The 144,179-nt window shown below is 42.1% G+C and overlaps 1 protein-coding gene across 1 annotated transcript; it reads left to right on the top strand.

Moving 5' to 3' along the window:
- Positions 1 to 49,074: 49,074 nt before the first annotated feature.
- Positions 49,075 to 133,168, top strand: FBXL16 (F-box and leucine rich repeat protein 16). The gene is made up of 6 exons (XM_073660653.1): positions 49,075 to 49,779; positions 115,560 to 116,258; positions 129,768 to 130,276; positions 130,751 to 130,835; positions 131,169 to 131,232; positions 131,416 to 133,168. Exons 2-6 carry the CDS (start codon positions 115,572 to 115,574, stop codon positions 131,562 to 131,564), a joined length of 1,494 nt encoding a protein of 497 aa, XP_073516754.1. The 5' UTR covers positions 49,075 to 49,779; positions 115,560 to 115,571; the 3' UTR covers positions 131,565 to 133,168.
- The last annotated feature ends 11,011 nt before the right edge of the window (positions 133,169 to 144,179 follow it).

The raw sequence follows: 144,179 nt of genomic DNA, 5'->3' as shown, positions 1-144,179 counted from the left end.
CATAGGGGGCAGTATTATAGTAGTTATATTCTTGTACATAGGGGGCAGTATTATAGTAGTTATATTCTTGTACATAGGGGACAGTATTATAGTAGTTATATTCTTGTACATAGGGGCAGTATTATAGTAGTTACAGTGCCTACAAGTAGTATTCAACCCCCTGCAGATTTAGCTGGTTTGATAAGATGCAAATAAGTTAGAGCCTTCAAACTGCAATCGAGAGTAGGTTTTATGAACAGAAGCATAAATCTTACAAACCAAAAAGTTATGTTGCTCAGTTGAATTTTATTAAATTTTAAACATAAAAGTGTGGGTCAATTATTATTCAACCCCTATGTTTAATATTTTGTGGAATAACCCTTGTTTGCAATTACAGCTAATAATCGTCTTTTCTAAGACCTGATCAGGCCGGCACAGGTCTGTGGAGTTATCTTGGCCCACTCCTCCATGCAGATCTTCTCCAAGTTATCTAGGTTCTTTGGGTGTCTCATGTGGACTTTATTCTTGAGCTCCTTCCACAAGTTTTCAATTGGGTTAAGGTCAGGAGACTGACTAGGCCACTCCAACACCTTGACTTTTTCCCTATTGAACCAGGCCTTGGTTTTCTTGGCTGTGTGCTTTGGGTCGTTGTCTTGTTGGAAGATGAAATTACGACCCATCTTAAGATCCTTGATGGAGGAGCGGAGGTTCTTGGCCAAAATCTCCAGGTAGGCCGTGCTATCCATCTTCCCATGGATGCGGACCAGATGGCCAGGCCCCTTGGCTGAGAAACAACCCCACAGCATGATGCTGCCACCACCATGCTTGACTGTAGGGATGGTATTCTTGGGGTCGTATGCAGTGCCATCCAGTCTCCAAACGTCACGTGTGTGGTTGGCACCAAAGATCTCAATCTTGGTCTCATCAGACCATAGAACCTTGAACCAGTCTGTCTCAGAGTCCTCCAAGTGATCATGAGCAAACTGTAGACGAGCCTTGACATGACGCTTTGAAAGTAAAGGTACCATACAAGCTCGTCTGGAACGGAGACCATTGCGGTGGAGTACGTTACTTATGGTATTGACTGAAACCAATGTCCCCACTGCCATGAGATCTTCCCGGAGCTCCTTCCTTGTTGTCCTTGGGTTAGCCTTGACTCTTCGGACAAGCCTGGCCTCGGCACGGGAGGACACTTTCAAAGGCTGTCCAGGCCGTGGAAGGCTAACAGTAGTTCCATAAGCCTTCCACTTACGGATGATGCTCCCAACAGTGGAGACAGGTAGGCCCAACTCCTTGGAAAGGGTTTTGTACCCCTTGCCAGCCTTGTGACCCTCCACGATCTTGTCTCTGATGGCCTTGGAATGCTCCTTTGTCTTTCCCATGTTGACCATGTCTGAGTGCTGTTCACAAGTTTGGGGAGGGTCTTAAATAGTCAGAAAAGGCTGGCAAAAGAGATCTTTAATCCACACATGTGAAGCTCATTATTCTTGGTGCCTGAACTACTTCTTAATACTTTCGGGGGACCAAACAGAATTCTTGTGGTTTGAGGGGTTGAATAATAAATGACACTCTGAATTAACTTTTAACGTTTAAAAAAAAAATAAAAAATTTGCTGCAGTGCATTTCCCACTTCCAGGCTGATCTACAGTACAAATGTCACAATGCCAAGTTAATTCCGCATGTGTCAACCACCTAAATCTGCAGGGGGTTGAATACTACTTGTAGGCACTGTATATTCTTGTACATAGGAGCAGTATTATAGTAGTTATATTCTTGTACATAGCGAGCAGTATTATAGTAGTTATATTCTTGTACATAGCGAGCAGTATTATAGTAGTTATATTCTTGTACATAGGAGCAGTATTATAGTAGTTATATTCTTGTACATAGGGGGCAGTATTATAGTAGTTATATTCTTGTACATAGGAGCAGTATTATAGTAGTTATATTCTTGTACATAGGGGCAATATTATAGTAGTTATATTCTTGTACATAGGGGGCAGTATTATAGTAGTTATATTCTTGTACATAGGGGCAGTATTATAGTAGTTATATTCTTGTACATAGGGGCAGTATTATAGTAGTTATATTCTTGTACATAGGAGCAGTATTATAGTAGTTATATTCTTGTACATAGGGGCAGTATTATAGTAGCTATATTCTTGTACATAGGGGGCAGTATTATAGTGGTTATATTCTTGTACATAGGGGTAGTATTATAGTAGTTATATTCTTGTACATAGGAGCAGTATTATAGTAGTTATATTCTTGTACATAGGGGCAGTATTATAGTAGTTATATTCTTGTACATAGGGGCAGTATTATAGTAGCTATATTCTTGTACATAGGAGCAGTATTATAGTAGTTATATTCTTGTACATAGGGGGCAGTATTAGCGTGGTTATATTCTTGTACATAGGGGGCAGTATTAGCGTGGTTATATTCTTGTACATAGGGGGCAGTATTATAGTAGTTATATTCTTGTACATAGGAGCAGTATTATGGTAGTTATATTCTTGTACATAGGGGCAGTATTATAGTAGTTATATTCTTGTACATAGGAGCAGTATTATAGTAGTTATATTCTTGTACATAGGGGGCAGTATTATAGTAGTTATATTCTTGTACATAGGAGGCAGTATTATAGTAATATTTTTGTACATAGGGGCAGTATTATAGTAGTTATATTCTTGTGCATAGGGGCAGTATTATAGTAGTTATATTCTTGTACATAGGAGCAGTATTATAGTAGTTATATTCTTGTACATAGGGGGCAGTATTATAGTAGTTATATTCTTGTACATAGGGGGCAGTATTATAGTAGTTATATTCTTGTACATAGGGGGCAGTATTATAGTAGTTATATTCTTGTACATAGGGGGCAGTATTATAGTAGTTATATTCTTGTACATAGGGGGCAGTATTATAGTAGTTATACTCTTGTACATAGAGGGCAGTATTATAGTAGTTATAGTCTTGTACATAGGGGGCAGTATTATAGTAGTTATAGTCTTGTACATAGGAGCAGTATTATAGTAGTTATAGTCTTGTACATAGGGGGCAGTATTATAGTAGTTATATTCTTGTACATAGGGGGCAGTATTATAGTAGTTATATTCTTGTACATAGGGGGCAGTATTATAGTAGTTATATTCTTGTACATAGGAGCAGTATTATAGTAGTTATATTCTTGTACATAGGGGGCAGTATTATAGTAGTTATATTCTTGTACATAGGAGCAGTATTATAGTAGTTATATTCTTGTACATAGGGAGCAGTATTATAATAGTTATATTCTTGTACATAGGGAGCAGTATTATAATAGTTATATTCTTGTACATAGGGGCAGTATTATAGTAGTTATATTCTTGTACATAGGAGCAGTATTATAGTAGTTATATTCTTGTACATAGGAGCAGTATTATAGTAGTTATATTCTTGTACATAGGAGCAGTATTATAGTAGTTATATTCTTGTACATAGGGAGCAGTATTATAGTAGTTATATTCTTGTACATAGGAGCAGTATTATAGTAGTTATATTCTTGTACATAGGGGCAGTATTATAGTAGTTATATTCTTGTACATAGGAGCAGTATTATAGTAGTTATATTCTTGTACATAGGAGCAGTATTATAGTAGTTATATTCTTGTACATAGGAGCAGTATTATAGTAGTTATATTCTTGTACATAGGGGCAGTATTATAGTAGTTATATTCTTGTACATAGGAGCAGTATTATAGTAGTTATATTCTTGTACATAGGAGCAGTATTATAGTAGTTATATTCTTGTACATAGGAGCAGTATTATAGTAGTTATATTCTTGTACATAGGAGCAGTATTATAGTAGTTATATTCTTGTACATAGAGGCAGTATTATAGTAGTTATATTCTTGTACATAGGAGCAGTATTATAGTAGTTATATTCTTGTACATAGGAGCAGTATTATAGTAGTTATATTCTTGTACATAGGAGCAGTATTATAGTAGTTATATTATTGTACATAGGAGCAGTATTATAGTAGTTCTATTCTTGTCCATAGGAGAGGATAGACGTGTGCTTGAGAGCTCTCAGCAGGGCGGAGGCTTCTGACCCAGGTGGAGGGGAGGGGAGGGGATCTGGGCTGATGATCCAGGGAAAGCCCCTGGTCTGGAGTCCGGCCTGCAGCATGCACCTGATGGTAATGGAAAGCTGGAGATGGTGGCTGGTGAGTCTTCTAAACCTGCTTGTTATGTTGGAGGATTAAATGCTAAAGTTACAAGGCAAAGTATATTTAAGCTGGAATTGGATATCAGCAAACTAAAAGAAGAAATTAAGAAAGAGACTGATCCTAAGGTAAAACTGATGAAGTGTGAGTGTCTGGATGATTGCAGCCGAGAGCTGCCGATCAGGAAAGAAAAACTGGAGAAAGGTTTAAACTCTGTGCCCAGAAAGGAGACTTGGGCAAAAGAGAAAAAGAAGAATCCAGAGCCCAGACTGTGAGCAGAAAACGCTTCATAGGGAATAAGGACATTAAATATAAAACTGTGTACAGCATTGTGGAGCAAGGAAGCCCAGTGAGAAATGCAGAGCTGATATCAGGGGCACAATGTGAGGGGTCCGAGACACCAGAAAGTGCTGCAGAGGAAAGTGTGCCAGCAAACGAGGGGTTAACTGCAGTGACCTCTCTATGCAGCAATGAAGTGAGCTCAGCTGCTGAGAGTGAGAAAGAAAGTGCACCCTGTACTGATACTGTGAGTGAGACCCCCCTCAGCGCTGTGAGTGAGACCCCGCTCACTGGTGCTAGTGAATGTCTGTCTTCAACAGATAATACAAATATTATAATGGACTCTGAACCATCCATGTCAGTGAATGGAGATAATACTGTGCAGCAATCTGTGGTGATGGACTCTATGTCATGTATGTCAGCGGATGGAGACCACACTGCAGTGGTAATGGACTCTCAACCCTCCATGTCAGTGAATGGAGATAATACTGTGCAGCAATCTGTGGTGATGGACTCTATGTCATGTATGTCAGTGGATGGAGACCACACTGCAGGGGTAATGGACTCTCAACCCTCCATGTCAGTGAATAGAGACAATACTGTGCAACCATCAGTAGTAGATCTGGGTGTTGTTGCAGCACAGTCAGGTGTCAGTAATCATGGAGCTAGGGAGAGCTCCAGCACTAATCCTCCAGCAGCGGTGGAGATCTCCAGCACTGATCCACCTGCGGCTGGTGAAAGCTCCGGCACTGACCCATCTGCGGCTGGTGAAAGCTCCGGCACTGACCCATCTGCTGACCATCAGTTCAGGAGACTGTTCTCTAATGTCACCAGACCAGTGAACCCTCCGCCTCAGAGGAGAAACGCAGTCAGGATAAAATACACAGGACCAGAGGAGAACATCCCATCCAGAATTTACATTGGGAAAGTTCTCCTAAAAGACTTCATGAAGTTCAATGCGTCTGAGGTCTACGCTCTGATCCATATCCCATCCAGCAGGATCTATGACATCAGCTTTAAGCTCCAGTGCGATCTGGATTTGTTCTGGAACATCTATAATGACACCAGAGAAGATGAGATCTGGGATCACCTCCATTGTATCCAGCTGTATAAGCCGCAGGAGATAACGGCCACTGTCCTGTTCCAGTCTGAGGTGGTGGCGGTGGTGGATCTGCAGCACTGGCTGAACCGGCAGTGCATAGTGAGAAGTCATCCTGACAAGATCTATGATGAGGAGCAGATATGGAATGGAGGATATACACTGAAAATCCAGCTGATACAAGAGAGCGGTGTGACCAGACATCTGCCGCACTCCTACCTGGGCTCAGAGAGGAGGATCTGCTACTACCCTGGTCAGCCACGTCTGTGCCATAGATGTGGGGGCCGGCATCTCGCCATAAACTGCTCTCGTATCACATGCTCATTATGTGGACAGTCAGGTCATACAAAGGACAACTGCACAGGACCCGTCATCTGTAATCTGTGCTCAGAACCAGGGCATACGTTCCGGGATTGCCGGCATGCAGAACATAATAAATATAATGGCCAGACCTCCTCAGAAGTTATTCAGGAAGATGTCACCAGAGGTTCTGATGTCCCAGAAGCTGGTATGGATGAGGACAGAAGTGACATTATCAGTGAACCTGCTCCAGAGTCTGAGGTACTAACGGATGCTGCACTACTAGGACCACCAGCCACTGAAGAACCACCTAAAGGCCCACCAGCCACTAAAGAAAGACCTAAACCGCCATCAGCCAATATAATAAGACCTAAGCTTCGATCAGCCACTAAAGTAGGGCCTAAAATGCCAGTTGTTAAAGAGAGACCTAAGGTGTCCAGAAAGCCTGCCACCAAACCATCCAAACATCAGCCCAGTACATCTGTGGAAGCAGTTAGTCCGCCTGCACTGTCCAGTGTGGATGAGGAAGGCTTTGTGACCGTAAAAAGAAAAAATGCATCTGTGGATCCCACCAGAAAAGTCACAACAGTACAGAAAACCTCTGAGCCTCCAGTGCTGGCGATAAGTCCTGGACGTTACAATGTGCTGGGAGAAGACCAAGATGAAGAGTCACAAATGGAGCAAAGTCCTTCATGCATCTTAGAAAACGTCTCTGATGTGGGGGATCCTGACCCTCCCGTGTCCACAAAGAGATGGGGCACTACAGGTGACAGCAGTGGAAGGAGGAAGAAGACCAAAAAGTCTAAGTGATCAGGATGCGGCTAAGAATAAGCTCCATTAATGTGAACAGTGTGAGGACTGCGAGCTGGCGGCAGGCGATTTACCAGCGTTTGTCTGACGAGAGATCTGACGTCTTCTTCTTGCAGGAGACGTATCTGAAGAGCAATGCTCATGTGTATGCAGCCAAGAGAGACTGGAGACTTGGGCCGTCATACTGGTCCTTCGGTCTGGAGAGAAATGACGGTGTGGGGGTCCTCTTTAATACCATGAATGTCCAGGTGGACAGAGTCCTGGAGATCTGTCCGGGCCGCTGTCTGATGCTGGACTTTACATTGGACTCCATCCATTATAGAGCGATAAACATTTATGCTCCGCAGACCAGGAAAGAGCGGAGGGAACTATTTGACCACATGAAACCATATTGCTTTACATCTAAAGTATTTATATTGTGTGGGGACTTTGATAATGTGTCCTGTAATATGGACAGATCCAGCAGTCATAAGCAACTAAGATATGATGAGACGTTCCTTAATAATATAGTCCAGCAGGCCCACCTAGTAGACCCCTATGGGTCTCATCATACCAGTAAGACGTACACTTACCATAAGGGTGGTAATGCCAGTAGGATAGACCGGGTGTATATAAAGAGGGAGGTGAGATGCTCTCAGTACAGGATCAGCCCCCTGGAGTATTCGGACCATTGTATGGTGAGTGTGACGCTGGATCTGGCCCAAGCTGTGTTCTGTGGAAAGGGGTACTGGAAGGTGAACAGCTTCGTGGTCCAAAATCCGCGGTTCAGAGAGGCCTTCACCACATTCTATAATGAGCGTAGGACCACCCAATGTATGTGTGATGACACTGCTGAGTGGTGGGAGATCATGAAGAGTGACATCAAGCAGTTTATCATACGAGCAGCCAGGAGACGTAGTAATATGGATTATATGAGATACACAGCCCTGAGACTGCACCTCAGCCGGCTATACTGCAGGATGAATGGTGGTGAGGAGGTGGACGGACAGAGCGTCAGCCATATAAAGCCGCGGATGAGGGAGCTGCAGTACGATCGCCTCAAGGCGGAGGGACAGTTTGATAGTTGGGGCGTCCATAACCCAGATCCCTTTATTGCCTGTAAGAACAGGGTTAGTAAGAAGCTGATCACTGGCTTGTTAGATGAGAATGGGGTGGAGCAGTCAGAGCCGGAGAAAGTCCACAGGATTATTGGGGATTATTATAGAGATCTGTATAAAGGGGCTCATATTGATAGGGATGCCATTAAAGCCTATCTGAAGGGGGTGTCCCTACCAACGTTAGACCCGGTGCAGGCAGATAGTATGGCCGATCCCATAACTGAGGATGAGGTGAAGAGGAGCATTGACTCCTTAAAGGCCAACAAGATCCCAGGACTGGACGGCCTAACCAGCGAGTTTTACAAAGAGTTCAGGGACTTGTTGGCTCCGGACCTGGTGCAGGTCTATAATGATTGCCTCTCTGCAGGGAAGCTCCTACAGTCCCAGTATAGATCTGTTCTGGTTCTCTTAGCAAAGAAGGGAAATCTAAAAGATGTAAAGAACTGGCGTCCACTGTCTTTGCTAAACACTGACTATAAAATCCTGGCCAAGATCTTGTATTATCGGCTGAGTGAGGTGGCGGGTGAGCTGATCATCGCCAACCAGACGTGTGGTGTGAAGGGTCGGACGATAGAGGACTCATTGCTGCTGGTGAGAGAAGCTGTGACGTACATTAAGCAGCACAATGTGGGGGCGTATATTGTGGGCTTAGACCAGAGTAAAGCCTTTGATAGAGTCCATCATGACTACCTGTACCAGGTGTTGTTACACTATGGCCTCCCGGTGCGGTTTGTGCAGTGGCTACAGGTTGTGTATAAGGAGGCTGTAAGCCTGCCGCTGATTAATGGTCACTTGGCTGAGCCCTTCAGGATCATGTCAGGGGTGAGGCAGGGCTGTCCTCTCAGCCCATTGTTGTATGTCTTTAGTCTGGATCCTTTCCTCAGAAAAGTGCAGGATCATAGAGGTTTCACAGGGCTGAGGTGTCGCCTGCAGAGTACAGTGGAGGATGTAAAGTTCTGCGCCTATGCGGATGACGTGTCGGTGGTGGTGTCTTCTAGAGAAGACTGTACGGCTCTACAGCAGGAGATGACAGCCTTCTCCAATGTGTCTAACTCCTCTGTGAACATGGAGACGAGCGAGGCGTTGTGGTTGGGGGGTGACAGTGATGTCTTCTCTGTGCCCTTCAGAACAGTTCAGGGTCAGATAAAGATTTTGGGAGTAGTGTTTGGAGCTGTAGATGATGGGAAGGTGAACTGGGAGGAGAAGCTGGTGGTGTGTGAGCAGAAGGTGCAGAGCTGGAGACACTGGAAGCTGACGTATCTGGAGAAGGTCCGCCTGCTGAAGACCTTCCTGCTCCCGCTCTTCCTCTATATCAGTGTGGTGTTCCCTGTGCCCGATGCGTTACTCCCCAGACTTACCAATGTCTTCTTTCACTTCTTGTGGGGTAACAGAGTGAATGTGGTCAGGAGAAACATTGTCTATCTCCCCCATAAGGAGGGTGGTCTCTCCATGCCCTGTCCTGAGCTCTTCTTTAATCTCATGTTTCTTATGAAGAACTTTTCATTTTGTAAGAATTCAGAGAAGACGCCATGGTCTTGTTTGTTTAAGGGCCAGATCCAGCAGTTTGTGTCCGTGTGGTCGGTAGGGGACCCCATCAAGAGAATCTCAGGACGACTAAAGAATAATGTTTCTTGGTATGGTGTCCATGTAATAAGTAAGGTTATTAGATGGAGGATCCTGTATGAGGACGTCAGGCAGCTCAGTAGGAAGGAGTTGTATAAGAACGTGCTGTCATCTCACTTTAGTGTCCATGTACTACTGAGGGGCGCCCCAAGTCTAGATGTAAAACAGGCTGCAAAAAACGTCCTAGATCCCAGAGTTCCCCCTCATATGAGAGATGTGGCGTGGCTGGGGCTCCATGGTAAGATGTACGACAGAGATAACCTAAAGTGCAGGAATGTATCAGACAGATCATGTCCTAGAGAAGAGTGTCCCCGTATACAGGAGACCATGGAGCATCTGCTGCTAGAGTGTCCCTTCAGTATGCAGGTATGGGAGTGTGTGTCCTTGTCCCTAAAGTTACCGCACCTGGTGGGACAGTCGTATGGTCAGCTGCTGTACGGAGACTTCTGTCAGGTATAAGATCCTGGAAAGTCTCAAGTCAGTCTATAAGAAGGATATAAAGATTAACCCAGGTAATGTGAACTGGAGGAACATTCATGTATCGGCATTTATCAATGTTATCTAATGTTATTGTGTAAGTGATGTAATAACACAGTATTTATTTTCTTTAATATTTATTATTTTGTGATTTTAATGTAATTATTCTGTAATATTTGGTTGTAAGTTTTAAATAAAAAGATCATTATAGTAGTTATATTCTTGTACATAGGAGCAGTATTATAGTAGTTATATTCTTGTACATAGGGGCAGTATTATAGTAGTTATATTCTTGTACATAGGATCAGTATTATAGTAGTTATATTCTTGTACATAGGAGCAGTATTATAGTAGTTATATTCTTGTACATAGGGGCAGTATTATAGTAGTTATATTCTTGTACATAGGAGCAGTATTATAGTAGTTATATTCTTGTACATAGGGGCAGTATTATAGTAGTTATATTCTTGTACTTAGGAGCAGTATTATAGTAGTTATATTCTTGTACATAGGGGCAGTATTATAGTAGTTATATTCTTGTACATAGGAGCAGTATTATAGTAGTTATATTCTTGTACATAGGGGCAGTATTATAGTAGTTATATTCTTGTACTTAGGAGCAGTATTATAGTAGTTATATTCTTGTACATAGGGGCAGTATTATAGTAGTTATATTCTTGTACATAGGAGCAGTATTATAGTAGTTATATTCTTGTACTTAGGAGCAGTATTATAGTAGTTATATTCTTGTACATAGGGGGCAGTATTATAGTAGTTATATTCTTGTACATAGGGGCAGTATTATAGTAGATATATTCTTGTACATAGGAGCAGTATTATAGTAGTTATATTCTTGTACTTAGGAGCAGTATTATAGTAGTTATATTCTTGTACATAGGGGCAGTATTATAGTAGTTTTTATAGTAGGCTTCCTTGTAGGGATATTCATAGATTGGACTTAGTAGAGCTTTTGTTATAGAATACAGTTATGGTTTCTGAACCAGAGAATATTAACAGCATGTTGTGATGGTATTTGCCCTTCTAGTAGCCGACGTTCAGGGGATCAGTTATTACAGCCCGCGCGGCTCGGCTTCTGCTTCATCTGTATTTCGCCCCGCGTCCGTGTGATGTGGGAATGTGGCAGGTTGTGTATCTCTCCTTTCTGCTCTCTGTGAGGGTCTTGGTTATTATTTCTTCAGGCCGTTTATCACTAAGGTGGGGGGGATAGTTGTCCTAGATTTAGTCCTGTAGTTAGGATCCTGAGAGGTAGAACATGTTACAATCACAGCGACAGCGGATCCGGTCCTGGCTGAACGCTGCCGCACATCACTTCTGTGTGATCCATCAGTGTACTGTGTGTTTTTAAGTGTAAGCCTTTGATCACGTTCTGGCTGTAATAATAATGCTGCCCCTTCTGGTCATGGATGATTCCACAATCCCGAGGGTAGGATGTGTTGTTGGACTTGTTCATGTTGGGTAATCTATGACTGTACTCTCCCATCCACGGCCACTGTGCAGGAGTTGCCTCTTCTTGCTTTTTGTCCGCCATATTTTGGCGTCTCAGGGATATCCGGATATCTTGGTTCTCCCCATTGTGGAGGTTCCTCTCCGGATCACAGCCTAACATTCCCCTTTCTCCTTCTTACAGATAGGTCTTCTTGGCTGTGATGCTTCCTCTTCCGTCAGTCATTCCCATGTCTCGATGGGTCAGGCTGGCGTGGTTCTTTGCCCCGGTGCCAGGTCAGTATTGCTATGTGTGATCCGCTCGGCAGGGATGTCAGGTCCAAGTCATATGTCGCTCAGTTGCGAGATATTGAGGTAGGGGTCACTTATAGGCTCGTAAAGGGGACAGTGTGGGGCTACCTGAGGCCTCCAACGCAGAGCAGAGAGTCTCCACGTGTGAGGTCTGATGACTGTAAACCTGTCCATCCAACGTCTACGGGACTCCGTACTGGTGATGTGTGGGAGCGCTCGGCCATCACTTGATGATGACTTTAGGAAAGCTGGATGTTGGCTCCGGCTGTAATGTCGCCGTATTGTCTGGTACCCAGCTTTCGAGACACAGAGATGTGATTTTTGGGGCACCTATTACTGTGGATCTCGTCATTCGCCGGGGAAGACACCTGGATCCGGTCCGAGCTGCACGCACCTGCCGAGGTTATCCATGAGAAGCGGAGCATCCGGTCTCACACCCGTCGTTCTGATGAGTGCTCACACCGACACCGCAGCCTTCGTCTGACCAGCAGAGGAAGGGTTAACGGCGCGCCCTAATTACCACTAACAACCCACCCGTACATTTTATAGACCCTATTATTTGTCCTTAGAAGCTTCCATCCTGCGAGACCCCCGCCCCGCGCATGGCTATAAATAGACGCTCCCTCCCTTCCTCCCCCTCACTCGATCTCCCCATCCAGGGAGCTGTGAAAAATATCCCGTTGCCAGGCTACGACTGTTACTGGGGGAGACAGCCATTGCTAGGTGACCGGAGTTGCCGGGGCGACAGCAGGGGCCTGTCTCATCCGCAGTTCAGTTTTACCAAACATGTCGTCGAGGATGAGATGAAGATGATATCGATGTCTCCAAGGCTGCTCCGTGAATGTAGACGGTGCGTACACATCTCATCTATCCACCCTGCCGTTATCTCAGCACTATAGATCCATCCACCAGATCCCGGCACAGCCTGGGGAGATGGAGAATGAATGAAGAGATCGGCGCCGCACATGTCCACCACTCCCTTAGGAGTCACACGAACAGCCCTTAAAGGGTTAATCCGCCCTTCGTGCAACCAGTCGTGAATAGGAAGAAGATGATTAAAGATATACCACATATCGTTTTTACTAAGCGACCTGGACTCTTACGTAGAAGATTACCTAGAATGATTCATTGTAACAAACCTCCAGCTCTTGACATTACTGCAAACAACTAGACAAGAGAAAAGGAGTCCAAAGTGTTCCAAGAGGTTTTATGTAAAAGGAAACACCAGAAGACGAATGAGGTGGGATGAAACAGCCTCTAAACCTCACCTGCATTAGAACGGTGGTCTTCCAAACCCCCCAAATTCATCTACCAGAAGCCAACGTCCTATAAACCACTTAAGATTAGGAATTGGGTGTTAAAAGAGACACATACAGGTGGTAAGGCACATGAAAGGACGCTACGTGCACTGTGCAGCAGCAGCATGTCGCAGGTAGTGTGTAAACGCAGGATCAAGCGGTGCAGTATGGAAACAATCACCAGGCCTTGTGTACAAAAGCTAAGAACATGCATTTATGGGCAATTTCTGTCCAAAATATATTGGAATGTAACAGTGTTACTTTACTCCTAAAATCATGATACTCATTGGTGCCCCCATCTATGAATGAGCGGGCACCACTCCGGACGCACTATACAATCACTGGGGGGGTCTCAATGATTGCTCGCCCAATGATCCTACATTAAGGTCTTCATGTATAGGTATAGAGGGAAACCCCTATAATTTCGTAAATGCAATATACCAGCTCCCAGAATCCTCTGCTGCATCTTGGCTCAGTATCGATACAACACTTAGCTGCACATACTTAATGACAATAACAATGGGGGTGGGGGGGGGGTAAAGGGAGAGCGAGGTGCGTGCTGAGCGGGAAAGCGTGTCGTGTGAGAGAGTTTCTATTTTCGTCCTGGCTCCCTCCTCCCTTCACCTTACACCAGAGAAACCTGATCAGACTCTTAAATAATCGAGCAGAAAACAGAAAAAGACGGACATGTCCAGAGGAGAAGGCTAATACAAGGTGTCTCCCGAGCAGCGGAAGCAGATATGGACAATGCACTAATGGCACCGCTACCATGTAAGAGTGCAAGGACATGGTACAAGAAAGGTGACATTATATATAATGGGTCGGCTGAATCCAACAATGGTGCTAAATCCACTCACTAAATATACAGTACTATCATCACTGAATCTTGCCTCCGCTATGAAACGAACAGGCTGATCTTTATTTGCACCGTCATCTATGTTCAGGAATATAACTACTATAATACTGCTCGCTATGTACAAGAATATAACTACTATAATACTGCCCCCTATGTACAAGAATATAACTACTATAATACTGCTCCTATGTACAAGAATATAACTACTATAATACTGCTCCTACGTGCAAGAATATAACTACTATAATACTGCTCCCTATGTAGAAGAATATAACTACTATAATACTGCCCCTATGTAGAAGAATATAACTACTATAATACTGCCCCTATGTACAAGAATATAACTACTATAATACTGCCCCCTATGTACAAGAATATAACTACTATATTACTGCCCCCTATGTACAAGAATATAACTACTATAATACTGCCCCCTATGTACAGGAATATAACTACTATAATACCGCCCCTATGTACAAGAATATAACTACTATAATACTGCCCCCTATGTACAAGAATATAACTACTATAATACTGCCCCCTATGTACAAGAATATAACTACTATAATACTGCTCCTATGTACAAAAATATAACTACTATAATACTGCTCCTATGTACAAGAATATAACTACTATAATACTGCTCCCTATGTACAAGAATATAACTACTATAATACTGCCCCCTGTGTACAAGAATATAACTACTATAATACTGCCCCCTGTGTACAAGAATATAACTACTATAATACTGCTCCTATGTACAAGAATATAACTACTATAATACTGCCCCCTATGTACAAGAATATAACTACTATAATACTGCTCCTATGTACAAGAATATAACTACTATAATACTGCCCCCTGTGTACAAGAATATAACTACTATAATACTGCTCCTATGTACAAGAATATAACTACTGTAATACTGCCCCTATGTACAAGAATATAACTACTATAATACTGCTCCTATGTACAAGAATATAACTACTATAATACTGCTCCCTATGTACAAGAATATAACTACTATAATACTGCCCCCTGTGTACAAGAATATAACTACTATAATACTGCCCCCTGTGTACAAGAATATAACTACTATAATACTGCCCCCTATGTACAAGAATATAACTACTGTAATACTGCACCTATGTACAAGAATATAACTACTGTAATACTGCCCCCTATGTACAAGAATATAACTACTGTAATACTGCCCCCTATGTACAAGAATATAACTACTGTAATACTGCACCTATGTACAAGAATATAACTACTATAATACTGCCCCCTATGTACAAGAATATAACTACTATAATACTGCCCCCTATGTACAAGAATATAACTACTGTAATACTGCACCTATGTACAAGAATATAACTACTGTAATACTGCCCCTATGTACAAGAATATAACTACTGTAATACTGCTCCTATGTACAAGAGTATAACTACTATAATACTGCTCCCTATGTACAAGAATATAACTACTATAATACTGCTCCCTATGTACAAGAATATAACTACTATAATACTGCCCCCTATGTACAAGAATATAACTACTGTAATACTGCCCCTATGTACAAGAATATAACTACTGTAATACTGCCCCTATGTACAAGAATATAACTACTGTAATACTGCCCCCTATGTACAAGAATATAACTACTGTAATACTGCTCCTATGTACAAGAATATAACTACTATAATACTGCTCCTATGTACAAGAATATAACTACTATAATACTGCCCCCTATGTACAAGAATATAACTACTATAATACTGCTCCTATGTACAAGAATATAACTACTATAATACTGCCCCCTATGTACAAGAATATAACTACTATAATACTGCTCCTATGTACAAGAATGTAACTACTATAATACTGCCCCTATGTACAAGAATATAACTACTATAATACTGCTCCTATGTACAAGAGTATAACTACTATAATACTGCCCCCTATGTACAAGAATATAACTACTATAATACTGCTCCCTATGTACAAGAATATAACTACTATAATACTGCTCCCTATGTACAAGAATATAGCTACTATAATACTGCCCCCTATGTAGAAGAATATAACTACTATATTACTGCCCCCAATGTAGAAGAATATAACTACTATATTACTGCCCCCTATGTACAAGAGTATAACTACTATAATACTGCCCCCTATGTACAAGAATATAACTACTATAATACTGCTCCCTATGTACAAGAATATAACTACTATAATACTGCTCCCTATGTACAAGAATATAACTACTATAATACTGCCCCCTATGTACAAGAATATAACTACTGTAATACTGCACCTATGTACAAGAATATAACTACTGTAATACTGCTCCTATGTACAAGAATATAACTACTATAATACTGCCCCCTGTGTACAAGAATATAACTACTATAATACTGCCCCCTGTGTACAAGAATATAACTACTATAATACTGCTCCTATGTACAAGAATATAACTAGTATAATACTACCCCCTATGTACAAGAATATAACTACTATAATACTGCCCCCTATGTACAAGAATATAACTACTATAATACTGCTCCCTATGTACAAGAATATAACTACTATAATACTGCTCCCTATGTACAAGAATATAACTACTATAATACTGCCCCCTATGTACAAGAATATAACTACTGTAATACTGCACCTATGTACAAGAATATAACTACTGTAATACTGCCCCTATGTACAAGAATATAACTACTGTAATACTGCCCCCTATGTACAAGAATATAACTACTATAATACTGCTCCTATGTACAAGAATATAACTACTATAATACTGCCCCCTATGTACAAGAATATAACTACTATAATACTTCTATGTACAAGAATATAACTACTATAATACTGCCCCTATGTACAAGAATATAACTACTATAATACTTCTATGTACAAGAATATAACTACTATAATACTGCCCCCTATGTACAAGAATATAACTACTATAATACTGCTCCTATGTACAAGAATATAACTACTATAATACTGCCCCCTATGTACAAGAATATAACTACTATAATACTGCTCCTATGTACAAGAATATAACTACTATAATACTGCCCCCTATGTACAAGAATATAACTACTATAATACTGCTCCTATGTACAAGAATGTAACTACTATAATACTGCCCCCTATGTACAAGAATATAACTACTATAATACTGCTCCCTATGTACAAGAATATAACTACTATAATACTGCACCTATGTACAAGAATATACTGTAATACTGCCCCTATGTACAAGAATATAACTACTATAATACTGCCCCTATGTACAAGAATATAACTACTATAATACTGCTCCTATGTACAAGAATATAACTACTATAATACTGCTCCTATGTACAAGAATATAACTACTATAATACTGCTCCCTATGTGCTAGAATATAACTACTATAATATTGCCCCTATGTACAAGAATATAACTACTATAATACTGCTCCCTATGTACAAGAATATAACTACTATAATATTGCCCCTGTGTACAAGAATATAACTACTATAATATTGCCCCTGTGTACAAGAATATAACTACTATATTACTGCTCCTATGTACAAGAATGTAACTACTATAATACTGCCCCTATGTACAAGAATATAACTACTATAATACTGCCCCTATGTACAAGAATATAACTACTATAGTACTGCTCCTATGTACAAGAATATAACTACTATAACACTGCCCCCTATGTACAAGAATATAACTACTATAATACTGCCCCCTATGTAGAAGAATATAACTACTATATTACTGCCCCCTATGTACAAGAATATAACTACTATAATACTGCCCCTATGTACAAGAATATAACTACTATAATACTGTCCCCTATGTAGAAGAATATAACTACTATATTACTGCCCCCTATGTACAAGAATATAACTACTATAATACTGTCCCCTATGTAGAAGAATATAACTACTATATTACTGCCCCCTATGTAGAAGAATATAACTACTATAATACTGCCCCCTATGTACAAGAATATAACTACTATAATACTGCCCCCTATGTACAAGAATATAACTACTATAATACTGCCCCTATGTACAAGAATATAACTACTATAATACTGCCCGCTATGTACAAGAATATGACTACTATAATACTGCCCCCTATGTACAAGAATATAACTACTATAATACTGCCCCCTATGTACAAGAATATAACTACTATAATACTGCTCCTATGTACAAGAATGTAACTACTATAATACTGCCCCTATGTACAAGAATATAACTACTATAGTACTGCTCCTATGTACAAGAATATAACTACTATAACACTGCCCCCTATGTACAAGAATATAACTACTATAATACTGCCCCCTATGTAGAAGAATATAACTACTATATTACTGCCCCCTATGTAGAAGAACATAACTACTATATTACTGCCCCCTATGTACAAGAGTATAACTACTATAATACTGCCCCCTATGTACAAGAATATAACTACTATAATACTGCTCCCTATGTACAAGAATATAACTACTATAATACTGCTCCCTATGTACAAGAATATAACTACTATAATACTGCCCCCTATGTACAAGAATATAACTACTGTAATACTGCACCTATGTACAAGAATATAACTACTGTAATACTGCTCCTATGTACAAGAATATAACTACTATAATACTGCCCCCTGTGTACAAGAATATAACTACTATAATACTGCCCCTATGTACAAGAATATAACTACTGTAATACTGCCCCTATGTACAAGAATATAACTACTATAATACTGCTCCTATGTACAAGAATATAACTACTATAATACTGCTCCTATGTACAAGAATATAACTACTATAATACTGCTCCCTGTGTACAAGAATATAACTACTATAATACTGCCCCCTGTGTACAAGAATATAACTACTATAATACTGCCCCCTGTGTACAAGAATATAACTACTATAATACTGCCCCCTGTGTACAAGAATATAACTACTATAATACTGCTCCTATGTACAAGAATATAACTACTATAATACTGCCCCCTATGTACAAGAATATAACTACTATAATACTGCTCCTATGTACAAGAATATAACTACTATAATACTGCCCCCTATGTACAAGAATATAACTACTATAATACTGCCCCCTATGTACAAGAGTATAACTACTATAATACTGCCCCCTATGTACAAGAATATAACTACTATAATACTGCTCCCTATGTACAAGAATATAACTACTATAATACTGCTCCCTATGTACAAGAATATAACTACTATAATACTGCTCCCTATGTACAAGAATATAACTACTATAATACTGCCCCCTATGTACAAGAATATAACTACTGTAATACTGCACCTATGTACAAGAATATAACTACTGTAATACTGCCCCTATGTACAAGAATATAACTACTGTAATACTGCCCCCTATGTACAAGAATATAACTACTATAATACTGCTCCTATGTACAAGAATATAACTACTATAATACTGCCCCCTATGTACAAGAATATAACTACTATAATACTTCTATGTACAAGAATATAACTACTATAATACTGCCCCCTATGTACAAGAATATAACTACTATAATACTGCTCCTATGTACAAGAATATAACTACTATAATACTGCCCCCTATGTACAAGAATATAACTACTATAATACTGCTCCTATGTACAAGAATGTAACTACTATAATACTGCCCCTATGTACAAGAATATAACTACTATAATACTGCTCCTATGTACAAGAGTATAACTACTATAATACTGCCCCCTATGTACAAGAATATAACTACTATAATACTGCTCCCTATGTACAAGAATATAACTACTATAATACTGCACCTATGTACAAGAATATAACTACTATAATACTGCCCGCTATGTACAAGAATATGACTACTATAATACTGCCCCCTATGTACAAGAATATAACTACTATAATACTGCCCCCTATGTACAAGAATATAACTACTATAATACTGCTCCTATGTACAAGAATGTAACTACTATAATACTGCCCCTATGTACAAGAATATAACTACTATAATACTGCTCCCTATGTACAAGAATATAACTACTATAATACTGCCCCCTATGTACAAGAATATAACTACTGTAATACTGCACCTATGTACAAGAATATAACTACTGTAATACTGCTCCTATGTACAAGAATATAACTACTATAATACTGCCCCCTGTGTACAAGAATATAACTACTATAATACTGCCCCTATGTACAAGAATATAACTACTGTAATACTGCCCCTATGTACAAGAATATAACTACTATAATACTGCTCCTATGTACAAGAATATAACTACTATAATACTGCTCCTATGTACAAGAATATAACTACTATAATACTGCTCCCTATGTACAAGAATATAACTACTATAATACTGCCCCCTGTGTACAAGAATATAACTACTATAATACTGCCCCCTGTGTACAAGAATATAACTACTATAATACTGCCCCCTGTGTACAAGAATATAACTACTATAATACTGCTCCTATGTACAAGAATATAACTACTATAATACTGCCCCCTATGTACAAGAATATAACTACTATAATACTGCTCCTATGTACAAGAATATAACTAATATAATACTGCCCCCTATGTACAAGAATATAACTACTATAATACTGCCCCCTATGTACAAGAGTATAACTACTATAATACTGCCCCCTATGTACAAGAATATAACTACTATAATACTGCTCCCTATGTACAAGAATATAACTACTATAATACTGCTCCCTATGTACAAGAATATAACTACTATAATACTGCTCCCTATGTACAAGAATATAACTACTATAATACTGCCCCCTATGTACAAGAATATAACTACTGTAATACTGCACCTATGTACAAGAATATAACTACTGTAATACTGCCCCTATGTACAAGAATATAACTACTGTAATACTGCCCCCTATGTACAAGAATATAACTACTATAATACTGCTCCTATGTACAAGAATATAACTACTATAATACTGCCCCCTATGTACAAGAATATAACTACTATAATACTTCTATGTACAAGAATATAACTACTATAATACTGCTCCTATGTACAAGAATATAACTACTATAATACTGCCCCCTATGTACAAGAATATAACTACTATAATACTGCTCCTATGTACAAGAATGTAACTACTATAATACTGCCCCTATGTACAAGAATATAACTACTATAATACTGCTCCTATGTACAAGAGTATAACTACTATAATACTGCCCCCTATGTACAAGAATATAACTACTATAATACTGCTCCCTATGTACAAGAATATAACTAATATAATACTGCACCTATGTACAAGAATATAACTACTGTAATACTGCCCCTATGTACAAGAATATAACTACTGTAATACTGCCCCCTATGTACAAGAATATAACTTCTATAATACTGCCCCTATGTACAAGAATATAACTACTATAATACTGCTCCTATGTACAAGAATATAACTACTATAATACTGCTCCTATGTACAAGAATATAACTACTATAATACTGCTCCCTATGTGCTAGAATATAACTACTATAATATTGCCCCTATGTACAAGAATATAACTACTATAATACTGCTCCCTATGTACAAGAATATAACTACTATAATATTGCCCCTGTGTACAAGAATATAACTACTATATTACTGCTCCTGTGTACAAGAATGTAACTACTATAATACTGCCCCTATGTACAAGAATATAACTACTATAATACTGCCCCTATGTACAAGAATATAACTACTATAATACTGTCCCCTATGTAGAAGAATATAACTACTATATTACTGCCCCCTATGTACAAGAATATAACTACTATAATACTGCCCCTATGTACAAGAATATAACTACTATAATACTGCCCCCTGTGTACAAGAATATAACTACTATAATACTGCCCCTATGTACAAGAATATAACTACTATAATACTGCCCCCTGTGTACAAGAATATAACTACTATAATACTGCCCCCTGTGTACAAGAATATAACTACTATAATACTGCTCCTATGTACAAGAATATAACTACTATAATACTGCCCCCTATGTACAAGAATATAACTACTATAATACTGCTCCTATGTACAAGAATATAACTACTATAATACTGCCCCCTATGTACAAGAATATAACTACTATAATACTGCCCCCTATGTACAAGAGTATAACTACTATAATACTGCCCCCTATGTACAAGAATATAACTACTATAATACTGCTCCCTATGTACAAGAATATAACTACTATAATACTGCCCCCTATGTACAAGAATATAACTACTGTAATACTGCACCTATGTACAAGAATGTAACTACTGTAATACTGCCCCTATGTACAAGAATATAACTACTGTAATACTGCCCCCTATGTACAAGAATATAACTACTATAATACTGCTCCTATGTACAAGAATATAACTACTATAATACTGCCCCTATGTACAAGAATATAACTACTGTAATACTGCCCCTATGTACAAGAATATAACTACTGTAATACTGCCCCCTATGTACAAGAATATATCTACTATAATACTGCTCCTATGTACAAGAATATAACTACTATAATACTGCCCCCTATGTACAAGAATATAACTACTATAATACTGCTCCCTATGTACAAGAATATAACTACTATAATACTGTCCCCTATGTAGAAGAATATAACTACTATATTACTGCCCCCTATGTACAAGAATATAACTACTATAATACTGCCCCTATGTACAAGAATATAACTACTATAATACTGCCCCCTATGTACAAGAATATAACTACTATAATACTGCTCCTATGTACAAGAATATAACTACTATAATACTGCCCCCTATGTACAAGAATATAACTACTATAATACTGCTCCTATGTACAAGAATGTAACTACTATAATACTGCCCCTATGTACAAGAATATAACTACTATAATACTGCTCCTATGTACAAGAGTATAACTACTATAATACTGCCCCCTATGTACAAGAATATAACTACTATAATACTGCTCCCTATGTACAAGAATATAACTACTATAATACTGCACCTATGTACAAGAATATAACTACTGTAATACTGCCCCTATGTACAAGAATATAACTACTGTAATACTGCCCCCTATGTACAAGAATATAACTTCTATAATACTGCCCCTATGTACAAGAATATAACTACTATAATACTGCTCCTATGTACAAGAATATAACTACTATAATACTGCTCCTATGTACAAGAATATAACTACTATAATACTGCTCCCTATGTGCTAGAATATAACTACTATAATATTGCCCCTATGTACAAGAATATAACTACTATAATACTGCTCCCTATGTACAAGAATATAACTACTATAATACTGTCCCCTATGTAGAAGAATATAACTACTATATTACTGCCCCCTATGTACAAGAATATAACTACTATAATACTGCCCCTATGTACAAGAATATAACTACTATAATACTGCCCCCTATGTACAAGAATATAACTACTATAATACTGCCCCTATGTACAAGAATATAACTACTATAATACTGCCCGCTATGTACAAGAATATGACTACTATAATACTGCCCCCTATGTACAAGAATATAACTACTATAATACTGCCCCCTATGTACAAGAATATAACTACTATAATACTGCTCCTATGTACAAGAATGTAACTACTATAATACTGCCCCTATGTACAAGAATATAACTACTATAATACTGCTCCTATGTACAAGAGTATAACTACTATAATACTGCCCCCTATGTACAAGAATATAACTACTATAATACTGCTCCCTATGTACAAGAATATAACTACTATAATACTGCTCCCTATGTACAAGAATATAACTACTATAATACTGCCCCCTATGTACAAGAATATAACTACTATAATACTGCCCCCTATGTACAAGAATATAACTACTATAATACTGCACCTATGTACAAGAATATAACTACTGTAATACTGCCCCTATGTACAAGAATATAACTACTGTAATACTGCCCCCTATGTACAAGAATATAACTTCTATAATACTGCCCCTATGTACAAGAATATAACTACTATAATACTGCTCCTATGTACAAGAATATAACTACTATAATACTGCTCCCTATGTGCTAGAATATAACTACTATAATATTGCCCCTATGTACAAGAATATAGCTACTATAATACTGCTCCCTATGTACAAGAATATAACTACTATAATATTGCCCCTGTGTACAAGAATATAACTACTATATTACTGCTCCTATGTACAAGAATGTAACTACTATAATACTGCCCCTATGTACAAGAATATAACTACTATAATACTGCCCCTATGTACAAGAATATAACTACTATAGTACTGCTGTTATGTACAAGAATATAACTACTATAACACTGCCTCCTATGTACAAGAATATAACTACTATAATACTGCCCCCTATGTAGAAGAATATAACTACTATATTACTGCCCCCTATGTACAAGAATATAACTACTATAATACTGCCCCTATGTACAAGAATATAACTACTATAATACTGCCCCTATGTACAAGAATATAACTACTATAATACTGTCCCCTATGTACAAGAATATAACTACTATATTACTGCCCCCTATGTACAAGAATATAACTACTATAATACTGCCCCTATGTACAAGAATATAACTACTATAATACTGCCTCCTATGTACAAGAATATAACTACTATAATACTGCCCGCTATGTACAAGAATATGACTACTATAATACTGCCCCTATGTACAAGAATATAACTACTATAATGCTGCCCCCTATGTACAAGAATATAACTACTATAATGCTGCCCCCTATGTACAAGAATATAACTACTATAATACTGCCCCTATGTACAAGAATATAACTACTATAATACTGCCCCTATGTACAAGAATATAACTACTATAATACTGCTCCTATGTACAAGAATATAACTACTATAATACTGCCCCCTATGTACAAGAATATAACTACTATAATACTGCGCCTATGTACAAGAATGTAACTACTATAATACTGCCCCTATGTACAAGAATATAACTACTATAATACTGCTCCTATATACAAGAATATAACTACTATAATACTGCTCCTATGTACAAGAATATAACTACTATAATACTGTCCCCTATGTACAAGAATATAACTACTATAATACTGTCCCCTATGTACAAGAATATAACTACTATAATACTGCCCCTATGTACAAGAATATAACTACTATAATACTGCTCCTATATACAAGAATATAACTACTATAATACTGCTCCTATGTACAAGAATATAACTACTATAATACTGCCCCTATGTACAAGAATATAACTACTATAATACTGCTCCTATGTACAAGAATATAACTACTATAATACTGCCCCCTATGTACAAGAATATAACTACTATAATACTGCTCCTATGTACAAAAATATAACTACTATAATACTGTCCCCTATGTACAAGAATATAACTACTATAATACTGCTCCTATGTACAGGAATATAACTACTATAATACTGCCCCCTATATACAAGAATATAACTACTATAATACTGCCCCCTATGTACAAGAATGTAACTACTATAATACTGTCCCCTATGTACAGGAATATAACTACTATAATACCACCCCATGGGGCAGAATATGGACCTTAATAGATCATCATGTGTATATTATGTATGGTAATGCAGAGTTATGCAGCAGGATGATGTATTTTATCATCCAGTCACATTCGTCAGGTTTTATTGAAGCCCGAGGCTCTTTATGTCGCTCTTTATATTGCACTTTTGCCTTTGATGTTACATTTAATTATTGAAACAAAATGATTTCTCTCTCGTTTCATGATGACAGTGGTTAGTTCTTGCCGCGTCTCACAATATGGCTGCCGGTGCTGGGCGCATGTTGTACAGATCCCCCATGTTAGCCCCCCACAATACAAATTATTGACGTTCCTCATATTTTTTAACGACCGTCAACTATTTTTTATTATTTTGCATGATATGTTTTATTTTATGCTAATTAAACTTTAACACCTCTATAGTCACAGGGAGGGAAGATGACGGCTGCATTAAAATATAAATGAGTCCGGGCTTTAATTACTGATTTTCTTGGATAACGAGATGGAGCCATTTCATATGGAAGGTTCGTCCATGTATGGTTGTTTTATTAGAGGATTGCTCATCAAATGCCAGAAAACATCTGATACTGCCGATCCTGTATCTGCTTACTGGCTCACATATAATTTAGAAGCTGTAGGTTCAGGGTAATCCACAGGGACAAGCCTTTCAGATTTTGATGTTTTCTGAAACCATTGCTAAACACCTATCTGACAGGCGGATCTCAGATTAGGTTCACTTGGCTGGCTCCAGCTTATCTCCACGTCGAACAAAAGAATCAGCTGATGAAACTCAACAGGCCAGATCCTTCTCTACCCCAATATCATCTGTCGAGGGGACAGTTAGGAGGCTCCCATACACATTAGATCAGTGTTCTTCAACCTGTTTTTTACCTAAAAAGCCACACTTAGTGTCAGGCAAAACGTATTTCTGCCCGAGTTTTTAAAAACGAGAGATGTCTCAAAGAAAAAGAAACACCCCCACCCCCTATCCGTTTGTAGAGAGTACATAGAACTCACTTTTGCTTTTCCCCAAACCAGGAATCTTTATGACCCGCCATAAAACCTCAGTCCAGGGCAAGCACTGGTACAAACCGGAAAGTCCCTCCAAAAAAAACCCATTGCTTAATTGTACAAATGTTTAATGTCAATTTGAATAACGCACAGGTCTGACAGAAACACCGGGACCACATTTTTGGAATGCTCACCTTTTTCCCATTACAATAGTATAACTTGCATAACTGAGGAATGACCGGGAACTGAGATAATGGGTTCTGAGCTTCTGAGCGTCATAGAGGTTTCATATTTAATATCAATCTTCATGAATATTGGTGACTGCCAACATGATGTCTCCATCTTGGATGTGGGACCCCCCCACACCAAGATATGAAATCTGAAGGTTTCTATGTTCTATGCAGCTGGGTGGTTTCACAAAACCGAGCCCCCGTGTGAGGTAGACAATATGGGTGGTTCCTAATAATTTGGCCCTGTTACTAAAAAGCAAATCGGCCATTTTCAAGTCATTCCAACCAGGGACGTCAGACGCATGCACTACATGCTGCGTGGAGGAATCAAATCTAATTTCCGGGGGCCGTCCCCCCCACAGAATCTGAGACCATCACCACGTGGCGTAGGTTTTGCTATTACTTATCCCTTTTATTTTAATAACTGTTTTATGCATATATGTAAATTGTCTCTTTTATAATATCTTGTATATATTTTGTAAACACTGCCCCCCCCTTTGGGAGTAAATCATTAATATTTACCAGTTTCGTTCTTCTTGTCCTATGTCGAGCAAACACGTTCCTCACCCGCTAATTCACGTTACCTAATGGGTACCCGATCCACCTGTTAAGCGATCGGTGGTGGCAGTATACCAGTATTTATGTGATATTGTGGTTTGAGGGTGGCTGGTCGGAGGTATATATACGTTCCTGGAAGGAACTGGTGGTATATATAAGTCCTGTCACATCACGTGCCGCAATAGTCGACATAAATTAGAGCAGCTGCACCCGTGCTTATCCTCGGTCAATACCGTGTTTGACCAGCAGGATAAGGGGGCGCCAGAGAGCTGCAAGGCCTGACCCAAGTGGGTGTCGTTTTCCTGACAAATTGGTGGCAGCGGTGGGATCCTAGGACATTAGTGATCTGGTTTGAGCAATCATTCCTCTCACTAAAAGCTTGCACGGTTCTTACCTGGACCAGTGTTTATTAGATCTGAGACAATACTGTATGTCTAGCAGTTACCCCTACCCTTCTTCGGTTTCTCTTTTCTATTCTTATTTTGGTGATCATGGTCGTAGTTGGGGAGCCCTGGTACCGCCAGCAGAAAAAGGACACTCTTATTGGAATATGTATAACCAGAGGCATTGACCACCGCGACAAAAACAGAGAACAAATGGCTGCTGCACTGGCGCAACTGGAGACTGAGCAAGCCCTTCTCCAGACCTCAGCAGGGCCAGAGGTCAGCCGAGATATGGACAGTACTGCTGCAGGGGTCCCACCTGTAGACGCACGCCGCGTCAGCGACCAGGGCAGCGTGGACCCCTATCTGCAGATGGCTCTACAGCAACTTCCTGCAGAGGATCATGAAGGACGGCTGATAGTAATTCAACAGCACCAGGAGGTCGAGAGAGCCCAGCGAGAGGCAGAGCGAGCGGAGGCCGAGAGAGCCCAGCGAGAAGCCGAGAGAGCCCAGCGAGAGGCTGCCGAGCGGAGGCCCAAGCTCAGAGGGCCCATGAACTGCAGATGGCCAAACTCGGGATCCCAGCATCCACCTCACGGAACGGTGAGACCAACAGTGCGACCCTGTTTAAGCCCCGTCCAGAGCATTTTCCTGTGATGGAAAAGGACGGCGACCTCGACACCTTTCTGAGCGGTTTTGAAAAGACTTGCAGACAATACCAGCTGCCTGAGGAACAGTGGGCGCGATATTTAACTGCAGGGCTGTGAGGCAAAGCTCTGGATGTGTTTGTGGCTCTTCCTCCAAGCCTCGATGGGAACTATGATGCCATTAAGCAGGCCCTAATCCAGAGGTTCCAACTGACCCCTGAGGTGAACCTTAAAAAGTTCCGGAGCCTCTAGCGGGGACCGCACGACAGTTACAGCGATGTGGTGCATGGGCTCCGGACCAACTTTGAGCAGTGGATCCAAGGACTGTCAGCGACCACCTTTGAGCAGCTAAAGGATCTGATGGTGAAAGACCAGTTCCTGCATCTGTGTCCGACTGAGGTACGGCAGTTCGTGATGGATCGAGAGCCACCAGATGCCAATAAAGCAGCACAGATCGCAGACACCTACGAGGCCAACCGGAGACCAGAGGTGCGGAAGCCGGTCGTCGCCAGCTGGAAAGGGGGTAAGCCATCAACCACCGTCCCTGCCCCTGCCAGCCGACCTTCCGGAGGCCTTTTTCCCGTTACCAATGCCCGGCCTGCATCTGATGCCCGCAGGTGTTATTTCTGCAACCAGACTGGTCATCTCAGCGCCACTTGCCCAGAGAAGCAAAGGAAGAACCCCCCATCCAAGGCCCCAGGGCCTAATGCCTCAGTTCTTTTGGTGGGTGGGCCGGTTGGGAGGGCCTGTGAAAACTTGCAGTCTGTCAGGGTGGGGGACACTCTCACTGTAGGCCTCAAGGACACTGGGGCCGAACGAACCCTCATCCGACCCGAACTGGTGTCCACTGAAGCGCTTATTCCGGGAAAGACCCTGACTGTCACCGGGATTGGGGGCGTCCGATGCCCCTTGCCCATGGCCTGGGTTTTTATTGATTGGGGTGCGGGGAGTGGGGTGAAGGAAGTGGGAATATCTGCAAACCTACCTGCAAATGTTTTGTTGGGAACTGATTTGGGGAGGATGTTTGCTTATTATGTCCCTGACACCCCTCCCTGATCTGATACGGTTGGTAAGGTTAATACTGATACTGTGAATGTCAATGCTTTACCTGATGATGATGATGTTGATGATGTTGTATTGGAAGGTGCAGGAGAACTCAGCCCTGTCACTCCGCGGGGTGAGGGTTGCTGAGGATCCCCTAGCAGGAGCAAGTGTCAGTGCTAAGGGTAATGGGGAGAGGCACGAGGACCATGAAGCAGGTGGTGCTGTGCTAATGACCAGTGTCACAACAGAAGGTGACCTGGCTGATAATCACTGCCCCATACGTAGCACGGTGCCTGAGGTAATGGAGGATGATGGAGAAGTAGTTCTCATGGCCTCGCAGGCTAATTTGACGGTGTTGTTCCCCGGGGAGACGGCTTATAGAGCCGCTGTTACCCGCAGTCAGAGTGCCCAGAACGCAAGTAACGCCCTGCCTTCTGAAACCTCCTCAGACAGAGGAATAACAGGATCAGGTATGGACCCAGAGCCGGTCCCAGTGAGGACGTGGCCTTAACCTCACTTCTGGCTTCCTCCAGCCAGGAGTTTCAGGCAGCTCTGCACTCAGATGCTAGCCTGGAGACGTTAAGGAGCCTCGCGGAGAAACCCACCTCCGAGTCGGATAAGGAGAGGGTATTCTGGGACCAAGACAGGTTGTACCGGGACACAGTTCCCTGTACACCCCAACAGGAGTGGCTGAGGGAAAGACAGCTGGTCGTCCCCTACCAATTCAGGGATGAGTTGTTGCTGATCGCCCATGAAATTCCACTCGCTGGACACTTGGGGGTCAGCAAAACCAAGGCTCGGCTGTCTCACCACTTTTATTGGCCCAAAATGAGGACAGATGTGGTGAACTACTGTCGCTCCTGTACCACGTGTCAAAGAGTGGGAAAGTCAGGGCCGGCCCCCAAAGCCCCCCTGATCTCTTTGCCAGTGATAGAGGAGCCTTTCCAGAGGATTGCTGTGGACATTGTGGGACCACTGGCCATGCCCAGCAGCTCTGGAAAATGTTTCATCCTTACCGTGGTAGACTATGCTACCCGGTATCCGGAGGCAGTAGCCCTGTCCTCAATTAGGGCGGATAAGGTGGCGGACGCCCTCTTGGCCATCTTTTCGCGAGTAGGATTTCCCAGGGAGATGCTTACCGACCAGGGGACCCAGTTCATGTCACGCTTAATGGAGGCCCTATGTAAGAAAATGCAGGTGCAGCATTTGGTATCGAGCGCGTATCACCCACAGACCAATGGTTTGTGTGAGCGATTCAACGGTACCCTCAAACAGATGTTAAAAATGCTGGTTGAAACGCAGGGTCGCGACTGGGAACGTTACCTCCCACACCTGCTATTTGCTTACAGAAAGGTTCCACAGGCCTCAACGGGGTTCTCCCCCTTTGAGCTCCTGTATGGCAGGCGTGTCCGAGGACCCCTTGGGTTGATAAGGGAATTCTGGGAAGAAGAGCCGAGCTCCCCAGGAGTGTCCATCGTGGAGTATGTCATGCGCTTCCGTGACAAGATGCAGACCTTGACGCAGTTGGTGCATGACAACATTGCGCAAGCCCAGGCTGTCCAGAAGCATTGGTACGACCAGAACGCCCGAGAACGGACCTACCAGATGGGTCAGAAGGTGTGGATGCTGGTCCCCGTACCAAAGGACAAGCTTCAGGCGGCCTGGGAAGGCCCCTACGTCATTCACCAACAGCTCAACCCGGTCACCTACGTGATCACACTTGACCACGAGCGGGGTAGGCGGAAGGCGTTTCACGTTAATATGATGAAGGCTCATCAAGAACGTGGAACCTGCGTCCTGCCGGTCTGCAACCTGCCCGAGGATGGGGAGGATGGCCCTCTCTTGGACATGCTCGCCCAAGCGAAGGCCAGCGGGTCCCTAGAGGATGTAGAGATAAGCGACTTGCTATCTGCAGACCAGAGGTCTCAGCTGCGAGCAGTGCTAAAACCCTTCCAAGCAGTGTTCACCAACATGCCTGGCAGGACTGAGGCGGCGGTCCATGAAGTGGACACCGGGAATCATGCCCCACTCCGGCGGACAGCCTATCGAATCTCCGACGAGGTGTAGCATGTCATGCGCCAGGAGGTCGAGGAGATGCTGCAGTTGGGGGTGATTAAGCGGTCCCAGAGCGCGTGGGCCTCACCTGTAGTCCTGGTGCCAAAGAAGGACCGGACCACCCGGTTCTGTGTGGACTACAGGGAGCTCAACGCTATCACAGCCTCTGATGCACAACCAATGCCACGCATTGAGGAGCTGCTGGAGCGGTTAGCCAGTGCGAGCTATCTCTCCATTATGGATTTGAGTCGGGGATATTGGCAGATTCCCTTGAGCCCCGGGGGCCAGGAGAAGTCCGCCTTTATCACCCCCTTCGGATTGTATGAATCCACGGTCATGCCTTTCGGCATGAAAAATGCCCCTGCCACGTTCCAGCGAATGGTCAACCACCTGCTCCAGGGACTGGAGAGGTACGCAGTGGCGTGCCTGGATGACATTGCCATCTTCAGTCCCACCTGGGAGGATCACCTTGAGCATCTGCAGCAGGTGCTCGGGCGCATTCACCAGGCGGGCTTGACCATTAAGCCAGGAAAGTGCCAGATGGGCATGCATGAGGTCCACTACCTGGGACACCGGGTAGGTGGGGGTACTCTGAAGCCAGAGCCTGGGAAGGTGGACGCTATCGTGTCCTGGCCCACCCCCAGGACCAAGAAGCAGGTGCAGTCCTTCTTGGGCACCGCAGGGTACTATAGACGCTTTGTACAAGACTATAGTAGCCTTGCGAAGCCCTTGACAGACCTCACCAGGAGGAGCCTACCCCATTCCGTCAAATGGACGGATGAATGTGAGGTGGCCTTTAGGGCTTTGAAAACTGCCTTGAGCAGATCCCCTGTGCTAAAGGCGGTCGACGGCACACGGCCACTCTTAGTACAGACCGACGCCAGTGAGTTTGGCCTCGGTGCTGTACTCAGCCAGGTCGACTCGGGAAACCAAGAACACCCCATGTTGTACCTAAGTCGGAAACTGCTGCCGAGGGAAGTGGCCTATTCCACCATAGAGGAGTGCCTGGCCATTGTATGGGCCCTCAACCGCTTACAGCCTTACTTGTACGGGCGCCCCTTCACTGTCGTGACTGACCACAACCCCCTGAGTTGGCTGCACACCATGTCCGGTGCCAACGGAAGGTTGTTACGCTGGAGCCTCACCCTCCAGCAGTACGACTTTACCGTTCAACACCGCAAGGGCAGCGAGCATGGCAATGCCGATGGGTTGTCCCAGCGGGGGGAACCTACAGATATACGCCTGGAGGAGTACCAGAAGGTCCTACCTCCATAGCTTAGTCTAAAAGGGGGAGGTGTCAGGCAAAACGTATTTCTGGCCGAGTTTTTAAAAACGAGAGATGTCTCAAAGAAAAAGAAACACCCCCACCCCCTATCCGTTTGTAGAGAGTACATAGAACTCACTTTTGCTTTTCCCCAAACCAGGAATCTTTATGACCCGCCATAAAACCTCAGTCCAGGGCAAGCACTGGTACAAACCGGAAAGTCCCTCCAAAAAAACCCCATTGTACAATTAAACAAACGTTTAATGCCAATTTGAATAACACACCGGTCTGACAGAAACACCGGGACCACATTTTTGGAATGCTCACCTTTTTCCCATTACAATAGTATAACTTGCATAACTGAGGAATGACTGAGATAATGGGTTCTGAGCTTCTGAGCGTCATAGAGGTTTCATATTTAATATCAATCTTCATGAATATTGGTGACGGCCAACATGATGTCTCCATCTTGGATGTGGGACCCCCCCACACCAAGATATGAAATCTGAAGGTTTCTATGTTCTATGCAGCTAGGTGGTTTCACAAAACCGAGCCCCCGTGTGAGGTAGACAATATGCAGGGTTCCTAATAATTTGGCCCTGTTACTAAAATGCAAATCGGCCATTTTCTAGTCATTCCAACCAGGGACGTCAGACGCATGCACTACACGCTGCGTGGAGGAATCAAATCTAATTTCCGGGGAGTCGCCCCCCCACAGAATCTGAGACCATCACCACGTGGCGCAGGTTTTGCTATTACTTATCCCTTTTATTTTAATAACTGTTTTATGCATATATGTAAATTGTCTCTTTTATAATATCTTGTATATATTTTGTAAACACTGCCCCCCCTTTGGGAGTATATCATTAATATTTACCAGTTTCGTTCTTCTTGTCCTATGTCGAGCAAACACGTTCCTCACCCGCTAATTCACGTTACCTAACAGGTACCCGATCCACCTGTTAAGCGATCGGTGGTGGCAGTATACCAGTATTTATGTGATATTGTGGTTTGAGGGTGGCTGGTCGGAGGTATATATACGTTCCTTTAAGGAACTGGTGGTATATATATACGTCCTGTCACATCACGTGCCGCAATAGTCGACATAAATTAGAGCAGCTGCACCCGTGCTTATCCTCGGTCAATACCATGTTTGACCAGCAGGATAAGGGGGCGCCAGAGAGCTGCAAGGTCTGACCCAAGTGGGTGTCGTTTTCCTGACACTTAGCTTTGAAATATGGTCACAAGCCACATCCCGAGCCCCTTAACTAGTGACATTCAACCACCCCAACACAATAGTGACACCCAGAACCCCCCAAAATCGGTATAATGACAGCCAAAGCTTCCCCGCAGAAATCACACTAAGACTTTGTTCCATCGTCCCTTATTGTCACGGGTGTGTCAGATGTAACAGATAGCCATTCTGCAGCTGGTTGCAGAAAGTCACTTAGTTTGGCATTACAGACACCTTCTTAAATCTGTCTTACTTTAGGACCCAGCGGCTACCTCCCTCCTGCTCTGATTGACACCCTGGCCTGGGTGTTTAAATTCTTTCAGTTTGTTACCGGTGATATTCACATGTTCCCTTGTGAAGGCTTGGAGCTATTGCAGTCGGCTTACTTCTTCTCTGGTGCTTTGGAGGACTTTTGGTGTGATTTCTCTGAAGTCTGCTCAAGCTAAGTTTCTCCCCCCTGTGTTTGTCTCCCTTGTTGTCTTTAGTTTATAGTGGGGACTTACCAGTTCCAATCTCCCCGCCCCCTTCCCTATCCAGGGCCTATCTCTAGGGATATACAGGGCTTAGGTTTCCTCTTCGGCAATTGGGGAAGAACCAATATAGGGACTTTAGGGGAGACAAGGTGATATTAGATCAGGCTTGGGGTCTCCACTCCCCCTTTCCCTAGTGTCTGGGCTCCCATCCCTTCGTGTTGCACTTTGTCTTACCTACACTGTGCGTGACACTTATAGGCAGTATACTTACATCTAGGGGTTCTCACCTTGTCCACATTAGGTATTTTTGTATCAAGCTTTCCCTAAACACTGTCGCAACTAGCCTCAAGAAACCTCTAACTGGTTACCCTAACTCAAGCTTAAAATATTGCCATTGTAAGACTCAGCTTCTGCTTCCAGGAGAATTGTCTACAGTGTCTTCTCGGCTCTTTCAGCTCTCAGTAAGGACTTTCTTACAACTATATTAACCACATTGCTAGACCTGGTCCTAATTCTCCAAGTTGGCAGACAGACGTAAGGCGCACATTATGGGTTTGTGAGTCACACGTGGCTCCCAAGCCACAAGTTGGGGACCTCTGCAGTAGATGGACATCTGAAATAGGTGGGTTCTGATGACTTTTATCTAATGTATATGGGGTCCAGGTCCCATGCACCATTAATAAATTCTTTACTTGCTCAGTAGGGCCTCCCACCAGACCCCAAAACAGTAGAATATCCAAGAATCCCAAGGCACCAGAGGATAAGATTAAAAAGTTAGATCTTTTGAGCTGTACTTTGAGGTTTGAGAAAGGCCAGATATGGCCGAAACGATGCCTTGTATTCCTATTGTGTTTTTTTTTGTGTGTGTTTTTTTTTAATATGATGGAAAAGATCTAACTTTTTAATAATTATCCTGTGGTGCCTCTGGATTTTTGGATATCCTAATGTATATGGGGGCATTAACAGTAGGGATCAAGACTTGACATGTCCCTACCCCTCAGATTTTTAGAACAGCTTCTAAATCTATAGGTAGTAGGGACGCACCAGCACATTTTAGGTAAGGAAATGCAATAGTTTCTACTTCTAATGAGTTTTAGAGATGTGAAAAATGGGAATATTCTTACTTATAGTGAATCTAATGAAAAAGGTAAGCAGATCTACACTTGAAATATAAGTAAGTGAACAGCACACGAAGCCTGGCTACTGACTATTCTTTACTTCATAGAATCATAGAGTGTTAGAGTTGGAGGAGACCTCCAGGGTCATTGTGTCCAACGATGCAGGATTCACTAAACCATCTCAGACAGATGTGTGAAGACTTCCATTGAAGGAGAACTCACCACCTCTCGTGGCAGCCTGTTCCACTCATTGATCACCCTCACTGTCAAGAAGTTTTTTCTGATATCTAATCTGTATCTTCTTCCTTTCAGTTTCATCCCATTGCTTCTTGTGTTTCCTTGTGCAAATGAGAATAAGGATGATCCCTCTACACTGTGACAGTTTTTCAGATATTTGTAGACCGCTATTAAGTCTCCTCTTACTTAGCCTTCTATTTTGCAAGCTAAACATTCCCAGATCCTTTAAATGTTCCTCGTAGGACATAGTTTGCAGTCCGCTCACTATCCTGGTAGCTCTTGTCTGAACTTGCTCCAGATTTTCGATGTCTTTTTAAGAATGTGGAGCCCAGAACTGGACATTGTAGTCCAGATGAGGTCTGACCGAGGAAAGATTGGTTAGTGTGAACCTTCTAATGAGTGGAGGTAAGAAGATATATACTTGAAATTTAAGGTAAGTGAACAGCACACAAAGCCTGGTTACTGACTATTCTTTACTTCGTAAAATTAATTGGTTAGAGTGAACTATCTAATGAGTAGAAGTAAGCAAATATATAGCTGCAATAAAAGGTAAAGGAATGGCACACAAAGCCAGGTTAGATCTGTACTTTTCAAGATAGATTGGTTAGTGTGAACCATGCCTCAAGGCAAAAAACTTTCAGATGTGTTTTCATAGTTTTTAACGTTGAAGATAGGCTTAAGTCCATCGAGATCAAGCTTAAGTCCGTCGAGATCAACCTATAGCCTAACATGTTGATCCAGAGGAAGGTAAAAACCCCATGGGGCAGACAGTAATAGCTCCAAAGTAGGCAGAAAATTCCTTCCCATCTAGACCTTTCTTGAATTTTAGTAGTAAATAAACCATTACAACATCATGCGGCAGAGAGCTCCATAGTCTCACTGCTCTTACAGTAAAGAATCTGCGTCTGTGATTACGATGAAACCTTCTTTCCTGTAGACGTAGAGGATGCCTCCTTGTCCACGTCGCTGGCCTAAGTGTAAAAAGATCTCTGTACTGTCCCCTCATACATTTGTACAGTGTAATAAGATCGTCCCTAAGTCTTCATTTTTCCAAACTGAATAACCCCAAGTTTGATAACCTGTCTTGGTATTGAAGTGCACCCATTCCCTTAATAACCTTGGTCGCTCTTCTCTGCACCCGCTCTAGTTCAGCTATGTCTTTCTTATACACCGGAGACCAGAACTGTACACAGTATTCTAAGTGTGGTCGCACTAATGACTTGTATAGAGGTAAAATTATCTTCTCCTCATGAGCATCTATGCCTCTTTTAATGCATCCCATTATTTTATTTGCCTTGGCAGCAGCTGCCTGACACTGGTCACTAAAGTGGAGTTTGCCGTATGTCCAAGTCTATGACAAGTTTAATGACGAGAGCTGGAAAAGGCTACAAAAACAATCCTGAAAGAGATGAAAAAGAACCCTAGGGACCTACTGAAGGATCTACAAATTACTTAAACCTTTGATCATGTCTCTACTTTTGGAAAGATGCCAAACAAGAATAGCGCCTATGAAAGGACTACGCAAAGGAAGCTGCTAACGTCTGTAACTACCATTGCAGCCACTCTCAACTTTGCCCTTTTGCAGTTTTCAGCAGAACCATCAGCACTCCAGACATTGTCGGAGAATGAACTGTTTTACTTGGGACATAAATCAAGTATTATCTTCATCATCACCACATGGGGGATTGGGTCATACAGTACAGTATTAAAAAACTAACACAGCACTGTGTGCTCAACATAATCTTCCAAATATAATCCTGCAGGTGTCGTATACCCCAACCTGCGCAAGACCACCTGGATAATCCACGACGCATCTTGGAAAAGCAAAAGTGAAACTGCTGTTTTTGGAGAAAAAAAGAATATTACACTAACACAAAAATCACATCTTAACTGTGAAGCATGGTGGAAGGAGAATTATGGGACGATGAAGCGTCATTGTGAGGGGAGGGAGCAACATAGTGAAGGAACATCATAGTGTGGAGCTGCTTTGCTTCCTCAAGGTCTGAACACTCTGTGATCATTGAGGTAACAGATGTTTTCCAGGAGAATGTAAGGGCATTGTCCATGACCTCAAGCTGATGAGACGTCAGGTGATGAAACAATACAAAGAATAGTTGAAAAGAGGATTTGCTTTTTGGAATGGCCAAGTCATGACATGGAGCTGATTGTGGTGCTGTAACATACCTGGCGGCGTCCTTGCATAGTGGTCCATCTCCCACTGTGCAGGAGCGCGCACTTGATCTCCTGTCCAGAGTGTCTCTCTGGCTTCCCTCCATGCTGTCTGTTTGTGTCTGTTTCTGCTGCTTAAGGGCGGCGCCCGATCACTTCCTGCCTTTTGTACCTGCTGTGGGTCACACCCCTTGTGCGTCCTCAGCCTATCGCTGTCTGTCTCTTGGTATATAGCTCAGCAGCTCCCTTCTATCCCTGCCTGAGCATATGTGTTTCTTTCAGTGTGTGCTTGCACTCTGAAGGTGCCAGGTCCCGTCTTTGTTTCCCTGTCCGCCTTTCCTGGAGGCTTGTTTCCAGGCCTGTCTGAACTAAGTCCTGTATGTTTCCTGCCTTGCGGTGTCAGCTCCCGTGTCTGAACTGTGTCCTGTATGTCTCCTGCTTTTCGGTATTAGTTCCCGTGTCTGAACTAAGTCCTGTATGTCTCCTGCCTGGCGGTGTCAGCTCCCGTGTCTGAACTGTGTCCTGTATGTCTCCTGCTTTACGGTATTAGTTCCCGTGTCTGAACTAAGTCCTGTATGTCTCCTGCCTTGCGGTGTCAGCTCCCGTGTCTGAACTGTGTCCTGTATCTTGTCTGTCCTGTCTGAACACGCTCCTTGCCTGTTCGTCCCGCCTCTCTGGGGGCAGTATTCCCAGACCCGCTCCTGTATCCCGCTGCAGTGTCGGTCTCCTCCGTACACTCAGTTCCAGTCTGAACTCTCTCCTATCCTTTACCTGTTTTGTCTATGTCCATTCCCTTCCTTTTCCTGCAGAGTCTGTACTCGTACCTAACTCCTGCTTGTTGTCTCTGTACTCCCGTTTGTGAGTTTTTGGTCCACTCGCTACTTCACTGCAAGTACCCTGTGGGTGTCTGGCTCTGTCTTTCCCTTCCTGTCTGTTCCGTGTGAACAGAGTCCTGTCCTGCCCTGCTTCTGCCCGCTGCTCCGGCAGTCCTGTCCTGCCCTGCCTGTACCCTATCCTGCCTGTATTGTTCCTGAGTCCCAGTGTGTACTGGGCCCTATCCTGCCTGTATTGTTCCTGAGTCCCAGTGTGTACTGGGCCCTATCCTGCCTGTATTGTTCCTGAGTCCCGGTGTGTACTGGGCTCTATCCCGCCTGTGTTCCTACCTGCTAGTGCCTCCCCGTCTGCACTCTAGCTGTGCTTGCCTTTACCCGCCTGCCTGCATACCCGCCTGCCTGCATACCCGCCTGCCTGCATACCCGCCTGCCTGCATACCCGCCTGCCTGCATACCCGTCTGTTCCTGTATTTCCCTGTGTGGGTCAACAGCCGTGTCCGGGGTCTGTCCTGGAGTAGCACCTGGTCCCTCTGCTCGGTTCCTCCTTGGTGCACTGGCGTCGTATGCCGTCGTGCCACCTTGGTCGGATCGGGTAGATACTTAGTTACGCCCCTCCAGGCATACACTCTCCGGCACGGTCCAGTGGAATCACTACCAATCACATGCACACGCCGCTCTAGCCCGGGCGTGTGCATAACAGCATGCTCAGGCCATGGTTCCCGTTGAGCCCCACGGCCTTCGCTCTCTGAGAAGTTTCCAGCGAAGACTTGCATTAAAATAAATAAATAAATTTTTTTTCCCTTAGCTGAGTTCCAGGCGAATTACGCACCGTCCAGATGGATCTATCAGCTCTCGTTCCTGCGGATCCGCCACGTTACTATGGGGATCCAAGACAGTGTCGTGCATTTGTGGAGCAATGCATGCTACACTTTAAGGCCTACCCTCTTTATTTTCCTTCCGATTGGGCTAAAGTGGCCTTTATTATGTCTTACCTGGCGGGGGATGCCTTGGAATGGATCAACCCCCTATATGAGACACAGGATCCGATCCTCCGGGACCTAATGGCCTTCCTGGTGGCCTTTCTAATGGTCTTCGATGATCCTAACCCGGAGGCTCCTGCTGAAGCTTCACTTCCCAATATCCCGGAGCAGCCCCAATGGGTAATGTGTGTGGGTAGCGTAATAGTTCTCCAGCCCAATGAGACTACTGCCCACCCAGAATCCTCACAGGGTGACTACGCTTTCCGGAATACTTCTTCCAACCTCAAGAGGCAGTCCAGACGTGCTAGACTTAGAGGCAAGCAGTCACGCCTGGGTCTGTCCTCCCTGAGACCTCCTGAACCCTTCGGGGTGCTACCTGGTAACGAAAGGACAGAGACTCTCCTATACTCTGTACCTGATACCTCGCTCGCTTCGTCCAGTGAGTCCAACCTGGTGTACTCCGAAGCAGAGGTTACTCCCGAGTCTCTACACCCCTCCGACCAGGCGGAGGACCTCCAGTTGTGTTTAGAACCCTTCGGGGTGCCACCTGGTGGTGAATGGACAGAGACTTTCCTATACTCGGTACCCGATACCTCGCCTGCTTCCTCCAGTGAGTCCGACCTAGTGTTCTCCGAAGCAGAAGTTACTCCCGAGTCTCTACACCCCTCCGACCAGGCGGAGGACCTCCAGTTGTGTTTAGAACCCTTCGGGGTGCCACCTGGTGGTGAATGGACAGAGACTTTCCTATACTCGGTACCCGATACCTCGCCTGCTTCCTCCAGTGAGTCCGACCTAGTGTTCTCCGAAGCAGAAGTTACTCCCGAGTCTCTACACCCCTCCGACCAGGCGGAGGACCTCCAGTTGTGTTTAGAACCCTTCGGGGTGCCACCTGGTGGTGAATGGACAGAGACTTTCCTATACTCGGTACCCGATACCTCGCCTGCTTCCTCCAGTGAGTCCGACCTAGTGTTCTCCGAAGCAGAAGTTACTCCCGAGTCTCTACACCCCTCCGACCAGGCGGAGGACCTCCAGTTGTGTTTAGAACCCTTCGGGGTGCCACCTGGTGGTGAATGGACAGAGACTTTCCTATTTCCTGTACCTGATACCTCGCCTGCTTCCTCCAGTGAGTCCGACCTAGTGTTCTCCGAAGCAGAAGTTACTCCCGAGTCTCTACACCCCTCCGACCAGGCGGAGGACCTCCAGTTGTGTTTAGAACCCTTCGGGGTGCCACCTGGTGGTGAATGGACAGAGACTTTCCTATTTCCTGTACCTGATACCTCGCCTGCTTCCTCCAGTGAGTCCGACCTTGTGTACTCTGAAGCAGATGTTTTCTCTGAGCCTCAGTACTCTTCTGACCCGGCGGAGGACCTCCAGTTGTTTCCTGAATCCTCCGGGGTACCACCAGATAACAAAGAGACAGTGACTTTTCCTCATTATGTACCTGATAACCCGTCTATTTCTTCCTGTGAGCTTGACAAGATGTACCTCGAAGCAGAGATTACCCTCAAGTCTCTGTCCCCCTCCAACCCAGTGAACGACTGGTCCTCGAATTCCCTGCGGAAGATTCTGGCAGGCCTGAAGAAGAGGGGGCGTAAGGGGGGAGGTACTGTAACATACCTGGCGGCGTCCTTGCATAGTGGTCCATCTCCCACTGTGCAGGAGCGCGCACTTGATCTCCTGTCCAGAGTGTCTCTCTGGCTTCCCTCCATGCTGTCTGTTTGTGTCTGTTTCTGCTGCTTAAGGGCGGCGCCCGATCACTTCCTGCCTTTTGTACCTGCTGTGGGTCACACCCCTTGTGCGTCCTCAGCCTATCGCTGTCTGTCTCTTGGTATATAGCTCAGCAGCTCCCTTCTATCCCTGCCTGAGCATATGTGTTTCTTTCAGTGTGTGCTTGCACTCTGAAGGTGCCAGGTCCCGTCTTTGTTTCCCTGTCCGCCTTTCCTGGAGGCTTGTTTCCAGGCCTGTCTGAACTAAGTCCTGTATGTTTCCTGCCTTGCGGTGTCAGCTCCCGTGTCTGAACTGTGTCCTGTATGTCTCCTGCTTTTCGGTATTAGTTCCCGTGTCTGAACTAAGTCCTGTATGTCTCCTGCCTGGCGGTGTCAGCTCCCGTGTCTGAACTGTGTCCTGTATGTCTCCTGCTTTACGGTATTAGTTCCCGTGTCTGAACTAAGTCCTGTATGTCTCCTGCCTTGCGGTGTCAGCTCCCGTGTCTGAACTGTGTCCTGTATCTTGTCTGTCCTGTCTGAACACGCTCCTTGCCTGTTCGTCCCGCCTCTCTGGGGGCAGTATTCCCAGACCCGCTCCTGTATCCCGCTGCAGTGTCGGTCTCCTCCGTACACTCAGTTCCAGTCTGAACTCTCTCCTATCCTTTACCTGTTTTGTCTATGTCCATTCCCTTCCTTTTCCTGCAGAGTCTGTACTCGTACCTAACTCCTGCTTGTTGTCTCTGTACTCCCGTTTGTGAGTTTTTGGTCCACTCGCTACTTCACTGCAAGTACCCTGTGGGTGTCTGGCTCTGTCTTTCCCTTCCTGTCTGTTCCGTGTGAACAGAGTCCTGTCCTGCCCTGCTTCTGCCCGCTGCTCCGGCAGTCCTGTCCTGCCCTGCCTGTACCCTATCCTGCCTGTATTGTTCCTGAGTCCCAGTGTGTACTGGGCCCTATCCTGCCTGTATTGTTCCTGAGTCCCAGTGTGTACTGGGCCCTATCCTGCCTGTATTGTTCCTGAGTCCCGGTGTGTACTGGGCTCTATCCTGCCTGTGTTCCTACCTGCTAGTGCCTCCCCGTCTGCACTCTAGCTGTGCTTGCCTTTACCCGCCTGCCTGCATACCCGCCTGCATACCCGCCTGCCTGCATACCCGCCTGCCTGCATACCCGCCTGCCTGCATACCCGTCTGTTCCTGTATTTCCCTGTGTGGGTCAACAGCCGTGTCCGGGGTCTGTCCTGGAGTAGCACCTGGTCCCTCTGCTCGGTTCCTCCTTGGTGCACTGGCGTCGTATGCCGTCGTGCCACCTTGGTCGGATCGGGTAGATACTTAGTTACGCCCCTCCAGGCATACACTCTCCGGCACGGTCCAGTGGAATCACTACCAATCACATGCACACGCCGCTCTAGCCCGGGCGTGTGCATAACAGGTGCTGATGGTAAACTAAGCAACAAAGTGTATTGAGATGTCAGTGCAATTCTGTCTTGGAAGAGGCAAGAGCCGGAGAATACATTAAGTTGCTTAAATTGAGAACATACGTACGCATTGAAATTCCGACATCATGTCTCCAACTTGGCCACCAATAAAACCAGCAGAGGAATGCGATGGTTTGCCTGACTCTGGCAAGAATTTTTACAAAGCCGTTGCAAAGACTTACAGTTCATGGGTATTCAGATCCCTGAAATAAGCGATCTCCTAAAACATAATGGTATATGATATCCCAGATAAACTCACTAATAACTAATTTCATTCAGGCAATGATAATGTTACGGGTGTGTCAGATGTGACAGACAGTCTCCCTGCAGTTGGTTGCAGAAGATCTCTTTGTTTGGCATTACAGACGCCTTCTTAGATCTGTATCACTCTAGGACCCAGCGACTACCTCCCTCCTGCTAATTGACACCCAGGCCTGGGAGTTTAAATTCTTTTGTTTTGCTACAGGGAGGTGCCAGTGATATTCACATGTTTCCCTTGTGAAGGCTTGGAGCTATTGGAGTCTGTTTACTTCCTCTCTGGTGCCAGTAGGGCATGTGCTGTAATCTCTCTGAAGCAGACTCAAGCTAAGTTACTTTCCCCCGTGTTTGTCTCCCTTGTTGTCTTTAGTTGTTAGTGGGGACTGACTAGTGCTCATCCCCCCTTCCCTATCCAGGGCCAAGCTCTACGGAAATACAGGGTTTAGGTTCCTGTGCGGCAATTTGTGAGAAACTAATATAGGGACATTAGGGGAGACAGGGTGATATCAGATCAGCCTAGGAGGTCTCCACTCCCCCTTACCCTAGCATCTGGGCTCCTTTCCCCTCTTCCCTTCATATTGCACTTAGTCTTTCCCACACCTTGCGTGACAGATAATTTCCTTTTTACAAAGATCGAAAGTCCCGATAAGCTGGTGGAATCTTGGTTCCCAGAAAAAAGTGACCTAACTGGGAGCTAGTGAGGTCGATCTAGGTCCAGTAGGTAGTGTAGAAAACACAGGGGCCCCAACAAGCAAACTAACCTGATGACTAGTTTATCAATGGAGAATGATATCTGAGCCATTGTAGCCCCAGGAGCACCAGACGTTTAGAATGAAACTTGACTGGCGCCATCAATTAATCATCATGACAGGAATACGCTGGGCCCCAGGTGATGTCCCTCAGCTTACCTGGGCCTTGGAGTTCCAAAGGGTGCACTGGATAGTTGGAACATAGATGCCTTTTTTCCCTCACAACAGAGGCACAAACTTTGCGTCAAGAAATGGGTTCTTTCTTGCTGTGACAATACAAAAAAAAAACAAGTACATAAGCTCATCTGGGGTCACCATCGGGAGGGCTATTAAACGTTGGAGCAAGGTGAGGACTCCAGTCCATGGGCTCTCCTCTCCTGGAAATAGAAATACATATGCACACTTGTAAAAAGGGATGATCAGGTCACGCAACCAGTCAGTTGCGTGACCAGACTACGCTTAATAGAAAGCCACGAGCAGCTTATTATTATTCCATGCTAATTTAGAAACCAAAGCAAAGTACTTAATGACCTACTGTTTGACAGTGGAGATCCTTGTCTGAGCAAAGCTGGTGAAGAGATTTTGCCAGTTTCCTCAAACTTTCTGAAAGGTAGTCAGGAGAGACGCAATATGATCTTATCCTTCTCAACAACACCCAGCCAGGACCTCTGAAGATACACAAATGGAGCAGACTACACGAGACATATCTCAAAGTATATAGTTGACTGATTAAAAAATTGTGATGAAGAGATAAGGAATCTGAGGTGGAGGACTTTAGTTAAGTGGTCACACATGAAACTTGGTAAGCTATAGGAGCAACAGATGTGACAAAGACAAGCAATTACAGGACACTCAAACGACTGATGATTCCTGGTACAGACTGTATAATTTCATGTGGACAGAAGCCTTGCTGAGCCCTTTGGTCAGCCGGTTAGTTCATGGACCTTAATAGCCAGTGGAGTAGAGGCAGCAGCGCCTTTTGGAGTCCATAATGTGAACCCTTCTAAGCTGCGATCCACAGGTTGGACTGAGGTGCTGGGTCTAAGGCTGAATTCAGATATCCTTGACTTCAGGACTGACGGCAGATCTCCGGACCCAAACTCAGCAGCCCTATATACTGCCTATGAAGCTGTGAATTTCAGGTCAGAAGATCCGCGCTCATTCCAAAAATGACATTCTGAACTTGAACCTTGCTGTACGGGACGTCTAAATTGTCCTGAGGAATACACTGGTTTTCAACTTAACCTTCTTACAAGCTGTGGACCTTACCGAAGGAGGTATCTCAAATCGTGGTCCCAAGAATAGCCACAGATTGGCAAAGTTGAAGGTTGTTTGCAGGAGAGCAGATAGGATGTAACAAGCCAAAGTGATGACACAGGAGCAACGTAAGAGCCAGTTGGAAGGCAGGGAAATAGCCAGGAACAAAACATAGGGTAAGTAGCCATACAAAGACATTAACAGGAGAATATACGGTACCTCATTCACCAAGTTCTGACAGGCACCCAAGCATAACTTCAGCTCGAAGCACCTGTTGCTACCAACCGTGAGGTGGAAAAGAGGAGCAAAGTCTAGCAACAAAACTCTACTATTATCTGGAACTGCATCTACCATTGGAGATCCACCATTCTACTGGGAAGTGGTGAGCGGGAGCTCACAATTTCCCTAAATATCATTGCTTGCTTGAGTTTTAGGGTTTCCCTAATCCACCTAAGCATTTTAGATGGCATCTTTCATTTGGACATGAATTATTTTCCTGGCATCCCCTAAACCCAGATCCATCCTCCGAATGCCAGATCATTAAGTGCATTTCAACCACTCTAGAATATGGTGACGTGGCTATATGCCTTTATAGCCTAGACATGGCGTTGAGTCCGGTGATCTCAGGCTTGTAGATGACTGAACGACCATGGGAATCCGATCATCAAGGACGACGTGGATGAAGAATTCTTGCACTGGCTTGACTAACAGAGACAATAGAAAACTTGGTGATATCGAAGGCAGTTTGTGGACGGGAGTGCTGGTATTTGAGATGGCCAGAGTTGGTATGGTGGCTTTCCATGTACCCTGGTAACATGTTTGAAGTCTACGGTGACTTGCATGGCTGTATTTGGAATCAAGTCATTGATTGGGACGAAACGGAAAAAAAAAAAAAATAGTATGGGGTGCATATACTTTTGGCTCTCTACTGTGTATAAATGCACGAGTTCTCCAAGAAGTCTGCACCGCTGTATGTTCTAACGGTACAAAGATGGTCCATTCAGCCTCCTCTACATGAATCTGATGACTCCAGCATCACTTGTGCTGAGCTTTATTTGCAAAGTTTTCATGTTCTAGAACAAGTCACACAATTATCACTGCACCGCAGAATTATTTGTTTTATTTATATTTTTTTTACTCCCTTTCGTACTCGCATGAAACCCAGTGCTAATCCGACTTGGTAATTGGTAACCTCCATGATATTGACCTGAATGATGGGGAAGGGCAATAACTGGAATACAAGCATTATTCACGAAAGCGAAATCAGCTGATTACAGAAGGTTAATGTTGACCCCACAGACCACAAAAGCTATATCCGAGGAAAGTGAATCAGAATAGTAATGATGTAGATGTCTCCTGGGAATAAGTATCACTATAGTTATGCTGTACTTCACAAAGTGTATTACCATAATGATCAAAACCTACATGTACAAGAATATAACTACTATAATACTGCTCCTAAGTACAAGAATATAACTGCTATAATACTGCTCCTATATACAAGAATATAACTACTATAATACTGCCCCATATGTACAGGAATATAACTACTATAATACTGCTCCTATGTACAAGAATATAACTACTATAATACTGCTCCCTATGTACAAGAATATAACTACTATAATACTGCTCCCTATGTACAAGAATATAACTACTATAATACTGCCCCCTATATACAAGAATATAACTACTATAATACTGCCCCCTATGTACAAGAATATAACTACTATAATACTGCCCCTATGTACAAGACTATAACTACTATAATACTGCTCCCTATGTACAAGAGTATAACTACTATAATACTGCCCCCTATGTACAAGAATATAACTACTATAATACTGCTCCTAAGTACAAGAATATAACTACTATAATACTGATCCCTATGTACAAGAATACAACTACTATAATACTGCCCCTATGTACAAGAATATAACTACTATAATACTGCTCCTAAGTACAAGAATATAACTACTATAATACTGATCCCTATGTACAAGAATATAGCTACTATAATACTGCCCCCTATATACAAGAATATAACTACTATAATACTGCCCCTATGTACAAGAATATAACTACTATAATACTGCCCCCTATGTACAAGAATATAACTACTATAATACTGCCCCTATGTACAAGAATATAACTACTATAATACTGCCCCTATGTACAAGAATATAACTACTATAATACTGCCCCCTATATACAAGAATATAACTACTATAATACTGCCCCCTATGTACAAGAATATAACTACTATAATACTGCTCCTATGTACAAGAATATAACTACTATAATACTGCTCCTAAGTACAAGAATATAACTACTATAATACTGCCCCTATGTACAAGAATACAACTACTATAATACTGCTCCTATGTACAAGAATATAACTACTATAATACTGCCCCCTATGTACAAGAATATAACTACTATAATACTGCCCCCTATGTACAAGAATATAACTACTATAATACTGCCCCCTATGTACAAGAACATAACTACTATAATACTCCTCCTAAGTACAAGAATATAACTACTATAATACTGCTCCTATGTACAAGAATATAACTACTATAATACTGCTCCTAAGTACAAGAATATAACTACTATAATACTGCCTCCTATGTACAAGAATATAACTACTATAATACTGCCCCCTATGTACAAGAATATAACTACTATAATACTGCCCCCTATGTACAAGAATATAACTACTGTAATACTGCTCTTATGTACAAGAATATAACTACTATAATACTGCTCCCTATGTGCAAGAATATAACTACTATAATACTGCCTCCTATGTACAAGAATATAACTACTATAATACTGCTCCTATGTACAAGAATATAACTACTATAATACTGCCTCCTATGTACAAGAATATAACTACTATAATACTGCTCCTATGTACAAGAATATAACTACTATAATACTGCCTCCTATGTACAAGAATATAACTACTATAATACTGCCTCCTATGTACAAGAATATAACTACTATAATACTGCCCCCTATGTACAAGAATATAACTACTATAATACTGCTACTATGTACAAGAATATAACTACTATAATACTGCCCTCTATGTACAAGAATATAACTGCTATAATACTGCTCCTATGTACAAGAATATAACTACTGTAATACTGCCCCCTATGTACAAGAATATAACTACTATAATACTGCCCCCTATGTACAAGTATAACTACTATAATACTGCTACTATGTACAAGAATATAACTACTATAATACTGCTACTATGTGCAAGAATATAACTACTATAATACTGCCCCTATGTAAAGGAATATAACTATTATAATATTGCCCCCTATGTACAAGAGTATAACTACTATAATACTGCCCCTATGTACAAGAATATATCTGCTATAATACTGCCCCTATGTACAAGAATACAACTATTATAATACTGCTCCTATGTACAAGAATGCAACTACTATAATACTGCCCCTATGTATAAGAATATAACTACTATAATACTGCTCCTATGTACAAGAATATAACTACTATAATACTGCCCCATATATACAAGAATATAACTACTATAATACTGCCCCTATGTACAAGAATATAACTACTATAATAATGCCCACTATGTAGAAGAATATAACTACTATAATACTGCTCCTATGTACAAGAATATAACTACTATAATACTGCCCCCTATGTACAAGAATATAACTACTATAATACTGCTCCTATGTACAAGAATATAACTACTATAATACTGCCATTATATACAAGTAGTCAGGAGCTAGACAAGAAAACAATAGTATGGGACTAGATCTAATCCTTTCTGCTGGATTTAGTGGTGTCTGGGGACCATCAGTCGGGGACCATAGATATGAGACTACGTGCTCGTCCCCTCTGATGTGTGCGATCCCACCCTGCCGCCATCTTGAACGCTGCTTGTGCTATGTATATAGCTACAGATTGTAGATGTATTGTGGTGACGAGGCGGAGCAGGGATAGCAGAGCCCATCATGTCACAGGCTCCGTACAGCCCCAGTGGCGTATGGCTCAGGAGGAGGGGACGGTGACTCTGGAGAGGAGGAGGAGGAGGGTATAGACAGCCGGGGAGGAGGCGAGCTCGGAGTCATGAATTATTGATAATGATGCTGATGTCTCTTTAACAGTGTGTGACACCCTGTGTGTGTGCAGCATCGGCGCCGTGTGTGACCGAGGGTGGGGAATACACTGTCGTTCCGGGCTTTTCATGGAAGCTTTATCCCCATCTCCCGCTGACAAAGGGAAGATTTGCCTTTTTTAAAGCCTTTCTCCTCTGCCGGATTTCGGTTTTGCACCTGCAGGTGTCTTCAGCTGTCTCCCCCCACCTCCCTAAATCCTCAATGGCTCCCCCGGACTGAGCCGAGGAGGGCACCCCGTGGATTTGTGCCGGATGCAGGGCGTTCCGGGATGCAAGATGCTGGAATGACCTATTTTGGCGGCCGCTGATGGTTTAGTCTGGACATTTGGATTTTGCAGAAGAATTGGATCCAGAGGAGACCCCCAGCCCCCTCTCCTCCTCCTCCCCCAGGGCTGGGGTGCTCGGAGCTGTCACCTGTCTGGAGCAGAATCATCCTGGAGGCAGTGATGCCATGAGCCGAGGAGGCAGCGCTGACGGTAAGACATGTTCTAGGATGTCATGTAATACGGAGGTGGTGCAGGGGCTGCCGAGGAGATACATGGCAGCCGGGAGAGGGAGGGGGACTGGACCTAATGTAGGGAGCTGGCCTTGTATTCCCAGCATCCCTATACACAGGACACTCACCTAATACAGAGACATCCTACCCTGCTCTTATACACAGGACACCATCTACTCCTAATACAGGGACATCCTACCCTGCTCTTATACACAGGACACCATCTACTAATACAGAGACATCCTACCCTGCTCTTATACACAGGACACCATCTACTAATACAGAGACATCCTACCCTGCTCTTATACACAGGACACCATCTACTAATACAGAGACATCCTACCCTGCTCTTATACACAGGACACCATCTACTCCTAATACAGGGACATCCTACCCTGCTCTTATACACAGGACACCATCTACTAATACAGAGACATCCTACCCTGCTCTTATACACAGGACACCATCTACTAATACAGTGACATCCTACCCTGCTCTTATACTCAGGCCTCCCATCTACTCCTAATACAGAGACATCATACCCTCTTCTTATACACAGGACGCCATCTACTCCTAATACAGAGACATCCTACCCTGCTCTTATATACAGGCCTCCCATCTACTCCTAATACAGAGACATCATACCCTGCTCTTATACACAGGACACCATCTACTAATACAGAGACATCCTACCCTGCTCTTATACACCGGTCTCCCATCTACTCCTAATACACAGGCATCCTACCCTGCTCTTATACACAGGACACCATCTACTAATACAGAGATATCCTACCCTGCTCTTATACACAGGCCTCCCATCTACTCCTAATACAGAGACATCATACCCTCTTCTTATACACAGGACGCCATCTACTCCTAATACAGAGACATCCTACCCTGCTCTAATACACAGACCTCCCATCTACTCCTAATACAGAGACATCCTACCCTGCTCTTATACACAGGACACCATCTACTCCTAATACAGAGACATCCTACCCTGCTCTTATACACAGGACACCTTCTACTCCTAATACAGATACATCCTATCCTGCTCTTATACACAGGACACTATCTACTCCTAATACAGAGACATCCTACCATGTTCTTATACTCAGGCCTCCCATCTACTCCTAATACACAGGCATCCTACCCTCTTCTTATACCCAGGCCTCCCATCTACTCCTAATAGAGACATTTTACTCTATTCTTATACACAGGACACCCATCTGCTTCTAATACAGAAACATTTTACCTTGTTCTTATACACAGGACACCATCTACTCCTAATACAGAGACATCTTACCCTGTTCTTATACACAGGACACCATCTATTCCTAATACAGAGACATCTTACCCTGCTCTTATACACCGAACACCATCTACTCCTAATACAGAGACATCCTACCATGCTCTTATACACCGAACACCATCTACTCCTAATACAGAGACATCCTACCATGCTCTTATACACAGGACACCATCTACTCCTAATACAGAGACATCCTACCCGGCTCTTATACACAGGACACCATGTACTCCTAATACAGGGACATCCTACCCTGCTCTTATACACAGGCCTCCCATCTACTCCTAATACAGAGACATCCTACCCTGCTCTTCTACACAGAACACCATCTACTCCTAATACAGAGACATCCTACCATGCTCTTATACACAGGCCTCCCATCTACTCCCGATACAGAGACATCCTACCCGGCTCTTATACACAGGACACCATGTACTCCTAATGCACAGGCATCCCACCCTGATCTTATACAAGGGCCTCCTATCTACTAATACAGAGATATCCTACTCTCTTATACTCAGGCCTTCCATCTATTCCTAACACATAGACATCTTACCCTGTTCTTATACACAGGACACCATCTACTAATACTGAGACATCCTACCCTGCTCTTATACACAGGATGCCCATCTTATTCTAATACAGAGACATCTTACCCTATTCTTATACACAGGACACCCATCTGCTTCTAATGCAGAGACATTTTACCTTGTTCTTATACACAGGCCTCCCATCTATTCCTAATACAGAGACATCCTATCCTGCTCTTATACACAGGACACCATCTACTAATACAGAGACATCCTACCCTGCTCTTATACACAGGACACCATCTACTCCTAATACAGAGGCCTCTTACCCTGCTCTTATACACAGGACACCATCTCCTAATACAGAGGACTCTTACCCTACCCTTATTTACAGGCCATACTTACCTAATAACTATAATTACCTACTCCTAATACATAAACCTCTTAACTTCCTGTTACACAGGTCATCCACCTCCTAACACAGAGACCGCTCATCTTCTTCTTATATACAGGCCACCTACCTATTACTAATACCTCCCACTGCTATCTAATCATCCGACTACTTACCTGATCCTAATGCAAAGGCCTCTTTCCTGCTCCTAATATACAGGCTGCGCACCTACTCCTAATGCAGAGATCTGTTACCCTGTTCATTCCTTATCCCTCCTGCTGCCCACTTATACATCTGCTCCCTACCTGTTTCCTCTTACCCTGTTCTTATATGAAGGCCACCTACCTACTCCTAATATCTCCTACGACCACTTTATTCCTAATACAGAGACCTTTTACAATGTTTTACACACTCCTCAACATTGAAATCACACCACAAAGAAGAAAAAATGGTGGAATGATGGAAATCCCAGGACGGAGACGTTACCGATCTGCAAGTGGGGAAGGAATGGAAAGAACATTTTCCAAACCTCTGGATTTCTTCAGTCTGGAGTAGGAGCCACGTGCAGAAATCCCGGCACTTACATCCTCGGCTGCTATCAGTGAGGTCATTAATGGTCGTCTGAGGAAGGTTCTGCCGCCGAATGCACTTGGGCAAATCATCAAAATCCACTGCTGGCAGCTCCTGTGTAATCACCGAACCAATGACGTCCCTGATCTGCTCGACAGGAGACAAGTCCGGAGAAGTTGCAGGCCAAGGGAGAACGTTTAGGCTGCATAGACTCTTGATAGTAACACAAGCAACATGTGACCTGGCATAATGTTGAAAAACGGCTCCTGGGACACTTTAGAGAAATGTCCGCACCACTGGTTTTACCACCAAATCAATGTAATGCCGAGATAGTGCACCTGGGATGAAGACTAGAGGGGTCCGGCTACTGTAGATTATGCCACCACACACCATAAAACCAGGAGTAGGACTGAAGTGATGTTCCCTTTTGAAGGCTTGTTCCTGTCAGTGCCCATGGGGTCTCCAGAAAAATCTCTGGATATCAGTGCTTCTAAGATAATAGCAGGACTCATCACTGAAGATGATAGACCTCCATCGCTCCATTCCAGTCTCCGGTGACCATCTGGAGACCACATAGGCAACGCCATGAAGAGGCCTTCACGAGGGAACATCAAATCGGCCCTGCTCCCGGGATTATGGTGCTGGTGGCATAATGTGCAGTAGCCGGACCCCTGTACTCTTCATTCCAGGTGCACTAACAGCTCGGCATTACATTGATTGGGTGGTAGAACCATTTCTCCAAAGTGTCCCTAGAGCCACTTTCAACACAACATCTGACTGCACGTTGCTCGTGCTACTGTGAGCAGCATGCATGGCCTAACCGTGCTTCCATGGCTGCTGCATCTCCGGACTTGTCTCCCATTGAGCACATCCGGATGTCATTGGTCAGTTATTACAAAGGAGCTGCCAGCAGCGGATCTTGATGATTTACCCAAGTGCATTCAGCAGCAGAACATCCCTCAGATGATCATTAATGACCTCAGTGATAGCAGCCGAGGCTGGAAGTGCCCGGATTTTTGCACAAGGCTCAAACTCCAGACTGAAGAAATAAAAATCTTTTGAAAATATTGCTTCCATTTTTTCATCATTTGCAGATCAGTGACATCTCCATCCTGGGATTTCCAGAATTCCACCACTTTTCCTTCTTGGTGTTCCAGCTTCAATGTTGAGGAAAGTATAAAGGCCACTCCTAATACCAGCTACTGCCATCTTATACATTTTCCTGCAGTACCAGATGTTCTAACCAAGAGCTTCATGCATCAGTAATTGCAGATAAACATCAAATACCTGGACTAGCTAGGGGTTTATTGACTGTGACATTTAACTGCATGTTAGAAAAAATGGAGAATTCAAGAGAAGGGTCCACAAAGTTAAGAGATCATTGCCATGTAAAAGCAAGGAAAAGGATACAAAAATGATACTAGGGCAATGAATGTTCTTAGAGATACAACATAAAAGCAAAGTTCTCAAGTTCAGAGTTAAAGGATCTCCAGCTACACAACCAGGATGTGGCTGTCACCTGCTGCCACCAGATTCCTGATGAGACCGGTGATAAAAGACCCACATTTGGTGGCAGTGGGTGCTGAGGTTCAGCTTGTACAGTAAAGCACATATTAAACACTGAAAGTCTCCCATGTCCACACTCACAAGATGTCACCTCTACTGACCCAAAAGTACAAGAAAATTTGCCTCCAATTTGCTCAAAGTCATATAAGTAAGTCACAAAAGTTCTGGAATGTTGTTCTATGGAGCAAAGCAATAAAACTTTAACCTTTCGGGCCTATGAATCTGCAGTATGTCAGGATGAGGAAGAATGGAGCATACACGGAAAAGTGAGCATGGCAGTGGTTCGGTGATGTCAACAGTGATGCATGGTGGTAGCTTGGTGAGACCTACAGTGAAGAATGCCCCAGGGGCATGGTGATGTCTACAGTGAAACATGGTGGTGGCTTGGATGATGTCCACAGTGAAGCATGGTGACTGTGGCTCAGTGATTTATATACTGTAGTGAAGCATGGTGGGGGATAAGTGATACCTAAAGTGAAACATGGCAGGGGCTCTTGATGGCTAAATTGAAGCATGGTGGCAGCTTGGTGATGTCTACAGTGAAAGATAGCGGGTGCTCGGTGATGCCTACAGTGAAGCTTGGCGATGGCTGTATGATGCCTGGTTGGCTGTGGATTGACGATGCCTACAGTGAACCATGGTGAAGGCTCTGTGATGCCTACAGTGAAGCATGGCGGGGGGTCAGTGATGCCTACAATGAAGCATGCCTGGGGATCAGTGATGCGTACAATGTAGCTTGGCAGTGGCTCAGTGATGCCAAGAGTGAAGCAGGACAGTGGCTCGATGATGCCATGGCTCGATGAAGCATGGCGGGGGGCTTGGTGAAGCATGGCAGTGGCTTGGTGCTAATTACAGTGAAGCATGGTGGTGACTGGATGATGCTCAGAGTGAAGCACTTAAGCATCAGAAAATCCTAAAAGAAAAGCTCATGCCTCCTGTGAGGAAGCTGCAACTCGGGCCTCATTGGTGCGTCAACAGGACAATGATCCCAACCGTAATTCACAGTCCACCAAGGCTCGGTTTTTAAATTAATCCTGGAAGATTCTGGAGTGGCCATCACAATTGTCTGACTTGAACCCCATAGAAAATCTTTGGTGGGATGTGAAGAAGGTGACTGCAGCAAATCAAAAAAACATTCGGGGATGTACATGTTTTTTCATGCAAAAAAAAAAAATGCAGCGTTTTACAGTACCAGCAAAGTGATTGAGATTTCTGAAATCCCATCCACATGTGGCTTATTTTTTCCCTGCACATTTAAAGCAGTTTCACATCTACAGCGTCAATTCTTTCAGCGTTTTTCTCTCAATCTAATGAATGGGAAAAAATTCATCAAAAATGCACAAATTTTCTGCAGCATTGTTCCTGCCAACGCTCCAATATTAATACTGAATGTGTGCACATACCCATAGTGACATAGGTGCACATGAGGAAGGGCCTAAGATTTTTCAGGAACGCTATCAGAAGCCGATGCCTGGCTATGCATCATTTCTGCAGCATGTCATAACAGCCAGAGGAGCAACAGGTCATAACAGCCAGAGGAGCAGCATGTCATAACAGCCAGAGGAGCAGCAGTTCATAACAGCCAGAGGAGCAGCATGTCATAACAGCCAGAGGAGCAGCAGTTCATAACAGCCAGAGGAGCAGCATGTCATAACAGCCAGAGGAACTCTAAGTACTAAAAACACTGATCATGGAAGGATGAATAATTCTGACTGTGACTGTATATACAGATCGTTTGCATATGTCTAAGGCAGAGACTTTTTATATACAGGACGCCAGCCTTTATGTAAAACAGGCTCTATGTACACCAGTCCCTGTTCCTAATGCAGGAAGCTGATACTGTGTTCTTATACACAAGAAATCCATTGCTAATAGAAATACTTTTTAGTATCCAGGCCACTCACCTTTTCATAGTACACCTTCTAATACACATCTATCACAGTGTTCTTATACACAGATCACTTACCTACTTCTAATACACTGACTTCTTGTACTATTTCTGTTACTCAGATCTTTCATCTTTTTAACGTTTACCTATTTACAGCAGTAAGTATCTTAGCATTGTGTTATACGCAGATCTCACACCCCCTAATAAAGCTCTCATTAGTTCCTTATACAGAGGTCTTCCAAATCTTTCTATACAGACATTACAAATAATACTGCAACCACTAAAGTCATAGCCCTAATACACAGATATCGGGACACTGATCTCCTAATTCTAATACACAGATATCGGGACACTGATCTCCTAATTCTAATACACAGATACAGGGACACTGATCTCCTCCTAATACACAGATACAGGGACACTGATCTCCTCCTAATACACAGATAAAGGGACACCGATCTCCTAATACACAGATACAGGAACACTGATCTTCTCCTAATACACAGATACAGGGACACTGATCTCCTCCTAATACACAGATACAGGGACACCGATCTCCTCCTAATACACAGATACGGGGAAACTGATCTCCTAATACACAGATACAGGAATACTGATCTCCTAATACACAGATACATGGACACCGATCTCCTCTTAATACACAGATAAAAGGACACCGATCTCCTCCTAATACACAGATACAGGGAAACTGATCTCCTAATTCTAATACACAGAAACCCGGACACTGATCTTCTCTTAATACACAGATACAGGGACACTGATCTCCTCCTAATACACAGATAAAGGGACACCGATCTCCTAATACACAGATACAGGAACACTGATCTTCTCCTAATACACAGATACAGGGACACTGATCTCCTCCTAATACACAGATACAGGGACACCGATCTCCTCCTAATACACAGATACAGGGACACCGATCTCCTAATACACAGATACAGGAACACTGATCTTCTCCTAATACACAGATACAGGGACACTGATCTCCTCCTAATACACAGATTCAGGGACACTGATCTCCTCCTAATACACAGATACAGGGAAACTGATCTCCTAATACACAGATACAGGAATACTGATCTCCTAATACACAGATACATGGACACCGATCTCCTCTTAATACACAGATAAAAGGACACCGATCTCCCTATACACAGATACAGGAACACTGATCTCCTCCTAATACACAGATACAGGGACACTGATCTCCTCCTAATACACAGATACAGGGACACTGATCTCCTCCTAATACACAGATACAGGGACACCGATCTCCTCCTAATACACTGATACAGGGACACTGATCTCCTCCTAATGCACAGATACAGGAACACTGATCTCCTAATACACAGATACATGGACACCGATCTCCTCCTAATACACAGATACAGGAACACTGATCTCCTAATACACAGATACATGGACACTGATCTCCTCCTAATACACAGATACAGGGACACCGATCTCCTAATACACAGATACAGGAACACTGATCTCCTCCTAATACACAGATACAGGGACACTGATCTCCTTCTAATACACAGATACAGGGTCACTGATCTCCTAATACACAGATACAGGGACACTGATCTCCTCCTAATACACAGATACAGGGACACCGATCTCCTAATACACAGATACAGGAACACTGATCTCCTCCTAATACACAGATACAGGGACACTGATCTCCTTCTAATACACAGATACAGGGTCACTGATCTCCTAATACACAGATACAGGGACACTGATCTCCTCCTAATACACAGATACAGGGACACCGATCTCCTTCTAATACACAGATACAGGGTCACTGATCTCCTTCTAATACACAGATACAGGGTCACTGATCTCCTAATACACAGATACAGGGACACTGATCTCCTCCTAATACACAGATACAGGGACACCGATCTCCTTCTAATACACAGATACAGGGTCACTGATCTCCTAATACACAGATACAGGGACACTGATCTCCTCCTAATACACAGATACAGGGACACTGATCTCCTCCTAATACACACATACAGGGACACCGATCTCCTCCTAATACACAGATACCGGGACACCGAGCTTCTAAGGCCATGGCCTCACTATCAGTATTTGATCAGTATTCGGTCAGTATTTTTTCTTAGGAGTGGGAGCCAAAACCAGGAGTGGGTGATAAATGCAGAATTGGCGACTTGTTTCTATTATACTTTTTCTCTGATTGTTCCCCACCTGGTTTTGGCTCCCACTCCTGAGAAAAAATACTGACCGAATACTGACCAAATACTGATAGTGGGGCCGTGACTTAATACACAGATACCAGGACACTGATCTCCTCCTAATACACAGATACCAGGACACCGATATCCTCCTAATGCACAGATACAGGGACACCGATCTCCTCTTACATTGGTTACGGAAAGTATTCAGACCCCTTTACATTTTTCACTCTTTGTTTCATTGCAGCCATTTGGTAAATTCTAAAAAGTTCATTTTTTTCTCAGTAAAGTACACTCTGCACCCCATCTTTACTGAAAAAAAAAATCAGAAATGTAGAAATTTGTGCAAATTTATTAAAAAAGAAAAACTGAAATATCACATGGTCATAAGTATTCAGACCCTTTGCTCAGACACGCATATTTAAGTCACATGTTGTCCATTTCCTTGTGATCCTCCTTGAGATGGTTCTACTCCTTCATTGGAGTTCAGCTGTGTTTAATTAAACTGATAGGACTTGATTTGGAAAGGCACACACCTGTCTATATAAGACCTCACAGCTCACAGTGCATGTCAGACCAAATGAGAATCATGAGCTCAAAGGAACTGCCCAAGGAGCTCAGAGACAGAATTGTGTCAAGGCACAGATCTGGCCAAGGTTACAAAAGAATTTCTGCAGTACTCAAGGTTCCTAAGAGCACAGTGGCCTCCATAATCCTTAAATGGAATAAGTTTGGGACCACCAGAAGTCTTCCTAGACCTGGCCATCCAGCCAAACTGAGCAATCGTGGGAGAAGAGCCTTGTGTGAGAGAGGTAAAGAAGAAACCCAAGATCACTGTGGCTGAGCTCCAGAGATGCAGTAGGAAGATGGGAGAAAGTTCCACAAAGTCAACTATCAGTGCAGCCCTCCACCAGCCGAGCATTTATGGCAGAGTGGCCCGACGGAAACCTCTCCTTAGTGCAAGACATATGAAAGCCCGCATAGAGTTTGCTCAAAAACACATGAAGGACTCCCAGACTATGAGAAATAAGATTCTCTGATTTGATGAGACGAAGTTAGAACTTTTTGGTGATAATTCTAAGCGGTATGTGTGGAGAAAACCAGGCACTGCTCATCACCGGCCCAATACAATCCCAACAGTGAAACATGGTGGTGGCAGCATCATGCAATGGGGGTGTTTTTCAGCCACAGGGACAGGACGACTGGTTTCAATTGAAGGAAACATGAATGCGGCCAAGTACAGAGATATCCTGGATGAAAACCTCTTCCAGAGTGCTCTGGACCTCAGACTTGGCCGAAGGTTCACCTTCCAACAAGACAATGACCCTAAGCAGACAGCTAAAATAACAAAGGAGTGGCTTCAGAACAACTCTGTGACCATTCTTGACTGGCCCAGCCAGGGCCCTGACCTAAACCCAATTGAGCATCTCTGGAGAGACCTGAAAATGGCTGTCCACCAACGTTCACCATCCAACCTGACGAAACTGGAGAGGATCTGCAAGGAAGAATGGCAGAGGATCCCCAAATCCAGGTGTGAAAAACTAGTTGCATCATTCCCAAGAAGACTGATGGCTGTACTAGCTCAAAGGGGGCTTCTACTCAATACTGAGCAAAGGGTCTGAATACTTATGACCATGTGATATTTCAGTTTTTCTTTTTTAATACATTTGCAAAAATTTCTACATTTGTTTTTTTTCAGTCAGGATGGGGTGCAGAGTGGACTATAATGAGAAAAAAAAATGAAATTTTTAGAATTTACCAAATGACTGCAATGAAACATAGTGAAAAATTTAAAGGGGTCTGAATACTTTCCGTACCCACTGTAATACACAGATACAGGGACACCGATCTCCTCCTAATACACATATACAGGGACACCGATCTCCTCCTAACACACAGATACAGGGACACCGATCTCCTCCTAATACACAGATACAGGGACACCGATCTCCTCCTAATACACAGATACAGGGACACCGATCTCATCATAATACACAGATACAGGGACACCGATCTCCTCCTAATACACAGATATCGGGACACCGATCTCCTCCTAACACACAGATACAGGGACACCGATCTCCTCCTAATACACAGATACAGGGACACCGATCTCCTAATACACAGATACAGGGACACCGATCTCCTCCTAATACACAGATACCGGGACACCGATCTCCTCCTAATACACAGATACAGGGACACCGATCTCCTCCTAATACACAGATACAGGGACACCGATCTCCTCCTAATACACAGATAAAGGGACACCGATCTCCTCCTAGTACACAGATACAGGGACACCGATCTCCTCATAATACACAGATACAGGGACACCGATCTCCTCCTAATACACAGATACCGGGACACCGATCTCCTCCTAATACACAGATACCGGGACACCGATCTCCTCCTAATACACAGATACAGGGACACCGATCTCCTAATACACAGATACAGAGACACCGATCTCCTCCTAATACACAGATACAGGGACACCGATCTCCTCCTAATACAACGATACCAGGACAACGCTCTCCTCTTAATACACAGATACAGGGACACTGATTTCCTAATACGCAGATGCAGGGACACCGATCTCCTCCTAATACACAGATACAGGGACCCTGATCCCCTAATACACAGATACAAGGACACCGATCTCCTAATACACAGATACAGGGACACTGATCTCCTCCTAATACACAGATACCGGGACACCGATCTCCTAATACACAGATACAGGGACACCGATCTCCTAATACACAGATACAGGGACACTGATTCCCTAATACGCAGATGCAGGGACACCGATCTCCTCCTAATACACAGATACAGGGTCCCTGATCCCCTAATACACAGATACAAGGACACCGATCTCCTACTACACAGATGCAGGGACACTGATCTCCTCCTAATACACAGATACAGGGACACCGATCTCCTCCTAATACACAGATACAGGGACACCGATCTCCTCCTAATACACAGATACAGGGACACCGATCTCCTCCTAATACACAGATACAGGGACACCGATCTCCTCCTAATACACAGATACAGGGACACCGATCTCCTCCTAATACACAGATACAGGGACACCGATCTCCTCCTAATACACAGATACAGGGACACCGATCTCCTCATAATACACAGATACAGGGACACCGATCTCCTCCTAATACACAGATACCGGAACACCGATCTCCTCCTAATACACAGATACAGGGACACCGATCTCCTCCTAATACACAGATACAGGGACACCGATCTCCTCCTAATATACAGGGACACCGATCTCCTCCTAGTACACAGATACAGGGACACCGATCTCCTCATAATACACAGATACAGGGACACCGATCTCCTCCTAATACACAGATACCGGGACACCGATCTCCTCCTAATGCACAGATACAGGGACACCGATCTCCTCCTAATACACAGATACAGGGACACCGATCTCCTCCTAATACAACGATACCAGTACAACGCTCTCCTCCTAATACACAGATACAGGGACACTGATTCCCTAATACGCAGATGCAGGGACACCGATCTCCTCCTAATACACAGATACAGGGACCCTGATCCCCTAATACACAGATACAAGAACTCCGATCTCCTAATACACAGATACAGGGACACTGATCTCCTCCTAATACACAGATACCGGGACACCGATCTCCTAATACACAGATACAGGGACACCGATCTCCTAATACACAGATACAGGGACACTGATTCCCTAATACGCAGATTCAGGGACACCGATCTCCTCCTAATACACAGATACAGGGTCCCTGATCCCCTAATACACAGATACAAGGACACCGATCTCCTAATACACAGATGCAGGGACACTGATCTCCTCCTAATACACAGATACAGGGACACCGATCTCCTCCTAATACACAGATACAGGGACACCGATCTTCTCCTAATACACAGATACAGGGACACCGATCTCCTCCTAATACACAGATACAGGGACACCGATCTCCTCCTAATACACAGATACAGGGACACCGATCTCCTCCTAATACACAGATACAGGGACACAGATCTCCTCATAATACACAGATACAGGGACACCGATCTCCTCCTAATACACAGATACCGGGACACCGATCTCCTCCTAACACACAGATACAGGGACACCGATCTCCTCCTAATACACAGATACAGGGACACCGATCTCCTAATACACAGATACAGGGACACCGATCTCCTCCTAATACACAGATACCGGGACACCGATCTCCTCCTAATACACAGATACAGGGACACCGATCTCCTAATACACAGATACAGGGACACCGATCTCCTCCTAATACACAGATACAGGGACACCGATCTCCTCATAATACACAGATACAGGGACACCGATCTCCTCCTAATACACAGATACAGGGACACCGATCTCCTCCTAATACAACGATACCAGGACAACGCTCTCCTCCTAATACACAGATACAGGGACACTGATTCCCTAATACGCAGATGCAGGGACACCGATCTCCTCCTAATACACAGATACAGGGACCCTGATCCCCTAATACACAGATACAAGGACACCGATCTCCTAATACACAGATACAGGGACACTGATCTTCTCCTAATACACAGATACCGGGACACCGTTCTCCTAATACACAGATACAGGGATGCCGATCTCCTAATACACAGATACAGGGACACTGATTCCCTAATACGCAGATGCAGGGACACCGATCTCCTCCTAATACACAGATACAGGGACCCTGATCCCCTAATACACAGATACAAGGACACCGATCTCCTAATACACAGATGCAGGGACACTGATCTCCTCCTAATACACAGATACCGGGACACCGATCTCCTAATACACAGATACAGGGACACAGATCTCCAAATACACAGATACAGGGACACCGATCTCCTTCTAATACACAGATACCGGGACACCGATCTCCTCCTAATACACAGATACAGGGACACCGATCTCCTCCTAATACACAGATACTGGGACACCGATCTCCTCCTAATACACAGATACAGGGACACCGATCTCCTAATACACAGATACAGGGACACCGATCTCCTCCTAATACACAGATACCAGGACACCGATCTCCTAATACACAGATACCGGAACACTGATCTCCTAATACACAGATACAGGGGCACTGATCTCCTTCTAATACACAGATACCGGAACAATGATCCCCTCATACACAGACACAGGGACACCGATCTCCTAATACACAGATACAGGGACACCGATCTCCTCCTAATACACAGATACCGGAACAATGATCCCCTAATACGCAGACACAGGGACACCGATCTCCTCCTAATACACAGATACAGGGACACCGATCTCCTACTAATACACAGATACAGGGACACCGATCTCCTACTAATACACAGATACAGGGACTCCGATCTCCTACTAATACACAGATACAGGGACACCGATCTCCTCCTAATACACAGATACAGGGACACTGATCTCCTCTTAATACACAAATATGCAAATAATTGCCCTCTATATCCATTGTAAAAATACATTTCTTTCCTGTTAAACCCGTTCTGCCAGTGTCATATGTAGGACAAACCGGGCTGTCAGTCATCTATGCGCTTTTATAGTGAGTGTGACAATGAATTTACTGCTGTCATAATAACATCAGTATCCAGTCTGACCAACCACCTACATGGATGGTGACCTTTCTGCTCCAAGTATGACATAATCATCTGAATACAGTTTCTCCTTTAGCCCCATTGCCCCCCGGTGTATAACCTCCACCCCCCCCCCGCCATGCCGTCTGCCTTTACTAACATGTGACAGATCGGCCAGTGGTGCAGAGATCACTGATTCCAGTGCCGTTCTGTAATAGCAGCCACCTGGGTAACAAGTCCGTTCATGACACTTCTTCCTCCTGAATCTTCCCCATCACCTGTGAGTGATATTATTGAGAAATGGAAGGAAGTGGAGACCCCATAATATTACAGAGCGAGGGGCCGAGTGCGGAGGAGCAGAGGGCAGAAAAGTCACCACCGCTCTGCTGACCCCATAACTGCAGAGTCCAGACCTGCTCTGGTATCAGCACAAACACTGCGCCCCCACCAGGAGCTTCATGGCCGAGCAGCTGCATGCAGCCGTACATCACCGAGCACAATCCTGAGCGTCGGATGGAGTGGTGTAAAGCCCACAGCACTGGACTCTGGAGGAGACGTGTTCTGTGCAGAGACGGATCACACTTCTCTATCTGCGTCTGATGGAAGAATCTGGGTTTGGTGATTCCAGGAGGACGTTACCCCCTGACTGCATTGTGCCGCTGTACAGATGGTGGAGGAGGTAATGCTAGGCAGAGGCGTATCTAGGGTTCTGGTTCAGGGGGACGGCAAAACTTCTTAGTAATCAGAGTAACCCTGATTACAGCTATGGTGGCACATCCAGATAGTGGATGTAGGAGAACTTCTGCAGATGACCGCGCTGTTACTGAGAATAATCTCTATACAAAAAAACAACACTGATGTTGCCGCCATACTGTGACATATAGTGGTAAATACCAGTCCTACAGAACATACAGGAGATTACAGTACAGTTATAGATGGTGACTTAGAGCTGACGTTCTTTCTGGTGGAGTCATTCACTTTTCCATCTGGCCCAGACCAACATGACAACTTCTCCAGTCAGGACTCGTCTGCAGACATTACAACATAGATGTATATGACACCTCACATTTCAGGCACCATCTCCATCCATCCCCAACCTGCAAAAACTCCTTATCCTGCTGATACCCCAATACTGAGCTGCTGCTGCCATGTCCCTATTACTGCACCTGATGTGGGGTGCTGTGCGCCCTCTAGATGGTAAAGCAAATCTCTAGATTATATTTAATGCCGTGTGCTAGTGCCCTAGAAAACTGATCCTACATTTTGCCTCTTAGTAAGTAATAATACCCTCTGTGTGCCCCTTTGACAGTCATAATAACCTAAGTGCCCCTATAACAATAGGTGCCCACTTAACATTTAATAATGTTCCAAGTTTCCCCCCATGTACAGCTCCCCTCTACACAGTATGATGCTCTTTTATATATAGCATAATGCCCCTTCACTGTATAGTACCCTCCACCCAGCATACTATCCCCTTAGTTGCCCCCAGTAACTGTTTGATGGCCCCCACACTGTACAAATGCCCTACATTTGCTCCCACACTGCATGATTGGCCCTAAGTAGTTTCCATATATTATAATGCACTCCCCATAGTCCTCCATACAGTATAATGCACTCCTCATAGTCCTCCATACAGTATACTGCACTCACCATAGTCCTACATATACTATAATATACTCCCCATAATCCTCCATACAGAAAATTACAGTCCTCTATACAGTATAATGCACTCCCCATAGTCCTCAATACAGTAAACTGCATTCTCCATAGTCCTCCATATAGTATAATGCACTCCCCATAGTCCTCCATATAGTATAATGCACTCCCCATAGTCCCCTATATAGTATAATGCACTCCCCATAGTCCTCCATATACTATAATGCACCCCCATAACCCTCTATATAGTAAGATGCACTCCCCATAGGCCTCCATATGCTATAATGCACCCTCATAGTCCTCTATACAGTATAGTGCATTCCCCATAATCCTCCATATAGTATAATGCACTCCCTATAGTCTTCCATATAGTATAATGCACTCCCCATAGTCTTCCATATTGTATAATGCACTCCCCATAGTCCTCTATACAGTTTAATGCACTCCTCATAGTCCTCCATATAGTATAATGCTCTCCCCATAAAAAAATACAATACTCACCTCTCCTCCTCGTTCGCTATGTATTGATGTCATTGCGCCTGCTGCACTGAGACGTCAGACACTGAGGAAGAATGATTGAGGAGGAAGCGGCAGCTGACGCTCTGTCTTCCATCATTGCTTTAACTGTATTGGCATCCAGGATGGTGCTACATTGGAACTTGTGACGATGGGTGGGGGGCCCGATGCCTGCGCTGACGCCGGGCCCCGTAGCAGCCGGGTGGCAATGCAGGGAGATCATCATCCAATCACACACTGCGCCTGTTATGACCTCATCTGATCACAAGCTAACCTACATAGCTTGGCTGTTCTCACAATGACATCACCATCCAATCACAGACAAACCTGCTACATAAACTTGGTGACCTCACTGCACTCATGATGATGTCACTATCCTGACCAATAGCCGATGAGAACACAGCGCAAAGGCCAAACCTGCTCTCATCGCCATCTAGACTGTTAGTATGTGTCACAAATTATGACGAAACCTTCTGCCTGACCGAGAGCCTTGGAGAGCGCCGGTTGTATTTCCACTGCCTGAGTCCCCTGACGATGGCTCCGGAGCTGAAATCAGAAAGGCGCCAGCCGGCCAATTGATGATGGCATCATGAGAGATTTTTCCGCGCACTATGACCTCATCTCCCCTCTCATTCATGGCTTTGTCTCCATTCAGCCCCGGGCAGGAAGTGTGTCATTACCATAAAACACGGCCCCTGACAGGTCTTCCTCATTTAACATGACTAATTACAAGGTTGCTTCACTCAGCGAGCTCTCCTGGGGACGGGCGGATCGTAAACCATCACCGGCTGATTTCTCTGAATCAAAAAAATTCCTAATCGATCTCATCGACTTCCAGCATTTATATCAATTCATTTTCCGCTGTGGAAAATTGTGCAAATCGCCTTCAAATATGTTCCTAAATATTTCCCTAAGGCTCCATTGTATAAGTTATGTATAAAGAAAAATGTAGAGAAAATATGAGTACTGTCACTTTAAATCCCTCACACACTTATGCCGGGAAGACACGCCCATTTTACTGCCTTCATTACAAAGCGACGAAAAGCGAACGAAAGAAGCATTTATTTAAAAAACGACTCGGCGTTCCTCTAATCATTACTGCTTCCATCCATGCAGAAAGGTGGAAAGAGCAGAAGTCCCTCTAAGACGTGTGGAAGCAGAGTCAGTAGGGAGAACAGTTTACAGGGTGGTGTAAAGTTTCATTTCAAACACCCATTGTCTAGAATAAGATATGTATAAGAGTCTACTGTAATAAAGGAAATGACTCAAGTGTGGACCGGAATCTGCACTGACTACAGTCTCATAAGGCAAAGGGGAAATGCTCAATAAAGACCACGCTGTCAATGCTGCAACTACAGCGCTCACATTAGTCATACACATACCATGGTTATCTAATAACAAACAGGAAGCAGATATAGTACTGCCCCTATATACAAGAATATAACTACTATAATACTGCCCCTATGTACAAGAATATAACTACTATAATACTGCCCCCTATGTACAAGAATATAACTACTATAATACTGCCCCTATGTACAAGAATATAACTACTATAATACTGCTCTTATGTACAAGAATATAACTACTATAATACTGCTCCTATGTACAAGAATATAACTACTATAATACTGCTCCTATGTACAAGAATATAACTAGTATAATACTGTCCCCTATGTACAAGAATATAGCTACTATAATACTGCTCCTAAGTACAGGAATATAACTACTATAATACTGCTCCTATGTACAGGAATATAACTACTATAATACTGCTCCTATGTACAAGAATATAACTACTATAATACTGCTCCTATGTACAAGAATATAACTACTATAATACTGCCCCCTATGTACAAGAATATAACTACTATAATACTGCCCCCTATATACAAGAATATAACTACTATAATACTGCCCCCTATGTACAAGAATATAACTAGTATAATACTGCTCCTATGTACAAGAATATAACTAGTATAATACTGCTCCTATGTACAAGAATATAACTACTATAATACTGCTCCTATGTACAAGAATATAACTACTATAATACTGCTCTTATGTACAAGAATATAACTACTATAATACTGCTCCTATGTACAAGAATATAACTACTATAATACTGCCCCTATGTACAAGAATATAACTACTATAATACTGCCCCCTATGTACAAGAATATAACTACTATAATACTGCCCCCTATGTACAAGAATATAACTACTATAATACTGCCCCCTATGTACAAGAATATAACTACTATAATACTGCCCCTATGTACAAGAATATAACTACTATAATACTGCTCCTATGTACAAGAATATAACTACTATAATACTGCTCCTATGTACAAGAATATAACTACTATAATACTGCTCTTATGTACAAGAATATAACTACTATAATACTGCTCCTATGTACAAGAATATAACTACTATAATACTGCCCCTATGTACAAGAATATAACTACTATAATACTGCCCCCTATGTACAAGAATATAACTACTATAATACTGCCCCCTATGTACAAGAATATAACTACTATAATACTGCCCCTATGTACAAGAATATAACTACTATAATACTGCTCCTATGTACAAGAATATAACTACTATAATACTGCTCCTATGTACAAGAATATAACTACTATAATACTGCTCCCTATGTACAAGAATATAACTACTATAATACTGCTCCTATGTGCAAGAATATAACTATTATAATACTGCCCCCTGTGTACAAGAATATAACTACTATATTACTGCCCCTATGTACAAGAATATAACTACTATAATACAGCCTCCTATGTACAAGAATATAACTACTATAATACTGCCCCTATATACAAGAATATAACTAGTATAATACTGCTCCTATGTACAAGAATATAACTACTATAATACTGCCCCTATATACAAGAATAAAACTACTATAATACTGCTCCTATGTACAAGAATATAACTACTATAATACTGCTCCTATGTACAAGAATATAACTACTATAATACTGCCCCCTATGTATAAGAATATAACTACTATAATACTGCTCCTATGTACAAGAATATAATTACTATAATACTGCCCCCTATGTACAAGAATATAACTACTATAATACTGCTCCTATGTACAAGAATATAACTACTATAATACTGCCCCCTATGTACAAGAATATAACTACTATAATACTGCCCCCTATGTACAAGAATATAACTACTATAATACTGCCCCCTATGTACAAGAATATAACTACTATAATACTGCCCCCTATGTACAAGAATATAACTACTATAATACTGCTCCTATGTACAAGAATATAACTACTATAATACTGCCCCCTATGTACAAGAATATAACTACTATAATACAGCCTCCTATGTACAAGAATATAACTACTATAGTACTGACCCTATATAAAAGAATATAACTTCTATAATACTGCCCCCTATGTACAAGAATATAACTACTATAATACTGCCCCTATGTACAATATAGCTACTATAATACTGCTCCTATGTACAAGAATATAACTACTATAATACTGCTCCTATGTACAAGAATATAACTACTATAATACTGCCCCCTATGTACAAGAATATAACTACTATAATACAGCCTCCTATGTACAAGAATATAACTACTATAGTACTGACCCTATATAAAAGAATATAACTTCTATAATACTGCCCCCTATGTACAAGAATATAACTACTATAATACTGCCCCTATGTACAATATAGCTACTATAATACTGCTCCTATGTACAAGAATATAACTACTATAATACTGCTCCTATGTACAAGAATATAACTACTATAATACTGCCCCCTATGTATAAGAATATAACTACTATAATACTGCCCCTATGTACAAGAATATAACTACTATAATACTGCTCCCTATGTACAAGAATATAACTACTATAATACTGCTCCTATGTACAAGAATATAACTACTATAATACTGCCCCTATGTACAAGAATATAACTACTATAATATTGCTCCTATGTACAAGAATATAACTACTATAATACTGCCCCCTATGTACAAGAATATAACTACTATAATACTGCCCCCTATGTACAAGAATATAACTACTATAATACTGCCCCCTATGTACCAGAATATAACTACTATAATACTGCCCCATATGTACAAGAATATAACTACTATAATACTGCTCCTATGTACAAGAATATAACTACTATAATACTGCCCCCTATGTACAAGAATATAACTACTATAATACTGCCCCTATGTACAAAAATATAACTACTATAATACTGTCTCCTATATACAAGAATATAACTACTATAATACTGCCCCTATGTACAAGAATATAACTACTATAATACTGCCCCTATGTACAAGAATATAACTACTATAATACTGCCTCCTATGTACAAGAATATAACTACTATAGTACTGACCCTATATAAAAGAATATAACTACTATAATACTGCCCCCTATGTACAAGAATATAACTACTATAATACTGCCCCCTATGTACAAGAATATAACTACTATAATACTGCCCCTATGTACAATATAGCTACTATAATACTGCTCCTATGTACATGAATATAACTACTATAATACTGCTCCTATGTACAAGAATATAACTACTATAATACTGCCCCCTATGTATAAGAATATAACTACTATAATACTGCCCCTATGTACAAGAATATAACTACTATAATACTGCTCCCTATGTACAAGAATATAACTACTATAATACTGCTCCTATGTACAAGAATATAACTACTATAATACTGCCTCTATGTACAAGAATATAACTACTATAATATTGCTCCTATGTACAAGAATATAACTACTATAATACTGCCCCCTATGTACAAGAATATAACTACTATAATACTGCCCCCTATGTACAAGAATATAACTACTATAATACTGCCTCCTATGTACAAGAATATAACTACTATAATACTGCTCCTATGTACAAGAATATAACTACTATAATACTGCCTCCTATGTACAAGAATATAACTACTATAATACTGCTCCTATGTACAAGAATATAACTACTATAATACTGCCCCCTATGTACAAGAATATAACTAGTATAATACTGCTCCTATGTACAAGAATATAACTACTATAATACTGCTCCTATGTACAAGAATATAACTACTATAATACTGCTCCTATGTACAAGAATATAACTACTATAATACTGCTCCTATGTACAAGAATATAACTACTATAATACTGCTCTTATGTACAAGAATATAACTACTATAATACTGCTCCTATGTACAAGAATATAACTACTATAATACTGCCCCTATGTACAAGAATATAACTACTATAATACTGCCCCCTATGTACAAGAATATAACTACTATAATACTGCCCCCTATGTACAAGAATATAACTACTATAATACTGCCCCTATGTACAAGAATATAACTACTATAATACTGCTCCTATGTACAAGAATATAACTACTATAATACTGCTCCCTATGTACAAGAATATAACTACTATAATACTGCTCCTATGTACAAGAATATAACTATTATAATTTTGCCCCCTGTGTACAAGAATATAACTACTATATTACTGCCCCTATGTACAAGAATATAACTACTATAATACAGCCTCCTATGTACAAGAATATAACTACTATAATACTGCCCCTATATACAAGAATATAACTAGTATAATACTGCTCCTATGTACAAGAATATAACTACTATAATACTGCCCCTATATACAAGAATAAAACTACTATAATACTGCTCCTATGTACAAGAATATAACTACTATAATACTGCCCCCTATGTACAAGAATATAACTACTATAATACTGCCCCCTATGTACAAGAATATAACTACTATAATACTGCTCCTATGTACAAGAATATAATTACTATAATACTGCCCCCTATGTACAAGAATATAACTACTATAATACTGCTCCTATGTACAAGAATATAACTACTATAATACTGCCCCCTATGTACAAGAATATAACTACTATAATACTGCCCCCTATGTACAAGAATATAACTACTATAATACTGCCCCCTATGTACAAGAATATAACTACTATAATACTGCCCCCTATGTACAAGAATATAACTACTATAATACTGCTCCTATGTACAAGAATATAACTACTATAATACTGCCCCCTATGTACAAGAATATAACTACTATAATACAGCCTCCTATGTACAAGAATATAACTACTATAGTACTGACCCTATATAAAAGAATATAACTACTATAATACTGCCCCCTATGTACAAGAATATAACTACTATAATACTGCCCCTATGTACAATATAGCTACTATAATACTGCTCCTATGTACAAGAATATAACTACTATAATACTGCTCCTATGTACAAGAATATAACTACTATAATACTGCCCCCTATGTATAAGAATATAACTACTATAATACTGCCCCTATGTACAAGAATATAACTACTATAATACTGCTCCCTATGTACAAGAATATAACTACTATAATACTGCTCCTATGTACAAGAATATAACTACTATAATACTGCCCCTATGTACAAGAATATAACTACTATAATATTGCTCCTCTGTACAAGAATATAACTACTATAATACTGCCCCCTATGTACAAGAATATAACTGCTATAATACTGCCCCCTATGTACAAGAATATAACTACTATAATACTGCCCCCTATGTACCAGAATATAACTACTATAATACTGCCCCATATGTACAAGAATATAACTACTATAATACTGCTCCTATGTACAAGAATATAACTACTATAATACTGCCCCCTATGTACAAGAATATAACTACTATAATACTGCCCCTATGTACAAAAATATAACTACTATAATACTGTCTCCTATATACAAGAATATAACTACTATAATACTGCCCCTATGTACAAGAATATAACTACTATAATACTGCTCCTATGTACAAGAATATAACTACTATAATACTGCCCCCTATGTACAAGAATATAACTAGTATACTACTGACCCCTATGTACAAGAATATAACTACTATAATACTGCCTCCTATGAACAAGAATATAACTACTATAATACTGCTCCTGTGTACAAGAATATAACTACTATAATACTGCCCCCTATGTACAAGAATATAACTACTATAATACTGCCCCTTATGTACAAGAATATAACTACTATAATACTGCTCCTATGTACAAGAATATAACTACTATAATACTGCCCCTATGTACAAGAATATAACTACTATAATACTGCCTCCTATGTACAAGAATATAACTACTATAGTACTGACCCTATATAAAAGAATATAACTACTATAATACTGCCCCCTATGTACAAGAATATAACTACTATAATACTGCCCCCTATGTACAAGAATATAACTACTATAATACTGCCCCTATGTACAATATAGCTACTATAATACTGCTCCTATGTACATGAATATAACTACTATAATACTGTTCCTATGTACAAGAATATAACTACTATAATACTGCCCCCTATGTATAAGAATATAACTACTATAATACTGCCCCTATGTACAAGAATATAACTACTATAATACTGCTCCCTATGTACAAGAATATAACTACTATAATACTGCTCCTATGTACAAGAATATAACTACTATAATACTGCCCCTATGTACAAGAATATAACTACTATAATATTGCTCCTATGTACAAGAATATAACTACTATAATACTGCCCCCTATGTACAAGAATATAACTACTATAATACTGCCCCCTATGTACAAGAATATAACTACTATAATACTGCTCCTATGTACAAGAATATAACTACTATAATACTGCCCCTATGTACAAGAATATAACTACTATAATATTGCTCCTATGTACAAGAATATAACTACTATAATACTGCCCCCTATGTACAAGAATATAACTACTATAATACTGCCCCCTATGTACAAGAATATAACTACTATAATACTGCCCCCTATGTACCAGAATATAACTACTATAATACTGCCCCATATGTACAAGAATATAACTACTATAATACTGCTCCTATGTACAAGAATATAACTACTATAATACTGCCCCCTATGTACAAGAATATAACTACTATAATACTGCCCCTATGTACAAAAATATAACTACTATAATACTGTCTCCTATATACAAGAATATAACTACTATAATACTGCCCCCTATGTACAAGAATATAACTACTATAATACTGCCTCCTATGTACAAGAATATAACTACTATACTACTGACCCCTATGTACAAGAATATAACTACTATAATACTGCCTCCTATGTACAAGAATATAACTACTATAATACTGCTCCTATGTACAAGAATATAACTACTATAATACTGCCCCCTATGTACAAGAATATAACTACTATAATACTGCCCCCTATGTACAAGAATATAACTACTATAATACTGCCCCCTATGTACAAGAATATAACTACTATAATACTGCTCCTATGTACAAGAATATAACTACTATAATACTGCCCCTATGTACAAGAATATAACTACTATAATACTGCCTCCTATGTACAAGAATATAACTACTATAGTACTGACCCTATATAAAAGAATATAACTACTATAATACTGCCCTCTATGTACAAGAATATAACTACTATAATACTGCCCCCTATGTACAAGAATATAACTACTATAATACTGCCCCTATGTACAATATAGCTACTATAATACTGCTCCTATGTACATGAATATAACTACTATAATACTGCTCCTATGTACAAGAATATAACTACTATAATACTGCCCCCTATGTATAAGAATATAACTACTATAATACTGCCCCTATGTACAAGAATATAACTACTATAATACTGCTCCCTATGTACAAGAATATAACTACTATAATACTGCTCCTATGTACAAGAATATAACTACTATAATACTGCCTCTATGTACAAGAATATAACTACTATAATATTGCTCCTATGTACAAGAATATAACTACTATAATACTGCCCCCTATGTACAAGAATATAACTACTATAATACTGCCCCCTATGTACAAGAATATAACTACTATAATACTGCCTCCTATGTACAAGAATATAACTACTATAGTACTGATCCTATATAAAAGAATATAACTACTATAATACTACCCCTATATACAAGAATATAACTACTATAATACTGCCCCCTATGTACAAGAATATAGCTACTATAATACTGCTCCTATGTACAAGAATATAACTACTATAATAGTGCCCCCTATGTACAAGAATATAACTACTATAATACTGCCCCTATGTACAAGAATATAACTACTATAATACTGCTCCTATGTACAAGAATATAACTACTATAATACTGCTCCCTATGTACAAGAATATAACTACTATAATACTGCTCCTATGTACAAGAATATAACTACTATAATACTGCCCCCTATGTACAAGAATATAACTACTATAATACTGCCCCCTATGTACAAGAATATAATTACTATAATACTGCCTCCTATGTACAAGAATATAACTACTATAGTACTGACCCTATATAAAAGAATATAACTACTATAATACTGCCCCTATATACAAGAATATATCTACTATAACACTGCCCCCTATGTATAAGAATATGACTACTATAATATTGCCCCCTATGTACAAGAATATAACTACTATAGTACTGCTCCTATGTACAAGAATATATCTACTATAATACTGCCACCTATGTACAAGAATATAACTACTATAATACTGCCTCCTATGTACAAGAATATAACTACTATAGTACTGACCCTATATAAAGGATATAACTACTATAATACTGCCCCTATATACAAGAATATAACTACTATAATACTGCCCCCTATGTATAAGAATATAACTACTATAATACTGCCCCCTATGTACAAGAATATAACTACTATAATACTGTCCCTATGTACAATATAGCTACTATAATACTGCTCCTATGTACAAGAATATAACTACTATAATACTGCTACTATGTACAAGAATATAACTACTATAATACTGCCCCCTATGTATAAGAATATAACTACTATAATACTGCCTCCTATGTACAAGAATATAACTACTATAGTACTGATCCTATATAAAAGAATATAACTACTATAATACTGCCCCTATATACAAGAATATAACTACTATAATACTGCCCCCTATGTACAAGAATATAGCTACTATAATACTGCTCCTATGTACAAGAATATAACTACTATAATACTGCCCCCTATGTACAAGAATATAACTACTATAATACTGCCCCTATGTACAAGAATATAACTACTATAATACTGCTCCTATGTACAAGAATATAACTACTATAATACTGCTCCCTATGTACAAGAATATAACTACTATAATACTGCTCCTATGTACAAGAATATAACTATTATAATACTGCCCCCTGTGTACAAGAATATAACTACTATATTACTGCCCCTATGTACAAGAATATAACTACTATAATACAGCCTCCTATGTACAAGAATATAACTACTATAATACTGCCCCTATATACAAGAATATAACTAGTATAATACTGCTCCTATGTACAAGAATATAACTACTATAATACTGCCCCTATATACAAGAATAAAACTACTATAATACTGCTACTATGTACAAGAATATAACTACTATAATACTGCCCCCTATGTACAAGAATATAACTACTATAATACTGCCCCCTATGTACAAGAATATAACTACTATAATACTGCTCCTATGTACAAGAATATAACTACTATAATACTGCCCCCTATGTACAAGAATATAACTACTATAATACAGCCTCCTATGTACAAGAATATAACTACTATAGTACTGACCCTATATAAAAGAATATAACTACTATAATACTGCCCCCTATGTACAAGAATATAACTACTATAATACTGCCCCTATGTACAATATAGCTACTATAATACTGCTCCTATGTACAAGAATATAACTACTATAATACTGCTCCTATGTACAAGAATATAGCTACTATAATACTGCCCCCTATGTATAAGAATATAACTACTATAATACTACCCCTATGTACAAGAATATAACTACTATAATACTGCTCCCTATGTACAAGAATATAACTACTATAATACTGCTCCTATGTACAAGAATATAACTACTATAATACTGCCCCTATGTACAAGAATATAACTACTATAATATTGCTCCTATGTACAAGAATATAACTACTATAATACTGCCCCCTATGTACAAGAATATAACTACTATAATACTGCCCCCTATGTACAAGAATATAACTACTATAATACTGCCCCTATGTACCAGAATATAACTACTCTAATACTGCCCCATATGTACAAGAATATAACTACTATAATACTGCTCCTATGTACAAGAATATAACTACTATAATACTGCCCCCTATGTACAAGAATATAACTACTATAATACTACCCCTATGTACAAAAATATAACTACTATAATACTGTCTCCTATATACAAGAATATAACTACTATAATACTGCCCCTATGTACAAGAATATAACTACTATAATACTGCTCCTATGTACAAGAATATAACTACTATAATACTGCCCCCTATGTACAAGAATATAACTACTATAATACTGCCCCCTATGTACAAGAATATAACTACTATAATACTGCCTCCTATGTACAAGAATATAACTACTATACTACTGACCCCTATGTACAAGAATATAACTACTATAATACTGCCTCCTATGTACAAGAATATAACTACTATAATACTGCTCCTATGTACAAGAATATAACTACTATAATACTGCCCCCTATGTACAAGAATATAACTACTATAATACTGCCCCCTATGTACAAGAATATAACTACTATAATACTGCTCCTATGTACAAGAATATAACTACTATAATACTGCCCCTATGTACAAGAATATAACTACTATAATACTGCCTCCTATGTACAAGAATATAACTACTATAGTACTGACCCTATATAAAAGAATATAACTACTATAATACTGCCCCCTATGTACAAGAATATAACTACTATAATACTGCCCCCTATGTACAAGAATATAACTACTATAATACTGCCCCTATGTACAATATAGCTACTATAATACTGCTCCTATGTACATGAATATAACTGCTATAATACTGCTCCTATGTATAAGAATATAACTACTATAATACTGCCCCCTATGTATAAGAATATAACTACTATAATACTGCCCCTATGTACAAGAATATAACTACTGTAATACTGCTCCCTATGTACAAGAATATAACTACTATAATACTGCTCCTATGTACAAGAATATAACTACTATAATACTGCCCCTATGTACAAGAATATAACTACTATAATATTGCTCCTATGTACAAGAATATAACTACTATAATACTGCCCCCTATGTACAAGAATATAACTACTATAATATTGCCCCCTATGTACAAGAATATAACTACTATAATACTGCCCCTATGTACAAGAATATAACTACTATACTACTGCCCCCTATGTACAAGAATATAACTACTATAATACTGCCCCTATGTACAAGAATATAACTACTATAATACTGATCCCTATGTATAAGAATATAACTACTATAATACTGCTCCTATGTATAAGAATATAACTCCTATAATACTGCCCCCTATGTACAAGAATATAACTACTATAATACTGCTCCTATGTACAAGAATATAACTACTATAATACTGCCCATATGTACAAGAATATAACTACTATAATACTGCTCCTATATACAAGAATATAACTACTATAATACTGCCCCTATGTACAAGAATATAACTACTATAATACTGCTCCTATGTACAAGAATATAACTACTATAATACTGCCCCCTATGTACAAGAATATAACTACTATAATACTGCCCCCTATGTACAAGAATATAATTACTATAATACTGCCTCCTATGTACAAGAATATAACTACTATAGTACTGACCCTATATAAAAGAATATAACTACTATAATACTGCCCCTATATACAAGAATATATCTACTATAACACTGCCCCCTATGTATAAGAATATGACTACTATAATACTGCCCCCTATGTACAAGAATATAACTACTATAATACTGCTCCTATGTACAAGAATATATCTACTATAATACTGCCACCTATGTACAAGAATATAACTACTATAATACTGCCTCCTATGTACAAGAATATAACTACTATAGTACTGACCCTATATAAAGGATATAACTACTATAATACTGCCCCTATATACAAGAATATAACTACTATAATACTGCCCCCTATGTACAAGAATATAACTACTATAATACTGCCCCTATGTACAAGAATATAACTACTATAATACTGTCCCTATGTACAATGTAGCTACTATAATACTGCTCCTATGTACAAGAATATAACTACTATAATACTGCTACTATGTACAAGAATATAACTACTATAATACTGCCCCCTATGTACAAGAATATAACTACTATAATACTGCCTCCTATGTACAAGAATATAACTACTATAGTACTGATCCTATATAAAAGAATATAACTACTATAATACTGCCCCTATATACAAGAATATAACTACTATAAAACTGCCCCCTATGTACAAGAATATAGCTACTATAATACTGCTCCTATGTACAAGAATATAACTGCTATAATACTGCCCCTATGTACAAGAATATAACTACTATAATACTGCTCCTATGTACAAGAATATAACTACTATAATACTGCCCCTATGTACAAGAATATAACTACTATAATACTGCTCCTATGTACAAGAATATAACTACTATAATACTGCTATGTACAAGAATATAACTACTATAATACTGCCCCTATGTACAAGAATATAACTACTATAATACTGCCCCTATGTACAGGAATATAACTACTATAATACTGCCCCTATGTACAAGAATATAACTACTATAATACTGCTCCTATGTACAAGAATATAACTACTATAATACTGCCCCCTATGTACAAGAATATAACTACTATAATACTGCCCCCTATGTACAAGAATATAACTACTATAATACTGCTCCTATGTACAAGAATATAACTACTACTAGATGGTGGCCCGATTCTAACGCATCGGGTATTCTAGAATATGTATGCGGCAGACCGGGCGCAATCAGAAGAGCGGTGTTTAAATTTGGCGCCAAAATCGCTGATTGGTCGCGGCCGGCAACCGCGACCAATCAGCAAAGCGGTCTTGAAATTTGGCGACTATATCGCTGATTGGTCACGGCGGGCGGTCGCGACTAATCAGCAGAGCGGGGTTTAAATCTTGCGCCAATAATGCTGATTGGTTGCGGCCGGCGGTCGCGACCAATCAGCAAAGCGGTGTTTAAATTTGGCGCCAATAATGGTGATTGGTCACGGCCGCGACCATTCAGCAGAGCGGTGTTTAAATTTTGCGGCAATAATGCTGATTAGTCGCGACCGGCAATTTGGCGCCAACGATGCTGATTAGTCGCGGCCGGCAACCGCGACCAATCAGCAGAGCGGGGTTTAAATTTGGCGCCAAAATCGCTAATTGGTGGCGGCCGGCGGTCGCGACCAATCAGCAGAGCGGGGTTTAAATTTGGCGCCAATAATGCTGATTGGTCGCAATCGCCGGCCGCGACCAGTCAGCAGAGCGGTGTTTAAATTTGGCCCAAAATCGCTGATTGGTCGCGGCTGGCTACTGCGACCAATCAGCAGAGCGGGGTTTAAATTTGGCGCCAATACTGCTGATTGGTCACGGCCAGCAACCGCGACCAATCAGAAGAGCGGAGTTTAAATTTGGCGCCAATATTGCTGATTGGTCGCGGACGGCGACCGCGACCAATCAGCAGAGCGGTGTTTAAATTTGGCGCCAATACTGCTGATTGATCTCGGCCAGCGACCGCGATCAATCAGCAGAGCGGTGTTTAAATTTGGCGCCAATAATGCTGATTAGTCGCGGCCGGCATCCGCGACCAATTAGCAGAGCGGGGTTTAAATTTGGCGCCAATCTCGCTGATTGGTCGCGGCTGGAGTCCGCGACCAATCAGCAGAGCGTTGTTTAAATTTGGCGCCAAGCTCGCTGATTGGTCGCGGCTGCTATTTACATGTGGCGCCCAAATCGGTGATTGGTCGCGGGCAGCGGCCGCGACCAATCAGCAGAGCGGTGTTTAACTTTAGCGCCAAGATCACTGATTGGTCGCGTGCGGAGAGCGCGACCAATCAGCGAATTGTATTGGTGAGGACCGGGGAGCGGAATCGTATTAGTGAGGACCGGGGAGCGCCGCTACCTGTGCGGCTACTTCCGCTGCGACAACCCGGGACATGAGCGGGCGCTGGCAGCAGAAGTATCCGGACCCGCAGCGCCGCTCCCCGGTCCTCCCTTGACACCCTAGCTGCTGATGTCCCCACAGTATCCGCATGGTGTTACAAAGGTCCGGACATTTGTGTTAAAAATCGCTGATTGGTCGCTGGTGCTGCCCGCGATCAATCACCGATTTGGGCGCCAAATTTAAATATCGGCCGCGACCAATCACCGATCTTGGCTCCACATTTAAACACCGCTGTGCTGATTGGTCGCCGACGCTGGGCGCGACCAGTCACCGATTTTGGCGCCACATTTAAATAGCGTCGGCGACCAATCAGTGATTTTTAACACAAATGTCCGGACCTTTGTAACACCATGTGGATACTGTGGGGACATCAGCAGCTAGGGTGTGAAGGGAGGAGCGGGGAGCGGCGCTGCGGGTCGGGATACTTCTGCTGCGAGCGCCCGCTCATGTCCCGGGTTCTCGCAGCGGAAGTATCCGCACAGCAGCGCCGCTGACATCCATGCGGCTAGGGTGTGAAGGGAGGACCGGGGAGCGGCGCTGCGGGTCGGGATACTTCTGCTGTGAGCGCCCGCTCATGTCCCGGGTTCTCGCAGCGGAAGTATCCGCACAGGCAGCGGCACTGACATCCATGCGCCTAGGGTGTGAAGGGAGGACCGGGGAGCGGTGCTGACATCCAATTGGTCGCGGCCGCTATTTAAATGTGGCGACAAAATCGGTGATTGGTCGCGCCCAGCGTCGGCGACCAATCAGCACAGCGGTGTTTAAATGTGGAGCCAAGATCGGTGATTGGTCGCAGCCGATATTTAAATTTGGCGCCCAAATCGGTGATTGGTCGCGGGCAGGGTCCGCGACCAATCAGCACAGTAGTGTTTAACTTTTGCGGTAAGATCAGTGATTGGTCGGGTCCGAAGACCGCGACCAATCATCGAATCGTCTTGGTGAGGACCGGGGAGCGGCGCTGCCTGTGCGGGTACTTCCGCAGCGAGAACCTGGGACATGAGCGGGCGCTCGCAGCAGAAGTATCCCAACCCGCAGCGCCGCTCCCCGGTCCTCCCTTCCGCATGGAGGTCAGCGACGCCGTCGGTCGGGGTCCTTCCGCTGCTACCGGCTGGGAGATGAGCGCCTCGCGCCGGTCATCTCCCGGCTGCATCTCCGTCCCGCAGATGGGTCCGGCGGTCGAGGTCCTTCTGCTATTACCGGCCGGGAGATGAGCGCCTCGCGGCGCTCATCTCCCGGCTACATCGCTGCTGAGCTCTGTCCCGCAGATGAGCCGCTAATGGGCGCCATCTTTTTTCAGAAATCCCACGGCGCTAATTGGCCGCTGCCGGACCAATGAGCGACGCGGGATTTCCAGGACAGACAGACAGACAGACAGAAAGACAGACAGACAGATAGACAGACGGGATAAGACAATTATATAGTAGATAATACTGCCCCTATGTACAAGAATATAACTACTATAATACTGCCCCTATGTACAATAATATAACTACTATAATACTGCCCCTATGTACAAAAATATAACTACTATAATACTGCTCCCTATGTACAAGAATATAACTACTATAATACTGCCCCTATGTACAAGAATATAACTACTATAATACTGCTCCTATGTACAAGAATATAACTACTATAATACTGCCCCCTATGTACAGGAATATAACTACTATAATACTGCCCCCTATGTACAAGAATATAACTACTATAATACTGCCCCCTATGTACAAGAATATAACTATAATACTGCCCCTTATGTACAAGAATATAACTACTATAATACTGCCCCCTATGTACAAGAATATAACTACTATAATACTGTCCCTATGTACAAGAATATAACTACTATAATACTGCTGCTATGTACAAGAATATAACTACTATAATACTGCCCCTATATACAAGAATATAACTACTATAATACTGCCCCTTATGTACAAGAATATAACTACTATAATACTGCCCCCTATATACAAGAATATAACTATAATACTGCCCCTTATGTACAAGAATATAACTACTATAATACTGCCCCCTATATACAAGAATATAACTATAATACTGCCCCTATATACAAGAATATAACTACTATAATACTGCCCCTTATGTACAAGAATATAACTACTATAATACTGCCCCCTATGTACAAGAATATAACTATAATACTGCCCCTTATGTACAAGAATATAACTACTATAATACTGCCCCCTATGTACAAGAATATAACTACTATAATACTGTCCCTATGTACAAGAATATAACTACTATAATACTGCTGCTATGTACAAGAATATAACTACTATAATACTGCCCCTATATACAAGAATATAACTACTATAATACTGCCCCTTATGTACAAGAATATAACTACTATAATACTGCCCCTATATACAAGAATATAACTACTATAATACTGCCCCTTATGTACAAGAATATAACTACTATAATACTGCTGCTATGTACAAGAATATAACTACTATAATACTGCCCCTATATACAAGAATATAACTACTATAATACTGCCCCTATATACAAGAATATAACTACTATAATACTGCCCCTATGTACAAGAATATAACTACTATAATACTGCTCCTATGTACAAGAATATAACTACTATAATACTGCCCCTATGTACAAGAATATAACTACTATAATACTGCTCCCTATGTACAAGAATATAACTACTATAATACTGCTCCCTATGTACAAGAATATAACTACTATAATACTGCTCCCTATGTACAAGACTATAACTACTATAATACTGCTCCCTATGTACAAGAATATAACTACTATAATACTGCCCCTATGTACAAGAATATAACTACTATAATACTGCCTCCTATGTACAAGAATATAACTACTATAATACTGCTATGTACAAGAATATAACTACTATAATACTGCTCCCTATGTACAAGAATATAACTACTATAATACTGCCCTTATGTACAAGAATATAACTACTATAATACTGCCCCCTATGTACAAGAATATAACTGCTATAATACTGCCCCTATGTACAAGAATATAACTACTATAATACTGCCCCTATGTACAAGAATATAACTACTATAATACTGCCCTCTATGTACAAGAATATAACTACTATAATACTGCTCCCTATGTACAAGAATATAACTGCTATAATACTGCCCTCTATGTACAAGAATATAACTACTATAATACTGCCCCTATGTACAAGAATATAACTACTATAATACTGCCCTCTATGTACAAGAATATAACTACTATAATACTGCCCCCTATGTACAAGAATATAACTACTATAATACTGCCCTCTATGTACAAGAATATAACTACTATAATACTGCCCCTATGTACAAGAATATAACTACTATAATACTGCCCCTATGTACAAGAATATAACTACTATAATACTGCCCTCTATGTACAAGAATATAACTACTATAATACTGCCCCCTATGTACAAGAATATAACTACTATAATACTGCCCCTATGTACAAGAATATAACTACTATAATACTGCCCTCTATGTACAAGAATATAACTACTATAATACTGCCCCCTATGTACAAGAATATAACTACTATAATACTGCCCTCTATGTACAAGAATATAACTACTATAATACTGCCCCCTATGTACAAGAATATAACTACTATAATACTGCCCCTATGTACAAGAATATAACTACTATAATACTGCCCCTATGTACAAGAATATAACTACTATAATACTGCCCCTATGTACAAGAATATAACTACTATAATACTGCCCCCTATGTACAAGAATATAACTACTATAATACTGCCCCCTATGTACAAGAATATAACTACTATAATACTGCTCTTTATGGACAGAGTTTTATTTCTTACAGTTGTTTTTCGAGCATAAGTATATGAATTCCACGCTCTTCCCGCTGTTGATGGCCTGGTCCTTGTTGGCTTCGCTGCCTCTCTTTGTGGCGTGCTGTGCTTGTGTAGGTGATGATAATTTTGCAGCGATTCTGATGCTTTTCAGCGAGAACATTTTAATAGCAAACACTTGCGGGTTATTCTCCTTAGTCGGAGGGACGGGGGGGAAGGAAGTGACAATTAAATCAAAATAATTATTTGTGAAGCGCTGTTACCCAGGAAGCGCTCTCCTCCGCTGTAAGTGGTTTTATCCTCTTGACGAAAAATTTATGACAGCGCGGTGCTTATGGGAGCGGTCGCTAGGCAACAGCCTGCGCTTTGGCCTCTTAAATTATAGACCCCAGATGCTGTCCAGCGCGGCTGGGGATATTTTTCGGTCAAGTGCAGATAAGATAAAAAATGGTCGCATTAGTGCCTCCTTGTACAATCTGATAAAGTCCTTGTCACCTGATCCTGCGGACATTTACCCATTCCAGTACATACAGCAACAAACCCCGCACCTGTGTCAGCAGGACAAGACAAGGACGGGATCTGAGGAATGCTCCCATTCTATGAAAGGGAATGTATACAGAGATACATGATAAGATTCTGTCTGCACTCACCACTAGGAGGAGCTCCCTGTATACAGAGATACATGATAAGATTCTGTCTGCAGCCACCACTAGGGGGAGCTCCCTGTATACAGAGATACATGATAAGATTCTGTCTGCACTCACCACTAGGAGGAGCTCCCTGTATACAGAGATACATGATAAGATTCTGTCTGCAGCCACCACTAGGGGGAGCTCCCTGTATACAGAGATACATGATAAGATTCTGTCTGCATTCACCACTAGGGGGAGCTCCCTGTATACAGAGATACATGATAAGATTCTGTCTGCAGCCACCACTAGGGGGAGCTCCCTGTATACAGAGATACATGATAAGATTCTGTCTGCAGCCACCACTAGGAGGAGCTCCCTGTATACAGAGATACATGATAAGAGTCTGTCTGCAGCCACCACTAGGGGGAGCTCCCTGTATACAGAGATACATGATAAGATCCTGTCTGCAGCCACCACTAGGGGGAGCGCCTGTATTCAGAGATACATGATAAGATCCTGTCTGTAGCCACCACTAGGGGGAGTTCCCTGTATACAGAGATTCATGGTAAGATTCTGTCTGCAGCCATCACTAGGGGGAGCTCCCTGTATACAGAGATACATGGTAAGATCCTGTCTGCAGCCACCACTGGGGGGAGCTCCCTGTATACAGAGATACATGATAAGATCCTGTCTGCAGCCACCACTAGGGGGAGCTCCCTGTATACAGAGATACATGGTAAGATCCTGTCTGCAGCCACTACGAGGGGGAGCTCCCTGTATACCGGGATACATGATAAGATCCTGTCTGCAGCCACCACTAGGGGGAGCTCCCTGTATACAGAGATACAGGATAAGATCCTGTCTGCAGCCACTACTAGGGGGAGCTCCCTGTATACAGAGATACATGATAAGATTCTGTCTGCATTCACCACTAGGGGGAGCTCCCTGTATACAGAGATACATGATAAGATTCTGTCTGCAGCCACCACTAGGGGGAGCTCCCTGTATACAGAGATACATGATAAGATTCTGTCTGCAGCCACCACTAGGAGGAGCTCCCTGTATACAGAGATACATGATAAGAGTCTGTCTGCAGCCACCACTAGGGGGAGCTCCCTGTATACAGAGATACATGATAAGATTCTGTCTGCAGCCACCACTAGGGGGAGCTCCCTGTATACAGAGATACATGATAAGATTCTGTCTGCATTCACCACTAGGGGGAGCTCCCTGTATACAGAGATACATGATAAGATTCTGTCTGCAGCCACCACTAGGGGGAGCTCCCTGTATACAGAGATACATGATAAGATTCTGTCTGCAGCCACCACTAGGAGGAGCTCCCTGTATACAGAGATACATGATAAGAGTCTGTCTGCAGCCACCACTAGGGGGAGCTCCCTGTATACAGAGATACATGATAAGATCCTGTCTGCAGCCACCACTAGGGGGAGCGCCTGTATTCAGAGATACATGATAAGATCCTGTCTGCAGCCACCACTAGGGGGAGTTCCCTGTATACAGAGATTCATGGTAAGATTCTGTCTGCAGCCATCACTAGGGGGAGCTCCCTGTATACAGAGATACATGGTAAGATCCTGTCTGCAGCCACCACTGGGGGGAGCTCCCTGTATACAGAGATACATGATAAGATCCTGTCTGCAGCCACCACTAGGGGGAGCTCCCTGTATACAGAGATACATGGTAAGATCCTGTCTGCAGCCACTACGAGGGGGAGCTCCCTGTATACCGGGATACATGATAAGATCCTGTCTGCAGCCACCACTAGGGGGAGCTCCCTGTATACAGAGATACAGGATAAGATCCTGTCTGCAGCCACTACTAGGGGGAGCTCCCTGTATACAGAGATACATGATAAGATTCTGTCTGCATTCACCACTAGGGGGAGCTCCCTGTATACAGAGATACATGATAAGATTCTGTCTGCAGCCACCACTAGGGGGAGCTCCCTGTATACAGAGATACATGATAAGATTCTGTCTGCAGCCACCACTAGGAGGAGCTCCCTGTATACAGAGATACATGATAAGAGTCTGTCTGCAGCCACCACTAGGGGGAGCTCCCTGTATACAGAGATACATGATAAGATCCTGTCTGCAGCCACCACTAGGGGGAGCTCCCTGTATACAGAGATTCATGGTAAGATTCTGTCTGCAGCCATCACTAGGGGGAGCTCCCTGTATACAGAGATACATGGTAAGATCCTGTCTGCAGCCACCACTAGGGGGAGTTCCCTGTATACAGAGATTCATGGTAAGATTCTGTCTGCAGCCATCACTAGGGGGAGCTCCCTGTATACAGAGATACATGGTAAGATCCTGTCTGCAGCCACCACTGGGGGGAGCTCCCTGTATACAGAGATACATGATAAGATCCTGTCTGCAGCCACCACTAGGGGGAGCTCCCTGTATACAGAGATACATGGTAAGATCCTGTCTGCAGCCACTACGAGGGGGAGCTCCCTGTATACCGGGATACATGATAAGATCCTGTCTGCAGCCACCACTAGGGGGAGCTCCCTGTATACAGAGATACAGGATAAGATCCTGTCTGCAGCCACTACTAGGGGGAGCTCCCTGTATACAGAGATACATGATAAGATTCTGTCTGCATTGACCACTAGGGGGAGCTCCCTGTATACAGAGATACATGATAAGATCCTGTCTGCAGCCACCACTAGGGGGAGCTCCCTGTATACAGAGATACATGATAAGATCCTGTCTGCAGCCACCACTAGGGGGAGCGCCTATATTCAGAGATACAGTTAGGTCCATATATATTTGGACAGAGACAACATTTTTCTAATTTTGGTTCTAGACATTACCTCAATGAATTTTAAACAAAACAATTCAGATGCAGTTGAAGTTCAGACTTTCAGCTTTCATTTGAGGGTATCCACATTAAAATTGGATGAAGGGTTTAGGAGTTTCAGCTCCTTAACATGTGCCACCCTGTTTTTAAAAGGACCAAAAGTAATTGGACAGATGAAATAATTGTAAATAAAATGTTCATTTCTAGTACTTGGCTGAAAACCCTTTGTTGGCAATGACTGCCTGGAGTCTTGAACTCATGGACATCACCAGACGCTGTGTTTCCTCCTTTTTGATGCTCTGCCAGGCCTTCACTGCGGTGGTTTTCAGTTGCTGTTTGTTTGTGGGCTTTTCTGTCTGAAGTTTAGTCTTTAACAAGTGAAATGCATGCTCAATTGGGTTGAGATCAGGTGACTGACTTGGCCATTCAAGAATATTCCACTTCTTTGCTTTAATAAACTCCTGGGTTGCTTTGGCTTTATGTTTTGGGTCATTGTCCATCTGTAGTATGAAATGACGACCAATCAGTTTGGCTGCATTTGGCTGGATCTGAGCACACAGTATGGCTCTGAATACATCAGAATTCATTCGGCTGCTTCTGTCCTGTGTCACATCATCAATAAACACTAGTGACCCAGTGCCACTGGCAGCCATGCATGCCCAAGCCATCACACTGCCTCCGCCGTGTTTTACAGATGATGTGGTATGCTTTGGATCATGAGCTGTACCACGCCTTCGCCATACTTTTCTCTTTCCATCATTCAGGTAGAGGTTGATATTGGTTTCATCTGTCCAAAGAATGTTCTTCCAGAACTGTGCTGGCTTTTTTAGATGTTTTTTAGCAAAGTCCAGTCTAGCCTTTTTCTTCTTGATGCTTATGAGTGGCTTGCTCCGTGCAGTGAACCCTCTGTATTTACTTTCATGCAGTCTTCTCTTTATGGTAGATTTGGATATTGATACGCCTACCTCCTGGAGAGTGTTGTTCACTTGGTTGGCTGTTGTGAAGGGGTTTCTCTTCACCATGGAGATTATTCTGCGATCATCCACCACTGTTGTCTTCCGTGGGTGCCCAGGTCTTTTTGCATTGATGAGTTCACCAGTGCTTTCTTTCTTTCTCAGGATCTACCAAACTGTAGATTTTGCCACTCCTAATATTGTAGCAATTTCTCGGATGGGTTTTTTCTGTTTTTGCAGCTTAAGGATGGCTTGTTTCACCTGCATGGAGAGCTCCTTTCACCGCATGTTTACTTCACAGCAAAACCTTCCAAATGCAAGCACCACACCTCAAATCAACTCCAGGCCTTTAACTGCTTAATTGAGAATGACATAACGAAGGGATTGCCCACACCTGTCCATGAAATAGCCTTGGAGTCAACTGTCCAATTACTTTTGGTCCCTTTAAAAACAGGGTGGCACATGTTAAGAAGCTGAAACTCCTAAACCCTTCATCCAATTTTAATGTGGATCCCCTCAAATGAAAGCTGAAAGTCTGAACTTCAACTGCATCTGAATTGTTTTGTTTAAAATTCATTGAGGTAATGTCTAGAACCAAAATTAGAAAAATGTTGTCTCTGTCCAAATATATATGGACCTAACTGTACATGATAAGATTCCTGTCTGCAGCCACCACTAGGGGGAGCTCCCTGTATACAGAGATACATGATAAGATTCTGTCTGCAGCCACCACTATGGGGAGCGACCCTGTAGACAGAGATACATGATGAGATCCTGTCTGCAGTCACCACTAGGGGGTGCTCCCTGTATACATACATACATGATGAGATCCTGTTTGCAGCCATCACTAGTGTGAGCTTCCTGTATACAGAGATACATGATAAGATTCTGTCTGCAGCCACCACTAGGGGGAGCTACCTGTATACAGAGATACATGATAAGATTCTGTCTGTAGCCACCACTAGTGGGAGCTCTCTGTATACAGAGATACATGATAAGATTCTGTCTGTAGCCACCACTAGGGGGAGCTCTCTGTATACAGAGATACATGATAAGATTCTGTCTGCAGTCATCACTAGGGGGAGCTACCTGTATACAGAGATACATGATAAGATCCTGTCTACAGTTTTTCATCTCTTTTAGTTGCAGTAAAGGATGTCATCCCCATCACTGGGAGTGTTTTGTTTTGGGGCTTAGACTGACGGTGCAGCATTCCATCATGGGATATGGTGTATACTCCCTTGTACAGTATATACCATTACTGACCTGCATAGAATACAAATTATGCTGTTTGATAAATGTACTTATAACATAAAGAATCTCTATAGCGCCACCTGACATGTGGCCATAACTGGTACTGCAGTTTTTTGTACTTATCTATGAAGATCCTGCACAAGAAAAGAAAATGTCCCAAAAATGTTCAGAATGAAGAAAACGCAGACTCGTACTCAGCTCGGCGTCTTCTGCTTGGTCATGTGGTTATTTCTCATGTCTTAAAGAGGAAATTTATCAGTGATCTCAGGGTGAAAGGTCGCCCTTTAATTGCTCCCATTTTCCGAGGCCTTTTGCTTTAAGATGAATTTTTAATGAAGTATTGAGTTGTTGTTTTTTCTCCATGTCTCGGATTCTCTCATTTTTCAGGAGTCAGTTTCCATAAATGACCTGAATATAAAGACAATCTGTAATTATCTCAGAGGATTTCACATTAATGTATTTGAAATGTTATTTCCATACATTTTTGAACTGGAAATGTTAAAAATTTGGTGAATATCAATTACTCTCTCCTGGCAACAGAAAAAATAATCTCCAGGTTTTTATTTTCTGATGAGTTTGTGATTATACACAGCAGCCAATCAGAAGCTTACTGTATACAGAATATATATACAAAGCAATAATAAACCGGTATGCAGGGAGCTCCCTCTAGTGGTGACTGCAGACAGAATCTTATCATGTATCTCTGTATACAGGGAGCTCCCCCTAGTGGTGGCTGCATACAGAATCTTATCATGCATCTCTGTATACAGGGAGCTCCCCCTAGTGGTGGCTGCAGACAGAATCTTATCCTGTCTCTCAGTATACAGGGAGCTCCCCCTAGTGGTGGCTGCAGACTTAATCTTATCATGTATCTCTGTATACAGGGAGCTCCCCCTAGTGGTGACTGCAGACAAGATCTTATCATGTATCTCTGTATACAGGGAGCTCCCCCTAGTGGTGAATGCAGACAAAATTTTATCATGCATCTCTGTATACAGGGAGCTCCCCCTAGTGGTGGCTGCAGACAGAATCTTATCCTGTCTCTCAGTATACAGGGAGCTCCCCCGAGTGGTGGCTGCATACAGAATCTTATCATGCATCTCTGTATACAGGGAGCTCCCCCTAGTGGTGGCTGCAGACAGAATCTTATCCTGTCTCTCAGTATACAGGGAGCTCCCCCGAGTGGTGGCTGCAGACACAATCTTATCTTGTATCTCAGTATACAGGGAGCTCCCCCTAGTGGTGGCTGCAGACTTAATCTTATCATGTATCTCTGTATACAGGGAGCTCCCCCTAGTGGTGAATGCAGACAGAATCTTATCATGTATCTCTGTATACTGGGAGCTCCCCCTACTGGTGGCTGCAGACAGAATCTTATCATGTATCTCTGTATACAGGGAGCTCCCTCTAGTGGTGACTGCAGACAGAATCTTATCATGTTTCTCTGTATACAGGGAGCTCCCTCTAGTGGTGACTGCAGACAAGATCTTATCATGTATCTCTGTATACAGGGAGCTCCCCCTAGTGGTGGCTGCATACAGAATCTTATCATGCATCTCTGTATACAGGGAGCTCCCCCTAGTGGTGGCTGCAGACAGAATCTTATCCTGTCTCTCAGTATACAGGGAGCTCCCCCGAGTGGTGGCTGCAGACACAATCTTATCTTGTATCTCAGTATACAGGGAGCTCCCCCTAGTGGTGGCTGCAGACTTAATCTTATCATGTATCTCTGTATACAGGGAGCTCCCCCTAGTGGTGACTGCAGACAAGATCTTATCATGTATCTCTGTATACAGGGAGCTCCCCCTAGTGGTGAATGCAGACAAAATTTTATCATGCATCTCTGTATACAGGGAGCTCCCCCTAGTGGTGGCTGCAGACAGAATCTTATCCTGTCTCTCAGTATACAGGGAGCTCCCCCGAGTGGTGGCTGCATACAGAATCTTATCATGCATCTCTGTATACAGGGAGCTCCCCCTAGTGGTGGCTGCAGACAGAATCTTATCCTGTCTCTCAGTATACAGGGAGCTCCCCCGAGTGGTGGCTGCAGACACAATCTTATCTTGTATCTCAGTATACAGGGAGCTCCCCCTAGTGGTGGCTGCAGACTTAATCTTATCATGTATCTCTGTATACAGGGAGCTCCCCCTAGTGGTGAATGCAGACAGAATCTTATCATGTATCTCTGTATACTGGGAGCTCCCCCTACTGGTGGCTGCAGACAGAATCTTATCATGTATCTCTGTATACAGGGAGCTCCCCCTAATGATGGCTGCAGACAGAATCTTATCATGTATCTCTGTATACAGGGAGCTCCCCCTAGTGGTGACTGCAGACAGAATCTTATCATGTATCTCTGTATACAGGGAGCTCCCCCTAGTGGTGAATGCAGACAAAATTTTATCATGCATCTCTGTATACAGGGAGCTCCCCCTAGTGGTGAATGCAGACAGAATCTTATCATGTATCTCTGTATACAGGAAGCTCCCCCTAGTGGTGGCTGCAGACAGGATCTTATCATCTATCTCTGTATACAGGGAGCTCCCCCTAGTGGTGGCTGCAGACAGAATCTTATCATGTACAGTATCTCTGTATACAGGGAGCTCCTCCTAGTGGTGGCTGCAGACAGAATCTTATCATGTATCTCTGTATACAGGGAGCTCCCCCTAGTGGTGGCTGCAAACAGAATCTTATCATGTGTCTCTGTATACAGGGAGCTCCCCGTAATGGTGACTGCAGACAGAATCTTATCATGTATCTCTGTATACAGGGAGCTCCCCCTAGTGGTGGCTGCAGACAGAATCTTATCATGTATCTCTGTTTCCAGTGAGCTCCCCCTAGTGGTGACTGCAGACAGAATCTTATCATGTATCTCTGTATACAGGGAGCTCTCCCTAGTGGTGGCTGCAGACAGAATCTTATCATGTATCTCTGACATTGTTTAGTCGATGATTTTGGCCCTAATGACTCAATGATTAAAAGTGGAGATTCCCTTTAAGTCACCTGCTTCCTGTCTATATATTTTCGGAGCACATATTATACTTTACTAAACAAGAAGATATCATTATATATCGATGCAGAATCTGGTCGTCAGCTTCGCGTTATGTAAAAATGCAGAGTAGGATTCGGCGCCTCTCGCTGCAGCTCTCACATCAGGAAGCTCCGTGCGAAACAAGAGTCACCGCCAAACCAGGACAGTGATGTGAACGGTGATCTACAGGTGCATCTCACTAAATTAGAATATCATTAAAAAGTTAATTTATTTCAGTTCTTCAATACAAATAGTGAAACTCCGATATTATATAGAGTCATTACACACAGAGGGATCTATTATATAGAGTCATTACACACAGAGGGATCTATTATATAGAGTCATTACACACAGAGTGATCTATTATATAGAGTCATTACACACAGAGGGATCTATTATATAGAGTCATTACACACAGAGGGATCTATTATATAGAGTCATTACACACAGAGGGATCTATTATATAGAGTCATTACACACAGAGGGATCTATTCTATAGAGTCATTACACACAGAGGGATCTATTATATAGAGTCATTACACGCAGAGGGATCTATTATATAGAGTCATTACACACAGAGTGATCTATTATATAGAGTCATTACACACAGAGGGATCTATTATATAGAGTCATTACACACAGAGCGATCTATTGTATAGAGTCATTACACACAGAGGGATCTATTATATAGAGTGTAACGGGTCCGGGAGGCGGACTGTAACGGGTCCGGGAGGCGGAACCTCTGAGCTACTATACAAGGGGGCAGTCCTTGTAAGGGAGCGGGTGGCAGTCTCTGGGTGAACGGACAGGGAGTTACGGCAAGTGATCAGGGCAGTCTCTGGGTAAGGGGTAGGTACGACCTGTGATGGCAGAGCCTCCGGATAGGCTAGCAGGCAGATGGTAGATGTGTGCTCCCAGGTGAGCAAGCGAGAGTCTCTGGAATAGCAGGTGGTCACGGCACGTGACGGCGGAACCTCCGGGCTGGCAGGCAGGTAGGTAACGGAGAAGCGCTCCCAGGTGAGCGGGCAAGAGTCTCTGGAATAGCTGGTGGTCACCGCACGTGACAACGGGACCTCCGGGCTGGCAAGCAGGCAGGTAACGGAGATGCGCTCCCAGGTGAGCGGGCAAGAGTCTCTGAGATAGCTGGTGGTCACAGCACGTGACAACGGAGCCTCCGGGCTGGCAAGCAGGCAGATAACGGAGAAGCGCTCCCAGGTGAGCGGGCAAGCTGGTCCATAGACAGACTGACCGGAGTAGTAAGGCAGACCGTCGGACCTCAGGCAAGCAGGCAGGTAGCTGATATGCGCTCCCAGGTGAGCGGGCAGGCTGGTCCTTTAGACAGACTGACAGGAGTAGTAAGGCAGACCGTCGGACCTCAGACTGGCAGACAGGTAACAAGTATTCAGGCAGGAATCAGGCAGGTAACTGGCAGGTAACTAGCAGGAAACTGGCAGGTAACTGGCAACGGGACCTGAGGGCTGGAGCACAGGTGAGACACAGGTGCAAACAACATTGCTCGGGCACCTCCATTTTGGAGGAGGTGCCTTATATATGATGAAGTCCTCCGGCCATTGGCCGGGGACTCTTTAGGGCGGCGCGCGCGGCCCCTTTAAGAGGAGGGGAGCGCGCGCGCGCCCTAAGCACAGGGGCCGGGAAGGAGCGCGCGCTGAGAGCAGAGCAGGAGGAGGACGCCGGGACGGAGCGCGCGCTGACAGCAGAGCGGGGGGAGGAGGCCGGGCACGGAGCAGAGCGGTGAGAGGAGCAGCGTCCCTGCCTAGCAGAGGGCAGGGACGCCGGCACTACATAGAGTCATTACACACAGAGGGATCTATTATATAGAGTCATTACACACAGAGGGATCTATTATATAGAGTCATTACACACAGAGGGATCTATTATATAGAGACACTACACACAGAGGGATCTATTATATAGAGTCATTACACACAGAGGGACCTATTATATAGAGTCATTACACACAGAGCGATCTATTGTATAGAGTCATTACACACAGAGGGATCTATTATATAGAGTCATTACACACAGAGCGATCTATTGTATAGAGTCATTACACACAGAGGGATCTATTATATAGAGTCATTACACACAGGGATCTATTATATAGAGTCATTACACACAGAGGGATCTATTATATAGAGTCATTACACACAGAGGGATCTATTATATAGAGTCATTACACACAGGGATCTATTATATAGAGTCATTACACACAGTGATCTATTATATAGAGTCATTACACGCAGAGGGATCTATTATATAGAGTCATTACACGCAGAGGGATCTATTATATAGAGTCATTACACGCAGAGGGATCTATTATATAGAGTCATTACACGCAGAGGGATCTATTATATAAAGTCATTACACGCAGAGGGATCTATTATATAGAGTCATTACACGCAGAGGAATCTATTATATAGAGTCATTACACGCAGAGGGATCTATTATATAGAGTCATTACACACAGAGGGATCTATTATATAGTCATTACACACAGAGGGATCTATTATATAGAGTCATTACACACAGAGGGATCTATTATATGGAGTCATTACACACAGAGTGATCTATTATATAGAGTCATTACACACAGAGGGATCTATTATATAGAGTCATTACACACAGAGGGATCTATCATATAGAGTCATTACACACAGAGGGATCTATTATATAGAGTCATTACACACAGAGGGGTCTATTATATAGAGTCATTACACACAGAGGGATCTATTATATAGAGTCATTACACACAGAGGGATCTATTATATGGAGTCATTACACACAGAGGGATCTATTATATAGAGTCATTACACACAGAGGGATCTATTATATAGAGTCATTACACACAGAGGGATCTATCATATAGAGTCATTACACACAGAGGGATCTATTATATAGAGTCATTACACACAGAGGGGTCTATTATATAGAGTCATTACACGCAGAGGGATCTATTATATAGAGTCATTACACGCAGAGGGATCTATTATATAGAGTCATTACACACAGAGGGATCTATTATACAGAGTCATTACACACAGAGGGATCTATTATATAGAGTCATTACACACAGAGGGATCTATTATATAGAGTCATTACACACAGAGGGGTCTATTATATAGAGTCATTACACACAGAGGGATCTATTATATAGAGTCATTACACACAGAGGGATCTATTTCATGTGTTTATTTCTGTTAATGTTGATGATTATGGCTTACAGCCAATGAAAACACAAAAGTCATTATCTCAGTAAATTAGAATAATTAACAAAAAACACCTGCAAAGGCTTCCTAAGTGTTTAACAAGGTCCCTTAGTCTGTTTCAGTAGGCTCCACAATCATGGGGAAGACTGCTGACTTGATAGATGTCCAGAAGGCAGTCACTGACAGACTCCACAAGGTCCCAGAGTCTGGAGGAAGAGTGGAGAGGCCACAATCCAAGCTGCTTGAGGTCTCGTGTGAAGTTTCCACAATCAGTGATGGTTTGGGGAGCCATGTCATCTGCTGGTGTAGGTCCACTGGGTTTTATCAAGACCAAAGTCAGCGCAGGTGGCTGTGGCTGTGTCCACCGAAACGCGTTGTGTGTATATTAATAAATCAGTCCTTTTAATATTTTTGCCCTGTTATTGGCGCTCTGGTACCGCTATTCATATTCACTGATTGTCCCTTTCCCCCTCTTGGGGTGCGGTAGAGCTGCCTTTAATTTATTGTTCTTTCACCTGTGGGAGGAATTTAATTAGAATTACTACCCTGGTTTTCCAAGCTGCGCTGCCCTAACCCCTCCGGAACGCTGCCGGGGGTGTTGGTGAAGCTGGGCGTCCATCTCGGCGTTACATGCAACTAACCTGACCACGTGATCCACCACCGAGAGATCAGGATCTGTGAGCGCCGCTGGAATTAGATGACAGCCACCAACAGAGCGGAGCTTGTGGAGCTTTACACTGGGGTTGTGCAGAGGTGCACAACTTCATAAGGTTAGTAGCCATCCTCACACCCCTCTAACAATTGCAATACTGAGTCACCCATTGCGCCTTGTTCTCTCCTCTCTTTATATATAATAGATCGCTCTGTGTGTAATGACTCTATATAATAGATCCCTCTGTGTGTAATGACTCTATATAATAGATCCCTCTGTGTGTAATGACTCTATATAATAGATCCCTCTGTGTGTAATGACTCTATATAATAGATCCCTCTGTGTGTAATGACTCTATATAATAGATCCCTCTGTGTGTAATGACTCTATATAATAGATCCCTCTGCGTGTAATGACTCTATATAATAGATCCCTCTGTGTGTAATGACTCTATATAATAGATCCCTCTGTGTGTAATGACTCTATATAATAGATCCCTGTGTGTAATGATTCTATATAATAGATCCCTCTGTGTGTAATGACTCTATATAATAGATCCCTCTGCGTGTAATGACTCTATATAATAGATCACTCTGTGTGTAATGACTCTATATAATAGATCCCTCTGTGTGTAATGACTCTATATAATAGATCCCTCTGTGTGTAATGATTCTATATAATAGATCCCTCTGTGTGTAATGACTCGATATAATAGATCACTCTGTGTGTAATGACTCTATATAATAGATCCCTCTGTGTGTAATGACTCTATAGAATAGATCACTCTGTGTGTAATGACTCTATATAATACATCCCTCTGTGTGTAATGACTCTATATAATACATCCCTCTGTGTGCAATGACTCTATATAATAGATCCCTCTGTGTGTAATGACTCTATATAATAGATCACTCAGTTTGTAATGACTCTATATAATAGATCCCTCTGTGTGTAAGGACTCTATATAATAGATCCCTGTGCGTGTAATGACTCTATATAATAGATCCCGCTGTGTGTAATGACTCTATATAATAGATCCCTCTGTGTGTAATGACTCTATATAATAGATCCCTCTGTGTGTAATGACTCTATATAATAGATCCCTGTGTGTAATAACTCTATATAATAGATCCCTCTGTGTGCAATGACTCTATATAATAGATCCCTCTGCGTGTAATGACTATATAATAGATCCCTCTGTGTGTAATGACTATATAATAGATCCTTCTGTGTGTAATGACTCTATATAATAGATCCCTCTGTGTGTAATGACTCTATATAATAGATCCCTCTGTGTGTAATGACTCTATATAATAGATCCCTCTGTGTGTAATGACTCTATATAATAGATCCCTCTGTGTGTAATGACGCTATATAATAGATCCCTCTGTGTGTAATGACTCTATATAATAGATCCCTCTGTGTAATGACTCTATAGAATAGATCGCTCTGTGTGTAATGACTCTATATAATAGATCCCTCTGTGTGTAATGACTCTATAGAATAGATCGCTCTGTGTGTAATGACTCTATAGAATAGATCCCTCTGTGTGTAATGACTCTATATAATAGATCCCTCTGTGTGTAATGACTCTATAGAATAGATCACTCTGTGTGTAATGACTCTATATAATAGATCCCTCTGTGTGTAATGACTCTATATAATAGATCCCTCTGTGTGTAATGACTCTATAGAATAGATCGCTCTGTGTGTAATGACTCTATATAATAGATCCCTCTGTGTGTAATGACTCTATAGAATAGATCGCTCTGTGTGTATTGACTCTATAGAATAGATCCCTCTGTGTGTAATGACTCTATATAATAGATCCCTCTGTGTGTAATGACTCTATAGAATAGATCCCTCTGTGTGTAATGACTCTATATAATAGATCCCTCTGTGTGTAATGACTCTATAGAATAGATCGCTCTGTGTGTAATGACTCTATAGAATAGATCCCTCTGTGTGTAATGACTCTATAGAATAGATCGCTCTGTGTGTAATGACTCTATAGAATAGATCCCTCTGTGTGTAATGACTCTATAGAATAGATCGCTCTGTGTGTAATGACTCTATAGAATAGATCCCTCTGTGTGTAATGACTCTATATAATAGATCCCTTTGTGTGTAATGACTCTATATAATAGATCCCTCTGTGTGTAATGACTCTATAGAATAGATCCCTCTGTGTGTAATGACTCTATATAATAGATCCCTCTGTGTGTAATGACTCTATAGAATAGATCCCTCTGTGTGTAATGACTCTATATAATAGATCCCTCTGTGTGTAATGACTCTATAGAATAGATCGCTCTGTGTGTAATGACTCTATAGAATAGATCCCTCTGTGTGTAATGACTCTATAGAATAGATCGCTCTGTGTGTAATGACTCTATAGAATAGATCCCTCTGTGTGTAATGACTCTATAGAATAGATCGCTCTGTGTGTAATGACTCTATATAATAGATCCCTCTGTGTGTAATGACTCTATAGAATAGATCGCTCTGTGTGTAATGACTCTATAGAATAGATCCCTCTGTGTGTAATGACTCTATAGAATAGATCGCTCTGTGTGTAATGACTCTATATAATAGATCGCTCTGTGTGTAATGACTCTATATAATAGATCCCTCTGTGTGTAATGACTCTATATAATAGATCCCTCTGTGTGTAATGACTCTATATAATAGATCCCTCTGTGTGTAATGACTCTATATAATAGATCCCTCTGTGTGTAATGACTCTATATAATAGATCCCTCTGCGTGTAATGACTCTATATAATAGATCCCTCTGTGTGTAATGACTCTATATAATAGATCCCTCTGCGTGTAATGACTCTATATAATAGATCCCTCTGCGTGTAATGACTCTATATAATAGATCCCTCTGCGTGTAATGACTCTATATAATAGATCCCTCTGCGTGTAATGACTCTATATAATAGATCCCTCTGTGTGTAATGACTCTATATAATAGATCCCTCTGCGTGTAATGACTCTATATAATAGATCCCTCTGTGTGTAATGACTCTATATAATAGATCCCTCTGCGTGTAATGACTCTATATAATAGATCGCTCTGTGTGTAATGACTCTATATAATAGATCCCTCTGTGTGTAATGACTCTATATAATAGATCCCTCTGTGTGTAATGACTCTATATAATAGATCCCTCTGTGTGTAATGACTCTATATAATAGATCCCTCTGTGTGTAATGACTCTATATAATAGATCCCTCTGTGTGTAATGACTCTATATAATAGATCCCTCTGTGGGTAATGACTCTATATAATAGATCCCTCTGCGTGTAATGACTCTATATAATAGATCCCTCTGCGTGTAATGACTCTATATAATAGATCCCTCTGTGTGTAATGACTCTATATAATAGATCCCTCTGTGTGTAATGACTCTATATAATAGATCCCTCTGCGTGTAATGACTCTATATAATAGATCACTCTGCGTGTAATGACTCTATATAATAGATCCCTCTGCGTGTAATGACTCTATATAATAGATCCCTCTGTGTGTAATGACTCTATATAATAGATCCCTCTGTGTGTAATGGCTCTATATAATAGATCCCTCTGTGTGTAATGACTCTATATAATAGATCCCTCTGCGTGTAATGACTCTATATAATAGATCCCTCTGTGTGTAATGACTCTATATAATAGATCCCTCTGTGTGTAATGACTCTATAATAGATCCCTCTGTGTGTAAGGACTCTATATAATAGATCCCTCTGTGTGTAAGGACTCTATATAATAGATCCCTCTGTGTGTAATGACTATATAATAGATCGCTCTGTGTGTAATGACTCTATATAATAGATCACTCTGTGTGTAATGACTCTATATAATAGATCCCTCTGTGTGTAATGACTCTATATAATAGATCACTCTGTGTGTAATGACTCTATATAATAGATCCCTCTGTGTGTAATGACTCTATATAATAGATCCCTCTGTGTGTAATGACTCTATATAATAGATCCCTCTGTGTGAAATGTCTCTATATAATGGATCCCTCTGTGTGTAATGACTCTATATAATAGATCCCTCTGTGTGTAATGACTCTATATAATAGATCCCTCTGTGTGTAATGACTCTATATAATAGATCGCTCTGTGTGTAATGACTCTATATAATAGATCCCTCTGTGTGTAATGACTCTATATAATAGATCCCTCTGTGTGTAATGACTCTATATAATAGATCCCTCTGTGTGTAATGACTCTATATAATAGATCCCTCTGTGTGTAATGACTCTATATAATAGATCCCTCTGTGTGTAATGACTCTATATAATAGATCCCTTTGTGTGTAATGACTCTATATAATAGATCCCTCTGTGTGTAATGACTCTATATAATAGATCCCTCTGTGTGTAATGACTCTATATAATAGATCCCTCTGTGTGTAATGACTCTATATAATAGATCCCTCTGTGTGTAATGACTCTATATAATAGATCACTCTGTGTGTAATGACTCTATATAATAGATCCCTCTGTGTGTAATGACTCTATATAATAGATCCCTCTGTGTGTAATTACTCTATATAATAGATCCCTCTGCGTGTAATGACTCTATATAATAGATCCCTCTGCGTGTAATGACTCTATATAATAGATCCCTCTGTGTGTAATGACTCTATATAATAGATCTCTCTGTGTGTAATGACTCTATATAATAGATCCCTCTGCGTGTAATGACTCTATATAATAGATCACTCTGCGTGTAATGACTCTATATAATAGATCCCTCTGCGTGTAATGACTCTATATAATAGATCCCTCTGTGTGTAATGACTCTATATAATAGATCCCTCTGTGTGTAATGGCTCTATATAATAGATCCCTCTGTGTGTAATGACTCTATATAATAGATCCCTCTGCGTGTAATGACTCTATATAATAGATCCCTCTGTGTGTAATGACTCTATAGAATAGATCACTCTGTGTGTAATGACTCTATATAATAGATCCCTCTGTGTGTAATGACTCTATATAATAGATCCCTCTGTGTGTAATGACTCTATAGAATAGATCGCTCTGTGTGTAATGACTCTATATAATAGATCCCTCTGTGTGTAATGACTCTATAGAATAGATCGCTCTGTGTGTAATGACTCTATAGAATAGATCCCTCTGTGTGTAATGACTCTATATAATAGATCCCTCTGTGTGTAATGACTCTATAGAATAGATCGCTCTGTGTGTAATGACTCTATAGAATAGATCCCTCTGTGTGTAATGACTCTATAGAATAGATCGCTCTGTGTGTAATGACTCTATAGAATAGATCCCTCTGTGTGCAATGACTCTATAGAATAGATCGCTCTGTGTGTAATGACTCTATATAATAGATCCCTCTGTGTGTAATGACTCTATATAATAGATCCCTTTGTGTGTAATGACTCTATATAATAGATCCCTCTATGTGTAATGACTCTATAGAATAGATCCCTCTGTGTGTAATGACTCTATATAATAGATCCCTCTGTGTGTAATTACTCTATAGAATAGATCCCTCTGTGTGTAATGACTCTATATAATAGATCCCTCTGTGTGTAATGACTCTATAGAATAGATCGCTCTGTGTGTAATGACTCTATAGAATAGATCCCTCTGTGTATAATGACTCTATAGAATAGATCGCTCTGTGTGTAATGACTCTATAGAATAGATCCCTCTGTGTGTAATGACTCTATAGAATAGATCGCTCTGTGTGTAATGACTCTATAGAATAGATGCCTCTGTGTGTAATGACTCTATAGAATAGATCGCTCTGTGTGTAATGACTCTATAGAATAGATCCCTCTGTGTGTAATGACTCTATAGAATAGATCGCTCTGTGTGTAATGACTCTATATAATAGATCCCTCTGTGTGTAATGACTCTATATAATAGATCCCTCTGTGTGTAATGACTCTATATAATAGATCCCTCTGTGTGTAATGACTCTATATAATAGATCCCTCTGTGTGTAATGACTCTATATAATAGATCCCTCTGTGTGTAATGACTCTATATAATAGATCCCTCTGCGTGTAATGACTCTATATAATAGATCCCTCTGCGTGTAATGACTCTATATAATAGATCCCTCTGTGTGTAATGACTCTATATAATAGATCCCTCTGCGTGTAATGACTCTATATAATAGATCCCTCTGCGTGTAATGACTATATAATAGATCCCTCTGCGTGTAATGACTCTATATAATAGATCCCTCTGTGTGTAATGACTCTATATAATAGATCCCTCTGCGTGTAATGACTCTATATAATAGATCGCTCTGTGTGTAATGACTCTATATAATAGATCCCTCTGCGTGTAATGACTCTATATAATAGATCCCTCTGTGTGTAATGACTCTATATAATAGATCCCTCTGTGTGTAATGACTCTATATAATAGATCCCTCTGTGTGTAATGACTCTATATAATAGATCCCTCTGTGTGTAATGACTCTATATAATAGATCCCTCTGTGTGTAATGACTCTATATAATAGATCCCTCTGTGTGTAATGACTCTATATAATAGATCCCTCTGTGTGTAATGACTCTATATAATAGATCCCTCTGTGTGTAATGACTCTATATAATAGATCCCTCTGTGTGTAATGACTCTATATAATAGATCCCTCTGTGTGTAATGACTCTATATAATAGATCACTCTGTGTGTAATGACTCTATATAATAGATCCCTCTGTGTGTAATGACTCTATATAATAGATCCCTCTGCGTGTAATGACTCTATATAATAGATCCCTCTGCGTGTAATGACTCTATATAATAGATCCCTCTGTGTGTAATGACTCTATATAATAGATCCCTCTGTGTGTAATGACTCTATATAATAGATCCCTCTGCGTGTAATGACTCTATATAATAGATCACTCTGCGTGTAATGACTCTATACAATAGATCCCTCTGCGTGTAATGACTCTATATAATAGATCCCTCTGTGTGTAATGACTCTATATAATAGATCCCTCTGTGTGTAATGGCTCTATATAATAGATCCCTCTGTGTGTAATGACTCTATATAATAGATCCCTCTGCGTGTAATGACTCTATATAATAGATCCCTCTGCGTGTAATGACTCTATATAATAGATCCCTCTGTGTGTAATGACTCTATAATAGATCCCTCTGTGTGTAAGGACTCTATATAATAGATCCCTCTGTGTGTAAGGACTCTATATAATAGATCCCTCTGTGTGTAATGACTATATAATAGATCCCTCTGTGTGTAATGACTCTATATAATAGATCACTCTGTGTGTAATGACTCTATATAATAGATCCCTCTGTGTGTAATGACTCTATATAATAGATCCCTCTGTGTGTAATGACTCTATATAATAGATCCCTCTGTGTGTAATGTCTCTATATAATAGATCCCTCTGTGTGTAATGACTCTATATAATAGATCCCTCTGTGTGTAATGACTCTATATAATAGATCCCTCTGTGTGTAATGACTCTATATAATAGATCGCTCTGTGTGTAATGACTCTATATAATAGATCCCTCTGTGTGTAATGACTCTATATAATAGATCCCTCTGTGTGTAATGACTCTATATAATAGATCCCTCTGTGTGTAATGACTCTATATAATAGATCCCTCTGTGTGTAATGACTCTATATAATAGATCCCTCTGTGTGTAATGACTCTATATAATAGATCCCTCTGTGTGTAATGACTCTATATAATAGATCCCTCTGTGTGTAATGACTATATAATAGATCCCTCTGTGTGTAATGACTCTATATAATAGATCCCTCTGTGTGTAATGACTCTATATAATAGATCCCTCTGTGTGTAATGACTCTATATAATAGATCCCTCTGTGTGTAATGACTCTATATAATAGATCACTCTGTGTGTAATGACTCTATATAATAGATCCCTCTGTGTGTAATGACTCTATATAATAGATCCCTCTGTGTGTAATGACTCTATATAATAGATCCCTCTGCGTGTAATGACTCTATATAATAGATCCCTCTGCGTGTAATGACTCTATATAATAGATCCCTCTGCGTGTAATGACTCTATATAATAGATCTCTCTGTGTGTAATGACTCTATATAATAGATCCCTCTGCGTGTAATGACTCTATATAATAGATCACTCTGCGTGTAATGACTCTATATAATAGATCCCTCTGCGTGTAATGACTCTATATAATAGATCCCTCTGTGTGTAATGACTATATAATAGATCCCTCTGTGTGTAATGGCTCTATATAATAGATCCCTCTGTGTGTAATGACTCTATATAATAGATCCCTCTGCGTGTAATGACTCTATATAATAGATCCCTCTGTGTGTAATGACTCTATATAATAGATCCCTCTGTGTGTAATGACTCTATATAATAGATCCCTCTGTGTGTAAGGACTCTATATAATAGATCCCTCTGTGTGTAAGGACTCTATATAATAGATCCCTCTGTGTGTAATGACTCTATATAATAGATCCCTCTGTGTGTAATGACTCTATATAATAGATCCCTCTGTGTGTAATGACTCTATATAATAGATCCCTCTGTGTGTAATGACTCTATATAATAGATCCCTCTGTGTGTAATGACTCTATATAATAGATCCCTCTGTGTGTAATGACTCTATATAATAGATCCCTCTGTGTGTAATGACTCTATATAATAGATCCCTCTGCGTGTAATGACTCTATATAATAGACCCCTCTGTGTGTAATGACTCTATATAATAGATCCCTCTGCGTGTAATGACTCTATATAATATAGGAGTTTCACTTTTTGTGTTGAAGAATTTAAATAAATTAACTTTTTGATGATATTCTAATTTAGTGAGATGCAGCTGTAGATCCATGCCTTGTTCCCTATGACAACAGTCCTCCAGGGGGCGCCATCTCCCCTCTTGCATTATCGGCCCTATTATCGGCTCCAATCCCCCCTAGTGTTTTCTCTGCCACATTCATCTTCCTCTCCGCTGACAGATCGCCCCCACACTAATGCCCCAGAGCGGGCGGCTGATGCCAGAGAATAATCGCTCAGCAAGGAACTTGTACATCAATCTCAGGGACGAAGGGTCTAACAAGACCCCAAACATCGGAGTATATGGACCCTACAGCTATAATATGGGCAGGATCACACAGGATAGGATTAGCTACACGGCTCAGCAGACAGTATCACACAGGAGAGGATTAGATACACGGCTCAGCAGACAGTATCACACAGGACAGGATTAGATACACTGCTCAGCAGACAGTATCACACAGGATAGGATTAGATACACGGCTCAGCAGACAGTATCACACAGGAGAGGATTAGATACACGGCTCAGCAGACAGTATCACACAGGATAGGATTAGATACACGGCTCAGCAGACAGTATCACACAGGAGAGGATTAGATACACAGCTCAGCAGACAGTATCACACAGGATAGGATTAGATACACGGCTCAGCAGACAGTATCACACAGGAGAGGATTAGATACACAGCTCAGCAGACAGTATCACACAGGAGAGGATTAGATACACGGCTCAGCAGACAGTATCACACAGGAGAGGATTAGATACACGGCTCAGCAGACAGTATCACACAGGATAGGATTAGATACACAGCTCAGCAGACAGTATCACACAGGATAGGATTAGATACACGGCTCAGCAGACAGTATCACACAGGAGAGGATTAGATACACGGCTCAGCAGACAGTATCACACAGGATAGGATTAGATACAAGGCTCAGCAGACAGTATCACACAGGATAGGATTAGATACACGGCTCAGCAGACAGTATCACACAGGATAGGATTAGATACACGGCTCAGCAGACAGTATCACACAGGAGAGGATTAGATACACGGCTCAGCAGACAGTATCACACAGGATAGGATTAGATACACAGCTCAGCAGACAGTATCACACAGGATAGGATTAGATACACGGCTCAGCAGACAGTATCACACAGGAGAGGATTAGATACACGGCTCAGCAGACATTATCACACAGGAGAGGATTAGATACACGGCTCAGCAGACAGTATCACACAGGAGAGGATTAGATACACGGGTCAGCAGACGGTATCACACAGGAGAGGATTAGATACACGGCTCAGCAGACAGTATCACACAGGAGAGGATTAGATACACGGCTCAGCAGACAGTATCACACAGGAGAGGATTAGATACACGGGTCAGCAGACGGTATCACACAGGAGAGGATTAGATACACGGCTCAGCAGACAGTATCACACAGGATAGGATTAGATACAAGGCTCAGCAGACAGTATCACACAGGATAGGATTAGATACAAGGCTCAGCAGACAGTATCACACAGGAGAGGATTAGATACACGGGTCAGCAGACGGTATCACACAGGAGAGGATTAGATACACAGCTCAGCAGACAGTATCACACAGGAGAGGATTAGATACACGGCTCATCAGACAGTATCACACAGGATAGGATTAGATACACGGCTCAGCAGCCAGTATCACACAGGATAGGATTAGATACACGGCTCAGCAGACAGTATCACACATGATAGGATTAGATACACGACTCAGCAGACAGGATCACACAGGATAGGATTAGATACACGGCTCTGCAGACAGTATCACACATGATAGGATTAGATACACGACTCAGCAGACAGGATCACACAGGATAGGATTAGATTCACGGCTCTGCAGACAGTATCACACAGGAGAGGATTAGATACACGGCTCAGGAGACAGTATCACACAGGAGAGGATTAGATTCACGGCTCAGGAGACAGTATCACACAGGATAGGATTAGATACACAGCTCAGCAGACAGTATCACACAGGAGAGGATTAGATACACAGCTCAGCAGACAGTATCACACAGGAGGGGATTAGATACACGGCTCAGCAGACAGTATCACACATGATAGGATTAGATACACGACTCAGCAGACAGTATCACACAGGATAGGATTAGATACACGGCTCAGGAGACAGTATCACACAGGAGAGGATTAGATACACAGCTCAGCAGACAGTATCACACAGGATAGGATTAGATACACGGCTCAGCAGACAGTGTCACACATGATAGGATTAGATACACGACTCAGCAGACAGGATCACACAGGATAGGATTAGATACACGGCTCAGCTGACTGTATCACACAGGAGAGGATTAGATACACAGCTCAGCAGAGAGTATCACACAGGAGGGGACTAGATACACGGCTCAGCAGACAGTATCACACAGGATAGGATTAGATACACGGCTCAGCTGACTGTATCACACAGGATAGGATTAGATACACAGCTCAGCAGACAGTATCACACAGGAGAGGATTAGATACACGGCTCAGCAGACAGTATCACACAGGATAGGATTAGATACACGGCTCAGCAGACAGTATCACACAGGATAGGATTAGATACACGGCTCAGCAGACAGTATCACACAGGATAGGATTAGATACACGGCTCAGCAGACAGTATCACACAGGATAGGATTAGATACACGGCTCAGCAGACAGTATCACACAGAATAGGATTAGATACACGGCTCAGCAGACAGTATCACACAGGATAGGATTAGATACACGGCTCAGCAGACAGTATCACACAGGATAGGATTAGATGCACAGCTCAGCAGACAGTATCACACAGGATAGGATTAGATTCACGGCTCAGGAGACAGTATCACACAGGAGAGGATTAGATACACGGCTCAGCAGACAGTATCACACAGGATAGGATTAGATTCACGGCTCAGGAGACAGTATCACACAGGAGAGGATTAGATACACAGCTCAGCAGACAGTATCACACAGGATAGGATTAGATACACGACTCAGCTGACTGTATCACACAGGAGAGGATTAGATACACAGCTCAGCAGAGAGTATCACACAGGAGGGGATTAGATACACGGCTCAGCAGACAGTATCACACATGATAGGATTAGATACACGACTCAGCAGACAGGATCACACAGGATAGGATTAGATACACGGCTCAGCAGACAGGATCACACAGGATAGGATTAGATACACGGCTCAGCAGACAGTATCACACATGATAGGATTAGATACACGACTCAGCAGACAGTATCACACAGGATAGGATTAGATTCACGGCTCAGGAGACAGTATCACACAGGAGAGGATTAGATACACAGCTCAGCAGACAGTATCACACAGGATAGGATTAGATACACGGCTCAGCTGACTGTATCACACAGGAGAGGATTAGATACACAGCTCAGCAGAGAGTATCACACAGGAGGGGATTAGATACACGGCTCAGCAGACAGTATCACACATGATAGGATTAGATACACGACTCAGCAGACAGGATCACACAGGATAGGATTAGATACACGGCTCAGCAGACAGGATCACACAGGATAGGATTAGATACACAGCTCAGCAGACAGTATCACACAGGAGAGGATTAGATACACGGCTCAGCAGACAGTATCACACAGGATAGGATTAGATACACGGCTCAGCAGACAGTATCACACAGGATAGGATTAGATACACGGCTCAGCAGACAGTATCACACAGGATAGGATTAGATACACGGCTCAGCAGACAGTATCACACAGGAGAGGATTAGATACACGGCTCTGCAGACAGTATCACACATGATAGGATTAGATACACGACTCAGCAGACAGTATCACACAGGAGAGGATTAGATACACGGCTCAGCAGACAGTATCACACAGGATAGGATTAGATACACGGCTCAGCAGACAGTATCACACAGGATAGGATTAGATACACGGCTCAGCAGACAGTATCACACAGGATAGGATTAGATTCACTGCTCAGCAGACAGTATCACACAGGATAGGATTAGATACACGGCTCAGCAGACAGTATCACACAGGATAGGATTAGATACACGGCTCAGCAGACAGTATCACACAGGAGAGGATTAGATACACGGCTCAGCGGACAGTATCACACAGGAGAGGATTAGATACACGGCTCAGCAGACAGTATCACACATGATAGGATTAGATACACGACTCAGCAGACAGGATCACACAGGATAGGATTAGATACACGGCTCTGCAGACATTATCACACAGGAGAGGATTAGATACACGGCTCAGCAGACAGGATCACACAGGATAGGATTAGATACACGGCTCTGCAGACATTATCACACAGGAGAGGATTAGATACACGACTCAGCAGACAGGATCACACAGGATAGGATTAGATACACGACTCAGCAGACAGGATCACACAGGATAGGATTAGATACACGACTCAGCAGACAGTATCACACAGGATAGGATTAGATACACGGCTCAGCAGACAGTATCACACAGGATAGGATTAGATACACGGCTCAGCGGACAGTATCACACAGGAGAGGATTAGATACACGGCTCAGCAGACAGTATCACACATGATAGGATTAGATACACGACTCAGCAGACAGGATCACACAGGATAGGATTAGATACACGGCTCAGCAGACAGTATCACACAGGATAGGATTAGATTCACGGCTCTGCAGACAGTATCACACATGATAGGATTAGATACACGGCTCAGCAGACAGTATCACACATGATAGGATTAGATACACGACTCAGCAGACAGGATCACACAGGATAGGATTAGATACACGGCTCAGCAGACAGTATCACACATGATAGGATTAGATACACGACTCAGCAGACAGGATCACACAGGATAGGATTAGATACACGGCTCAGCAGACAGTATCACACAGGAGAGGATTAGATACACAGCTCATCAGACAGGATCACACAGGAGAGGATTAGATTCACGGCTCTGCAGACGGTATCACACATGATAGGATTAGATACACGGCTCAGCAGACAGTATCACACAGGATAGGATTAGATACACGGCTCAGCGGACAGTATCACACAGGATAGGATTAGATACACGGCTCAGCAGACAGTATCACACAGGAGAGGATTAGATACACGGCTCAGCAGACAGTATCACACAGGAGAGGATTAGATACACGGCTCAGCGGACAGTATCACACAGGATAGGATTAGATACACGGCTCAGCAGACAGTATCACACAGGAGAGGATTAGATACACGGCTCAGCAGACAGTATCACACAGGATAGGATTAGATACACGGCTCAGCAGACAGTATCACACAGGATAGGATTAGATACACGGCTCAGCAGACAGTATCACACAGGATAGGATTAGATACACAGCTCAGCAAACAGTATCACACAGGAGAGGATTAGATACACGGCTCAGCGGACAGTATCACACAGGATAGGATTAGATACACGGCTCAGCAGACAGTATCACACAGGAGAGGATTAGATACACGGCTCAGCGGACAGTATCACACAGGATAGGATTAGATACACGGCTCAGCAGACAGTATCACACAGGAGAGGATTAGATACACGGCTCAGCAGACAGTATCACACAGGATAGGATTAGATACACGGCTCAGCAGACAGTATCACACAGGATAGGATTAGATACACAGCTCAGCAGACAGTATCACACAGGATGGGATTAGATACACGGCTCAGCAGACAGTATCACACAGGATAGGATTAGATACACAGCTCAGCAGACAGTATCACACAGGATAGGATTAGATACACGGCTCAGCAGACAGTATCACACAGGATGGGATTAGATACACGGCTCAGCAGACAGTATCACACAGGAGAGGATTACATACACGGCTCAGCAGACAGTATCACACAGGAGAGGATTAGATACACAGCTCAGCAGACAGTATCACACAGGATAGGATTAGATACACGGCTCAGCAGACAGTATCACACAGGATAGGATTAGATACACAGCTCAGCAGACAGTATCACACAGGAGAGGATTAGATACACAGCTCAGCAGACAGTATCACACAGGATGGGATTAGATACACGGCTCAGCAGACAGTATCACACAGGATGGGATTAGATACACGGCTCAGCAGACAGTATCACACAGGAGAGGATTAGATACACAGCTCAGCAGACAGTATCACACAGGATGGGATTAGATACACGGCTCAGCAGACAGTATCACACAGGAGAGGATTAGATACACAGCTCAGCAGACAGTATCACACAGGATGGGATTAGATGCTGCGGCTGAGCTCATGTTCCTGTAGATAGTTATATACAATGGTCCCGGCTGATACTCGGTGCCATTTGCATGGCGTCTGGGGCTCTCGTCACGTCGGGGCTCGGCTCCTCTCATCCTGAGCTCGGGGCCCGGACCGGGTCATGTGTACGAATCAGCGGAAACATAAGGTAATTGCTATTGCCATGTAATTAGGTGGGGGACGCCTGTGATTATCAGGAAGGACCCTGCATTCATGATCTCCTGAGGTCTCCAGTATAATGGGGGCGGGAATCATCTCTGTCTATCTCTGATGTTTGACTTTTACTTCTTTCTATCTCTTCCTCCCTTGTAGGCCCCATCCTGCCGATTAAAATGACACCTCCAGCATTGCTCTAGGATGTTTCCTTCAAAACTTATTGCTTGTAAAGCCTGTAGCATGCAGTACCACTTTTCACCACCGGTGTCAGCAATGATGTAGCTCCTCCCCTTCCTCATTTTTCAGAAATCTAACCCTGAAAAAAGGTGGACATTTACTATGCGATAGGATTAGAACGAAACGTCTCCCAGGAATAAGAGACCCCACATTTTCATCGTTTAAGGGAGCTCTACAATGATGGATGTTTTATAAAATTAGAAGTACAACCCCTTTAAGTCATAGATGTTTTTAAATGAGCTGCTATTGGTATACAGTAGAGGTTGATAGTTGATGAAAGAGGGGACATAATAAGCCAGTGATTAGAGACTTTCTCATGGGCAACGAGGTGAGTAAACTCCAGTCATTTATAGTGATGTAAGGGTTAATTGCACCCAGAATGTCGGCTTCATGACCCTTCATGAAAAGCGCTCACACGTCTGTTCAGCCGCCCGGCAGCAACAGAGGGAATGTATTATTTAACCTGTCTGGAGGTAGCCGTATTGATCAGCCGTCTCGCTGCTCCGGGGTTTTACTGAAAATAGTCTTCTTGCTGCGCATTAATCTTTACTACTACTTTTAAAATGGCCGCCCCCGCATTCATTCAATCTAATGTCGGGATCATGAGACATTTTTGATTCATTCTGATCGTAGATGTCGATTTTTAGGAAATAAAATCACAAGATCATAGCGACAGGGGAGCACATGACTGCTCCGAGATTTCCCCGGAGATCTCAGCAGTTCTCTATAGAAATGGCAGTTTCAGCACCATGGAGAGCGGACATCCAGCTTCTGCATCTCTCTGCTTCTCCACTGCCTGCTATGTACTCGGTACTGGGCCATTTTTAGAATCATACTGTCCTGTGCTTTCAGGAGGAATTTTCAGCAGTCTCATTATCATCGCAGACAGGATTAAAATGACAGGTAATACCTCTATACACAGGATCCACCCATCACAATAGGCAACGTCACAGATGACCCGTCACAATGACCTCTTGTAGCAAAACCAGGTAGGAGTGGGTTAAATCCTAGCACTGCACGTCTTGATTAGATGCACCTGACTTGCTTTGACTAAGAACCAGGGTCTGTGCTCACTAAGTGTATCAATCTACTGAATGAAACAGAGTTGAGTGTGCTGCTGGTGAGTGTCCAGCCAAAGTGTGTCTCTCTGAATGGAGATTGCATGGGTCAGCTGGGAAAGCTGAGCACTCTGTGTGTTGGACCTGAAGAGAACATGAGGAAGATGCAGCCTGTTCAGTGTGAACTGTACCCAGAGTTGAACACTTCTGTTTGGCGCTGGAAGCTGCTGGAGCTCGGGCTCAAGGTGATACCGAGACTGGTGGTATCGTGCCTCTTCTGTGTATGAAGTCTGCTCCGGGAGAATGGACTGTAATCTGTTCGGCTGAGCCTGCACCGACATATATGTGCTGCTGAAGTAACGGTTTATTTGCTGTGATACCTTTGTGCCCAGAAGAGGCTGTTTTTCATTTTGAATCCCTTAAAGTTTTATGAAAGCAGTAAAACTGCACTTGTTTGGACCAAACCGGTTTGTTGGTGTGAACGCTACCTAATGCCTTCCTGAGAGATTGAATTCCCACACTCTGCACACGCTCATTAGATGCTTCACTACAACAGGCAGGGTCAAAGTCTCTTCATTGCTGCTAATGTTCATGTGCATTTCCTGAAACAACAGGAAGTTAGAGCCTAAGAAAAGCCCCAGTGGCCGGTGTGAGAATTACAACATTTCTAACTTTTATCAGACTGTGATATGGAAAAAAATAACATTGCCAAAAAATGTTATTATTTATCACAAAATCCTGATTTAAAGTCATTTTCTCTGACAGCCCTCACCTTAAAGAGCTGTTCTTGGATTTTAAAGGGAAACTCTATCTGTGACTGATATTGGCAAGGCCGCTGCAGGGGACATATTTGTGTAATGTGGTTATGATATTTTAGAAAATTGGTTCTACAAAATCCATTTATTGTTGTTGAACGAGCCTTCAATCGTCCTGCACAATTTTTTTTTTACTCTGGGAGGACCTTCGTCCTTTGCTCATCGTCGCCCTCTGCTGTGTAAAGCCCTGAACAACAGTCACTTATATTGCAGTTTTATCGATATTTTCTTAAAACTAACCTGTATTTTATTTAATTTTTTTTTTTTTTTGTAGTGAGTTGAAAACATGTCGAATACAACAAACGGAGACACCAAGGCCCAGTGTTTGCCGCGGAATGGGCTGGTGAAAATACCCGGTCCCACCAACGGCCTGGGCTCTGCCAGCATCACCAAAGGGACACCGGCGGTCAAGAACCGCATTTGCCAGCCGCCCTCCGTGCCATCCATCTTAAGTCAAGCCTTTCCCAAGCACCAAGAGCATGTCACCCCCACAGTGTTACCAATCCTACCGCCTCCCCCGACCCACAGCATCCCGCTGGGCCTTAGCCCTGGAGAGGAGCACCCACCAATCCCTTGTGGGCCCTCACTGGACAGAGTCCAGGGTCCGGGAATGGACTGTCACCTGGCCCTCGACGAAAAGATCCTGAACCGGCTTTTCTGTTACTTCTCAGCTTGTGAGAAGTGCGTTCTTGCGCAGGTTTGCAAGACGTGGAGGCGGGTTCTGTACCAGCCGAGGTTCTGGGTGAGCCTGATGCCCGTCCTCCATGCCAAGGAACTATACAATATCCTACCTACGGGGGAGAAGGAGTTTGTCAGTCTGCAGGGATTCGCTGTGCGCGGTTTTGATTCGTTCTGCTTGGTCGGAGTGTCGGATCTGGATATCTGTGAGTTCATCGACAACTATCCTCTGTCCAAGAAAGGGGTGAAGTCTGTGAGCCTGAAGCGGTCAACAATCACTGATGCCGGCCTGGAGGTGAGAGAGCGTTCATCGTGATCTTACTCATAGTTTCCTAGGGAGATTCAAAAAAATGGTCGACATAGAAATTGACCCGGCCTTTCACCTCCGTGTAGACCTGTCCTAATAGTGCTCCATATATACTAGAAGAAAACAAATATAATACTGCCCCTATGTACAAGAATATAACTACTATAATACTGCCCCCTATGTACAAGAATATAACTACTATAATACTGCTCCCTATGTACAAGAATATAACTACTATAATACTGCTCCTATGTACAAGAATATAACTACTATAATACTGCCCCCTATGTACAAGAATATAACTACTATAATACTGCTCCTATGTACAAGAATATAACTACTATAATACTGCACCTATGTACAAGAATATAACTACTATAATACTGCTCCCTATGTACAAGAGTATAACTACTATAATACTGCTCCTATGTACAAGAGTATAACTACTATAATACTGCTCCTATGTACAAGAATATAACTACTATAATACTGCTCCTATGTACAAGAATATAACTACTATAATACTGCTCCTACGTACAAGAATATAACTACTATAATACTGCACCTATGTACAAGAATATAACTACTATAATACTGCTCCCTATGTACAAGAGTATAACTACTATAATACTGCTCCTATGTACAAGAGTATAACTACTATAATACTGCACCTATGTACAAGAATATAACTACTATAATACTGCTCCTATGTACAAGAGTATAACTACTATAATACTGCTCCTATGTACAAGAATATAACTACTATAATACTGCTCCTATGTACAAGAATATAACTACTATAATACTGCACCTATGTACAAGAATATAACTACTATAATACTGCCCCTATGTACAAGAGTATAACTACTATAATACTGCTCCTATGTACAAGAGTATAACTACTATAATACTGCTCCTATGTACAAGAATATAACTACTATAATACTGCTCCTATGTACAAGAATATAACTACTATAATACTGCCCCTATGTACAAGAGTATAACTACTATAATACTGCTCCTATGTACAAGAATATAACTACTATAATACTGCTCCTATGTACAAGAGTATAACTACTATAATACTGCTCCTATGTACAAGAGTATAACTACTATAATACTGCCCCTATGTACAAGAATATAACTACTATAATACTGCTCCTATGTACAAGAGTATAACTACTATAATACTGCTCCTATGTACAAGAATATAACTACTATAATACTGCTCCTATGTACAAGAATATAACTACTATAATACTGCCCCTATGTACAAGAATATACCTACTATAATACTGCTCCTATGTACAAGAATATAACTACTATAATACTGCCCCCTATGTACAAGAATATAACTACTATAATACTGCCCCTATGTACAAGAATAAAACTACTATAATACTGCCCGTATGTACAAGAATATAACTACTATAATACTGCCCCTATGTACAAGAATATAACTACTATAATACTGCCCCCTATGTGCAAGAATATAACTACTATAATACTGCCCCATATGTACAAGAATATAACTACTATAATACTGCCGCCTATGTACAAGCGTATAACTACTATAATACTGCCCCCTATGTACAGGAATATAACTACTATAATACTGCCCCCTATGTATAAGAATATAACTACTATAATACTGCTCCTATGTACAAGAATATAACTACTATAATACTGCCCCTATGTACAAGAATATAACTACTATAATACTGCCCCCTATGTACAGGAATATAACTACTATAATACTGCCCCCTATGTACAAGAATATAACTACTATAATACTGCTCCTATGTACAAGAATATAACTACTATAATACTGCTCCTACGTACAAGAATATAACTACTATAATACTGCCCCCTGTGTATAAGAATATAACTACTATAATACTGCCCCTATGTACAAGAATATAACTACTATAATACTGCTCCTATGTACAAGAATATAACTACTATAATACTGCCCCTATGTGCAACAATATAACTACTATAATGCTGCCCCCTATGTACAAGAATATAACTACTATAATACTGCTCCTATGTACAAGAATATAACTACTATAATACTGCCCCTATGTACAAGAATATAACTACTATAATACTGCCCCCTATGTACAGGAATATAACTACTATAATACTGCCCCCTATGTACAAGAATATAACTACTATAATACTGCCCCTATGTGCAATAATATAACTACTATAATACTGCCCCCTATGTACAAGAATATAACTACTATAATTCTTCCCCCTATGTACAAGAATATAACTACTATAATACTGCTCCTATGTACAAGAATATAACTACTATAATACTGCCTCTATGTACAAGAATATAACTACTATAATACTGCTCCCTATGTACAAGAATATAACTACTATAATACTGCACCTATGTACAAGAAAATAAGTACTATAATACTGCTCCTATGTACAAGAATATAACTACTATAATACTGCCCCTATGTACAAGAATATAACTACTATAATACTGCCCCTATGTACAAGAATATAACTACTATAATACTGCCCCCTATGTACAGGAATATAACTACTATAATACTGCCCCCTATGTACAAGAATATAACTACTATAATACTGCTCCTATGTACAAGAATATAACTACTATAATACTGCTCCTACGTACAAGAATATAACTACTATAATACTGCCCCCTGTGTATAAGAATATAACTACTATAATACTGCCCCTATGTACAAGAATATAACTACTATAATACTGCTCCTATGTACAAGAATATAACTACTATAATACTGCCCCTATGTGCAACAATATAACTACTATAATGCTGCCCCCTATGTACAAGAATATAACTACTATAATACTGCTCCTATGTACAAGAATATAACTACTATAATACTGCCCCTATGTACAAGAATATAACTACTATAATACTGCCCCCTATGTACAGGAATATAACTACTATAATACTGCCCCCTATGTACAAGAATATAACTACTATAATACTGCCCCTATGTGCAATAATATAACTACTATAATACTGCCCCCTATGTACAAGAATATAACTACTATAATTCTTCCCCCTATGTACAAGAATATAACTACTATAATACTGCTCCTATGTACAAGAATATAACTACTATAATACTGCCTCTATGTACAAGAATATAACTACTATAATACTGCTCCCTATGTACAAGAATATAACTACTATAATACTGCACCTATGTACAAGAATATAACTACTATAATACTGCTCCTATGTACAAGAATATAACTACTATAATACTGTTCCTATGTACAAGAATATAACTACTATAATACTGCCCCCTATGTACAAGACTATAACTACTATAATACTGCCCATATGTACAAGAATATATCTACTATAATACTGCCCCCTATGTACAAGAATATAACTACTATAATACTGCCCCCTATGTACAAGAATATAACTACTATAATACTACCCCCTATGTACAAGAATATAACTACTATAATACTGCTCCTATGTACAAGAATATAACTACTATAATATTGCTCCTACGTACAAGAATATAACTGCTATAATACTGCTCCTATGTACAAGAATATAACTGCTATAATACTGCTCCTATGTACAAGAATATACCTGCAATAATACTGCTCCTATGTACAAGAATATAACTACTATAGTACTGCCCCTATGTACAAGAATATAACTACTATAATACTGCCCTCTATGTACAAGAATATAACTAACTACTATAATACTGCCCCCTATGTACAAGAATATAACTACTATAATACTGCCCCCTATGTACAAGAATATAACTACTATAATACTGCCCCCTATGTACAAGAATATAACTACTATAATACTGCCCCTATGTACAAGAATATAACTACTATAATACTGCTCCTATATACAAGAATATAACTACTATAATACTGCCCCTATGTACAGGAATATAACTACTATAATTCTGCCCCCTATATACAAGAATATAACTACTATAATACTGCTCCTATGTACAAGAATATAACTACTATAATGCTGCTCCTATATACAAGAATATAACTACTATAATACTGCCCCTATGTACAAGAATATAACTACTATAATTCTGCCCCCTATATACAAGAATATAACTACTATAATACTGCTCCTATGTACAAGAATATAACTACTATAATGCTGCTCCTATGTACAAGAATATAACTACTATAATACTGCCCCCTATGTACAGGAATATAACTACTATAATACTGCCCCCTATGTACAAGAATATAACTACTATAATACTGCTCCTATGTACAAGAATATAACCACTATAATACTGCCTCCTATGTACAAGAATATAACTACTATAATACTGCCCCTATGTGCAATAATATAAATACTATAATACTGCCCCTATGTACAAGAATATAACTACTATAATACTGCTCCTATGTACAAGAATATAACTACTATAATACTGCCTCTATGTACAAGAATATAACTACTATAATACTGCTGCTATGTACAAGAATATAGCTACTATAATACTGCTCCTATGTACAAGAATATAACTACTATAATTCTGCCCCCTATGTACAAGAATATAACTACTATAATACTGCCTCTATGTACAAGAATATAACTACTATAATACTGCTCCCTATTTACAAGAATATAACTACTATAATACTGCACCTATGTACAAGAATATAACTACTATAATACTGCTCCTATGTACAAGAATATAACTACTGTAATACTGCTCCTATGTACAAGAATATAACTACTATAATACTGCCCCCTATGTACAAGACTATAACTACTATAATACTGCCCATATGTACAACAATATATCTACTATAACACTGCCCCCTATGTACAAGAATATAACTACTATAATACTGCCCCCTATGTACAAGAATATAACTACTATAATACTGCTCCTATGTACAAGAATATAACTACTATAATACTGCCCCTATGTACAAGAATATAACTACTATAGTACTGCCCCTATGTACAAGAATATAACAACTATAATACTGCCCCTATGTACAAGAATATAACTACTATAGTACTGCCCCTATGTACAAGAATATAACTACTATAATACTGCTCCTACGTACAAGAATATAACTGCTATAATACTGCTCCTATGTACAAGAATATAACTACTATAATACTGCTCCTATGTACAAGAATATAACTGCTATAATACTGCTCCTATGTACAAGAATATAACTACTATAGTACTTCCCCTATGTACAAGAATATAACTACTATAATACTACTCCTATGTACAAGAATATAACTACTATAATACTGCCCTCTATGTACAAGAATATAACTACTATAATACTGCCCCCTATGTACAAGAATATAACTACTATAATACTGCCCCCTATGTACAAGAATATAACTACTATAATACTGCTCCTATGTACAAGAATATAACTACTATAATACTGCTCCTACGTACAAGAATATAACTGCTATAATACTGCTCCTATGTACAAGAATATAACTACTATAATACTGCTCCTATGTACAAGAATATAACTGCTATAATACTGCTCCTATGTACAAGAATATAACTACTATAGTACTGCCCCTATGTACAAGAATATAACTACTATAATACTACTCCTATGTACAAGAATATAACTGCTATAATACTGCTCCTATGTACAAGAATATAACTACTATAATACTGCTCCTATGTACAAGAATATAACTACTATACTACTGCCCCTATATACAAGAATATAACTACTATAATACTGCCCCTATGTACAAGAATATAACTACTATAATACTGCCCCCTATGTACAATAGTATAACTACTATAATACTGCTCCTATGTACAAGAATATAACTACTATAATACTGCTCCTATGTACAAGAATATAACTGCTATAATACTGCTCCTATGTACAAGAATATAACTACTATAATACTGCTCCTATGTACAAGAATATAACTACTATAATACTGCCCCCTATGTACAAGAATATAACTACTATAATACTGCCCCCTATGTACAAGAATATAACTACTATAATACTGCCCCTATGTACAAGAATACAACTACTATAATACTGCTCCTATGTACAAGAATATAACTACTATAATACTGCCCCCTATGTGCAAGAATATACCTACTATAATACTGCTCCTATGTACAAGAATATAACTACTATAATACTGCTCCTATGTACAAGAATATAACTACTATAATACTGCTCCTATGTACAAGAATATAACTACTATAATACTGCTCCTATGTACAAGAATATAACTACTATAATACTGCCCCCTATGTACAAGAATATAACTACTATAATACTGCCCCCTATGTACAAGAATATAACTACTATAATACTGCCCCTATGTACAAGAATACAACTACTATAATACTGCTCCTATGTACAAGAATATAACTACTATAATACTGCCCCCTATGTGCAAGAATATACCTACTATAATACTGCTCCTATGTACAAGAATATAACTACTATAATACTGCTCCTATGTACAAGAATATAACTACTATAATACTGCTCCTATGTACAAGAATATAACTACTATAATACTGCTCCTATGTACAAGAATATAACTACTATAATACTGCCCCCTATGTACAAGAATATAACTACTATAATACTGCCCCCTATGTACAAGAATATAACTACTATAATACTGCCCCTATGTACAAGAATACAACTACTATAATACTGCTCCTATGTACAAGAATATAACTACTATAATACTGCCCCCTATGTACAAGAATATAACTACTATAATACTGCCCCCTATGTACAAGAATATAACTACTATAATACTGCTCCTATGTACAAGAATATAACTACTATAATACTGCCCCCTATGTGCAAGAACATACCTACTATAATACTGCTCCTATGTACAAGAATATAACTACTATAATACTGCCCCGTATGTACAAGAATATACCTACTATAATACTGCTCCTATGTACCTGTTTCTATCACTCACCCATTTTTTCATACATAAATATCCTAGATCAGGGGTGGACAATTAATTTTCCTGAGGGGCCCCATGAGAGACAGTGACTGATGTGTAGGGCCAAATCAATAGGCTGAAATTAATTCTACTCAATATTAATATATTAATTATAATTATTGTTTTATATTAATATTATTGTATCACTTAATATTGAGCAGAATTAAGTATGCTGACATCCCCCTATATACAGTATGAGCTCAAACACAGTCCACCTATACACAGTATGAGACCCCATAGCCCATCTATATACAATATGAGCCACACACAGTATGATCACTCCACATAGCCTCCCTATATACACTATGAGCCCCCACATAACCCCTATATACAGTGGGTACGGAAAGTATTCAGACCCCTTTAAATTTTTCACTCTTTTTTTCATTGCAGCCATTTGGTGAATTCTAAAACATAGCCCCTACTGTACATAGGGGCTATGTGATGGCTCATACTGTACATAGGGGCTATGTGATGGCTCATACTGTACATAGGGGCTATGTGATGGCTCATACTGTACATATGGGCTATGTGATGGCTCATACTGTACATAGGGGCTATGTGATGGCTCATACTGTACATAGGGGCTATGTGATGGCTCATACTGTACATATGGGCTATGTGATGGCTCATACTGTACATAGGGGCTATGTGATGGCTCATACTGTACATAGGGGCTATGTGATGGCTCATACTGTACATAGGGGCTATGTGATGGCTCATACTGTACATAGGGGCTATATGATGGCTCATACTGTACATAGGGGCTATGTGATGGCTCATACTGTACATAGGGGCTATGTGATGGCTCATACTGTACATAGGGGCTATGTGATGGCTCATACTGTACATAGGGGCTATGTGATGGCTCATACTGTACATATGGGCTATGTGATGGCTCATACTGTACATAGGGGCTATGTGATGGCTCATACTGTACATAGGGGCTATGTGATGGCTCATACTGTACATAGGGGCTATGTGATGGCTCATACTGTACATAGGGGCTATATGATGGCTCATACTGTACATAGGGGCTATGTGATGGCTCATACTGTACATAGGGGCTATGTGATGGCTCATACTGTACATAGGGGCTATATGATGGCTCATACTGTACATAGGGGCTATGTGATGGCTCATACTGTACATAGGGGCTATGTGATGGCTCATACTGTACATAGGGGCTATATGATGGCTCATACTGTACATAGGGGCTATATGATGGCTCATACTGTACATAGGGGCTATATGATGGCTCATACTGTACATAGGGGCTATGTGATGGCTCATACTGTACATAGGGGCTATGTGATGGCTCATACTGTACATAGGGGCTATATGATGGCTCATACTGTACATAGGGGCTATATGATGGCTCATACTGTACATAGGGGCTATATGATGGCTCATCCTGTACATAGGGGCTATATGATGGCTCATACTGTACATAGGGGCTATATGATGGCTCATACTGTACATAGGGGCTATGTGATGACTCATACTGTACATAGGGGCTATGTGATGGCTCATACTGTACATAGGGGCTATATGATGGCTCATACTGTACATAGGGGCTATATGATGGCTCATACTGTACATAGGGGCTATGTGATGGCTCATACTGTACATAGGGGCTATGTGATGGCTCATACTGTACATAGGGGCTATATGATGGCTCATACTGTACATAGGGGCTATATGATGGCTCATACTGTACATAGGGGCTATATGATGGCTCATACTGTACATAGGGGCTATATGATGGCTCATACTGTACATAGGGGCTATATGATGGCTCATACTGTACATAGGGGCTATATGATGGCTCATACTGTACATAGGGGCTATGTGATGGCTCATACTGTACATAGGGGCTATATGATGGCTCATACTGTACATAGGGGCTATATGATGGCTCATACTGTACATAGGGGCTATATGATGGCTCATACTGTACATAGGGGCTATGTGATGGCTCATACTGTACATAGGGGCTGTGTGATGGCTCATACTGTACATAGGGGCTATGTGATGGCTCATACTGTACATAGGGGCTATGTGATGGCTCATACTGTACATAGGGGCTATGTGATGGCTCATACTGTACATAGGGGCTATGTGATGGCTCATACTGTACATAGGGGCTATATGATGGCTCATACTGTACATAGGGGCTATGTGATGGCTCATACTGTACATAGGGGCTATGTGATGGCTCATACTGTACATAGGGGCTATGTGATGGCTCATACTGTACATAGGGGCTATGTGATGGCTCATACTGTACATAGGGGCTATGTGATGGCTCATACTGTACATAGGGGCTATGTGATGGCTCATACTGTACATAGGGGCTATGTGATGGCTCATACTGTACATAGGGGCTATGTGATGGCTCATACTGTACATAGGGGCTATATGATGGCTCATACTGTACATAGGGGCTATGTGATGGCTCATACTGTACATAGGGGCTATGTGATGGCTCATACTGTACATAGGGGCTATATGATGGCTCATACTGTACATAGGGGCTATATGATGGCTCATACTGTACATAGGGGCTCTGTGATGGCTCATACTGTACATAGGGGCTATGTGATGGCTCATACTGTACATAGGGGCTATGTGATGGCTCATACTGTACATAGGGGCTATATGATGGCTCATACTGTACATAGGGGCTATGTGATGGCTCATACTGTACATAGGGGCTATGTGATGGCTCATAGTGTACATAGGGGCTATGTGATGGCTCATACTGTACATAGGGGCTATGTGATGGCTCATACTGTACATAGGGGCTATATGATGGCTCATACTGTACATAGGGGCTATGTGATGGCTCATACTGTACATAGGGGCTATGTGATGGCTCATACTGTACATATGGGCTATGTGATGGCTCATACTGTACATAGGGGCTATGTGATGGCTCATACTGTACACAGGGGCTATGTGATGGCTCATACTGTACATAGGGGCTATGTGATGGCTCATACTGTACATAGGGGCTATGTGATGGCTCATACTGTACATAGGGGCTATGTGATGGCTCATACTGTACATAGGGGCTATATGATGGCTCATACTGTACATAGGGGCTATGTGATGGCTCATACTGTACATAGGGGCTATATGATGGCTCATACTGTACATAGGGGCTATATGATGGCTCATACTGTACATAGGGGCTCTGTGATGGCTCATACTGTACATAGGGGCTATATGATGGCTCATACTGAACATAGGGGCTATATGATGGCTCATACTGTACATAGGGGCTATGTGATGGCTCATACTGTACATAGGGGCCTATGTGAGGGCTCATACTATATGTAGTGAGCTATGTGGGGGCTCATACTGTATATAGAGAGGCTATGTGAGGGCTCACACTGTATATAGGGGCTGTGTGTGGGCTCATAGGGTATATATTATGTGGAGGCTCATGCTGTATATTGGAAGGCTATGTGGAGGGATCATACTGTGTGTGAGATTATATTGTAAATAGATAGGCTATGGGGTCTCATACTGTATATAGGGGCTGTGTGTGGGCTTATTCTGTATATAGGGGACTGTGTGTGGGCTCATACTGTATATAGGGGGCTGTGTGTGGGATCATATTGTATATAGGGGCTGTGTGTGGGCTCATACTGTATATAGGGGCTGTGTGTGGGCTCATACTGTATATAGGGGCTGTGTGTGGGCTCATACTGTATATAGGGGCTGTGTGTGGGCTCATACTGTATATAGGGGCTGTGTGTGGGCTCATACTGTATATAGGGGCTATGTGTGGGCTCATACTGTATATAGGGGCTGTGTGTGGGCTCATACTGTATATAGGGGGCTGTGTGTGGGATCATAGTGTACAGTAAGTACGGAAAATATTCAGACCCCTTTACATTTTTCACTCTTTGTTTCATTGCAGCCATTTAGTAAATTCTAAAAAGTTCATTTTTTTCTCATTAAAGTCCACTCTGCACCCCATCCTGACTGAAAAAAAAGAGAAATGTAGAAATTTTTGCAAATTTATTAAAAAAGAAAAACTGAAATATCACATGGTCATAAGTATTCAGACCCTTTGCTCATATTTAAGTCACATGCTGTCCATTTCCTTGTGATCCTCCTTGAGATGGTTCTACTCCTTCATTGGAGTCCAGCTGTGTTTAATTAAACTGATAGGACTTGATTTGGAAAGGCACACACCTGTCTATATAAGACCTCACAGCTCACAGTGCATGTCAGACCAAATGAGAATCATGAGCTCAAAGGAACTGCCCAAGGAGCTCAGAGACAGAATTGTGGCAAGGCACAGATCTGGCCAAGGTTGCAAAAGAATATCTGCATTACTCAAGGTTCCTAAGAGCACAGTGGCCTCCATAATCTTTAAATGGAAGAAGTTTGGGACCACCAGAAGTCTTCCTAGACCTGGCCATCCAGCCAAACTGAGCAATCGTGGGAGAAGAGCCTTGGTGAGAGAGGTAAAGAAGAACCCCAAGATCACTGTGGCTGAGCTCCAGAGATGCAGTAGGGAGATGGGAGAAAGTTCCACAAAGTCAACTATCACTGCAGCCCCCCAACAGTCGGGCCTTTATGGCAGAATGGACTCACGGAAGCCTCTCCTCAGTGCAAGACAGATGACAGCCCACATAGAGTTTGTTCAAAAACACATGAAGGACTCCCAGACTATGAGAAATAAGATTCTCTGGTCTGATGAGATGAAGATAGAACTTTTTGGTGATACTTCTAGGTGGTATGTGTGGAGAAAACCAGGCACTGCTCATCACCTGCCCAATACAATCCCAACAGTGAAACATGGTGGTGGCAGCATCATGCTATGGGGCTGTTTTTCAGCTGCAGGGATAGGACAGCTGATTGCAATTGAAGGAAACATGAATGCGACCAAGTACAGAGATATCCTGGATGAAAACCTCTTCCAGAGTGCTCTGCACCTCAGACTTGGCCGAAGGTTCACCTTCCAACAAGACAATGACCCTAAGCAGACAGCTAAAATAACAAAGGAGTGGCTTCAGAACAACTCTGTGACCATTCTTGACTGGATCACAAGGAAATGGACAGCATATGACTTAAATATGAGTGTCTGAGAAAAGGGTCTGAATACTTATGACCATGGGATCTTTCAGTTTTTCTTTTTTAATAAATTTGCAAAAATGTCTACATTTCAGTTTTTTTTCAGTCAAGATGGGGTGCAGAGTGGACTTTAATGAGAAAAAATGAACTTTTTAGAATTTACCAAATGGCTGCAATGAAACAAAGAGTGAAAAATTTAAAAGGGTCTGAATACTTTCCGTACCCACTGTACTCACCTCGCTCCTGTTTCCCCGGTGCTCTGCCCCCGGTCTCTGGTGCACTGACTCTCCGCACAGCAGACGCGATGTAGTGATGTCATCACATCTGCCATCTCAGTCACACTCTCTGATTGGTGGAAGAAGGAGCCGGTGGCTTCATATTCCACCAATGTATTCACTGCTGTCTGCAACTAAGGATGCAGGGCGGTGATATCGGGTGGCCGGCAGCGACAGGCTGGGGAGAGCATGGTGCAGCTCGTGGTCCACTGTCTTTACCCCTTCGGTTGTCTCGGTCCTCGGCCCTGACTGGAACAGACAGAGGGTTGGATGTGGCCCGCGGCCGCGCTGGGCCCAGTTCTGTTCTAGATGTCTCCAAGTAAATGTGATCCCAGTGACTGTGCGACTTTTAGAGGGTTTATATGCCATCTGGTGGTTCTCTCTGGTACTGCAGTCGTGTTGTTTTCTTATATCGGAATCTAACATAGTCCTTTCCTGTTGCTTTTATAACACCATCATATTCAGCAGCGCTGTACAGAGATTGTCACATTCACAGCGGTCCCTGAATCCACTGGGATTTGCAATATAATTTTGAGGAAACCAAAGGGAGCCTGAAAACCCAAACCAGATCTTATACTAGGTCGGATCTAAACTCAAGACCCCAGCACCCCCCAAGATCCAGCACTCTCCTCGGCCCAGATTTATACCAGACTTTACCGCAGATGTCGTACCAGCTCGTTACAGCTTGGTATAGACACCAAACTTTCTGATATTGATGACCTATCCATGGGGCAGGTCATCAATATCAGGTCGTTGGGGTGGGGGGGGGTTCGGATGTTGGAATCTACAACTTTCTAATATACTTTGGGTAAAAATGAATCACTATTTTCAAGATCTGTGCATGATGTCAGTAAATGGAAACCCACTTGTCTCCATCCAGAGCCTGAAAACCTTATATGATTGTATCCAGGGCAAACTGATACATTGTACCTGCACTGATACATTGTTATAGGACAAGGTTTTTGCTGCTGTGTTTCGCTCCAGCGGATTGTCCAGACTGATACATTGTAACAAAGCATTAAAAAGATGCTCCCATGATTGCAGGATGTTGATAATGTGACCTCTATGATGTTCTTCTGTTCTTGGTGCTGACTCTGAATGTTGCCTTTTGCCTAGGTGATGCTGGAGCAGATGCAGGGGGTGGTCCGGCTGGAGCTGTCTGGGTGTAATGACTTCACAGAGGCCGGTTTGTGGTCCAGTTTACATGGACGCATCACTTCTTTGAGTGTCAGTGACTGTATCAACGTGGCGGATGACGCGGTAGCGGCCATCTCCCAACTGCTCCCCAACCTTGGGGAGCTAAACCTGCAGGCCTACCATGTAACGGACACAGCGCTGGCGTACTTTACTGCCAAACAAGGCCGAGCCACACATACGCTACGCCTCCACTCCTGCTGGGAGATCACCAACCATGGCGTGGTCAATGTGGTCCACAGCCTGCCCAACCTCACTGTCCTCAGCCTTTCTGGGTGCTCCAAAGTGACAGATGATGGGGTGGAGCTGGTGGCTGAAAATCTGAGAAGACTACGAGGACTGGACCTGTCGTGGTGCCCCAGACTAACAGACACAGCCTTGGAGTACATTGCATGTGACCTGCACAAGCTGGAGGAGCTCGTTCTCGATAGGTGAGTGAATTGGAAAAGATAGCCATTCTCTAGCTATTTTAGCATAAGGAAACTCAAAATGCTTCTATGCCACACCTTGCAAACACCCACTTTTGTCAGCCTTGGGTAACTTTAATTTCAGAGCTCCCTTGAGACCCCATAGCAGGACCATAAGGTTTCCTAAAATTCACATTGATAGACACTTCATTGTCGGTGATTGGATTCTCATGATAGTGGTTTATCTGAATCCATCACACAACCCCACTAATCATTGTCTGATCCCCCAAAATCTTACATTTACTTTAAGTTGCAGTACCACTTTCCACCACTGCTGATAGGTAAGCAGTCATAGGAATCTATGCAATAGCGCCCCCAGCACTGATCTTAGAATAGAGTAGTAACATGAATGAATCCTAGCCTAACATGACAAGGCCTTTACTGGTGTTACGATGTCCATATAGAAGGACTGATAAAATGCGCTATTGCTCTCCTCAGGTGTGTACGGATCACAGACACCGGACTCAGCTACCTGTCCACAATGTCATCACTTCGCAGTCTGTACCTCCGTTGGTGCTGCCAGGTAATATCGGAGCAATGGTGTTGTCTTCATTCTGTTTCTTTGTGTATCTGTGCCACTGCATCTATAGCTATCCTGTGTGAGACGGTCTGCTGAGCCGTGTATCTAATCCTCTCCTGTGTGAGACGGTCTGCTGACCTGTATATCTAATCCTAGCATGTGTGATACTGTCTGCTGAGCCGTGTATCTAATCCTAGCATGTGTGATACACCAGTAAGCAGAGAGTATCTAATCTTATGAATGATACTGTCTGCTGAGCTGTGTATCTAAGCCTATGATTTTTGGACTGTGAATACAGGATGTATATGATCACTCATGTATCACTTTCTGTTACAGGTACAAGACTTCGGCATGAAGCATCTCCTGGGAATGAAAAGTTTACGCCTTTTATCTCTGGCCGGTGAGTTTATCATTCATTGCTGCATGTCCATGTGTACTAGATGTTGGGGGTTGTTATACTCCGTGAACTGAATGTTGGGGGTTGCTATACTCTGTGTTTTGTATGTTGAGGGTGGTTATACCCGGAGACGCTCCCTGGGAAATCCACTTTTGAGGACCGTCATCACCATCTTGTCTCCCCCAGGTTGTCCTCTCCTCACCACCACCGGCCTTTCGGGTCTCGTTCAGTTGCAGGACCTAGAAGAACTGGAACTCACCAACTGTCCTGGTGCCACTCCTGAGCTCTTCAAATATTTCTCCCAGCACCTGCCTCGTTGCGTGGTGATTGAATAACCAGCAGGAGCCGTATCCTCTGAAACCATTCCTAGCACCGACCATCATCTGATCGGAGGACTTTGGCTGCGGGACCGTTGACATCCCGAGTCACTGATTTGCTGAAAAAAGAGAGCAAGATCCTGGGAGATATTTCACACTCCGGTTTGTGAAGACCTCATTCCATGTCCCGATGTCGGGGTTGTATTATTTCCCGCGCCTCATCTCTTGTCTTCTCTGTCGTGGATTGATACTCACAACCAGTAGAGCCGGCTCCCATCCGAAACCCCATCCACGTTCTCTCTACAGGGATTGTTTGGCATGAGGTTGCGCGCAGCACATTGTGGAGTGTCGCTTCCAGTTCCAGTGATGGTCCTCCATAGTTTGGTTCCTAATGTTTTTGAAGATGGTTATTTTTGGGGGTTTTGTTGTTTTTTTAAACCTGCATCCTAAAGTTGGAAAGGTCCAAGAAAACCAGCGTCAGGAAGTGTTTCCGCCGGATCGTGGAGCTACTTGTCGGAAAGTTCTTGAGAAAGGTTTCGCATGGCTGTTGTTGAAATGTCCGGACTCCACCTGCCGTTCTGACAAAGTAGTTGGACAGATCCATCCCGTACCACGACCTCACGTCGCCTTTCTTATTTTTACACTCCGGTCTCTATATATAGTATGGACGTTTCCAACATCTGCCTGTTTGCTACCTTCTCGCTCAACGTTTTCTATATCTTGTCCTGGAGGAACGACCCTCGTGATGGTTTTTGGTGACTACGGTTGGCGGCACTTCGAAAGGAACCTTAGTTTTGGCCAAGGCGTTAGAGAAAATGACGGAGGACCTCCATGACCACACACCAGAAGAAGATCTTGGTTGGCCTGCAGTGGTCACTATGCAGTGTCTTGATTGATGGTTGATGCCGCCGGATGATGATGAGTAGGGTGGACGATACGACATGGTGTAGATGAATGACCTGAGGGACGTGAGGCAGGAAGGACCTTGTATAAACCTTTGCTTGGATCGGGAGGGGTCCCATCCCTCGTACATCTTCCCGGCTTGCCCCAGTGCCTGTACATTGATGCTATTGCTTGATTCACTGCTTCCATCAAGGTGGAGGACATTAGTGTTCATCTTTTCCCTCCATGACCTGCCCCATCCCCAGAAGACCAGGGAGAAGCAGTGGCATTTTTATTTTTATTTTTTCTTACGACATTTGTGCTTTTTTGACACCTTTGTTCCGAGTTCACGAGAACTGTGAGATGTCACTTGGACGACGTGATAGTAAAAAAGGAAGCTTCAGGGGTTACCATACAATCAGATATTCCTTTACTGTTCTCGTTACGTGCCGTCTCTGTCCATCTCTGATTCCACAGGGTCTTTTTCTCTAGGTATCACCCTCTCATGCTTCTCTTTCTCATATCCCATATGACACGGTTTGTCTCTATGTATGCGTGTCCCATGTCCCGCCCGGTCCATTCTCCCCCAACCCCCGCATGTTTCTTTCCTTCTGTCTCATTTTTCAGACTCTTCTCATTTCTTGGAGAGCAACTGTCTATGGAACGATCTCGTGCTGTTTTTTCACCATGCTTTAAATATATTAAAATATATAAGAATTCCAAGTTTTCATCCAGAATAACATGGCCGCTCGTCTCCGTCTCATCAATTCATTCAGACTATTTTATTTACCAATGTATGAGAAAGTGAACAAATCTATCCGTACAGGAACTCCGAGACACCCCTCCAAAAGGAAAGCGGTACTGTGATGAGTGGCGGCACTGTCCAGCCCTGGTGCAGTCAGTTATGGCTGGCACAGTGTGGTAGCACTCATATTTCGGTTCCCTATAGCACTATTATTTATTGCAGTGTTATTCACAGGCTGGCAGTATTCTTTGGATGCTGAATAGAAGTTTTGTTCCGGTTCTATATGGCACTATTATTTTGGGTCTGTATGGCGCAATTTTTTTCTGGTTGTATGCCATTATTATTTTGGGTGTAGATGGCTGTATTTTGGGGTTTTATGGCTCAATTATTTTGGGGTGGTATGGCAGTATTAGATTAGAGTTAAATGGCACTATTGTTTTGGGGTTATATGACACTATTATTTTGATGTGGTATTGCACTATTAGTTTGAGGTTGTATGACAGTATTACTTTAGGGTCGGTATGGAACAACTATTTTGAGGTTGTATGGTACTATTATTTGGGGTTTGTATGACACTATTATTTTCTGGTTGTATGCCATTATTATTTTGGGTTTGCGTGGCTGTATTTTTTGGTTTTGTGGCACAATTATTTTGGGGTTGTATTGCACTATTATTTTGAGCTGGCATGGCGGTATTATTACTTTAGAGTTATATGGCACTATTGTTTTGGGGTTGCATGACACTTTTATTTTGAGGTGGTGTGGCAGTATTTTATAGAGATTTGGATGGCACTATTGTTTTTGAGTTGTATTGCACTATTAGTATGAGGTTGTATGGCAGTATTATTTTAGGGTCTATATGGTACTATTATTTTGAGCTGGTGTGGTAGTATTACTAAGACATTTGGATGGCACTATTGTTTTTGAGTTGGTTTTCACTATTAGTATGAGGTCGTATGGCAGTATTATATTAGGGTCTGTTTGGCAGTATTATTTAGTGTCTATATGGTACTATTATTTTGACCTGGTGTGACGGTATTATTTTAGAGTTGGATGGCACTATTGTTTTTGAGTTGTATTTCACTATTAGTATGAGATTGTATGGCAGTATTATTTTAGGGTCTGTATGGCAGTATTATTTAGCGTCTATATGATACTATTATTTTGAGCTGGTGTGACGGTATTATTTTAGAGGTGGATGGCACTATTGTTTTTGAGTTGTATTGCACTATTAGTATGAGGTTGTATGGCAGTATTATTTTAGGGTCTATATAGCAGTATTATTTTAGGGTCTGTATGGCAGTATTATTTTAGGGTCTATATGGTACTATTATTTTGAGCTGGTGTGACAGTATTATTTTAGAGTTGGATGGCACTATTGTTTTTGGGTTGTATTCTACTGTTAGTATGTGGCTGTATCGCAGTATTAATTTAGGGTCTGTATGTAAATATTATGTTGGAGTTTTATGGCAGTATTATTTGCTGACTGTACGGTATCATTGTGTGTGCACTTTTTGGCGGCATTTTTTAGACAGTTTGTGGCAGGATTATGTGAAGACTATTTGGTACGATCACTTAGCTGCATACATGATGAATGTGATGGGAAGGATGTCCGATTGTTAGCGGGTATGTGCATTGACAGAATTGACATACTACATTTGTATAAGTATAATCCAGATTTAGCACATTCAGGAGTGACCAGCAGGTGGCAGGGTTCACATAGTTTATGGACTTGTGTAGAAGCTGTAGTTCTGTGTGTGTCCAGCAGAGGTGATGTGAGCGCCCCTGTTTCCTCCTGGCAGTCCCATGTCAGGGGCAGCCTGCTGTGCTCAGCTGTTGCACTGTCTGCTGTGCTGGACGAGCAGAACACACGATTACAGCACTGATTTTACACTTCGGAGATGCTGGGAAAAGCTGATGGTGGGAAATACTGGAGGAAGGAATCAGTGCCAAGAAGGAGACCTCATTAACCCCCTGAGCGCGGCACAGAGGTGGCAGCAATGCTTTACCCTGGCGGAGACTCTGACCTGCATCCTTATGTATGAGGGGAGATGTAGAGATGAGGGGGAGAGTGGCGGGGTCAGCGGATGGGTATTGGGGTCTCAGGGAACGGAGAAAGTCACAATCCGACATACAGGTACATATACGTGTCCATATACACATACAGTCATATATACTGTATATATATATATATACACACACAATATCATATATTCATATACACAATATCATACATACATATAGAGTCATATATATACACACAATCGCATCACATACATACATATACACAATCATATACAGTACAGACCAAAAGTTTGGACACACCTCATTTAAAGATTTTTCTGTATTTTCATGACTATGAAAATTGTACATTCACACTGAAGACATCAAAACTATGAATTACCACATGTGGAATTATATACTTAACAAAAAAGTGTGAAACAACTGAAAATATGTCTTATATTCTAGGTTCTTCAAAGTAGCCACCTTTTGCTTTGATGACTGCTTTGCACACTCTTGGCATTCTCTTGATGAGCTTCAAGAGGTAGTCACCGGAAATGGTTTTCACTTCACAGGTGTGCCCTGTCAGGTTTAATAAGTGGGATTTCTTGCCTTATAAATGGGGTTGGGACCATCAGTTGTGTTGTACAGAAGTCAGGTGGATACACAGCTGATAGTCCTACTGAATAGACTGTTAGAATTTGTATTATGGCAAGAAAAAAGCAGCTAAGTAAAGAAAAACGAGTGGCCATCATTACTTTAAGAAATGAAGGTCAGTCAGTCCGAAAAATTGGGAAAACTTTGAAAGTGTCCCCAAGTGCAGTTGCAAAAACCATCAAGCGCTACAAAGAAACTGGCTCACATGAGGACCGCCCCAGGAAAGGAAGACCAAGAGTCACCTCTGCTTCTGAGGATAAGTTTATCCGAGTCACCAGCCTCAGAAATCGCAGGTTAACATGAGTTCAGATTAGAGACCAGGTCAATGCCACACAGAGTTCTAGCTGCAGACACATCTCTACAACAACTGTTAAGAGGAGACTTTGTGCAGCAGGCCTTCATGGTAAAATAGCTGCTAGGAAACCACTGCTAAGGACAGGCAACAAGCAGAAGAGACTTGTTTGGGCTAAAGAACCCAAGGAATGGACATTAGACCAGTGGAAATCTGTGCTTTGGTCTGATGAGTCCAAATTTGAGATCTTTGGTTCCAACCACCGTGTCTTTGTGCGACGCAGAAAAGGTGAACGGATGGACTCTACATGCCTGGTTCCCACCGTGAAGCATGGAGGAGGAGGTGTGATGGTGTGGGGGGGCTTTGCTGGTGACACTGTTGGGAATTTATTCAAAATTGAAGGCATACTGAACCAGCATGGCTACCACAGCATCTTGCAGCGGCATGTTATTCCATCCGGTTTGCGTTTAGTTGGACCATCATTTATTTTTCAACAGGACAATGACCCCAAACACACCTCCAGGCTGTGTAAGGGCTATTTGATCAAGAAGGAGAGTGATGGGGTGCTACGACAGATGACCTGGCCTCCACAGTCACCAGACCTGAACCCAATCGAGATGGTTTGGGGTGAGCTGGACCGCAGAGTGAAGGAAAAAGGGCCAACAAGTGCTAAGCATCTCTGGGAACTCCTTCAAGATTGTTGGAAGACCATTTCCGGTGACTACCTCTTGAAGCTCATCAAGAGAATGCCAAGAGTGTGCAAAGCAGTCATCAAAGCAAAAGGTGGCTACTGTGAAGAACCTAGAATATAAGACATTCAGTTGTTTCACACTTTTTTGTTAAGTATATAATTCCACATAGTTTTGATGCCTTCAGTGTGAATGTACAATTTTCATAGTCATGAAAATACAGAAAAATCTTTAAATGAGAAGGTGTGTCTAAACTTTTGGTCTGTACTGTACATACATACACACAATCACATACATACACTGTACATACCTACATGGCCACATACGCACATAGCAGTGCTCGCCTCTCAGACGCTTCCGCTTGCTCAGTTTTCCTGCTTCCACCGCCCCAGGTTCAGGCCCTGACCGCTTACCTGCTGCCTGCGGCCGCTTTCACACTTTGTGGTAGTTGTGCTGTGAAAACCAATTATTACTGTCAGGCAAAACCAAGTGCTTTTTACCCAAAAATTACCATGTATTTCACCGGTCAGTCACATCTGTGCAAACCACGCAGCCAAAAAAAAAACACATTGGCAGTAATTGGCCTCGCAGCACAGTTACCGTAAAGTGTGACACGAGCCGCCGGCAGCAAGTGAGCAGCCACTTCTCGAAGGTGATGTGTTAGAAGCGGGAAAAGTGAGCAAGCGGAAGGAAGGAAGCACCTGTGCCAAAGGCCAAAGTGTGATGTCTAGACGTCTTACTGGGTCAGAGGATCTCCGTAATGGCAGCTCTTATGTGATGTTTCTGGTAAATCCACCCCAATGTGACCCCATACGTGATGATGTCATCACATCCGCCATGACATGATGTCATCATTTCTCTGATCCCCACCGCCCTCTGGTGGACAGAACTATAGCAGCAGATTAGCTCCTAGCATTTTGGACCCTTATTTTGGGGATGGTCATTATCCTCATTCCTCCCCTCCCCCGCACCCAGCTGTGACCCCGGGGTCAGCGCAGCGCTGTGGAGAGGCCAGACACAGCTGCACTGACCAGTCAGATATTTTGCCGTGTGTCACCACAGTAACCGCCCCACACTGGGAGGATGGGAGGAGATCCTAAATGAAGTCTGATCTTTGACCTCTCCAGGCTGACCCCTGTGCAGTCGGTTCAATTATCTCCATGACCAGCAACAAAGTAGTTAATGCATTTTGATTTTAAGACCGATCAATACGAGGGGACGAGGAATGGCGCCAAATCCTGCAGATGAAGGAATGTCTTCAGATAGGGAAGACTATGCAGAAACATTTCTTTAATCTGGAATCTGATAATCCACAATCTGAGAATCCAGAACTTGTATGTTGAACGTACTGTAATTCGGAAAATGCATCACTCCGCGTCTTGCAATACGAAAAACTACGAAACCGCACATGGCCCCACTAATTACCATCAGGACAAGGCGTTCCTATTTAGAGTCAAACGTCAGATCTCAGCAACTGTCTATAAGCGACTGTCTAACAATCTGGGAGAACTATCTAAATTTGACTGTCTCATGCCAATTGTCTTAATCATGTCAGAAAGACCATCTTAGAGGAACCATCTTTAGCAGCAGTCTCATAGTCACTGCAAAAATCTCAGTGACCATCCCATACTGACCTTCTTATAACAACCATTTCAGACTGGCCATCACAGGCTGACCATCTCATACTGATCATCTATCTTCAAGTGACCATCTCATACTGACCATCTCAAACTGACCATCTAACAGTGACCATTTCACAGTGCCCATCTCATAATCACCATATCATACCGACCATATACGACCATCTGCAAGTGACAAAATCATACTGGCCATCTCATAACAGCCATTTCCAAGTGAGAATATAAGAATGACCATCTCCCAGTGACCATCTCATACCAACCATATCATAGTGACCATTTCAGAATGACCATCTCCCTACTTACTATCTCCAAGTGACCATCTAATATCAACGATCTCATAACGCCCATTTCCAAGTGACCATCTTATACCAACCGTCTCATGCTTACCATTTCAGAATTACCATCTCTCATTGATCATCTCATGTCAACCATCTCTAAGTGACCATCTCATTTCAACCATATCATAGTGACCATATAAGAATGATCATCTCCTTACTATCTCCAAGTGACCATCTCACACCGACCATCTCCAAGTGACCATCTCATACCAACCATCTCATAACAGCCATTTCTGAGTGACCATCTGATAGCAACCATCTCATGGTAACCGTTTTAGAATGACCATCTCCCATTGATCATCTCATACCAACCATCTCATAACAGCCATTTCCGAGTGACCATCTGATAGCAACCATCTCATGGTGACCGTTTTAGAATGACCATCTCCCATTGATCATCTCCTAGTGACCATCTCCTAGTGACCATCTCATAAAGGCCATTTCCAAGTGACCATTTCATACCAAGTATCTGATCCTGACCATTTCAGAATTACCATCTCCCCACTGACCATCTGCAAGTGACCATCTCATACCAACGATCTCATACGGCCATTTCCAAGTGACCATCTCATACTATCCATCTCAAACTGACCATCTCACACTGACCATATAATAGTGACCATCTTACACTGACATCATACTGATCATCTACAAGAGACCATTTCATCGTGACCTTTTCTAAGTGATACCAATCATCTCATAGTGACCATTTCTGAATGTCTTTCTCCCACAGATCATCTCCAAGTGACCATCTCATACCGATCATCTCACATTAGTCATTTCCAAATGACCATCTCCCACTGACTATCTAAGTGGCAATCTTAGATCGACCATCTTAGAGAAGCCATTTCGAGCGTCTATCTGAAAGTGATTCTCCTAGAACGCCCCTTTGACAGCCGCCGTCTCGGTCTCTACAAGACGGACCCATGGGAAGTGTTTCATTACGACATATTTGGCGCAGCGTCATTTGCATACTGTGAGATTCTTGGCTGGAAGGACGATGGTGGGGGGAAATCGAGGAATAATGTGGGATGTTTCCTATATGTGAAGCTTCACGCTCAGACGTTCACACTGCATGATGGGGCGGGGGTCAATATTTGCACAATCCCCATGTGAATGTAATTGAGATTCCATCACTGGAGAGACAGCGGGATGGTAACAGGCCCCCATCCCCCGCCCCTGCGACCCTCTTGTCTTTCCTGTGGATAACGTCATCCTCCAGATATGCAGGGACGAGCACATGAAAGGCGAGCGAGGAGCTTCCATTCACTGCGGCTGACAGGGATGTATGAATGAGGCGCAGGCTCCAATCAGATCAGCCGCCATCTTATTGTATCATAGGCTTCACCGAGAGACCCGATCACAATGAAATGGCCGACTGTCCATGTCACAGGCACGAAACGGAGTCTATGGGGTTCACGTGTGACCATATGAGTAGGCCGTGGCCCTAAACATGGCGGCTGATATTTATCCATCAGTGTCAATGGTGTGTAAAATGGCATCTTTTGGGTTGTAGATTGTTCTCTGTGACATATGGATGTTCTAGTATGACGCCGGGAAAGAAAATGGGGAAACCATGATCACGGTGCAATTCTGATAACTTCCCTAGCAACACTGACAGGGGTAACCTAGCAACGCTGACTGGGGTAACCTAGCAACACTGACAGGGGTAACTTAGCAATGCTGACAGGAGTAACCTAGCAATGCTGACAGGGGTAACCTAGCAACACTAACAGGGGTAACCTAGCAACGCTGACAGGGGTAACCTATAAAGCTAACAGGCGTAACCTATAACGCTGACAGGCGTAACCTATAACGCTGACAGGGGTAACCTATAACGCTGACAGGCGTAACGTATAACGCTGACAGGGGTAACCTATAACGCTGACAGGCGTAACCTATAACGCTGACAGGAGTAACCTATAAAGCTGACAGGGGTAACCTAGCAACGCTGACAGGCGTAACCTATAACGCTGACAGGCGTAACCTATAACGCTGACAGGGGTAACCTATAACGCTGACAGGCGTAAACTATAACCCTGACAGGCGTAACCTATAACGCTGACAGGGGTAACCTATAACGCTGACAGGGGTAACCTATAACGCTGACAGGCGTAACCTATAACGCTGACAGGGGTAACCTATAACGCTGACAGGCGTAACCTATAACGCTGACAGGCGTAACCTATAACGCTGACAGGGGTAACCTATCACGCTGACAGGCGTAAACTATAACGCTGACAGGCGTAACCTATAACGCTGACAGGGGTAACCTATAACGCTGACAGGCGTAACCTATAAAGCTGACAGGGGAAACCTAGCAACGCTGACAGGCGTAACCTATAACGCTGACAGGCGTAACCTATAACGCTGACAGGGGTAACCTATAACGCTGACAGTCGTAAACTATAACGCTGACAGGCGTAACCTATAACGCTGACAGGGGTAACCTATAATGCTGACAGGCGTAACCTATAACGCTGACAGGGGTAACCTATAACGCTGACAGGGGTAACCTATAAAGCTGACAGGGGTAACCTAGCAACGCTGACAGGCGTAACCTATAACGCTGACAGGCGTAACCTATAACGCTGACAGGGGTAACCTATAACGCTGACAGGCGTAACCTATAACGCTGACAGGGGTAACCTATAACGCTGACAGGCGTAACCTATAATGCTGACAGGGGTAACCTATAACGTTGACAGGCGTAACCTATAATGCTGACAGGGGTAACTTATAACGCTGACAGGGGTAACCTATAAAGCTGACAGGGGTAACCTAGCAACGCTGACAGGCGTAACCTATAACGCTGACAGGGGTAACCTATAACGCTGACAGGCGTAACCTATAACGCTGACAGGGGTAACCTATAACGCTGACAGGGGTAACCTATAAAGCTGACAGGGGTAACCTAGCAACGCTGACAGGCGTAACCTATAACGCTGACAGGCGTAACCTATAACGCTGACAGGGGTAACCTATAACGCTGACAGGCGTAACCTATAACGCTGACAGGGGTAACCTATAACGCTGACAGGCGTAACCTATAACGCTGACAGGGGTAACCTATAAAGCTGACAGGGGTAACCTATAACGCTGACAGGGGTAACCTATAACGCTGACAGAGGTAACTTAGCAACGCTGACAGGGGTAACCTATTACGCTGACAGGGGTAACCTATAACGCTGACAGGCGTAACCTATAACGCTGACAGGCGTAACCTATAACGCTGACAGGGGTAACCTATAACGCTGTCAGGGGTAACCTATAACGCTGACAGGGGTAACCTATAACGCTGACAGGCGTAACCTATAAAGCTGACAGGGGTAACCTATAACGCTGACAGGCGTAACCTATAACGCTGACAGGCGTAACCTATAACACTGACAGGGGTAACCTATAACGCTGACAGGCGTAACCTATAACGCTGACAGGGGTAACCTATAACGCTGACAGGGGTAACCTATAACGCTGACAGGCGTAACCTATAACGCTGACGGGTAACCTATAACGCTGACAGGCGTAACCTATAAAGCCGACAGGGGTAACCTATAACGCTGACAGGCGTAACCTATAAAGCCGACAGGGGTAACCTATAACGCTGACAGGCGTAACCTATAACGCTGACAGGGGTAACCTATAACGCTGACAGGGGAAACCTATAACGCTGACAGGCGTAACCTATAACGCTGACAGGGGTAACCTATAACGCTGACAGGCGTAACCTATAACGCTGACAGGGGTAACCTATAACGCTGACAGGGGTAACCTATAACGCTGACAGGGGTAACCTATAAAGCTGACAGGGGTAACCTAGCAACGCTGACAGGCGTAACCTATAACGCTGACAGGCGTAACCTATAACGCTGACAGGGGTAACCTATAACGCTGACAGGCGTAACCTATAACGCTGACAGGGGTAACCTATAACGCTGACAGGCGTAACCTATAACGCTGACAGGGGTAACCTATAAAGCTGACAGGGGTAACCTATAACGCTGACAGGGGTAACCTATAACGCTGACAGAGGTAACTTAGCAACGCTGACAGGGGTAACCTATAACGCTGACAGGGGTAACCTATAACGCTGACAGGCGTAACCTATAACGCTGACAGGGGTAACCTATAACGCTGTCAGGGGTAACCTATAACGCTGACAGGGGTAACCTATAACGCTGACAGGGGTAACCTATAACGCTGACAGGCGTAACCTATAAAGCTGACAGGGGTAACCTATAACGCTGACAGGCGTAACCTATAACGCTGACAGGCGTAACCTATAACGCTGACAGGGGTAACCTATAACGCTGACAGGCGTAACCTATAACGCTGACAGGGGTAACCTATAACGCTGACAGGCGTAACCTATAACGCTGACGGGTAACCTATAACGCTAACAGGCGTAACCTATAAAGCCGACAGGGGTAACCTGTAACGCTGACAGGCGTAACCTATAACGCTGACAGGGGTAACCTATAACGCTGACAGGGGAAACCTATAACGCTGACAGGCGTAACCTATAACGCTGACAGGGGTAACCTATAACGCTGACAGGGGTAACCTATAACGCTGACAGGCGTAACCTATAACGCTGACAGGGGTAACCTATAACGCTGACAGGGGTAACCTAGCAATGCTGACAGGGGTAACCTATAACGCTGACAGGCGTAACCTATAACGCTGACAGGCGTAACCTATAACGCTGACAGGGGTAACCTATAACGCTGACAGGGGTAACCTATAACGCTGACAGGCGTAACCTATAACGCTGACAGGGGTAACCTATAACGCTGACAGGCGTAACCTATAACGCTGACAGGGGTAACCTATAACGCTGACAGGCGTAACCTATAACGCTGACGGGTAACCTATAACGCTGACGGGTAACCTATAACGCTGACAGGCGTAACCTATAACGCTGACAGGGGTAACCTATAACGCTGACAGGCGTAACCTATAAAGCTGACAGGGGTAACCTATAACGCTGACAGGCGTAACCTATAACGCTGACAGGGGTAACCTATAACGCTGACAGGGGTAACCTATAACGCTGACAGAGGTAACCTATAACGCTGACAGGCGTAACCTATAACGCTGACAGGGGTAACCTATAACGCTGACAGGGGTAACCTATAACGCTGACAGGCGTAACCTATAACGCTGACAGGGGTAACCTATAACGCTGACAGGGGTAACCTAGCAATGCTGACATGGGTAACCTATAACGCTGACAGGCGTGACCTATAACGCTGACAGGGGTAACCTATAACGCTGACTGGGGTAACCTATAACGCTGACAGAGGTAACCTAGCAACACTGACAGGGGTAACCTAGCAACGCTGACTGGGGTAACCTAGCAACACTGACAGGGGTAACTTAGCAATGC

The sequence above is a fragment of the Phyllobates terribilis genome, unplaced genomic scaffold (assembly GCF_046119375.1).
Source record: "Phyllobates terribilis strain yellow unplaced genomic scaffold, ASM4611937v1 Scaffold_33__1_contigs__length_13283291, whole genome shotgun sequence".
NCBI classification, from domain to species: Eukaryota; Metazoa; Chordata; class Amphibia; order Anura; family Dendrobatidae; genus Phyllobates; species Phyllobates terribilis.
Note: the sequence above shows the minus strand (reverse complement) of the source record. Positions and strands in the feature narration are given on the sequence as shown.

What these genes read in the sequence shown, in the direction of transcription:
- FBXL16 (XM_073660653.1), top strand. Translation starts at nt 115,572, where the DNA reads ATGTCGAATACAACAAACGGAGACACCAAGGCCCAGTGTTTGCCGCGG. An exon ending in ACCTCCGTTGGTGCTGCCAG is followed by an intron (nt 130,836 to 131,168) that starts GTAATATCGGAG and finishes TTTCTGTTACAG; the next exon opens with GTACAAGACTTCGGCATGAA. An exon ending in ACGCCTTTTATCTCTGGCCG is followed by an intron (nt 131,233 to 131,415) that starts GTGAGTTTATCA and finishes TGTCTCCCCCAG; the next exon opens with GTTGTCCTCTCCTCACCACC.